At 42.9% G+C, this 144,179-nt stretch overlaps 2 protein-coding genes and 1 long non-coding RNA gene across 6 annotated transcripts in view; 2 read left to right on the top strand and 1 right to left on the bottom strand.

Moving 5' to 3' along the window:
- Window positions 1-12,528: 12,528 nt before the first annotated feature.
- LOC106592761 (natural killer cell receptor 2B4) lies at window positions 12,529-98,355 on the bottom strand. Of its 3 annotated transcripts, none has more exons than XM_045694434.1 (6): window positions 98,253-98,355; window positions 95,756-96,055; window positions 15,253-15,543; window positions 14,945-15,043; window positions 13,380-13,423; window positions 12,529-13,207 (listed from the first exon to the last, which is right to left on the bottom strand). In XM_045694434.1, the coding sequence occupies exons 1-6, from the start codon at window positions 98,305-98,307 to the stop codon at window positions 12,998-13,000; spliced, it is 999 nt and encodes a 332-aa protein (XP_045550390.1). In that variant the 5' UTR covers window positions 98,308-98,355; the 3' UTR covers window positions 12,529-12,997. The 3 variants fall into 3 exon arrangements, with proteins under 3 accessions (XP_045550390.1, XP_045550391.1, XP_045550389.1); XM_045694435.1 differs by lacking the exons at window positions 95,756-96,055; window positions 98,253-98,355 and adding exons at window positions 15,704-16,003; window positions 26,256-26,329 and having other exon boundaries at window positions 12,543-13,207; XM_045694433.1 differs by lacking the exons at window positions 95,756-96,055; window positions 98,253-98,355 and adding exons at window positions 15,704-16,003; window positions 17,008-17,831 and having other exon boundaries at window positions 12,553-13,207.
- Window positions 46,141-62,613, top strand: LOC123726710 (uncharacterized). Of its 2 annotated transcripts, XR_006758833.1 has the most exons (6): window positions 46,141-46,274; window positions 47,278-47,579; window positions 47,734-48,015; window positions 48,137-48,253; window positions 60,359-60,402; window positions 60,656-62,613. It is a non-coding gene; the product is annotated as an uncharacterized lncRNA (long non-coding RNA). The 2 variants fall into 2 exon arrangements; XR_006758832.1 differs by lacking the exon at window positions 60,359-60,402.
- Window positions 98,356-143,740: 45,385 nt separating the features above from the next.
- LOC106569594 (purine nucleoside phosphorylase) overlaps window positions 143,741-144,179 on the top strand; it is an 8,513-nt gene continuing 8,074 nt past the window's right edge. The window contains exon 1 of the mRNA XM_014141108.2: window positions 143,741-144,018. Coding sequence (XP_013996583.1) covers window positions 143,996-144,018 — 23 coding nt within the window. The 5' untranslated portion in view covers window positions 143,741-143,995. The remainder of the gene's footprint in view (window positions 144,019-144,179) is intronic.

The following is a 144,179-nucleotide window of genomic DNA, read 5'->3' on the forward strand; positions in this document are numbered from 1 at the left end:
TGGGGCTCCATGCAAGATCTCACCTCGTGGAGTTGCAATGATCATGAGAACGGTGAGGAATCAGCCCAGAACTACACGGGAGGATCTTGTCAATGATCTCAAGGCAGCTGGGACCATAGTCACCAAGAAAACAATTGGTAACACACTACGCCATGAAGGACTGAAATCCTGCAGCACCCGCAAGGTCCCCCTGCTCAAGAAAGCACATATACATGCCGTCTGAAGCTTGCCAATGAACATCTGAATGATTCAGAGGACAACTGGGTGAAAGTGTTGTGGTCAGATGAGACCAAAATGGAGCTCTTTGGCATCAACTCAACTCGCCTTGTTTGGAGGAGGAAGAATGCTGCCTGTGACCCCAAGAACACCATCCCCACCGTCAAACATGGAGGTGGAAACATTATGCTTTGGGGGTGTTTTTCTGCTAAGGGGACAGGACAACTTCACAGCATCAAAGGGATGATGGACGGGCCATGTACCGTCAAATCTTGGGTGAGAATCTCCTTCCCTCAGCCAGGGCATTGAAAATGGGTCGTGGATGGGTATTCCAGCATGACAATGACCCAAAACACACAGCCAAGGCAACAAAGGAGGGGCTCAAGAAGAAGCACATTAAGGTCCTGGAGTGGCCTAGCCAGTCTCCAGACCTTAATCCCATAGAAAATCTGTGGAGGGAGCTGAAGGTTTGAGTTGCCAAACGTCAGCCTCGAAACCTTAATGACTTGGAGAAGATCTGCAAAGAGGAGTGGGACAAAATCCCTCCTGAGATGTGTGCAAACCTGGTGGCCAACTACAAGAAACGTCTGACCTCTGTGATTGCCAACAAGGGTTTTGCCACCAAGTACTAAGTCATATTTTGCAGAGGGGTCAAATACTTATTTCCCTCATTAAAATGCAAATCATTTTATAACATTTTTGATATGTGTTTTTCTGGATTTTTTGTTGTTGTTATTCTGTATCTCACTGTTCAAATAAACCTACCATTAAAATTATAGACTGATCATTTCTTTGTCAGTGGGCTAACGAACAAAATCAGCAGGGGATCAAATACTTTTTTCCCTCACAGTATATTCCTTCCGTTTTCCCCAGGTCTTTGTGTGGAATTGTTTTTGTTATGTGTTTTGTGTGACGGGCCAGGCTAGTTTTTCCCCGGGTACCGTGTTTAACCTGTAGTATGTTTAATTGTTAAAAAAAATAATCATTGTGATTGTTGTTCGGCTTTTCAATTTTGCCATTGGCTGGAGGTTTTTTGACGCAGTTGCATCCGTCTGTTGCTTCTGCCAAATAAATTGTGCGCCTGATCACAACTCTCTGCTCTCCTGCATCTGACTTCTGTAACAGTAGCGCACAACCTGACACCTGTGTCTATATGACTACAATATGTAGCCTACGACCCCACCCCCCAAAACGGACTTGATTTACAACCGTTAGCAACATAAAAGTGAGAAAAAAAAAAGTATAACGAAAAATACAAATTGTGCAATAAATCAAACTGAGCTGTCTTCATTAATTGATTTGACCATTATTATTGTGATAATGCTTGATGTATTCTCTTACATTTTCACATTACGTTTTCTGTCTATTTCGCAGTCCAGCACTGTGGTAGGTGGACTATTTATGTCACAGTCCAGCACTGTGGTAGGTGGACTATTTATTTCACAATCCAGTAATGTGTTTGTGGTAGGTTGACTTTTATTGTCATGAGATTTCATCTTAGATAGCACAGCTGCAAAGTCAAAATTGGCTACATTGTGAAAATTCATAAAAGGAAAAATGTGCTTGGTTTTTAATTTAAGGTTAGGGTTAGGCATTATAGTTAGCTGTGTGGTTCAAGTTAGGGTTATGGTTAGGGTTAATTTCAGATGTTATTCTTTTATGTCTGGCAGCTGGTGACCACACTGCAGAGCTGCCTACAGAACAAAATTAGTAACAAAAACACTAACTGTGTTTTTGCTGAACGGACAGGATGTTCGTCGGAATCAGGCCTACCACTGTTGTGTCATCAGCAAACTTGATGATGGTGTTGGAGTTGTGCAGTCATGAGTGAACAGGGAGTACAGGAGGGGGCTGAGCACGCCCGCCTGAGGGGGCCCTGTGTTGAGGATCAGCGTGACGGATGTGTTGTTACCTACCCTTACCAACTGGGGGCGGCCGGTCAGAAAGTCTAGGATCCAGTTGCAGAGGGAGGTGTTTAGTCCCTGGGTCCTTAGCTTAGTGATGAGCTTTGGGGGCACTACGGTGTTGAACGCTGAGCTGTAGTCAATTAATAGCATTCTCACATAGGTGCTCCTTTTTTCCAGGTGGGAAAGGGCAGTGTGGAGTGCAATGGAGATTGCATCATCTGTGGATCTGTTAGGGCGTCATGCAAATTGGAGTGGGTCTAGGGTTTCTGGGATAATGGTGTTGTTGTGAGCCATGACCAGTCTTTCAAAGCACTTCATGGCTACAGATGTGAGTGCTACGGGTCAGTAGTGATTTAGGCAGTTTACCTTAGTGTTCTGGGGCACAGGGACTATGGTGGTCTGCTAAAAACATGTTGGTATTACAGACTCGGACAGGGAGAGGTTGAAAATGTCAGTGAAGACATTTGCCAGTTGGTCAGTGCATGCTTGCAGTGCACGTCCTGGTAATCCGTCTGGCTCTGCAACCTGTTTAAAGTTCTTACTCACATCAGCTGAAGAGAGCATGATCACACAGTCTTCCGGAAGAGCTAATGTTCTCATGCATGTTTCAGTGGTATTTGCCTCGAAGCGAGCATAAAAGTAGTTTCGCTCGTCTGGTAGGCTTGTGTCACTGGACAGCTCTAGCCTGTGCTTCCATATGTAGTCTGTAATGGTTTGCAAGCCATGCCACATCTGATGAGCGTCATAGCCGGTGTAGTACGATTCGATCTTAGTCTTGTATTGACACTTTGCCTGTTTGATGGTTCATCGGAGGGCATAGCAGGATTTCCCTTTATGTCAGTGCGGATGTTGCCTGTAATCCATGGCTTCTGGTTGGGGTTTGTACATACGGTCAGTGTGGGGACGACGTCCTCGATGCACTTATTGATGAAGCCAATGACTGATGTGGTGTACTCCTCAATGCCATCGGAGGAATCCTGGAACATATTCCAGTCTGTGCTAGCAAAACAGTCCTGTAGCTTAGCATCTACTTCATCTGACCACTTTTTTATTGATCGAGTCACTGGTTACTAGGAGCGCTGCCTCTCTACCTCAAGCGTGCAAAACCTTGAGACTTCCTTAGATATCGTGCACCAGCTGTTATTTACAAAAATACATAGTCCGCCACCCCTTGTCTCACCAGACGCTGCTGTTCTGTCCTGCCTATACAGGGTGTAGCCAGCCAGCTGTATGTTGATAATGTCGTCATTCAGCCATGACTCCGTGAAGCATAAGATATTACAGTTTTGAATGTTCCGTTGGTAGTTTAATCTTCCACGTAGGTCATCGATTTTATTTACCAAAGATTGCATGTTTGCTAGCAGAATGGAAGGAAGTGGGGGTTTATTCGATCGCCTATGAATTCTTAGAAGGCAGCCCGCCCTCTGGCCCCTTTTTCTCTGCCTTCTCTTCACGCAAATGACAGGGATCTGTGCCTGTTTCCGGGAAAACAGTATATCATTCACGTCTGGCTCGTCGGACTCGTTAAAGGAAAAAAAGGATTCTGCCAATCCGTGGTGAGTAATCACAGTCCTGATGTCCGGATGTTATTTTCGGTCATGAGAGACTGTAGCGGCAACATTATGTACAAAATAAGTAAAAAAATGTATTACAAACAACGCAAAGAAATGAACAAAAAACACAATTGCTTAGGAATACGTAAAATGTCAGCCTTGTTCTCTGGCGGCATCTTATCAGTCTAGCCTATTTGATGAGGTTGATCAACCTTTTTCAGGCCTCCTTGAACTGAGACAAGGAATATTCAATTGTTCTTGGGATAGGCAGATTTGATCGAGTATTAGTTTAAACAGTTAAATATTGGAGTAAGATATGATGATATTATTTTGATGGCAGAAACTGAACAAGACCTGCAGAACATGTTATTATGTGCAGTGAATTGGTGTAAAAGATGGAGACTCATGATTAACCAGACAAAAACACAGATAATGCATTTTTAGAAAACCAGATGCTAAGATAAGTGTTTTTCGGTTTTGTTTTAGTGAAAACATTCTTGAGTTTTCTAGCAATTATACATATTTGGGTATTTTTATTGATGAACATGTTACCTTTCTATACGGAACTTCTGCCCTGCCCAACTCAGCAAGTAGACCTCTTGGAGGAGTTATAGGAGAAACAAAAACACTCAAAGACATTGGTTATGCTACATATTCCAAACTGTATCAGACATGCTTGTATCCTGTTCTGGACTATTCAGCAGGAGTGTGGGGTGCTAAATGTCACGCCCTGATCTGTTTCACCTGTCTTGGTGATTGTCTCCACCCACCTCCAGGTGTCACCCGTTTTCCCCATTAGTCCCTGGGTATTTATTCCGGTGTTCCCTGTTTGTCTGTTGCCAGTTTGTCTTGTCAAGTCAACCAGCGTGTTTTTCAGTGCGCCTGCTTTTTCTTATCTCGCTTTTGCTTGTCCTCCCAGTTTTCACCCTTGCCTGCCTTGACTCTGAACCTGCCTGCCTGACCATACTGCCTGCCACTCAGTACCTCCTGGACTCTGACCTTGTTTATGATCTTTTGCCTGTCGATGACCATTCTCTTGCCTGCCCCTTGGATTATAATAAATATCAGAGACTCGAACCATCTGCCTCCCGTGTCTGCATCTGGGTCTCGTCCTGTGCCCTTAAACTAAGAGGTATTTTAAAAATGAACATGTTCATAACAGAGCACTACTTAACTTTTTAGGTGTCCACAGGTTTACACCTATACTTGCAATAACTGGGGACATGGGCTGGGCACCCTGTGAGGTGAGATGGAAGGTGTGTATGGTGAGACTTTGGAATAGACTGTTGGATATGCCAACTGCCAGAATAGATAGATAGTACAGTTTTTCAGTGGGATCTATCCATAGGGGGGGCCTGGGAAACTGAAATGTCTAACCTTTTTCAACAGTCTGACTGTGAACATCTGTACGAAAACTGAATTAAGAGAGAGAGAGATATGATTAAAAAACTGTTGATGCAATATGAAAACAAATGGGTGGTGGATATGAATCATAAACCCAAATTGAGAACCTTTTGTTTAATTAAGGTTGAATTCGTGTGTGCGAGATATATTATGTGTAACCTTCCTAAAAGCAAGAGATCACTATGTGCACTGGTAAGATCAGGGATATTGCCTCTGCGTATTGAAGCAGGTCGGTATTGTGGTGAAATGGAAGAGGAAAGACTAACTATTGTGGCCTCCAATGAAACTCATTGGATCCTCTATTGCCATTTCTACCACGATATGCACTTGCTCTTATTCCACAAAGCACACCAGATATACCCTGGCATTATGTGTCTGAGTGAGGAGAAATTGAAGTGGTTTTTTTCCATTGTGTATTCCGTTTGCGGAATATTTAGATAAAGCCTGGAATAAAAGAAAAAGGCCTACCAGTGATTAAATTGTAAAAATAGTTAGCTTCTATGTGGTAAATGGCAGGTGTGTATATAGATTGTGAATAGGCTTGAATCCCATACTTATCTTCTCTTTGTGTCAGACTGGGTTCAAGTTACATTTTTATCTGTATTTATTTGTCTGTATGTATGTGTGTATATATGTATGTATATTATTGTACTGCTCTAGGGATGTAATTATTGTCTGGATAACCTTATGTACACACCTAGGACATTATGTTATACAATACATGCATGTTTTGTTCAATGAAGTTCATATTTATATCAAAAACCAGCTTTTTACATTAGCATGTGACGTTCAGAACTAGCATACCCACCGAAAACTACCGGTGAATTTACTAAATTACTCACGATAAACGTTCACAAAAAACATAATTATTTTAAGAATTATAGATACAGGACTCCTTTATGCAATCGCGGTGTCCGATTTTAAAATAGCTTTTCGGTGAAAGCACATTTTGCAATATTCTGAGTAGATAGCCCGGCCATCACAGGCTAGCTATTTTGACACCGACCAAGTTTGGCACTCACCAAACTCAGATTTACTATAAGAAAAATTGGATTACCTTTGCTGTTCTTCATCAGAATGCACTCCCAGGACTTCTACTTTACACCCAATGTTGTTTTGGTTCCAAATAATCCATAGTTATATCCAAATAGCGGCGTTTTGTTCTTGCCTTCAAGACACTATCCGACTGCTACTTGACATGCTTCGAAGTACGGTAATGGAATATTTTGAAATCGTGACAAAAGATTTCAAAATATTCCATTACCGTACTTCGAAGCATGTCAAACACTGTTTAAAATCAATTTTTATGCGATTTTTCTCGTAAAATAGCGATAATATTCCGACCGGGAGACGTTGTTTTCATTCAAAGACTGAAAGAAGAAATGGTGTCTCCACGCGCACGCCCGTGTCATTGTTCTCAGATCGACCACTATCCAAATGCGCTACTGTTTTCCGCCCAGGGACTGCAGAGTCATCATTCAACGTTCTGGCGCCTTCTGAGAGCCTATGGGAGCCTTAGAAAGTGTCACGTTACAGCAGAGATCCTCTGTTTTCAATAAAGAGGCTAAAGAAGGCCAAGAAATGGTCAGAGAGGGCACTTCCTGTTTGGAATCTTCTCAGGTTTTGGCCTGCCATATGAGTTCTGTTATACTCACAGACACCATTCAAACAGTTTTAGAAACTTTAGGGTGTTTTCTATCCAAAGCAATAATTATATGCATATTCTAGTTTCTGGGCAGGAGTAATAAACAGATTAAATCGGGTACGTTTTTTATCCGGCCGTGAAAATACTGCCCCCTATCCATAACAGGTTAACAAGATAATTGAAATGCATTCCAGGTGACTACCTCATAAAGCTGGTTTAGAGAATGCCAAGAGTGTGCAAAGCTGTCATCAAGGTAAAAGGTGGCTACTTTGAAGAATCTCAAATTTTGATTTGTTTAACAATGTTTTGGTTACTACATGATTCCATATTAGCAGCATCTCGTAAGCTCAAGGGCAGGGGTGTGTGTCTCCTTGTTAACAACAGCTGGTGTGCTATCTCTAATATAAAGGAAGTCTCGAGGTTCTGAGTTAGAATTCCTCGTGATAAGCTGTAGACCATACTATTTATCAAGATAGTTTTTATCATAATTTTTCATTGCTCTCTATTTACCACCATAAAAACAATGCTGGCACTAAGACTGCAGTCAACGAGCTGTATAAGGCCATAAGTAAACAAGAAAACGCTCATCCAGAGGTGGCACTCCTAGTGGCTGGTGTTTTTAATGCAGGGAAACTGAAATCCGCCTTACCTAATTTCTATCAGCATGTCATCTGGTAGAGGCGAAAACTCTAGACCACCTTTTTAGCAAATCTGACCATAACTCTATCCTCCTGATTCCTGCTTACAAGCAAAAACTCAAACAAGAAGTACCAGTGAAGCTTTCAATAAGGAAGTGGTCAGATGAAATGGATGCTAAGCTTCAGGACTCTTTCATTAGCAGAGACTGGAATATGTTCTGGGATTCATCTGATGGCATTGAGGAGTTTACCACATCAGTCATCAGCTTCATTAATAAGGGCATCGGCAACGTCATCCCCACAGAAACCGTATGTACATATTCCAACCAGAAGCCATGGATTACAGGCAACATCTGCACTGAGATAAAGGCTAGAGCTGCCGCTTTCAAGGAGCATGGATACTAGTCTGGACACTTATAAGAAATCCCACTAAATCCTCAGACGAACCATCAAATAGGCAAAGCGTCAGTAAAGGACTAAGATCGAATCCTACCACACCTGTTCTGACGCTCGTCTGATGCGTCTGGGCTTGCAAACTATCATGGATTACAAAGGTAAACCCAGCCGTGAGCTGCCCAGTGATGCGAGCCAACCAGAGGAGCTAAATGCCTTCTATGTTTGTGTAGCGGGCACGAGTCGGTCATGGTCTCGTGATGAGGTAACACCACCTGCGAACTTCAAAACCACTGTTTGCCCTCGGCCCAACTGGGAATTTCCTATTGGTTTAATAGTCTCAGACATTGGTTCTCCCATCGAGCACAGTGCATTTGGAAAGTATTCAGACCCCTTGACTTTTTACACAATTTGTTATGTTACAGCCTTATTCTAAAATGTATTCAATAGCTTAATAACCCATGTTCTTAAACTGAACTTTAATTAAACTACTCAGTCTACAACCCAGAATTTGTAAGATTCTGGTTGAATGAAACAGACGGAGTCCCATCTTACAATAGTCAAAATGTTTATTCACGAGGGCTCTGAAGTTCATTATACAAAGACATACATTTTATAGTTCACTTCCTACCTACGCACATACATCCACACAAACAGTAGATATCCTATGCACATACATACACACGGACAGTAGGTGAGTTGTATCCCTTCCCAGAGTTCTCACCACTGTTAATCACTACCCAGCGCTGTCCGTTCCATTCCCCCGAGATTAGAGGAACCTTGAGAAGTACTCCCTGTCCTATCATAAGTTTCTCAGAGTTTCTAGCCAAGTCGAGCCAAACACAGTCTCTATTGTTCTCGGTACTTTCTTAGGCACACACAAACACACATACATTTCTCTTCCTCACATGTCTCTACTAAACCTTATGGGACTTATGTTTAGTACTTTAATTATTCATTATACATGCTACAAACTAATAATCACTAATAGTTAGGTTTCGGGGTAGAATTATTTAATCATTACATTTAAACATATAAATCCCTTATCAAGTGACAAAGCGAAACAGGTTTTTAGTTCCTTTTTTAACCTCTGAAATATATATTTAGCTCAACATTAAATACTTCAACAATCAGTCCACATAGAGCAGCTTGATGTGGAGCGGGTAAACAATTTAATCTGTATAGGAAGGTCATTAAAAACAAATTGTATTTTGCCATAACAGCATGGTTTAATCATAATGAAAGACAAACACACACACTGTGCTGCCAGTCACAGTGAAGGGCGCGAGATGGAACTGATTTTGAGGGTGAGGAAAGCGAATGCGGGAACCTTGCCTTGAAACACTGGGCATCTTGTTAAAACCTCTTACATCTAGATGTTCCGCTAGCGGAACACCACTCCAATATCGAATGATAAGGCGTGGCGCGAAATACAAACTCCTCGAAAATCCGAAAACTTCCATTTTTCAAACATATTACTATTTTACACCATTTTAAAGACAAGACTCTCCTTTATCCTCTCTAGGGTAGGTGGGACGAAATCGAAATCCGGCCGTGAAAATACTGCCCCCTATCCATAACAAGTTAAGACATGCATTATCTGAATTAGTTCCACAGAATTATACCTACGGAGGAGCGGCTTCTGCGGAGGAACTTTGACTGTCTTTGAACTTCCAAGTTGGTTTAACATAGGACGAGAGCAAACGTTAGCTTGTGTGTGCCGAGCGGCACTAGAATTAAACACATCTTTTTGTAGTTCATAAATCCAATGTGAAACGTGATAAAAGCATTGAAAAATGTAATCCATTCTTCTCTAATTAAACATCTCTCCCTAATTTCTGAATTACGCTTGTAACGTCATTAGGCTACAGTAATCTATGCTTCAGAGGGAAGGGGCAGGTAGCCTACATATATATACACACTGGTAAAGATTTCCAGCTGGCAGGCAGACACTGAGTGACAGAGTGAGGATTTTGTGTAAGTGCTTTGTTATGATTTTTGTGGCACTGGAAAAATGTGGTTCTCAGTTCTGTTCCCTGAACCGGTTCCAACCCTTGGTCTTCACTAACATTTTCAACCTCTTCCCAACCCAGTCTGTAATGATGAGACAGCCTATAGGGAAGAAGTCAGAGAGCTGGCAGTGTGATGCCAGGACAACAGCCTCTCCCTCAATGTGAGCAGACAGAGCGAGCATGCCCCCATTCATATCGACGGGGCTGTAGTGGAGCGGGTTGAGAGCTTCAAGTTCCTCGTTGTCCACATCACTAAGAATATATCATGGTCCAAATACAACAGTCGTGAAGAGGGCACGACAATGCCTCTTCCCCCTCAGGAGGCTGAAAAGATTTGGCATGGGCCCTCAGAGCCTCAAAAAGTTATACAGATGCACAATTGAGAGCAAGGCGCTACAGAGGGTAATGCGTATGGCCCAGTATATCACTTGTGCCGAGCTCCCTGCCATCCAAGACCTCTATACCAGGCAGTATCAGGAAGTCCCTAAATATTGTCAACGACTCCAACCACCAAATTCATAGGCTGTTCTCTCTGCTACTGCGCGGCAAGCGGTACCAATTCACCAAGTCTGGAACCAACAGGATCCTGAACAGCTTCAACCCCCGAGCCATAAGAGCCATAAGAGTGCTAAATAGTTAAATAGCTTCCACGACTATCTACATTGACCCTTTTTTTGCACTAACTTTCTTGACTCATCACACACGCTGCTGCTCCTGTTAATTGTCTGTCACTATATCCCTACTAATACAGTTGAAGTCGGAAGTTTACATACACCTTAGCCAAATACATTTAAACTCAGTTTTTCACAATTCCTGACATTTAATCCTAGTAAAAATTCCCTGTCTTAGGTCAGTTAGGATCACCACTTTATTGTAAGAATGTGAAATGTCAGACATGGGGAGGCGCACAATTGGCCCAGCGTCGTCCGTGTTAGGGAGGGTTTGTCCGGCAGGGATATCCTTGTCTCATCGCGCACTAGCGACTCCTGTGTCGGGCCGGGCGCAGTGCACGCTGACCAGGTCGCCAGTTGTACGGTGTTTCCTCCGACATATTGGTGCGGCTGGCTTCAGGGTTGGATGTGCATTATGTCAAGAAGGAGTGCGGCTAGGTTGGGTTGTGTTTCGGAGGACGCATGGCTCTCGACCTTTGCCTCTTCCGAGTCCGTGAGGGAGATGCAGCGATGAGACAAGACTGTAACTACTACCAATTGGATACCACAAAATTGGGGGAAAAAAGGGGGGTAAAAAAATTATAAAATTAAAATTAAAAAAGAATGTGAAATGTAAGAATAATAGTAGAGAATGATTTATTTCAGCTTTTATTTTTTTCATCACATTCACAGTGGGTCAGAAGATTACATACACTCAAGTCTGGTTCATCCTTGAGAGCAATTTCCAAACGCCTGAAGTTACCACGTTCATCTGTACAAACAATAGTACACAAGTATAAACACCATGGGATCATGCAGCCATCATACCGCTCAGGAAGGAGACAAGTTCTGTCTCCTAGAGATGAACGTACTTTGGTGCGAAAAGTGCAAATCAATCCCAGAACAACTGCAAAGGACCTAGTGAAGATGCTGGAGGAAACAGGTAAGTATCTATATCCAAAGTAAAACGAGTCCTATATCAACATAACCTGAATGGCTGCTCAGCAAGAAGAAGCACCGCTCCAAAACCACCATAAAGAAGCCAGACTACGGTTTGCAACTGCACATGAGGACAAAGATCGTACTTTTTGGAGAAATGTCCTCTGGTCTGATGAAACAAAAATAGAACTGTTTGGTCATAATGACTATTGTTATGTTTGGCCATAATGACTATTGTTATGTTTGGAAGAAAAAGGGGGAGGCTTGCAATCTGAAGAACACCATCCCATCCGTGAAGCACGGAGGTGGCAGCACTTCACTGGTGCACTTCACAAAATAGATGGCATCATGAGGTAGGAAAATTATGTGGATATATTGAAGCAACATCTCAAGACATCAGTCAGGAAGTTGAAGCTTGGTCGCAAATGGGTCTTCCAAATGGACAATGACCCCAAGAATACTTCCAAAGTTGTGGCAAAATGGCTTAAGGATAACAAAGTCAAGGTATTGGAGTGGCGATCACAAAGCCCTGACCTCAACCCTATAGAAAATTTGTGGGCAGAACTGAAAAAGCATCTACGAGCAAGGAGGCTACAAACCTGACTCAGTTACACCAGCTCTGTCAGGAGGAATGGGCCAAAATTCACCGAACTTATTGTGGGAAGCTTGTGGAAGGCTACCCGAAACGTTTGACCCAAGTTAATAAAGGCAATGCTACCAAATACTAATTGAGTGTATGTAAACTTCTGACCCACTGGGAATGTGATGAAAGAACTAAAAGCTGAAATAAATCATTCTCTCTACTATTATTCTGACATTTCACATTCTTAAAATGAAGTGGTGATCCTACCTTACCTAACACAGGAAGTTTATACCTGGATTAAATGTCAGGAATTGTGAAAAACTGAGTTTAAATGTATTTGGCTAAGGTGTATGTAAACATCCGACTTCAACTGTACATATCTACCTCAATTACCTTGTACCCCTGCACATCGACTGGGTACTGGTACCCTGTGTATATAGTTATCTTTACTCATGGTGTATTTATTATTTATTTATTGAATCATAGGTTTTTTACTTTTCTATTATTTCTCTATTTTCTTTCTCTCTGCATTGTTGGGAAGGGCCTGTAAGAAAGCATTTCACTGTTAGTCTATACCTGTTGTTTCTCTCTGTATTGTTAGGAAGTGTAACGATGTGCGCTGAGAGTCAGGAAGCAAGTTCAGGGAGTGAGTGTTTCAATAAATAAACGGAACATAATACAAAACAAGAAACATGAACAACGCACAGACATGAAACAGAAACAGCAACAATGACGCCTGGGGAAGGAACCAAAGGGAGTCACATATATAAGGCAGGTAATCAAGGAGGTGATGGAGTCCAGGTGAGTGTCATAATGAGCTGATGTGTGTAACGACGGTGACAGGTGTGCGCCATAACAAGCAGCCTGGTGACCTAGAGGCTTGAGAGGGAGCACGCGTGACAGGAAGGGCCCGTAAGTAAGCATTTCACTGTTAGTCTACACCTGTTGTTTACGAAGCATGTGACCATTTTTATTTTGTTGTCTACACGGACGTGGGAACATTGCCTTTAAAAGGATTGAATAGAATCCCGGCCTAAGACGGTGTTCAAATTCCTGATTATTGTTTGCTAGTCTTTTTCCCCACCATAGCATATAAACTTTCCGGCATGGAGGTCATGGAGGTCATGGGGGTCATGGGGAGGTCCACAGGCGGAGGCTGGTGGTTCACAGGCTGGGGTTGGTATAGTCCCACCATACTGTAGATGGTGGGTGATGCTGGACCTGGAGACGCCTGCTCTTCACCACCTGCTTGACTGTTATCTGGAGTCTGGAGAATAAAATCACTTAATGAAATATTTCTCAGTAGCTGTTCAACGCTCTACATATACGCACAAAATTAAGATGAGTTTATTGTTCATTTGGAATTTATGTTTCCACTAACAACGTTTTCAAAAAATGTCCTCAACAGTATCAGTGATATTAAATATGAGGTATCTTACCCCAACTGTAGCATAATCTGTGTTTATAATATCCTCTTTGTCAGCTATAAATCAACCACATAAAAATCAAACAAATATTTAAAAGGTAGATCTTCAGAATCACTATGAGTATATAGAGCACCTTTGGAACCTATTCAGACCCCTTGACTTTTTCCACATTTTGTTACGTTAAAGCCTTATTCTAAAATGGATTAAAAAAATAAACCTCAATCCAGAAACAATACCCCATAATGAAAAAGCATTAGCAAATGTATAAAAAATGAAAAACAAACACCTTATTTACATCAGTATGAAGACCATTTTGCTATGACACTCGAAATTGAGCTTGGGTGCATCTTGTTTCCATAGATTATCCTTGAGATGTTTCTACAACCTTTCTCAGGGAAGTGACCAAGAACCTGATGGTCACTCTGACAGAGGTCTAGCGTTCCTCTGTGGAGATGGGAGAAACTTCCAGAAGGACAACCATCTCTGCAGCACTCCACCAATCAGGCCTTTACGGTAGAGTGGCCAGAAGGAAGCCACTTCTCAGTAAAAGGTGTAACACAGCCCGCTTAGAGTTTGCCAAAAGGCACCTAAAGGCTCTCAGAACATGAGAAACAAGATTCTCTGGTCTGATGAAACCAAGGTTCAACGCTTTGGCCTGAATGCCAAGCCTCATGTCTGGAGGAAACCTGGCACCATCCCTACGGTGAAGCACGGTGGTGGCAGCATCATGCTTTGGGGATGTTTTTCAGCAACAGGGACTGGGGGACTAGTCAGGATCGAGGGAAAGATGAACGGAGCAAAGTACATATAGATCCTTGAAGAAAATCTGCTCCAGAGCTCTCAGGACCTCAGACTGGGGCGAAGGTTCACCTTCCAACAGGATAATGAACCTAAGCACACAGCCAAGACAACGCAGGAGTGGCTTCGGGACAAGTCTCTGAATGTCCTTGAGTGGCCCAGCTAGAGCATGGACTTGAACCCATTGTAACATCTCTGGAGAGACCTAAAAATAGCTGTGCAGCAATGCTCCCCATCCAATCTGACAGAGATTGAGAGGACCTGCAGAGAAGAATGGGAGAATGTCCCCAAATACAGGTGTGTAGAGCTGGTACTGTCATACCCAGGAAGACTCTACAACACTTATTTCCCTCATTAAAATGCAAATCAATTTAAAACATTTTTGACATCTGTTTTTCTGAATTGTTTTGTTGTTATTCTGTCTCTCACTGTTCAAATAAACCTACCATTAAAAGTATAGACTGATCATTTCTTTGTCAGTGGGCAAACGTACAAAATCAGCAGGGGATCACATACTTTTCCCCCTCACTGTATATGTAAATGTGATATTTCAGGGGGGTTTTTGTAATAAATTACCAGAATTTTCTAAAAACCTCTTTGTTTTGTCATCATGGCGTATTGTGTCGATTGATGGGGGGAAAAAACTATTTAATACATTTTAGAATAAGGCTGTAACATAACAAAATGGGTAAAAAATGTGTCTGAATGCTTTCCGAATGCTCTTTATAAATAATGTGAAATCATCCTGTTATTAGCAGTATTCACAATCGGTAGCTTACCTCTATTTTGCTTTCGCCAAGTCAGGACAATGATGAAGGTGATGATGATGATGATGGCAATGCCACAGACTGTGACAATGAGTTTGAGGTCCTCTTGGTCTGGAAATAGTTATAAATCATCAAAATCACTACACCCTGAGTGTTACTTTGTGTGTCTGAATGTGTGTGCAAGTAGAAAAAACATGTTGACACACCCTACTAAATGCCAATTCCATTCTCCACTCATGTTGACGAAATGGTCTGACATGTTGTTGTCTATGTTACCTAAATGCTCGCTAGCCTAATGTGTACATGCATTCGTGTCTTACCAGACTTCCCAGAATTAGATATACACATTCCTTCGATTTCTTTGGTGTCATTGGCCCAGCTGACTTGGTTGCTGTGGTTACAGATGATGGAACCCCCTGCCACATAGACAGAGAGCAGGGGGACAGTGGAGGTCTCAGCCCCTCTACTCTCTCCTCCCACCTGAGAGCAGGTGATGCTGTTACAGCTGGAGGTGACAGAGGTGTTCTGACCTCTGCAGGTCACTGTCACGTTACAGGTGCCATTGATGTAGGAGACAGAGTCCACTGTCAGGACTGGAGGCTCAACTCTCCCTGAAAACAAATAGAAACCATGTATTGTTAATATATTAACCTGAGTACATGAGCTAGAGAACCAATGAATCTGAAGCCAAGAGCCTTTAACCTGTACACCATGCTTAGCTCTGATTTATACTGTAACTGTATAGAAAAAATAGAAAATGGTCAACCATACCTTGGACTTTTATCAAGTATGCAGCAACATTGCTGTCTTTGTTACCACTCACTACTGCAGTGTAAGGTCCACTGTCTCCTTCCTGTAGGTTCTTCAGTAGCAGAGAGAAGTTTCTCTCACTAAATTCAACCCTACCTTGGTACCTTTCAAACGTAACTTTTGGGGGGTACTTTACAATATTGCCTGATCTGTTAAACTTCGAAAATAGTACATCGACAACTTGCAGTTGAACATTTGTCGGGACATTCAGGCGAACATCCTGTCCCTTCAGCACAAACACAGAGGTCTCAACACTGGGCTCTGAAATAAACACAGAATACTTCATGTAAAAAAAAGATGAAAAAGCCCATCGTACAATGTGACAAATACAACAGTAGGATATATGAATTTGGCAACGCAACCTCCTAAAGGAATTTGTGGAAATAGATTTTTTTTGCAAATAGCCAAACTGACTGACACATTGTAATGATCCAATTTGCAGGCTTTGTAGTTTGGGCTGGAATTTCTCTATACACCCTATTTGATAAAAGGTTAACCCGTTAATAAGATCAACTGCCTTTAGATCATCAAGTAATACAGAAGTACTTTTACAATAAAGAACTAGGATATGATACCCACTATCATCTATTCAGTTTCAGAAACCATTCAGTGAAAGCAACTTGAAGTATAACTCCAGGAAGTACAACATAATCTGCCTAAAAGAATAGATAACTTGGGTGCTCAAAAATGTGGGCATATATTTGTGGTTGATTCTAACAGACATGTGTGAAAACAAGTTGAGCTGTGCATTTCAGATAGTGAGAGGTTTCCATGCTAAAAATGGCGCTGTTGCGTAGTTTCCTGTCATTGACTTTCTTGTAACTGACACTGAGAACTTTTTCTCACAGTAGTACAGTACTGTATACTATCAGTATACTATCACCACCCAAAATTGCTGTATTACTCATTACTTGTAAACACGTGTATAGCTTCAACATATGTTTAAAAGTACAGCATCATCAAAAATGGTTGCCCTAAAGTTAATTACATATTTTCAATTTAAAGTCAATAAATTACTTGAATGTTGTAAAGTTCAATACATCACAACACATGACTTAACTTCAGTAGATCATATGACTTCTTCTGAGTTCCTGTGTCACCCACTCGTTAGACAATCATTACACTGATTAGACTGGTTATAAGCAGAGTAATCAGCTCAAATGATACTGCCTGTTACTTACTGTATCTGCTAACAGATTATAGACACACATGTCTAATCAATATAATCAATATCACTATACAGATGTCTTAGAAAATGTTTTTACCTGGTTGATGGAGAAGAGTTAGTAGAATAGCGATGGGGAAATGCAAGGTCGCCATACTTTGATAAATGACTAAACCTAAATGAGGAAGTACTGTCACATAGGCCTATACTTCCTCTTCCTCCAGTAGCTTTTTACACCCATAACCGGAAGATTAACACATTCTGTTTGCAATTGTAACATGTTCCATGGCATTTGCAGTGATAACCTGTTTAAAATACATTTGTTCCATGGCATGTGAAATGATAACCTTTTTAAAATTCATTTCAAATCTATTTAGGAACTGAAAATGCACACCAAACTCAGGTGTTTGTGAAATTAATGACAGGGTAGAATGCATTTTTATCATGTTACAAATCAACTTGTGTTACTATATGATTTGTTATTGCGTAATTATAGTATTTCCAACACGTTTTTAACATGTACATTTCTGGTAGGCAGCCCCTACTAAATTATAGACGCCCAAATAGGGGAGCCTTGCGTTTCATTAACTAGCAGAAAACAAATAATTCAGTCGACATTCATACCGGTCATAGATTATGGCGCTATTGTCTATTTGAATGCAGCTGCCACACATATTGATGTGTATGAATGTGTATATTGATGCGTGTATCGATGTGAATATTGATGTATATTAATGTGTATATTGATGTAAATATTAATGTGTATAATGATGTGTATTCGGGGCTCATCTGTGAACGAGACCTTGGTCTCAGCATGACTCCTTGTCGAAATAAAGGATAACTAAAAATATATGACTTTCAAAATACAGAAATACAGCCGGTATGACGCAAAACTCAGCATCATATGATGCAAAACTCAGCATCATATGATGCAAAACTCAGCATACTGACTGTATTTCTGTATTTTTAAAGGTATATATTTTTTTATCCTTTTGAACCCAGGTCTGATCTTGATTGACACCACAGTATAATCACATTGGCTTCATCATCCTCTCAAATCATCTCAATATACTAACAGTCTGAACACATTATCTCCTGTAAACCAAATGAAGGCATTGGATAATATACTCTAAAGCCAATACTAGGTCTTGACGCATCTCTCTCAAGTCCTGACGCATATACAGTCCTGAAACATCTCTCTCAACTCAAGTTACCTGACAGGAAGTTCCCCAAAACATTATTTACACATGCAACCCTGGTTACCATAAAGAGTGCAGATGGCCTATCATTTCTAACATACATGAAGGGAACATTTCGGCATTTGCTGTATGATCAGTGAGGAAGTCCATATTGCAAATGTACGGTCCCTTACTAGACGTCCGCGAACTTTTGTTAAATTCGCGGACGACGTCGGGCCGTGCACTGGGGCCGGATCTTCTGGGAAGTCATCGAATGGAGAAGTCATCCGGGAAGTCATCGAACGGAGTCTCTCGGACGTTTTATAAAATCTTCACATTTTGGTCATTTCTCACTTGTCCCGGATTACACCACAGGAGGGCGAATGGAGGGCACATGGAATCATATTGCAAATGTAACAAACATCCCCAATCACGACGTGGCCTTTCTCCTAAACGGAAAAGACTTCGAAGATGAAACTTGGTGAGCATTGGTTTGGCATAATGGGCAGTTGGCCCCAAACAAGATGGAGTTGAGGCCTCAACGCTTTTTGAGTTAAGGCCATTTTTCTGGGATTAAAAGTCAAAAATTAAAATAGAGCGCTAATTTGACCACTTCACGTCAAAGTACATGAGCCTACGGTGTCAGGTAAAAAGAACCAGACATTAATCTATCGTCATTTAAGAGAAATCAATATTCTAAAAGAACCTAACCCAAGGAGGATATGTGTTCACTTTCAGCTTCCTGTGTCAACCAAAAGTGCCTAAAAATGGTGTCACAGGGGCTGTTTCGAAGGGTTAAAAAGATCACATATTTCCACAACTTCATATGTGTGAAGTTGATCAGAGGCTACTGTGAGGTCTACCTGTGTCGATTCTAAGCTTCCTGGAGCAACCGAAAGTTGTTAACCTGTCTGGGGACAGTATTTGCACCGCCGGATAAAAAAACGTACCCGATTTAATCTGGTTACTACTCCTGCCCAGTAACTAGAATATGCATATAATTAGTAGATTTGGATAGAAAACACCCTAAAGTTTCTAAAACTGTTTGAATGGTGTCTGTGAGTATAACAGAACTCATATGGCAGTCAAAACCCTGAGACAAATCCTAACAGGAAATGGAAATCTGATGTGTGGAAATCACTTCAAACATTTGCCATTGAAACACACAGGGGCTTATTAATCATTTAGCACTTCCTAAGGCTTCCACTAGATGTCGACAGTCTTTACAAAGTGGTTTGAGTCTTCTATGGTACAAACTGACCCAAAGAGAGGCTGTGGAACTTGGTCACAGGGGGAGGGCCATTTACTACAATGACGCGGCCGCCCCTGGCTACCCTCCCCTTTCAAAACGTATTATTGAAGCTCTGGTTGAAAAAGGCCCTAAAGATTTATGTTATACAACGTTTGACATGTTTGAACGAACTTAAATATATTTTCTTTGCACATTCGTGACGACAAGTCCCGCGCACTACGGTACATTTTGAGTAGCCTTCGGAACGCGCTAACAAGAAGGAACTATTGGGACAAAAAATTATTAACTTTTTCAAACAAAACTACATTTGCTGTGGATCTGGGATTCCTGGAAGTGCCTTCTGATGAAGATAATCAAAGGTAAGGGAATATTTACAATAGTATTTTTGATGGTTGATGGTTCCAAGATGGAGCTAACATGAATCGCCTAGCCTATTTTTCTGAGAATACCACATCGTTTATTGCAAAGTGTGATTTCCCAGTAAAGTTATTTTTAAAACTGGCAAAGCGGTGGCATTCATGAGATGTTAATCTATAATTCTTTGAATGACAATATTACATTTTAACAATGTTTTCGAATAGTAATTTTGTAAATTGTATCGCTGATCCACCGGAAGCATTTGAGGGAAAAGATTTTCTGAACGTCATGCGCCGATGTAAAATGCTTTTTTATATATAAATATGAACTTTATCGAACAAAAAATGCATGTATTGTGTAACATGATGTCCTAGGAGTGTCATCTGATGAAGATTGTCAAAGGTTAGTGCTGCATTTAGCTGTGTTTTGGGTATTTGTGATGCATCTAGTTGCTTTGAAAATGGCTGTGTGATTATTTCTGGCTGGTTACTCTCCTAACATAATCTAATGTTTTGCTTTTGCTGTAAAGCCTTTTTGAAATCGGACAGCGTGGTTTGATTCAGGAGAGGTGTATCTATAAAACGGTGTAAAATAGTCATATGTTTGAGAAATTGAAGTTATAGCATTTATGAGGTTTTGTATTTCGCACGACGCGATTCCACTGGCTGTTGACTAGGGTGGGACGCAAGCGTCCCACCTTGCCCAGACAGGTTAAAGACACACAGAGCCTGCAGTGGCATTACCATTATCTCTAGGCTGTGCCGAGTTCAACGAGATGCCCCGCTTGACCGTAGCTCGCTTGGTCTGAGCGTAGCGACCTTGAATAAAAGTAGGCCCAAAATTAAGCCTGGCCCTAAATTTCAAGTGCTTTTGGGTGACAGCGAGAGAACCGTTAGGGTTAGAAGCACAATTTGACCTCAGGAACATTCCTGAGGTCGTCCCGATCTGTGCAAGCCTAACCTTGACCATGTGGCATTAACCCTTAACAGTGAAAAGCAAGCGTCCCACCCCTGGTACACCCTATCAACAGCAGGTGAAATATCAAGGGCGCCAAATTTGAAAACAATTAAATGTCATAATTCAAATTTCTCAAACATACAACTATCTTACACCCTTTGAAAGATAAACATCTCCTTAATCTAACCACGTTGTCCGATTTTCAAAAAGGCTTTACGGCGAAAGCATAAAGTTAGATTATGTTAGGACAGTACATTGAAAATAGCTGTGTGTAATGTTTTGTCAATGCAAAGACACGCGTCACCAAAAGCAGAAAACCAGCTAAAATTCTGCACTAAGCTTTGACAATCTTCATCAGATGACACTCGTAGGACATTATGTTAGACAATACATGCATTTTTTGTTCTATCAAGTTCATATTTATATCCAAAAACAGTGTTTAACTATGGCGTTGATGTTGAGGAAATATTTTCCCTCCAATACCGCCAGTCAATCAGCACAACAAATAAAATAATTACTATTCGTAAACATTGGTAAAATATTATATTGTCATTCAAAGAATTATAGTTTAATATCTCGTGAACGCAACCGCATTGCCAGATTTAAAAAGAACTTTACTGGGAAATCACACTTTGCAATAATCTGAGTACTGCGCCCAGAAAAATTATCTTTGCGATACAGACTAGGCACCATCTTGGACTCATCTAAAAACAAAAATACTATGTAAATAATCCCTTACCTTTGATTATCTTCATCAGAAGGCACTTCCAGGAATCCCAGGTCCATAACAAATTTAGTTTTGTTCGAAAAGCTCATAATTTATGTCCAAAAAGCTCCGTGTTGTTAGCGCGTCCTGTAGGCTACTCAAAAACATGAACGACGCCCGCCGGAATAGTCTTCACCAAAGAGGGGGAAAAAAATATTTACGTTCGTTCAAACATGTCAAACGTTGTATAGCATAAATCATTAGGGCCTTTTTCATTCATAACTTCAATAATATTCAAGGCGGACGATTGCATTCTCTTTTAAAATGTATTGGAACGAGAGTACCCAAACATGCACTCGTGCGCCAGAGCAGTATTGGCCATCCGCTTATGACCAACGTTCCAAGGCTCTTGTTCGGTCAGTTTTCACAGTAGAAGACTCAAACCACTTTGTAAAGACTGGTGACATCTAGTGGATGGTGTAGGAAGTGCTCAATGATTAATACATCCCTGTGTGTTTCAATGGCATAGGCTTAAAAGTAATTCAACACATCAGGTTTCCACTTCCTGTCAGAATTTGTCTCAGGGTTTTGACTGCCATATGAGTTCTGTTATACTTACAGACACCATACAAACAGTTTTAGAAAATTCAGAGTGTTTTCTATCCAAATATGTTAACCTCTCTAGGGCAGGGGGGACGAATTCGTCCCACCTACGTAACAGCCAGTTGAATCCTGTGGCGTGATTTTCAAATACCTTAAAAATCCTATTACTTCAATTTCTCAAACATATGACTATTTTACAGCTATTTAAAGACAAGACTCTCGTTAATCTAACCACACTGTCCGATTTCAAAAAGGCTTTACAACGAAAGCAAAACATTAGATTATGTCAGCAGAGTACCAAGCCAGAAATAATCAGACACCCATTTTTCAAGTTAGCATATAATGTCACAAAAACCCAGAAGACAGCTAAATGCAGCACTAACCTTTGATGATCTTCATCAGATGACACGCCTAGGACATTATGTTATACAATACATGCATGTTTTGTTCAATCAAGTTCATATTTATATCAAAAACCAGCTTTTTACATTAGCATGTGACGTTCAGAACTAGCATACCTCCCGCAAACTTCCGGTGAATTTACTAAATTACTCACGATAAACGTTCACAAAAAACATAACAATTATTTTAAGAATTATAGATACAGAACTCCTCTATGCACTCGATATGTCCGATTTTAAAATAGCTTTTCGGTGAAAGCACATTTTGCAATATTCTAAGTAGATAGCCCGGCATCACAGGGCTAGCTATTTAGACACCCACCAAGTTTGGCCCTCACCAAAGTCAGATCTACTATAAGAAAAATGTTATTACCTTTGCTGTTCTTTGTCAGAATGCACTCCCAGGACTTCTACTTCAATAACAAATGTTGGTTTGGTTCAAAATAATCCATAGTTATGTTCAAATATCCTCTGTTTTGTTCGTGCGTTCAAGACACTATCCGAAGTGTAAAGAAGGGTGACGCGCCCGACGCGTTTCGTGACAAAAAAAAATCTAAATATTCCATTACCGTACTTCGAAGCATGTCAACCGCTGTTTAAAATAAATTTTTATGCCATTTTTCTCGTATAAAAGCGATAATATTCCGACCGGGAATCTGTGTTTTAGTACAAAGAGAGAGAAAATAAAAACATGGGGTTGCCTCGTGCACGTGCCTCAGTCTCATTGTCCTCTGATAGACCACTTACCAAAGGCGCTAATGTTTTTCAGCCAGGGGCTGCCTCGACATCATTCAGCTTTTTCCCGCCTTCTGAGAGCCTATGGGAGCCGTAGGAAGTGTCACGTTACAGCAAAGATCCTAAGTTTTCAATAAAAATTGTCAAGAAGCCCAAGGAATGGTCAGAGAGGGCACTTCCTGTACAGAATCTTCTCAGGTTTTTGCCTGCCATATGAGTTCTGTTATACTCACAGACACCATTCAAACAGTTTTAGACACTTTAGGGTGTTTTCTGTCCAAAGCCAATAATTATATGCATATTCTAGTTTCTGGGCAGTAGTAATAACCAGATTAAATCGGGTACATTTTTTATCCAGCCGTGTAAATACTGCCCCCTAGCCCTAACAGATTATTCCCCTTAATTCAACCTGAAGTCTATGTGGGTTATGAATGCCTTATGAACCTGTACTTTACTACATTGTCTGATCTGTTAAACATCCAATATAGCACATCAACATATTGCAGGGCAACATTTGTCTGGACATCCAGGCGAACATACTGTCCCTTCAGCACAAACACAGAGGTCTCAGCACAGGGCTCTGAAATAAACACACAGAAGACTTCATGTGATGAGGAGGAAATGAAGAGGAGGAATCCATAATTCCACAAGTATTAATTAGGGCCCTGTGTTTTGCACAATCATGTGACATAGCAAGCTTTTATCCTGTAAAGCCTTATCCAGAAATGATCATTACAAACTAATTAAAGCAATTGTCTGAGGATAGTGCTAGATCTGACATAAAAATAAAAAGGGTCAGTTTGATGAAAAAGCTTTAAATTAATGGTTATAATCCAGTCATGTCACAACACAGAGGTCTCAGCACTGGGCTCTGAAATAAACACACAGAATACTTCATGTAAAAAAAATAATTGAAAAAGTCCATAAAACAATGTGACAAATACAGCGGTAGGATATATGGATTTAGCAATGCAATCTCCTAAAGGAATATGGGCAAATTGATTTTTTTTGCAAATAGCCAAACTGGCTGACACATCGTAATAACCCGATTTGCAGGCTTTGTAGTTTGGGCTGGAATTTCTCTATACACCCTATTTGCTAAATGGTTTAAAGATGAACCCATTAATAAGATCAGTTGTCTTTAGATCAACTGAGTCACAACCTTTGTTACAACTAATACAGAAGTACTTTTACAATAAAGAACTAGGATATGATGCACACTATTTTTCAGTTGGGGCGGCAGGTAGAGCGTTGGGCCAATAACCGAAAGGTTGTTGGTAAAAATCTGTCGTTCTGCCCCTGTACAACGCAGTTAACCCACTGTTCCCTGGTAGGCCGTCACTGTAAATAACAATTTGTTCTTAACTGACTTGCCTAGTTAAATAAAGGTTAAATAAAAATAAAGTTCAGTTTCAGAAACCATTCAGTAAAAGCAACTTGATGAAGTATAACTCCAGGAAGTACAACATAATCTGCCTAAAAGCATAGATAACTTAGGTGCTTATAAATGTTGGCACATATCTGTGGTTGTGTCACGATTTCTGCCGAAGTCGATGCCCCTCCTTGAACAGGTGGTGCTCGGCGGTCGACGTCCACCGGTCTTCTAGCCATCATTGATCAGTTTTTCATTATCCATTGGTTTTGTCTTGTCTTCCATCACACCTGTTTCCAATCCCATTAATTACTTGTGTATTTAACCACCTGTTTACCCTCATGTCCTTGTCGGTGATTATTTGAATCTTATGTTACGTGGGTTTGTGTATAGGTGTGCGACGGGTATCCTTTACCCATTTTGTTTTGGTTTTTGGAGTTTGTTTTTTAATTAAATACTCCATAATTAACCAACTTGGTTTCTCCTGCGCCTGACTTCCCTGCCACCTACATACACGAATATGACAGGTTGATTCTAACAGACATGTGTGAAAACAAGTTGAGCTGTGCATGTCACGGGCGGATAGAACAGTTTAAGGGTGAGTCAAGCGCAGGAGACTGAGGTCCGTTGGAACAAATGTGATTTAATAAATCCAAGGGCAAAATCCATATAAGGCTGGGAGCACAACAGTCAAAAGACTAGAGGAAGCTCCGCTCGAAAAGACAGACGGGGCGCAGCCCGGCAACCCTAATGCCTAGACAATAAGTAGTAAACCAACTACATAAAACCAACACCACCTCTACCACACGTAACAAAGAACAATCCCGCACGAATCCTAACTAAACACAGACAGACTAAATACCCCCCCACTAATGACAAACACGAAACAGGTGCAATCAAAAAACAGACATAACTAACAGACACTGAAACATAGATCGGTGGCAGCTAGTAGGCCGGCGACGACGACCGCCGAGCACCGCCTGACCGAGGAGAGGCGCCACCTTCTGTGGACGTTGTGACAGTGCATTTCAGATAGTGAGAAGTTTCCATGCTTAAAATGGTGTTGTGGCCTAGTTTCCTATCAGTGACTTTCTTGTAACTGACATTGAGAACTTTTTCTCACAGTAGTACAGTACTGTATACTATCAGTATACAATCACCACCCAAAATTGCTGTATTACTCATTACTTGTAAGCATGTGTATAGCTTCAACATATGTTTAAAACTACAGTATCATCAAAAAACGTTGACCTGAAGTTAATTACATATTTTCAATTTAAAAGTCAAATTACTTGAATGTTGTAAAGTTCAACACATCACAACACATGACTTAACTTCAGTACTTCATTAGATTATGACTTATTTTGAGTTCCTGTGTGACCCACTGGTTAGACAACCATTACACTGGTTAGACTGGTTAGACAACCATTACACTGGTTAGACTGGTTAGACAACCATTAGACTGGTTAGACAACCATTACACTGGTTAGACTGGCTAGACAACCATTACACTGGTTAGACAACCATTACACTGGTTAGACTGGTTAGACAACCATTACACTGGTTAGACTGGTTAGACAACCATTACACTGGTTAGACTGGTTAGACAACCATTACACTGGTTAGACTTGTTGGACAACCAGTACACTGATTGGACTGGTTATAAGCAGAGTAATCAGTACAAATTATACTGCCTGTTACTTACTGTATCTACTAATCAGATTATAGACACATGTCTAATCAATATAATCTATATCACTATGCAGATGACTTAGAAATGTTTTTACCTGAATGATGGAGGAGAGTTAGTAGAATAGAGAGGGTGAAACGCACGGTCGCCATACTTTGACAAATGACTAAACCTAAATGAGGAAGTATTGTGACATAGGCCTATACTTCCTCTTCCTCTAGAATACTTTTATACCAATAACCACAATTCTAAAATGTCCCATTGCATTTGAAATGACTTGATAACCTGTTTCCAACAAATTACATTTATTTAGGAACTGAAAATGCACTCCAAACTCAGGTGTTTGTGAAATTAAAGACATGGTAGAATGCATTTTTATCATGTTACAAATCACCTTGTGTTAATATTAGATTTGTTATTGTGTAATTATATTTTTTCTAACACGTTTTAACATGTACATTTCTGGTAGGGCAGCCTCTACCAAAGTACTGACACCCAAATACGGGAGCCATGCCTTTCATTAACTAGCAGAAAACAAATAAATCAGTCAACATTCATACCGGTTAATTAGACTATGGCGATATTGTCTATATGACTGCAGCTGCCACTGTACTGAAGCCAATAGTTAGTCCGGGTAGCTATTGGTTAACTATTTAACAGTCTGCATTGCCCCTTTTTGCAGTAACACTTTTGACTGATCACTGCTGCTGGTTGTTATCTATGTTAATAACTTTATCCCTACCTACAGTATATGTACATATCTACCTCAATTACCTCGTACTCCTCCACACTCGACTCGGTACTGGTACCCCATGTATATAGCCATGCTATCAGTACTAATTGCTTATTTATTTCTTGTGTTTATCATTTTGTACATTTTTCTATTATTTCTCTATTTTCTTTCTCTCTGCATTGTTGGAAAATGATCCATAAGTAATCATTTCACTGTTAGCCTACCCCTGTTGTTTACTAAGCATTTGACAAATAAAATTGTATGTGATTTGAATTGGACGTAGTTTATCATAGATTATTGCGCTTTATTAGGCAATAGGTTCAGTCATCCAACTCGGAATTGTAAAGCCTCTTTCTAGAGCTACGACCTGAAGATCAATGACGTCATCATGATTTAACCTTGTTTTGTAAGCACCATAAATCCAGAGAACGCCAGACTTGATGTCAAAATTTGCCCACAAAGGACCGCCGCGCCACCTTGCTATTCAAGTGAGCACAGCACAACAAGGTGAGTCCAAAAATGTATTGTATGCTATTCCTGCTGCATAAATGATGTAATATGCCGGGGAGATATATATACTGTAGCTAAGAAAGTAATACTAAGTGTATGTTGTGTAGTAAGATGTTAGTAGGCCATATGCCTCACCCTAATAATTTGGTCTATTTACCCCTCTTAATTTCGCCTACTGTTCTGACTTGGTGGTGCCCAAGTAGCCTATAACCTGTTTTAGAGAAATGTAATCATTGAATATTGTAAGACCTTTCATTGTCTGCATATATGCCCCCTTTATTTATCCTATGGTTCTGACTTGGTGTACAAGGAGAACACTGTAAGAACGGCCCATGTTCTGAATTCTGTCACTAGGTGCTAAACAAATAGTTATTTTGACTACGTCCGTCCTAGCTCGCTCATTAATGTCTTAATGGAAATTACGGATCGCCTCTTATACGCTTGTCGTCCCCTTATGCCATACTTTGTACATCTCAATTTTGCAGTAAATGAGGCTGAATGAACTGTTTTGCTGCCAGACAGACAAGGCTCCGCTGATAGACAGGTGTAGCAGTGTAGCAATACTGTACCAAGTTATCTAGCTGAATAAACTAAGTTTGAGCCTATTCCTGGAAACATTGAAACACTGTAGTTTACATCAATTATAATTTCTAAGTGGAAGATAGAATAGTTATATTTGAGTGTTTCAGTGAATGGTTAGTGAGGGAGGCCCTGCTCTCTCGCTTCCCCAGTTGTTTAGTTAATTTTCATTCCAATCTCCTTTGCATTAGCGTAGCCTCTCCTGTAGCCTGTCAACTATGTGTCTGTCTATCCCTGTTCTTCCTCTCTGCACAGGCCACACAAACGCTTCACACCGCATGGCCGCTGCCACTCTAACCTGGTGGTCCCAGCGCACGACCCACGTGGAGTTCCAGGTCTCCGGCAACATCTGGAACTGCCGGTCTGCGGCTAACAAGGCAGAGTTCATCTCAGCCTATGCTACCCTCCAGTCCCTCGACTTCTTGGCGCTGACGGAAACATGGATTACCACAGAAAACACTGCTACTCCTACTGTTCTCCCCTCGTCTGACCACGTGTTCTCGCATACCCCGAGAGCATCTGGTCAGCGGGGTGGTGGGAATGGAATCCTCATCTCTCCCAAGTGGACATTCTCTCTTTCTCCCCTGACCCATCTGTCTATCTACTCCTTTGAATTCCATGCTGTCGCAGTCACTAGCCCATTAAAGCTTAACATGATTATCATTTATCGCCCTCCAGGTTCCCTTGGAGAGTTCATCAATGAGCTTGACGCCTTGATAAGTTCCTTTCCTGAGGATGGCTCACCCCTTACAATTCTGGGTGACTTTAACCTCCCTACGTCTACCTTTGACTCATTTCTCTCTGCCTCCTTCTTTCCACTCCTCTCCTCTTTTGGCCTCACCCTCTCACCGTCCCCCCTACTCACAAGGCAGGCAATACGCTTGACCTCATCTTTACTAGATGCTGTTCTTCTACTAATCTCATTGCAACTCCCCTCCAAGTCTCCGACCACTACCTTGTATCCTTTTCCCTCTCGCTCTCCTCCAACAGTACTAACTCTGCCCCTACTCAGATGGTATTGCGCCGTCGCAACCTTCGCTCTCTCTCCTGCTACTCTCTCCTCTTCCATCCTATCATCTTTTCCCTCTGCTCAATCCTTCTCCAACCAATCTCCTGATTCTGCCTCCTCAACCCTCCTCTCCTCCCTTTCTGCATCCTTTGACTCTCTATGTTCCCTATCCTCCCCTCCTGCTCCGTGGCTTGACGACTCATTGCAAGCTCACAGAACAGGGCTCCGGGCAGCCGAGCGGAAATGGAGGAAAACTAGCCTCCCTGCGGACCTGGCATCTTTTCACTGCCTCCTCTCCTCAATTTCTTCCTCTGTTTCTGCTGCTAAAGCCACTTTCTACCACTCCAAATTCCAAGCATCTGCCTCTAACCCTAGGAAGCTCTTTGCCACCTTCTCCTCCCTCCTGAATCCTCCTCCCCCCTCCTCCCTCTCTGCGGTTGACTTTGTCAACCATTTTGAAAAGAAGGTTGACGACATCCGATCCTCGTTTGTTAAGTCAAACGACACCGCTGGTCCTGCTCACATTGCCCTACCCTATGCTTTGACCTCTTTCTCCCCTCTCTTTCCAGATGAAATCTTGCGACTTGTGACAGCCGGCCGCCCAACAACCTGCCCGCTTGACCCTATCCCCTCCTCTCTTCTCCAGACCATTTCCGGAGACCTTCTCCCTTACCTCACCTCGCTCATCAACTCATCCTTGACCGCTGGCTATGTCCCTTCCGTCTTCAAGAGAGCGAGAGTTGCACCCCTTCTCAAAAAACCTACACTCAATCCCTCCGATGTCAACAACTACAGACCAGTATCCCTTCTTTCTTTCCTCTCCAAAACTCTTGAACGTGCCGTCCTTGGCCAGCTCTCCTGCTATCTCTCTCAGAATGACCTTCTCGATCCAAATCAGTCAGGTTTCAAGGCTGGTCATTCAACTGAGACTGCTCTTCTCTGTGTCACGGAGGCTCTCCGCACTGCTAAAGCTAACTCTCTCTCCTCTGCTCTCATCCTTCTAGATCTATCTGCTGCCTTTGATACTGTGAACCATCAGATCCTCCTCTCCACCCTCTCCGAGTTGGGTATCTCCGGCACGGCTCACTCTTGGATTGCGTCCTACCTGACAGGTCGCTCCGACCAGGTGGCGTGGCGAGAATCCGTCTCCGCACCACGTGCTCTCACCACTGGTGTCGCCCAGGGCTCAGTTCTAGGCCCTCTCCTATTCTCGCTATACACCAAGTCACTTGGCTCTGTCATATCCTCACATGGTCTCTCCTATCATTGCTACGCAGACGACACACAATTAATCTTCTCCTTTCCCCCTTCTGATAACCAGCTGGCGAATCGCATCTCTGCATGTCTGGCAGACATATCAGTGTGGATGATGGATCACCACCTCAAGCTGAACCTCGGCAAAACGGAGCTGCTCTTCCTCCCGGGGAAGGACTGCCCTTTCCATGATCTCGCCATCATGGTAGACAACTCCATTGTGTCCTCCTCCCAGAGTGCTAAGAGCCTCGGCGTGACCCTGGACAACACCCTGTCATTCTCCACTAACATCAAGGCGGTGACCCGATCCTGTAGGTTCATGCTATACAACATTCATAGAGTACGACCCTGCCTTACACAGGAAGCAGCGCAGGTCCTAATCCAGGCACTTGTCATCTCCCGTCTGGATTACTGCAACTCCCTGTTGGCGGGGCTCCCTGCCTGTGCCATTAAACCCCTACAACTCATCCAGAACGCCGCAGCCCTTCTGGTGTTCAACCTTCCCAAGTTCTCTCACGTCACCCCGCTCCTCCGTACACTCCACTGGCTTCCAGTTGAAGCTCGCATCTGCTACAAGACCATGGTGCTTGCCTACGGAGCTGTGAGGGGAACGGCACCTCCGTACCTTCAGGCTCTGATCAGGCCCTACACCCAAACAAGGGCAATGCGTTCATCCACCTCTGGCCTGCTGGCCGCCCTACCGCTGCGGAAGCACAGTTCCCGCTCAGCCCAGTCAAAACTGTTCGCTGCTCTGGCACCCCAATGGTGGAACAAGCTCCCTCATGACGCCAGGACAGCGGAGTCAATCACCACCTTCCGTAGACACCTGAAACACCACCTCTTTCAGGAATACCTGGGATAGGATATAGTAATCCTTCTAACCCCCCCCCCCAAAAAAATAGATATATTGTAAAGTGGTTGTTCCACTGGATATCATAAGGTGAATGCACCAATTTGTAAGTCGCTCTGGATAAGAGCGTCTGCTAAATGATGTAAATGTAAATGTTAATGAAGGCACCGTAGCTGAATCAACATACGGTACATTCTCAAGTTGAATTGTATGTTCACTCAACTTAGAATTTTAGAGGGAGGGTCCTAAGCTGACATATGGAATTGTTTTAAGATGGATCATTTCGCTATTTGATTTAGAATTTTAGGACCATTTAGGTATAAAAAAATATATATAAAAACAATGATTTGATATAAAATATTACATTTGGCTTTGACTACTCTAGCCCATAGAAATGCATTGAATAACATATTTATAAATGGCAAAAAAGACAGTCAAAAAATAAATCATAAGGAATGCAGTTGTTAAGTGTCTGTCCTATATCTAGGAGATATAAGAACATTTAGGAAATATATATATTTTTACACATATTTTGGCCCTTTTTTTGGGTAGGAAAATCGGTGTACTTCCATAAATGTTTTACGGAGATCACTGGAGACAACCTTTTTTCGTGAGACCCTCCTCTTTCCATAGAGTGGTTCCATTCGTTTCTAGGCCAAACTGTTCGGACGCTACAGACGTTTGCGTGAGAAGACCGATTGTCAGGATGTCTCATGGTCTGACAAACACCGCTGTAGCTCGGTCACCTTCCATCGCATATGCGGAAGGCCACCATAGGACGTGATGGATTAAGACGCAGCCCATACAAAAACACAGATATCTCTAGCTTAAACTGACTGATTTTGTTTTGATTGACACCGGTGCGTCAACAGACTCTAGGGGTCAAATACACAAACTTTAACACATTAGCTGAAATTGTCCTCTAAACTCACAGAATTGCTCTCATTAAGCAATTGCTTAAGTTGCCTTTTTTTACAGTGCAACAGTATGCTAATGGTAACTATAGTTGAATTAGCATGAATTACAAAACACTTTGCCTCTTTTCTATGCATTGTACAGTAATTCAGAGACCCAGGACCGGTTGTTAGTAAACCGGCGACATCGACCGCCGGGGGGAGGAGCGGGAGTAGATGTGACAGTACCCCCTCCCCCTCGTCAAGAGGGACGGCCCCGAGGACGAGGAACTGGCTGGTCCGGGCGGTGAAGATGGAAAACATGGATGATGCCATGATCCAGAATGTCCTCGGGACCCAACACCGCTCCTCTGGGCTGTACCTACCCAGTCCCCCAGGTACTGGAGCCGACCCCCACGACGTCTGGAGTCCAGTAGGGATCTGACAGCATAGGCGGGAGCTCACTCGACGTCCAGGGGGGGCGGAGGGATGTCGTGGGAGACAGCATCAGCCAAGGGACCAGGAACCACTGGCCTGAGAAGGGAGACATTAAAAGATGAGATGCGTTAGTCACTGGGAAGCTGTAACCTATACATCACCTCATAGGCCCTCTGGAGGACCTTGAATGGCCCCATTTTATGGGGGCTCAATTTCTTGCAGGGCAGGCAGAGTGGGAGGTTCCTGGTAGAGAGCCAGCATGATCCCCTGGATGGAACACGGGGGTCTCACTGCGATGGCGGTCTGCCTGCTCCTTCTGATGGTGGACGGCGCTGGAGTCTTACGTGAGCCTCGCTCCACACCTCTTCTGAACGCCTGAACCACTCATCAACCACAGGAGGTTCAGTCTGGCCCGGGGTCTATGGAGCCAGAGCCGGCTGAAAACCAGAACACACTGGAAGGAGTCAGCCCGTTGGAGGAGTGACATAATGCATCGGGAACCTCCCCAGCTCCTGGTTCATCCTCTCCACCTGCCCGTTGGACTGAGGCTGACCGTGACAACGAGCTTCTCAATAATGGCTTTCCATACCCGTGATGTGAATTAGGGCCTACGGTCGGAGACGATGTCCTCCGGAAGGCCATAAGGCCAGAAAACCTGCTGGAATAGTGCCTCAGTGACCTGGAGAGCAGTATGGAGACCAGAGAGAGGGATGAAATGACAGGATTTAGAAAATCTATCCACAACAGGACAGGACCCTCTCCCCGAACCGTAGAGATGGGACAGGGCATCGGCTTTGATGTTTTTTTTAACTGGGCGATAGGTCAGCATGGAGTCAAATCTTGTGAAGAAAAGGGCCCACCTTGCTTGGCGTGGATTTAGCATCCTCGCTGTTTGTATGCGCTCCTGGTTCCGATGGTCGGTGAGGACGACGAATGGGTCCTTGGTGCCCTTCAGCCAGTGTCTCCACTCCTCTAATGCCAACTTCACCGCCAGGAGCTCTCAATCACCGATGTCGTAATTCCTCTCTGCGCGGGACAGTTTCTAAGATTAATATGCACACGGATACAATTTTGTGGATTACCTTGTCCTTGAGACAGAACTGCCCCCATGCCCACCTCTGAAGTGTCCATTTCCACCACAAAGGATATTGTGGGATCTGTCCCGGAACACCTCGTTGACGAATTCCTGGAACACTGACGGAGCATTGGCTAAGCCAAATGGTAGCACCAAGTACTCTTAGGGACAAGACATCATGCTAAACCATTAATCCCCCTTCCGGATGCAGATTAAATTGTATGCAGTCCGCAGGTCCAGTTTGGAAAAGAACCAGGCCCTGCGGAGCTGTTCGATGGCTGCCAGCACCAACGGGAGAGGGTAACGGTACTTAGTGGTGGTTTCATTGAGTCCTCTGTAATCAATACATGGGCATAACCCTCTATCCTTCTTGGTCACGAAGAAGAAACCAGCCGACACAGGAGAACTGGAAATGCTGATGAAACCTTGTTGGAGCGCCTCATGGATGTAATCCTCCATGGCCTGGGTTTCAGCCACCGAAAGAGATTAGAGCTGGCAAGCAGATCGATGGCACAGTCCCAGGGGCGATGAGGAGGGAGACAGGTGGCGCGGGTTTTGGGAAATACCTCCCGCAGGTTCTGGTATACCTCTGGGATGTTGGGCTGAAGGGCAACTACAGGACTCTCAACTGACGTGGAACCACAGGGGACGGGGAAGCAGGTCCTCCGGCAATTGGGTGACCAGTCTGTGATTTTCATCCTCGACCATGAGATGGTGGAGTTGTGGCGTTGAAGCCAAGGGAGGCCAATAATTATTTTGTGAGCTGGTGCACTGGTGATGTTCTCCTGATGGATGGACTCCACGGTGAGGGTGAGGGGTTTGGTGATGTGTGTGATGGTCCCGGAACCTAATGGCCGATTATCGAGGGATTGTATCAGGAAAGGATAGGAGAGCGGGTATGAGGTGATGTTGAGAGAGGAGGCAATGTTGAGGTCAATAAAGTTCCCCGTGGCACCAGAATCCACTAATGCTGTAGAAACAGTACACCCACAACAAAGGATTTGGCAGGAAGTGATGAAGAGGGGATACTCACACTTGCCCCAGGAGGTGGAAGATCACGTGACCGTCCCTCTGCTCTTGTGGATCCCGAGTTGGGACAAAACGGACCCCTGCATGAGCTGGTGCCCTCCTTGACCACAATAGAGACAAAGTCCTAGCTGTCTCCGTCTGAGTCACTCCGCCGCGGGGAGGCGTGTGACCCCTACCTCCATGGGTTCAGATTCTGATCCAAAGGGTTCACTGAGGGAGGGAGAGAAGCAATGAGAGTGCCGACGCTCCCGAAGAAGGTAATCCAGACGGATGGCCATCGCAATGAGTGCGTCCAAGGAGAGGTTGTCGTCTCGACAGGCCAGTTCCGTCTGAATCTCCTCGCACAGTCCTCTTCTGAATAGTGTACGAAGCGTCGGCTCATTCCATCCGCTGGATGCTGCTACTGTCCGGAAGATGAGTGAGTACTCGGCAGCAGTCTGGTCCTTCTACAGTAGTTGGAGTAGGCGCTCACCCCCCTCTCTGCCCCCTGTGGATGATCAAAGATACCTCTGAACAGAGCCATGAACCCCTCATACGAATCCACCTCCCTCCCAGATGTCCGTGGCCCATTCAGACGCCCGCCAAGTTGGAAGAGAAATAACCATGGCAACCTTGGACCTGTCGGTGGTAGGAACTCCCATCTGGTGCGAAAAGTTGAAGGAGCATTGTAGTAGGAAGCCACGGTATTTAGATGGGGTGCCATCATATTTATCCGGGAGGGACAAATGGGCATCACTGACCTGGGCAGGTTGCTGAATGGGCTAGTGTGCTGGGCTGGGTCGACTGATGGTAGAGTATCCTCGGCTAGTTGAAGGCAACGCCTCTCCGGTATGTTCGAGATGTTGTACACTGAGAAGAACCTCTTCCATAGCCGTCTCCAGGTGTGCCAGCTGGTCGTGGTGTTGACGAAGAAGGTACAGTCGAAGTAGGAAGTTTACATACACCTTAGCCAAATACTTAAACAGCGTTTGACATGCTTCTAAATACGGTAATGGAACACTTTGACTTTTTTTGTCTCGAAATGTGCTCGCGCGTCACCCTTTGGATAGTGACCTGAACGCACGAACAAAACGGGGGTATTTGGACATAACTATCGATTATTTGGAAAATAAACAACATTTCTTGTGGAAGTAGCAGTCCTGGGAGTGCATTCTGACGATGATCAGGAAAGGTAATACAATATTTCTAATGCTAATTCTGACTTTAGTTTGCCACGAACTTGGCGGGTGTCAAAATAGCTAGCCTTGATGGCTGAGCTATGTACTCAGAATATTGCAAAATGTGTTTTCTCCGTAAAGCTATTTTAAACTCTGACATAGCGATTGCATAAAGGAGTTCTGTATCTATAATTCTTAAAATAATTGTTATGTATTTTGTCAACGTTTATGATGAGTAATTTTGTAAATTCACCAGAAGTTTTTGGTGGGAGTGCATGTTCTAAACATCACACGCCAATGTAAAAAGCTGTTTTTGGATATAAATATGAACTTGATTGAACAAAACATACATGTATTGTATAACATAATGTCCTAGGAATGTCATCTGATAAAGATCATCAAAGGTTAGTGCTTCATTTAGCTGTGTTTTGGGTTTTTGTGACATATTTGATTTCTTGGAAAATGGGTGTGTGATTATTTTTGTCTATGTACTCTCCTAAAATAATCTAATGTTTTGCTTTCGCTGTAAAGCCTTTTTGAAATCGAACAATGTGGTTAGATTAACGAGAGTCTTATCTTTAAAATGGTGTAAAATAGTTGTATGTTTGAAAAATTGAAATTATTGCATTTTTTAGGTTTCTGTATTTCGCGCCACGCAGTTCCATTGGATATTGGCTAGGCGTTCCGGTAACGGATGTCTGTCCTCAACAGGTTTTCAACTTAGTTTTCACAATTCCTGACATTTAACCTGTTGAGGGTAGGGGGCAGTATTGACACAGCTGGATAAAAAACGTACCCGATTTAATCTGGTTACTACTCCTGCCCAGTAACTAGAATATGCATATAATTATTGGCTTTGGATAGAAAACACTCCAAAGTTTCTAAAACTGTTTGAATGGTGTCTGTGAGTATAACAGAACTCAAATGGCAGGTCAAAACCTGAGAGATTCCTTTACAGGAAGTGGCCTGTCTGACCATTTATTGTCTTTCTTTGACATCTCTTTCAAAAACTTAGGATCTCTGCGGTAACGTGACACTTCCCACGGCTCCAATAGGCTCTCAGAGCCCGGGAAAAACCTGAATGTCGTCATTCCAGCCCCAGGCTGAAACACATTATCGCCTTTCTCAAGTGGCCGATCAAGGGACTGTGGGCTTAGGCGCGTGCACTGGCCGCCCCCGTCTTTGTGTTTTTTCCTCTGTTTGCCGAAAAGAAGATTCCCGGTCGGAATATTATCGCTTTTTTACGAGATAAATTGCATAAAAATTGATTTTAAACAGCGGTTGACATGCTTCGAAGTACGGTAATGGAATATTTAGATTTTTTTTGTCACGAATTGCGCCATGCACGCGACCCTGATTTACCATTTCGGATAGTTTCTGGAACGCACGAACAAAACGCCGCTATTTGGATATAACGATGGATTATTTGGGACCAAACCAACATTTGTTATTGAAGTAGAAGTCCTGGGAGTGCATTCTGACGAAGACAACAAAGGTAATAACATTTTTGTTATAGTAAATCTGATTTTGGTGAAGGCTAAACTTGCCGGGTGTCTAAATAGCTAGCCCGTGATGGCTGGGCTATGTACTTAGAATATTGCAAAATGTGCTTTCACCAAAAAGCTATTTTAAAATCGGACATATCGAGTGCATAGAGGAGTTCTGTATCTATAATTCTTAAAATAATTGTTATGCTTTTTGTGAACGTTTATCGTGAGTAATTTAGTAAATTTAGTAAATTGTTAGTAAATTCCCCGGAAGTATGCTAGTTCTGAACGTCACATGCTAATGTAAAAAGCTGTTTTTTGATATAAATATGAACTTGATTGAACAAAACATGCATGTATTGTATAACATAATGTCCTAGGGTTGTCATCTGATGAAGATCATCAAAGGTTAGTGCTGCATTTAGCTGTCTTCTGGGTTTTTGTGACATTATATGCTAGCTTGAAAAATGGGTGTCTGATTATTTCTGGCTGGGTACTCTGCTGACATAATCTAATGTTTTGCTTTCGCTGTAAAGCCTTTTTGAAATCGGACAGTGTGGTTAGATAAAGGAGAGTCTCGTCTTTAAAATGCTGTGAAATAGTCATATGTTTGAAAAATTGAAGTTTTTGTATTTTAGAGGAATTTGTCATTCGCGCCACACCTATCATTGGATATTGGAGCAGGTGTTCCGCTAGCGGAACGTCTAGATGTAAGAGTTAAGCTTGAATGGGCTAGTGATTGTGACAGCATGGATTTCAAATGAGGAGATAGACAGATGGGTCAGGGGAGAAAGAGAGAATGTCCACTTGGGAGAGATGAGGATTCCAGTGCCAGTGTGCGAGAACACGTGGTCAGATGAGGAGAGAGCAGTAGGAGTATTAGTGTTTCCTGTGGTAATCCATGTTTCCGTCAGCGCCAAGAAGTCGAGGGACTGGAGGGTAGCATAGGCTGAGATGAACTCTGCCTTGTTGGCCGCAGACCGGCAGTTCCAGAGGCTGCCGGAGACCTGGAACGTGGGTGGCGAGGGAAACTCCCTCCAGGAACTGTTTCTCATTTTTTCATCCAATTCTATTGTTCTCATGCCGCTCGTTGCTGCTGTTGTGTCATCCACCTCCTTCATTGGAGTCCCCTTGAGGATAATCGTGGTTGCTTCTCCATTTTCTTCTGTCAGTGGTATGAGAGGGTAGATCTGTGTATAGTCACCCGGGGGTCCTTAGGGTTGATTTTCATACGGCGGCAGGGCGGTGGGGAGTTCTGCCTCTGTCCTGACTCATTTATTTCCTTCCACACTCTTTTGTTTTCTCTAGCTGTAGTTTGGTCACGGTAGCCTTGTTCATGAAGATATGTCCTTCCAGCATCATCATTCCTATCACAGTTTCTGATACAAGGCTACTTTTCTTCTTCCCCTTCTTTCTTGTCTGAATTATGTCCTTGACTAAATCCAACCTAGTCTTGTACAGGTTTCATTGCTCCTATCTCCTCATTCTGGTTTGACTGTGCCATGGTGCTCCGGATTTTTATTTAGATAGTTTGCATGTAATGTGTTGTCCAATTTCTATAAGGTTATCCTAAAGTGGGTGTAATATGTAGGAATATGCCTAAATAAATAATTTTCTATCTCCTTTCAGTGTGTGTTAAACAACAGTGGGTGATACTGTAATCCTTATTATACTCTCACTTAATCCAGGCTATAGTAAATGGTTCTACTAAACTCAAATATATTTCACACACGGGCCTCATAGAGACAACAGCATGTTAGACTTCAATTCCTAATATTATATCTTAAGGGTGTAGAGTAACAGTAATATGTTATACACCAGTGCCCCCCTGGTGATAGCGTCACAAAGTAATTTTCTCTGAAAATCTCTACAGAACTTCCTTGTAATAATTTTACTGGTATACTAAGGGTTGTACATTTCCTAAACTGTCCTATGGTAGGAAACGGTCACTAACAAATATGTTCAACCTTTTATTTAAATAACTTCTGTCCAACTCCTAATTTTTTATTCCACCATTGGGCCATTACCCAATAAACCTGCCATAATCCACAGACAAACAAACAATGAAACATACAACGCACTATTCATAAACAACTCAACTCATTCACTGGGTAAATTTCACACAGAATTACCACTATTCATAAACAACTCAACTCATTCACTGGGTAAATTTCACATGGAATTACCTCTACAAAAATAAAAAATAAACCACCCTCCCATAGGTCAAGGTGGCCTGGGTAATTGTTGCTGAATTACCTCTGCAAAATAAAAATAACTACTATTCAGTAATGGTCGCTGCATTACTACCCAAAATAAAAATAGATGATTAACACTGAATCACCTCTGCAAAACTAACTAGTATTCAGTAATGGTCGCTGCATTACTACCCGAAATAAAATAAAAGATTATCGCTGAACCACCTCTTCAAAACCAAAATATCTAGTATTGGGTAATTGTCGCTGAACCACCTCTCCAAAATAGCATTCAGTAATGGTCTCCGCTGTCATGGGTGTCGTATGAAGGAGGAGCGGACCAAAGCGCAGCGTGTGTATCATTCCACATTTTATTATAATTGTGAAACTATGCAAGACATATAAATAAACTAAATAACAAAACAACAAACCATGACGAAGAGGTGCAACATACACTAACTGAAAACAATCTCCCACAAACCCAGGTATGAAAAACAACTACTTAAGTATGATCTCCAATAAAGAGACAACAATGACCAGCTGCCTCTAATTGGAGATCAGCCCAAAAAAAACACATAGAAATACAAAAACTAGAACATAACAACAAAGAAAATCTAAACTAGAAAAACCCTGTCACGCCCTGACCTACTCTACCATAGAAAATAACAGCTTTCTATGGTCAGGACATGACAGTACCCCCCCCACCCCAAAGGTGCGGGCTCCGAACGCAACCTAAAACAACAACAACAACAAAAACTACAAAAAGGGAAGGTTAGGGTGGGTGACTAATGTCGGTGGTGGCTCTGGTGCAGGACGAAGAACCTTCTCATCCTGCGGATCCTCCAGCACAGGAGGCGGCTCTGGTTCGGGGCATAAACCCCACTCCGCCCGCTGATCCCTCTGCATTTGTGTCACCGGACCGTGGATCATCACCGAAGGTTCTGGACTGCAGACCGCCACTGGAGGTTCTGGACTGCAGACCGCCGCTGGAGGCTCCGGACTGCAGACCACCGCTGGAGGCGCCGGACTGCAGACCATTGCTGGAGGCTCCGTACTGGAGGACGTCACTGTAGGCTCTGGACTGTAGGCTCTCTCAGGAGGTTCCGAACTGTAGGCCCTCTCAGGAGGTTCCGGACTGTAGGCCGTCTCAGGAGGTTCCGGACTGTAGGCCGTCGCTGGAGGTTCCGGACTGTAGGCTGTCTCAGGAGGTTCCGGACTGTAGGCCGTCTCAGGAGATTCCGGACTGTAGGCCGTCTCAGGATGTTCCGGACTATAGGCCGTCTCAGGAGGTTCCGGACTGTAGGCCGTCTCAGGAGGTTCTGGACTGTAGGCCATCACCGGAAGCTCTGGACTGGGAACTGTCGCCGGAAGCTCTGGACTGGGAACTGTCGCCGGAAGCTCTGGACTGGGAACTGTCGCTGGAAGCTCTGGACTGGGAATGCGCACTGGAGGCCTGATGCGTGGGGCTGGCACAGGTGGCGCCAAACTGGTAACACGCACCTCAGGGCGAGTGCGGGGAGCAGGAACAGGACACACCGGACTGGGCAGGCGCACTGGAGGCCTGATGCGTGGAGCCGGGACAGGTGGCCCCAGACTGGTGACACGCACTTCAGGGCGAGTGCGAAGAGCAGGCACAGGGCGTACCTGGCTGTGGAGGCGCACTGAAGGTATGGAGTGTAGGGCTGGCACAATCCGTCCTGGCTGGATGCTCACATTAGCCCGGCAAGGGCGGGGCGCTGGCACAGGACTCACTGGGCTGTGAATGCGCACTGGAGACACTGTGCGTATCACTGCAAAAAAATGATGCCTGACAGGTCACACGCTCCCTAATGCGAGTGCGTGGAGGAGACACAGGACGTACCAGACTGGGGAGGCACACTGAAGGCCAGATGCGTGAAACTGGTGCATATGACACCGGACTGGTGTCACGCTCCTCAGCACGCCCGCTCTGCAACGTTCTCAATGCCAAAACCTCTCTCCAGAATCTTGCGTCGAGTTCCTCACTCGTCTCCCTGACTGGCTCTGGTTCACCCCTTGGCTCTCCACGGTAAGCATGAGGAGATGGCTCAGGTCCCAAACTTGACTCCACAAAACTCCCCGTGTGCCCCCCCCCAAAAAAAATATTTGGGGGGCTGCCTCTCGTGCTTGCCTTGATGGTATAATGCCTCGTAATAACGCCATTCTGCTCTCGCTGCTTCAATCTCCTCCTTTGGACGGCGATACTCCCCTTCCTGTCTCCAGGGTCCTTTCCCGTCCAATATTTCCTCCCTTGTCCATTCCTGTTTACCACGCTGCTTGGTCCTTTGGTGGTGGGAGATTCTGTAACGTTTGTCGTATGAAGGAGGAGTGGAGCGTGTGTATCGTTCCACATTTTATTATAATTGTGAAACTATGCAAGACATATAAATGAACTAAATAACAAAACAACAAACCGTGATGAAGAGGTGCAACATACACTAACTCAAAACAATCTCCCACAAACCCAGGTATGAAAAACAACTACTTAAGTATAATCTCCAATTAGAGACAACGATGACCAGCTGCCTCTAATTGGAGATCATCCCCCCAAAAAAACATAGAAATACAAATACTTGAACATAACAACATAGAAAATCTAAACTAGAAAAAAAACCTGTCACGCCCTGACCTAAAATAACAGCTTTCTATGGTCAGGATGTGACATCCACATTACCATGCAAAATAAAATAGATGATTATTACTGAATCACCTCTCAAAAAATAAAACAACTTGTATTCAGTAATGGTCTCTGCATTACCACCCAAAATAAAAATGTAACTCATCAATCATTCATTTCGTTCATCATATATTGATATCATGCATTTCATCAATAGCCCATTATGTAATTTCTCCAATCTAGAATTCGGCTATGTCATATTCAAAGTGTATGTATATATTTTAGAGTGAGTGAGGTGCCACTTACTTGTTAGAGGGAAATCACAACAGTGAATGCCAATTAATTACAAACTTAGATTAAACAGGTGTCTGCTTACCTTACCTTTAATTTGGAGCTCTGGAACCATGGTGTAGAATCTCCTCCAACCGGGATGGACACTCACTCCTGGAAAGTTCGCCAAATGTTGGGGTAGGTTCCTTGTTCCTTGTCAATAATTTGCTTATTGGTGAAATCAGCAATCAGACAATATCTTTAACCTGTCTGGGAAACGTGGGACGTTTGCGTCCCACCCTAGTCAACAGCCAGTGGAATCGTGTCGCGCGAAATACAAATACCTCATAAATGCTATAACTTCAATTTCTCAAACATATGACTATTTTACACCATTTTATAGATACACCTCTCCTGAATCGAACCACGTTGTCCGATTTCAAAAAGGCTCTACAGCAAAAGCAAAACATTAGATTATGTTAGGAGAGTACCCTGCCAAAAATAATCACACTGCCATTTTCAAAGCAACTAGCATGCATCACAAATACCCAAAACACAGCTAAATGCAGCACTAACCTTTGACAATCTTCATCAGATGACACTCCTAGGACATCATGTTACACAATACATGCATTTTTTGTTCGATAAAGTTCATATGTATATATAAAAAAAGCATTTTACATCGGCGCGTGACGTTCAGACAATATTTTCCCTCAAATGCTTACGGTGAATGAGCGCTACGATAGGGGGCAGTATTTTCACGGCCGGATAAAAAACGTACCCGATTTAATCTGGTTATTACTCCTGCCCAGAAACTAGAATATGCATGTAATTTTGAATTTTTTTTGCAAAACATTAGATTATGTTAGGAGAGTACATAGCCACAAATAATCACACGGCCATTTTTCAAGCAAGCATATATGTCACAAAAACCAAAAACACAGCTAAATGCAGCACTAACCTTTGATGATCTTCATCAGATGACACTCCTAGGACATTATGTTATACAATACATGCATGTTTTGTTCAATCAAGTTCATATTTATATCAAAAACCAGCTTTTTACATTAGCATGTGACGTTCAGAACTAGCATTCCCACCGAACACTTCCGGTGAATTTACTAAATTACTCATGATAAACGTTCACAAAAAACATAACAATTATTTTAAGAATTATAGATACAGAACTCCTTTATGCAATCGCGGTGTCCGATTTTAAAATAGCTTTTCGGTGAAAGCACATTTGCAATATTCTGAGTAGATAGCCTGGCCATCATGGCTAGCTATTTTGACACCCACCAAGTTTGGTACTCACCAAACTCAGATTTACTATAAGAAAAATTGGATTACCTTTGCTGTTCTTTGTCAGAATGCACTCCCAGGACTTCTACTTCATCACCCAATGTTGTTTTGGTTCCAAATAATCCATAGTTATATCCAAATAGCGGCGTTTTGTTGTGCGTTCAAGACACTATCCGAAGGGTAACGAAGGGTGACGCGCCCGGCGCGTTTCATGACAAAAGATTTCAAAATATTCCATTACTGTACTTCGAAGCATGTAAAACGCTGTTTAAAATCTATTTTTATGCGATTTTTCTCATAAATAAGCGATAATATTCCGACCGGGAGACGTTGTTTTCGTTCAAAGACAGAGAAAGTAAAATGGACTCTTCTTGTGCACGCGTGCGCCAGTCTCATTGTTCTCAGATCAACCACTATCCAAATGCGCTACTGTTTTTCAGCCATGGCCTGCAAAGTCATCATTCAACGTTCTGGCGCCTTCTGAGAGCCTATGGGAGCGTTAGAAAATGTCACGTTACAGCAGAGATCGCCTGTTTTGGATAGAGATGATCAAGAAGGCCAAGAAATAAATGGTCAGAGAGGGCGCTTCCTGTTTGGAATCTTCTCAGGTTTTGGCCTGCCAAATGAGTACTGTTATTCTCACAGACACCATTCAAACAGTTTTAGAAACTTTGGAGTGTTTTCTATCCAAAGCTAATAATTATATGCATATTCTAGTTTCTGGGAAGGAGTAATAATCAGATTAAATCGGGTACGTTTTTTATCCGGCCGTGAAAATACTGCCCCCTATCCATAACAAGTTAACGGATTCATCTGAACACGCTGCAACTGGATCTGTAACTTTTTGGGAAAAAAAACATTTTTTTTTGAATATCACCAATTTGACATTGTACGATTTCTCTTAAATGACGATAGATAAATGTCTGGTTCTTTTTTCCTGACACCGTAGGCTCGGTCAAATTTCCTGACACCGTAGGCTCTATTTTAATTTTTGACTTTTAATCCCAGAAAAATGGCCTTAACTCAAAAAGCGTTGAGGCCTCGACTCCATCTTGTTCGGGGCCAAATGCCCATTATGCCAAACCAATGCTCACCAAGTTTCATCTTCGAAGTCTTTCCGTTTAGGAGAAAAGGCCACGTCGTGATTGGTGATGTTTGTTGCATTTGCAATATGATTCCATGTGCCCTCCATTCGCCCTCCTGTGGTATAATCCGGGACAAGTGAGAAATGACCAAAATTTGAACATTTTATCAAACGGAAACCGAATGTCCGAGAGGCTCCGTTCGATGACTTCCCGGAAGATCCGGCCCCGGTGCACGGCCCGACGCCGTCCGCGAATTTAACAAACGTTCGCGGACGTCTAGTAAGGGACCGTACATTTGCAATATGGACTTCCTCACTGATCATACAGCAAATGCCGAAATGTTCCCTTCATGTATGTTAGAAATGATAGGCCATCTGCACTCTTTATGGTAACCAGGGTTTCATGTGTAAATAATGTTTTGGGGAACTTCCTGTCAGGTAACTTGAGTTGAGAGAGATGTTTCAGGACTGTATATGCGTCAGGACTTGAGAGAGATGCGTCAAGACCTAGTATTGGCTTTAGAGTATATTATCCAATGCCTTCATTTGGTTTACAGGAGATAATGTGTTCAGACTGTTAGTATATTGAGATGATTTGAGAGGATGATGAAGCCAATGTGATTATACTGTGGTGTCAATCAAGATCAGACCTGGGTTCAAAAGGATAAAAAAAATATATACCTTTAAAAATACAGAAATACAGTCGGTATGCTGAGTTTTGCATCATATGATGCTGAGTTTTGCATCACATGATGCTGAGTTTTGCATTATATGATGCTGAGTTTTGCATCATATGATGCTGAGTTTTGCATCATATGATGCTGAGTTTTGCGTCATACCGTCTGTATTTCTGTATTTTGAAAGTCATATATTTTTAGTTATCCTTTATTTCGACAAGGAGTCATGCTGAGACCAAGGTCTCGTTCACAGATGAGCCCCGAATACACATCATTATACACATTAATATTTACATCAATATACACCTTAATATACATCAATATTCACATCGATAAACGCATCAATATACACATTCATACACATCAATATGTGTGGCAGCTGCATTCAAATAGACAATAGCGCCATAATCTATGACCGGTATGAATGTCGACTGAATTATTTGTTTTCTGCTAGTTAATGAAACGCATGGCTCCCCTATTTGGGTGTCAGTAATTTAGTAGGGGCTGCCTACCAGAAATGTACATGTTAAAAACGTGTTGGAAATACTATAATTACGCAATAACAAATCATATAGTAACACAAGTTGATTTGTAACATGATAAAAATGCATTCTACCCTGTCATTAATTTCACAAACACCTGAGTTTGGAGTGCATTTTCAGTTCCTAAATAGATTTGAAATGTATTTTAAAAAGGTTATCATTTCACATGCCATGGAACAAATGTATTTTAAACAGGTTATCACTGCAAATGCCATGGAACATGTTACAATTGCAAACAGAATGTGTTAATCTTCTGGTTATGGGTGTAAAAAGCTACTGGAGGAAGAGGAAGTATAGGCCTATGTGACAGTACTTCCTCATTTAGGTTTAGTCATTTATCAAAGTATGGCGACCATGCATTTCCCCATCGCTATTCTACTAACTCTTCTCCATCAACCAGGTAAAAACATTTTCTAAGACATCTGTATAGTGATATTGATTATATTGATTAGACATGTGTGTCTATAATCTGTTAGCAGATACAGTAAGTAACAGGCAGTATCATTTGTGCTGATTACTCTGCTTATAACCAGTCTAACCAGTGTAATGATTGTCTAACGAGTGGGTGACACAGGAACTCAGAAGAAGTTATATGATCTACTGAAGTTAAGTCATGTGTTGTGATGTATTGAACTTTACAACATTCAAGTAATTTATTGACTTTAAATTGAAAATATGTAATTAACTTTAGGGCAACCATTTTTGATGATGCTGTACTTTTAAGCATATGTTGAAGCTATACACGTGTTTACAAGTAATGGGTAATACAGCAATTTTGGGTGGTAATAGTATACTGATAGTATACAGTACTGTACTACTGTGAGAAAAAGTTCTCAGTGTCAGTTACAAGAAAGTCAATGACAGGAAACTACGCAACAGCGCCATTTTTAGCATGGAAACCTCTCACTATCTGAAATGCACAGCTCAACTTGTTTTCACACATGTCTGTTAGAATCAACCACAAATATATGCCCACATTTTTGAGCACCCAAGTTATCTATGCTTTTAGGCAGATTATGTTGTACTTCCTGGAGTTATACTTCAAGTTGCTTTCACTGAATGGTTTCTGAAACTGAATAGATGATAGTGGGTATCATATCCTAGTTCTTTATTGTAAAAGTACTTCTGTATTACTTGATGATCTAAAGGCAGTTGATCTTATTAACGGGTTAACCTTTTATCAAATAGGGTGTATAGAGAAATTCCAGCCCAAACTACAAAGCCTGCAAATTGAATCATTACAATGTGTCAGTCAGTTTGGCTATTTGCAAAAAAAAACTATTTCCACAAATTCCTTTAGGAGGTTGCGTTGCCAAATTCATATATCCTACTGCTGTATTTGTCACATTGTACGTTGGGCTTTTTCATCTTTTTTTACATGAAGTATTCTGTGTTTATTTCAGAGCCCAGTGTTGAGACCTCTGTGTTTGTGCTGAAGGGACAGGATGTTCGCCTGAATGTCCCGACAAATGTTCAACTGCAAGTTGTCGATGTACTATTTTGGAAGTTTAACAGATCAGGCAATATTGTAAAGTACCCCCCAAAAGTTACCTTTGAAAGGTACCAAGATAGGGTTGAATTTAGTGTGGTAGAAACTTCTCTCTGCTACTGAAGAACATACAGGAAGGAGACAGTGGACTTTATGATGCAGTAGTGAGTGGTAGCAAAGACAGAAATGTTGCTGCATACTTGATAAAAGTCCAAGGTATGTTTGACAGTTTTTCTATTTTTTTGTACAGTGACACAGTTTAATTAAACAAGCTAAAAATAGTTTACAGGTTAAAGGCATAATCATTGGTACTCTAGCTCATGTACTCAGGTTAATAAACAAACAATAAAGGGTTTATATTTGTTTTCAGAGAGAGTTGAGCCACCAATCCTGACAGTGGACTCTAATTCCACCATCAATGCCACCTGTAATGTGACTGTGACCTGCAGAGGTCAGACCACCTCTGTCATCTCCAGCTGTAACAGCAGCACCTGCTCTCAGGTGGGAGGAGAGAGTAGAGGGGCTGAGACCTCCACTGTCCCCCTGCTCTCTGTCTATGTGGCAGGGGGTTCCATCATCTGTAACCACAGCAACCAAGTCAGCTGGGCCAACCACACCAAGGAGATCAAAACGATTTGTCTATTGGAATTAGGTAAGACAGATGCATACAAACATCGTGCACACACACACACACTAGACTAGATTATACTGTATGTTATATGTTACAGTATGTTGACGTTGAGATTTTGATGTCACTGTAATTCCAAAACCAGAGCGGGACAGAGAGGACCGTAACTACGCTGTCACTGTCGGGATGCCAGGTCCTGTCGTCCACGTCATCATCATCTTTGTTGGATCCGCCTTGATTGGTTGGTGAAAGCTAAATAAAGGTATGCTTAACCCTCGGAAGCCCCACAATTCTGGCTATAATACCGGGGATCGCATCCATTTCCAAAATTCATTACCTCACTTTAGCGAGCCCAAACCCCCTGACTGCACAGGGCCAGAATATGTTAAACCACATTCTCTCCTTCAGGGAACATTAGTTATATTCATTCCTGTACATTCCCTTTCAGTCGGTCACTCGGTATAAAACATGCAGATATACAATCAAGCCCCAAGCCGGCTCAGAGGGTACCAAACTAGGAGACCCACGGCAGCCCAAGCACACACAGGTTCCACCGGATCCAAAAAGCGGCCACAGAAGCCACCTTTTTCCCCTACCTTAATACTTACCTGAGAAGCCTGAATTGTCAGAACCTCATGAGGCCAGAACTGTCAGAGCCCGATATAACAAACCAGAACCTGCTGCAACATGGCTATGTATACTGACACGCTGCCACTGCAGCCCAAGTCCCTAGACCCCACGGTTCCAAGAATAACACTAACTTTGTGAGCCTAAAATGTCAGAACTCGTACAAGGAGCCACAAGTCCAAAACAACAGAACACCAGTCATGACTTGGTAAAACGCACGCGCACTGCATAGCGTCAACCAGTGTCCCTGAAACCCACAGGAAACCTGCAGTAACCTTGGAAGGGTGTACTCGCACAGTGCCACGGCAGCCCAATGCTCAAACCCACAGGGAATTTTGCCAACCCGGATAAATGCGTACTATGTCTGCTGCAGGACATCAAGGCAGCCAAAGGCTTAAACCCACAGGGAAACGGTGATAACTCGAACAAATGTTGTCTGACATCGACCATGGCGACCGAACATTTTCCATACACATAAAAAGCTTATTTCTCTCAAATTCTGTGCACAAATATGTTTACATCCCTGTTAGTGAGCATTTATCCTTTGCCAAGATAATCCATCCAACTGACAGGTGTGGTATATCAAGAAGCTGATTAAAGAGCATGATCATTACACAGGTGCACCTTGTGCAGGGGACAATAAAAGGCCACTCTAAAATGTGGAGTTTTGTCACATAACACAATGCCACAAATCAAGTTTCAAGTTGAGGAGTGTGCAATTGGCATGCTGACTGCAGGAATGTCCACCAATGTCATTTTAGAGAATTTGTCAGTACATCTAACCGGTCTCACAATGTGTTTGGTGTCGTGTGGGTGAAAGGTTTGCTGATGTATTTGTGTTTATTATGGATCCCCTTTAGCTGCTGTCAAGGCAGCTGCTACTCTTCCTGGGTAGTCCTTGTATGCATGTGTCTGTGCCAATGTTTGTATTGCTTCACAGTCCCCGCTGTTCCATAAGGTTTTTTTAATCTGTTTTTAATCAAATTTTACTGCATGTGTCAGTTACTTCATGTGGAATAGAGTTCCATGTAGTCATGGCTCTATGTAGTACTGTGTGCTTCCCATAGTCTGTTCTGGACTTGGTGACTGTGAAGAGACCTCTTGTGGCATGTCTTGTGGGGTATGCATGGGTGTCATGTCAATACCTCTCATAAATAAAAGTAGTGATGAACTCAGTCTCTCTTCCACTTTCAGCCAAGAGAGATTGACATGCATATTATTGATATTAGCTCTGTGTATACATCCAAGGGCCAGCCGTGCTGCCCTGTTTTGAGCAAATAAATTTTTTCCTAAGTCCTTTTTTGTGGCACCTGACCACACGATTGAACAGTAGTCAAGGTGCGACAAAACTAGGGCCTGTAGGACCTGCCTTGTTGATAGTGTTGTTAAGAAGGCAGAGCATCGCATTATTATAGACAGACTTCTCCCCATCTTAGCTATTAAATCTTGGCTACTAAATGCCTTTTATGCTCGCTTCGAGGCAAGCAACACTGAAGCATGAACGAGAGCACCAGCTGTTCTGGATGACTGTGTGATAATGCTCTCGGTAGCCGATGTGAACAAAACCTTTAAACAGGTCAACATTCACAAAGCCGCTGGGGCAGACGGATTACCAGGACGTGTACTGAAAGCATGTGTGGACCAACTGTCAAGTGACTTCACTGACATTTTCAACCTCTCCCTGGTCGAGTCTGTAACACCTACATGTTTCAAGCAGACCACCATAGTCCCTGTGCCCAAGGAAGCGAAAGTAACCTGCCTAAATGATTACCGCCCCGTGGCACTCACGTTGGTAGCCATGAATTGCTTTGAAAGGCTGGTCATGGCTCACATCAACAGCATCCTCCCGGACACCCTAGACCCACTCCAATTCGCAGACTGCCCCAACAGATCCACAGATGATGCAATCTCAATCGCACTCCACACCGCCCTTTCTCACCTGGACAAAAGGTACACCTATGTGAGAATGCTGTTCATTGACTACAGCTCAGCGTTCAACACCATAGTGCCCACGAAGCTCATGACTAAGCTAAGGACTCTGGCACTAAACTCCTCCCTCTGCAACTGGATCCTGGACTTCCTGACGGGCAGCCCCCAAGTGGTAAGAGTAGGCAACAATATGTCTGCCACGCTGATCCTTAACACTGTGGCCCCTCAGGGGTGTGTACCTAGTCCCCTCCTGTATTCCCTGTTCACCCACGACTGTGTGGCCAAACATGACTCCAACACCATCATTAAGTTTGCTGACGACACAACAGTGGTAGGCCTGATCACCGACGATGAGACGGCCTATAGGGAGGAGGTCAGAGAACTGGCAGTGTGGTGCCAGGACAACAACCTCTCCCTCAATGTGAGCAAGACAAAGGAGCTTATCATGGACTACAGGAAAAGGCGGTCCGAACAGGCCCCCATTAACATCGACGGGGCTGTAGTGGAGCGGGTTGAGAGTTTCAAGTTCCTTGGTGTCCACATCACCAATGAATGATCTTGTTCCAAACATACCAAGACAGTCGTGAAGAGGGCACGACAAAACCTTTTCCCCCTCAGGAGACTGAAAAGATTTGGCATGGATCCCCAGATCCTCAAAAGGTTCTACAGCTGCACCATCGAGAGCATCCTGAAAGGTTGCATCACCGCCTGGTATGGCAACTGCTCGGCATCTGACCGTAAGGCGCTACAGAGGGTAGTGCAAACGAGCCAGTATATTACTGGGGCCAAGCTTCCTGCCATCCAGGACCTATATAATAGACAGTGTCAGAGGAAAGCCCATAAAATTGTCAGAGACTCCAGTCACCCAAGTTATAGACTGTTTTCTCTGCTACCGCACGGCAAGCGTTGCTGGAGGGCCAAGTCTAGGGCCAAAAGGCTCCTCAACAGCTTCTACCCCAAGCCATTAGACTGCTGACTAATTCATAAAAATCGCCACCGGACAATTTACATTGACCCCCCCCCTGTACACTGCTGCTACTCACTGTTTGTTTGTTACCTATGCATAGTCACTTCGCCCCCACCTACATGTACAGATTACCTCAACTAGCCTGTACCCCTGCACACTGACTAAGTACCGGTGCCCCCTGTATACAGCGTCGTTATTGTTATTCCTATTGTGTTACTTTTTATTATTACTTTTTGTTTTTGCCTACCTGGTAAATATTTTCTTCTTCTTGAACTGCACTGTTTGTTAAGGGCTTGTAAGTAAGCATTTCACCGTAAAGTCTACACTTGTTGTATTCGGTGCATGTGGCAAATAAAGTTTGATTTGATTTGATCAATATGTTTTGACCATGACAGTTTACAATCTAGGGTTACTCCAATCAGTTTAGTCATCTCTACTTGCTCAATTTCCACATTATTTATCCAAGATTTAGTTGAGGATTAGGGTTTACTGAGTGTTTTGTTCCAAATACAATGCTTTAAGTTTTAGAAATATTTAGGGCTAACTTATTCCTTGCCACCCACTCTGAAACGAACTGCAGCTCTTTGTTGAGTGTTGCAGTCATTTCAGTCGCTGTAGTAGCTGACGTGTATAGTGTTCAGTCATTCGCATACATAGACACTCTGGCTTTACTCAAAGTCAGTGGCATGTCGTTAGTAAAAATGGAAAAAAGCAAGGGGCCTAAACAGCTACGCTGGGGAATTCCTGATTCTAACTGGATTATAATTGAGAGGCTTCCATTAAAGAACACCCTCTGTGTTCTGTTAAACAAGTAACTCTTTATCCACATTATAGCAGGGTGTTTAAAGCCAAAACACATACGTTTTTCCAGCAGACTATGATCAATCATGTCAAAAGCTGCACTGAAGTCTAACAAGACAGCCCCACAATTATTTTATCAACAATTTCTCTCAGCCAGTAATTTGTGTAAGTGCTGTGCTTGTTGAATGTCCTTCCCTATAAGCATGCTGAAATTCTGTTGTCAATTTGTTTACTGTAAAATAGCATTGTATCTGGTCAAACACAATTTTTCCAGAAGTTTACTAAGAGTTGGTAACAGGATGATTGGTCGGCTATTTGAGCCAGTAAAGGGGGCTTTACTATTCTTGGGTAGTGGAATGACTTTAGCTTCCCTCCAGGCCTGATCGCACACACTCTCTAGTTGGCTTATATTGAAGATGTGGCAAATAGGAGTGGCATTATCGTCTGCTATTATCCTCAGTAATTTTCCATCCAGATTGTCAGATCCCGGTGGCTTGTCATTGTTGATGATAGACAACAATCATTTTTTTCCCCTCTTCCACACTGGCTTTACGGAATTCAAAAGTACAATTCTTGTCTTTCATAATTTGGTCAGATATATTTGGATGTGTAGTGTCAGCATTTGTTGCTGGCATGTCATCCCTAAGTTTGCTTATCTTGCCAATGAAAAAGTCATTAAAGTAGTTTGCAATATCAGTGGGCTTTGTGATGAATGAGCCATCTGATTCAATGAATGATGGAGCCGAGTTGGCTTTTTTTTCCCAAAATGTCATTTAAGGTGCACCAAAGCTTTTTACTGTCATTCTTTATATAATTTATCTTTGTTTCATAGTGTAGTTTATTTTATTTTTTAATTTAGTTTAGTTAGATGATTTCTTAATTTGCAGTAAGTTTGCCAATCAGTTGGGCTGCCAGACTTAATTGCCATACCTTTTGCCTCATCCCTCTCAACCATGCAATTTTCAATTCCTCATCAATCCAAGGGGATTTAACAGTTTTTACAGTCATTTTCTTAATGGGTGCGTGCTTATTAGTAACTGGAATAAGTAGTTTCATAAATGTGTCAAGTGCAGCGTCTGGTTGCTCCTCATTACACACCACAGACAGATCATCAACACATGAATCACTACAAAACATATTGTTTGACCTCTTATACACTATATTAGGCCCAGCCTTTGGAACTTTGGTTTTCCTAGATATGGCTATTATATTGTGATCACTACATCCAATGGATTTGGATACTGCTTTAAAGCACAATTCTGCAGCATTAGTAAAGACGTGATCAATACATGTTGATGACTTAATTCCTGTTCTGTTTGTAACTACCCTTGTAGGTTGACTGACAACCTGATCCAGGTTGCAGGCACTTGGTACAGTTAAGTTTTTTCCTGAGTGGGCAGCTTGATGATAGCCAGTCAATATTTAAATCACCCAGAAAATATATTTCTTTGTTGATATCATATACATTATCAATCATTTCACACATATTATCCAGATAGTGACTGTTAGCACTTGGTGGTCTATAGCAGCTTCCCACAAGAATTGGCTTTAGGTGAGGCAGATGAACCTGTAGCCATATTACTTCAACAGGATTTAACATGAGATCATCTCTAAGCTTTACAGGAATGTGGTCCTGAATATAGACTGCAACATCGCCACCGTTGGCATTTCTGTCTTTTTGGTAGATGTTATAACCATGTATTGCTACCACTGTATCATCAAAGCTATTATCAAAGTGAGTTTCAGAGATATGAATATGAATGTCATCTGTTACAAGCAAGTTATTGACTTCATGGACCTTGTTTCTTAATATGGGCTATTTTTAGCACTTTTCTGGGTTACTTGATTGTTTTTGATGCTTTACTAGGAAGCTTATCAGAGGTAGACTTACTCATGTTATTTACATTAGAGCTGATAGTGCAGGGTGAGCTGCATAAAGTGGTCTTCCTACTATTGCACACCGCCTCAGTGCTAACAGTGTAACTCTGGTTCATGGGCTCATGATTACTGCTTACAATAGCTGTAGGATAAACAGATGTATTCGGTGCAATTAGGGATACATAAATTAAATTACTTACATTGTGTTTGCCAATGCCCCTAAGATCATGTACATTTGATGCAGCATTATGACGACTCATTGTCACAATGGTAGGGATTAACTGAGCTGGTCTTGGATCATTTACCAGTCATTGTTTCAACGCAGCCTTGAAATGCGTAGACAGAGTCCAGGAGCCAAGATGATTTGGATGGACTCCGTCATTCCTGTAGAGTATCTTCTGTTGCCACAAGGTGTCAAAGTTATCAATAAAAGTGACTTTTAGCCTGATGTGTAATACCAGCAGTCTGCTGAATCTTTCACACTTTCTTTTTCACATGTAGTTTTGGCTCTATGTAGTTTCTGTGCGCCTCCCACAGTCTGTTCTGGACTTGGGAACTGTGAAGAGACCTCTGGTGGCATGTCTTGTGTGGTATGCATGGGTGTCCGAGCTGTGTGCTGGTATTTTAAACAGACAGCTCGGTACCTTCAGCATGTCAACACCTCTTACAAAGACAAGTAATGATGCAGTCAATCTCTCTTCCACTTTGAGCCATGAGAGATTGACATGCATGTCATTAATGTTAGCTCTCCGTGTACTTTTAAGGGCCAGCCGTGCTGCCCTGTTCTGAGCCAACTGCAATTTTCCCAAGTCCCTCTTTGTGGCACCTGACCACACGACTGAACAGTAGTCCAGGTGCGACAAAACCAGGGCCTGTAGGACCTGCCTTTTTGATAGTGTTGTTAAGAAGGCAGAGCATCGCTTATTATGGGCAGACTTCTCCCCATCTTAGCTACTGTTGTTTCAATATGTTTTGACCATGACTGTTTACAGTCCAGCATTACTCTACCTCAACTTGCTCAATTTCTACGTTATTCATTACGAGATGTAGTTGAGGTTTAGGGTTTAGTGAATGATTTGTCCCAAATACAATGCTTTAAGTTTTGGAAATATTTAGGACTAACTTATTCCTTGCTACCCATTCCGAAACTAACTGCAGCTCTTTGTTAAGTGTTGCAGTCATTTCAGTCGCTGTAGTAGCTGATGTGTATAGTGTTGAGTCATCCACATACATAGACACACTGGCCTTACCCAAAGCCAGTGGCATGTCGTTCTCTTAGACAAGTAACTCTTTATCCACATTATAGCAGGGGGTGTTACGCCATAATACATACTTTTTTCCAGCAGCAGACTATGATCGATATTGTCAAAAGCTGCACTGAAGTCTAACAAGACAGCCCCCACAATCATTTTATCATCATTTCTCTCAGCCAATCATCAGTAATTTGTGTAAGTGCTGTGCTTGTTGAGTTTCCTTCCCTATATGCGTGCTGAAAGTCTGTTGTCAGCTATTGTGGTAGAACAGTCGGAAGCAGCCTTGTTATGTCCAGTACTTGTGCTCCTGGGTAGCACAGGGTTTTTGCCTTGGGAACCGAGATGTTTCTCACCATAGAGCTGCCTATGATGACAGGTGGCAATGTTAAATGTGCCGGTCTCTCAGGCAGCCTCACGGTCTGATGAGGGTGGGAGCTCCAAGGATCTGAACCCGAGGTATAAGCCACCAGAGAGGGAGACAGAACAGAGGACAAAGATGCAGGTACATCCAGATCCGATCTTGAATGGGAAGCCCCCAAGGAAGAAAGTGCTGGAACCTCTGGATCCAGGGCGGCAAAGCTGTTTCTGGTCTGTGTCAGGTCCATGCTCAACCTCTCCAATTATACCCCCATTTCCAGAGGACACTTTCTTCGACTTCCACGCGATTGACATACCTCCATGGCAGGTTAGTTGTGTCGAGAACAGCTCCATTCTCCAGGGAAGGGGCAAGCCGTTGCTACATTGAAAGTCAGCGCGGTCCACATTGTCCCGGAACAAAGTAAAGTAAACACAGCTCCTGCAGCTCTGGAAATGTTCAACAGCGACCTCCATTTGAGATCGCCACATTATGAACAGAGTACCCCATGGTGGAGGTGGGGTTATGGTATGGGCAGGCATAAGCTACAGACATCAAACACAATTGCATTTTATCGATGGCAATTTGAATGCACAGAGATACCGTGACAAGATCCTGTGGCCCATTGTTCTGCCATTCATCCACCACCATCACCTTATGTTTTAGCACGATAATGCACAGCCCCATGTCGCAAGGATCTGTACACAATTCCTGGAAGCTAAAAATGTCCCATGTTTGGGATGCTCTGGTTCGAGGTGTACAACAGTGTGTTCCAGTTCCTGCCAATATCCAACAACTTTGCACAGCCATTGAAGAGGAGTGGGAAAACATTCCACAGGCCACAATCAACAGCCTGATCAACTCTATGCAAACGAGATGTCGTGCTGCACGAGGCAAATGGTGGTCACACCAGATACTGATTGGTTTAATGATACAAGCCCCTACCATTTTTTAAGGTATCTGTGACCAACAGATGCATATCTGTATTCCCAGTCATGTGAAATCCATAGATTAGGGCATAATGAATGTATTTCAATTGAATGATTTCCTTATATGAACTATAACTCATTAAAATCTTTTAAAAAAAGGATATCTTGCGTTTATATTTTAGTTCACTGTAGTTAGTCTATTGTAAATAATTATTTATTTACTTATATGAACTGTAAATCTTTGAAATTGTTGCATGATCTGTTAATATTTTTTCTTTAGTATAAAAAAAACAATGAAAAAACTATAACATTTATTTACTACACAACAAACAGAAGAGGAAAACTAAAGAAAAACTGAAAGAAAGAAAAACACCTTACCGAAAAGCAAAGCAAAAAAAGGTGTGTTTTAAGGTGTTTTTTTAAATATGTCAACAGTTTCAGCCCCCGTCAGGTTCTCTGGTAGGCAATTCCAGTGGCAGGGGGCATAGTAACATAGAGGGCACACGCGCCAACAGTACAGTCGTAATCCCTCTCGAGGGTAAACCCCTAGTTGTCAAATTGAACATTTCAGGGGCCGGACCCACAGATCCCATATCTGAAGTCGTCGGTGCCAAATTTCTGTGCATCTGGGACAATAGATCCCGATGACATGTAACCCCCCACGGGTCCCCGTCCAACAGGCAGATAATCTCTGGAACCAGGGTTTTCTGGGCCAACAGAGAGCCACCAAAATCAACAACAGACCCTCCAAACGGACCCTCTCCATGGTCGCATGAACAGGTAATCCAGAGGAATGCCTCGAGCAGGGTACGAAGCCACTGATACACCAAAGCATCCGTTCCCAACGGAGCGCCCAGATCCCTTATTGAGAAGACTAGATGACAATGTGCGTTTTCAGCGATGCATAAGACCCTGTAGGCCCTGCCGAAAAATCCCAAATCTGGGCCATCGCCGAGCGGTGTAGTCTCCACCCTCCCTGGAAAGTAGCTCCGCACCCACATTGAGAGATCTGGGAAGATACATTACCCTGAGCGACAGGAAATGTGCACTGCTCCGTACGAGCAGATAACGGGCCAGGTTTAGGAGAGAGAGATCATGTCCCCCGCTCACTGAAACAGACACATAAACAAAAGTCCCAGAGGCGGCCTCCCAAGTGGCACAGTGGTCTAAAACACTGCATCTCTGTGCTGCGTTACTACAGATTCTGGTTCGATACCCAGCTGTATCACATCCGGCCGCGACCGGGAGAGCCATGAGGTGATGCACAACAGACACCTACATCGTAGACAAATCTCGTAGCCTTTGTGTGCTTGAAAGATTTGTAAATTGTGTGACGTGCTCTTCCTTCAGGCTGGCTGAAGAGCGAAGAATTTAGGAAATGCAGTCCATTCGGAAAGTATTCAGACCCCTTGACTTTTTCCACATTTTGTTTCGTTACAGCCTTATTCTAAAATGGACTAAAACATTTTTTTCTCAATAATCTACACACAATACTTCATAATGACTAAGCAAAAACTGTTTTTTAGATATTTTTGCAAATGTATTAAAAATAAAAAACTGAAATAACACATTTACATAAGTATTCAAAACCTTTACTCAGTAATGTTATAATCTCCACCCGGTACAGCCAGGAGAAGACTGGCCACCCTTCAGAGCCTGGTTCCTCCCTAGGTTTCTTCCTAGGTTCCTGCCTTTCTAGGGAGTTTTTCCTATCCATCGTGCTTCTACATCTGCATTGCTTGCTGTTTGGGGTTTTAGGCTGGGTTTCTATATAGCACTCGGCTGATGTAAAAAGGGCTTTATGAATATATTTTATTGATTGATTGACTTTGTTGAAGCACCTTTGGCAGTGATTACAGCAGATCCTCTCAAATTCTGTCAGGTTGGATGGGGTGCGTCGCTGCACAGCTATTTTCAGGTCTCTCCAGAGATGTTCCATCAGGTTTAAGTCCGGGCTCTGCTTGGGCCATTCAAAGACATTCAGAGGCTTGTCCCAAAGCCACTCCTGCGTTGTCTTGGCTGTGTGCTTAGGGTCGTTGTCCTGTTGTAAGGTGAACCTTCGCACCAGTCAAGGATCTCTCTGTACTTTGCTCCGTTCATCTTTCGCTCGATTCTGACTAGTTTCCCAGTCCCTGCCACTGAAAAACATCCCCACAGCATGATGCTGCCACCATGCTTCACCGTAGGGATGATGCCAGGTTTCCTCCAGATGTGATGCTTGGCATTCAGGCCAAAGTGTTTAATCTTGGTTTCATCAGACCAGAGAATCTTGTTTCTCATGGTCAGAGTCCTTTAGGTGCCTTTTGGCAAACTCCAAGTGTGCTGTCATGTGCCTTTTACTGGGGAGTGGTTTCCGTCTGGTCGCTCTACCATAAAGGCCTGATTGGTGGAGTGCTGCAGAGATGATTGTCCTTCTGGAAGGTTCTCCCATCTCCACAGAGGAACTCTGGAGCTCTCTCAGAGTGACCATCAGGTTCTTGGTCACCTCCCTCTATTGCTCAGTTTGGCTGGGCAGCCTGCTCTTGGAAGAGTTGTAGTGGTTCCAGACTTCTTCCATTTATGAATGATGGAGGCCACTGTGTTCTTAGGGACCTTCAATACTCCAGAAATGTTTTGGTACCCTTGGCCAGATCTGTGCCTCGACCCAATCCTGTCTCCGAGCTCTATGGACAATTCCTTCAACCTCATGGCTTGGTTTTTGGTATGACATGCACTGCTAACTGTGGGACCTTATATAGACAGGTGTGTGCTTCTCCAAATCATGTCCAATCAATTGAATTCACCACAGGTCGACTCCAATCAAGTTGTAGAAACATCTCAAGGATGACCAATGGAAACAGGATACACCTGAGCTCAATTATGAGTCTCATAGTAAAGGGTCTGAACACTTACAGTACCAGTCAAAAGTTTGGACACACCTATCAACAATTTTTCTTTATATTTACTACATTATAGAATAATAGTGAAGAGATGAAAATGATGAAATAACACATATGTAATCATGTAGTAACCAAAAAGTTGTTAAACAAATCAAAATATATTTGAGATTCTTCAAAGTAGCCACCCTTTGCCTTGATGACAGCTTTGCACACTCTTGGCATTCTCTCCACCAGCTTCAGCTGGAATGATTTTTCAACAGTCTTGAAGGAATTCCCACATATGCTGAGCACTTGTTGGCTGCTTTTCCTTCATTCTCCAGTCTAACTCATCCCAAACCATCTCAATTGGGTTGAGGTCAGGTGATTGTGGAGGCCAGGTCATCTGATGCAGCACTCCATCCCTCTCCTTCTCAATCAAATAGCCTGTACTCCGCCTGGAGGTTTGTTGGTTCATTTTCCTGTTGAAAAACAAATGATAGTCCCACTAAGCGCAAACCAGATGGGATGGCGTATCGCTGCAGAATGCTGTGGTATCCATGCTGGTTAAGTGTTCCTTGAAATCTAAATAAATCACAGACAGTGTCACCAGCAAAGCACAAAGTGTTATAACTCGTGAGCGACTGAAAGTGAAGACATTATATTAATTCAACTTTTGTGAAAACTGTTGAAAACAGGATGTAGTGATTTCACATTATTTATAATATATTCATAGCATATCTTTATTGTATTTTTATGTGGTTGATTTATAGGTGACAAAGTGGAAATTATAATCACAGAGTATGCTATTTTCAGGGTAAGATACCTCAGATATTTAACACCACTGATACTGTGTCATTGTTGATGCCATTTTAAAAAATGTAGTTAGTGGAAAATGTATACATTCTAAAATACTGAGAAATTCATGTTAATTTCGTATATTATAGAGCATTGAACCACTGAGAAATATTACATTTATTGATTTGAAGTAATTAATGACCTTGTTTTATACCTGGGTCACCATTCATAAATTCATAGTGAAATTGTTAATGTATGTTTTTATTCTCCAGACTCCAGGTTACAGTCAAGTAGGTGGTGAAGAGCAGGAATCTCTAGGTTCAGGTCCAGCATCAGCCACCATCTATAGTATGGTGGGAGATTACCACCCCCAGCCTATGAACCAGCCCACCATGGTGGGAGACCAGTCTCCACCTGAGGACTTCCCCATGACCTCCATGACCTCCATGACCATGCCTGAGAGTTTATATGCTACTGTGTGGTGGGGAAAAAAGAGTAGCAAACAATAATCAGGAATGTTAACATCATCTAGACCAGGTTTGTATGACTTTGCTTTTTGTCGCCTATACACCTTTGAAGGAAATGTTCCCGCGTTCACTGAGAACATTCAATTCACCTTAATCCGGAAATGATGTTTAAATGTACATAGTAGCTGACAAACCATGATCAGATTGAATCTTGGCCTAAGACCGCGGAAGATCCGTGCTATAGCGTGATTGAAATTTAAAGGCAATGTATCTGCGTGTGTGGGGACTGCATCGGTAAACTCTGCATATGTCGGCTCAATTGGAAATTACCTTTACATTTCTATCGTGCTACAATTCGGATATTCTTCCAAACAACGATCAACTACAGATGAAGGATCTTAATTTGACCACACTGTTGTTGCAGGAAATGCAAACTTGTAGTGTATTCGAGGTTTAAAATTGCTTCTAAAGTTTGGAATTTACACTTTAAAATATCAGACTTGATTTGCCAATACAAAAAATCTAAAACCTCCACAAACATTTTCATTATTTATATCCCCATAATCCTGTTGCTTCAGGATATTTTCCTGCTGTGAGAAACGGGTCAAATTAAGATCCTACATCTGTAAGCAGAGCTGTCTTTGAAAATGTTAAATATATATATTTTTTTTCCTTGTAATATTTGTGAACCATCATGACAGTAGTATGCTGTAAAAGTACATAAAAATAAGTGAACATTTCAAATGATTCATCATAGTGGGAATTAAACAGAAACAAATAATGTATCATAGTGGGTATTAAACAGAAACACATCATTCCTCTTAATGGGTATTAAACAGAAACAAATAATGTATCATTGTGGGTATTAAACAGAAACACATCATTCCTCTTAATGGGTATTAAACAGAAACAAATAATTTATCATAGTGGGTATTAAACAGAAACAAATCTTTCATCATAGTGGGTACTAAACAGAAACAAATGAACCAAAAACATGTGATACTGTACAGTCAGATATTCTTATGTCATGTTATGCTGTGCTACTGTACATTATACTATGTCATGTAATATATTATGTCAAGCCCTAATAATATGCCTTGAAATGCTATGCTATCTTACATTAGGCTAAAGACATGCTACGGTACTTGGTGACGAGTAAGTATTTTTTTCCTTTGGGCTGTATGTTTCAATGTGTAGTTCATACATGCATAATCTATGAGCAGAATTAACGTTTTACCTCAATAAGCAACTGTTTTCTGGAAGCTGTGTGGCGCCATTTTCTCTACATTTACCTCAACGTGCGCCAGCCCGCTAGAAATTCCAGTTTCAGCCGATGAGCTTCAGCACCTTGCCATTTCAGTGACAGCTAGCAAGACACACACACACAGCAGAGCGAGGGAGAGCAATGACGTGGTGCACATATCTGCACATTTGTCACCCAGTTCTCGGGTATCACTTTTGGCTTGTGAGCGTTACTTTCAGAACTACTTCCTAAAAAATATAACAAATTAAAAAAGAATATCTAAGGTATGTTATTTTTATAGCAACAAATGAAAAGAAAAAGTAAATTACCTAATCTGATTTACATGTGCAGGTAACATCCTTCTGTTTCTGTGTACTGTACATTGTTACATAAAAAGGAACGGAATTATTAATCTCATGATTATATCTTCTGCTGGATATCATCACATTTCATTGTAAATAATATCCTCACTGTGGGAAGCCCTGTCAATGGTAAAAATACAATAAACGTCATTCTGTCACTCGTGGGCTTAAATCAGTGTTGTTTTTAGAATGTGTCCCTGATGTGGAGGTTGATGACTGCAGAGATCATGATGAATAGCCCCACAGACACCAGGAGAATTTTCAGCATGTACACAGACACGCCAGCAGGGGGAGACACTGAAATACAACAGATAGACATTATGTTACAGTTCCTCTAGTCCAGCACATCAGACAATAGGGTTGGGACACTTTCATTTCAATTCCAGTCAATACAAAGAGAGTAAACCAAATTCCAATTCCTAATTTTCCTAATTGAAAAGCATTGAAATGAACTGGAATGGAAATGGAATTGACCCTAACCCTGCTAGACACTTCAACAATTAGCCTGGGGACTACCCTGAGTTTACAGTTCCTGTAATGTGTATAGTTCCTCTAATAATGTGTGCTCTTACTTTCAATATGAATCATTATTAAAGATGAAAGGAGAATATATACAGTGCCTTCAGAAAGTATTTCACTCCCCTTGACATTTTCCAAAATTTGTTGTGTTATAGCCTGAATTTAAAATGGATTACATTTTAGGTTTTGTGTCACTGGCCTACACACAATACCCCATAATGTTTTTAGAAATTAATAAACAATGAAAAGCTGAAATGTCTTGTCACTCAACCCATTTGTTATGGCAAGCCTAAATAAGTGCAGGAGCAAAAATGCGCTTAACAAATCACATAAGTTGCATGGACTCTCTGTGCAATAGTGTTTAACATGAATATTTTCCCGGTATTTCACAGATGTTCCATTCCGGGGAACAAATAACTTTTCCGGAAGTATCATTCTAAAGCATTTACTGTAAATATGTCTGGATTTGATTAGCGCTTTGATCGGCATCGCCATCTCACCACAAACACTGATGGCACTTTCTACAACAACTGCAGCTGAAAATGGATGACAAATTTCATGTTTGAAGAAAAAGGCATTCTCATGGTATATTTGTAACTTTTAGTCAGGTTTTTCTGTCGTACTGATTAGCATAATATGCTTTTTTATTTTCTTTTCATCTTCAAATAACATTTTTGCAGGAATCTCCTTGCGAATGATTTTGCCGAAGATTGTATCTCCGCCGGCCTGGGCAACCTGAGCTTTTGCTATCTCCTCCGACATGTTGCTAGACTTTGGTCTTTGGTGTTGAGGTTGAGAAACTTGAAGAAAGAACTGAATGACATCCGTTTTGAGTTTATGCCTGGAAGAGACTCAGCTGATGGAGTGTCTCAGGAGATACAATCTTCGGCAAAATCATTCGCAAGGAGATTCCTGCAAAAATATTATTTGAAGATGATTAAGCACTTCTGTTGACGGTAAACAAACAATGTTAACAAAAGTATACAAATTAAGCAAAGGCTTTCAGTACATAGCACCATTATATCCCTGACGGGTAGGAAGTTGTCTAACCTGTGATGGAATAGAATCAAGTCAAAGAAACAGGTCAAATGTCTCAATAGTCAGTTCACTGTGAGAAGGCCACACTAGGAAATAACTAGATCTCCCGCCTAACCTCATTGCCTAGCAACCAGACAGGGTGCGTTCAGGAACCTTAGACAACACTCAAACAAAACAGTCATCTCAGGCAGAAACAGACTCAGGAAGCGGGATTCCTGACACCAGTCTTCTGGGGAGGCTTTCCACTAGATGTTGTAAAATTGCTGACTTGCTTCCATTCAGCCACAAGAGCATTAGTGAAGTTGGGGACTGATATTGGGCAATTAGGCCTGGCTCGCAGTCGGCGTTCCAATTCATCCCAAAGGTGTTCGATGGGGTTGAGGTCAGGGCTTGTGCAGGCCAGTCAAGTTCTTCCACACCGATCTCGACAAACCATTTCTGTACAGATCTCGCTTTGTGCACGGGAGCATTGTCATGCTGAAACAGGAAAAGGCCTTCCCGAAAGTGTTGCCACAAAGTTGGAAGCACAGAATCGTCTAGAATGTAATTGTATGCAATAGCGTTAAGATTTCCCACTGTAACTAAACTTTACAGTTGGCACTATGCATTTCGGGCAGTTAGTGTTCTCCTGGCATCCGCCAAACCCAGATTAATCCGTCGGACTGACAGATGGTGAAGCGTGATTCATCACTCCAGAGAACGCGTTTCCACTGCTCTAGAGTCCAATGGTGGCAAGCTTTACACCACTCCAGCTGACGCTTGGCATGGCGCTTTGGTGATCTTAGGCTTGTTCATGACAGATTATGTGGAAATCGGAAGACAACTGTGAATAATTTTGGTAATGTGTGTTGTCAACAACAGTGATATTTGAAGCGTGACACTGGTATAAGACATTACAGGTACTGTGACCAATTAAGAGGTACAAATACCATTACTACTCACCGGGGAAGTGGGTATCACTATCTTGGAAAATTATTAATAGAGGGCGTGTATTAGAGCCATGAGAGAGGACATCTAAACACCTTAGACGCCATCGAGGGAGGTGCAGAAATAACCACCATTGAAATAGCATCAAAATTTTGCAAACTGGATAAAAACTGGTCAGCATTTCCCTGCTGACGGAAAATTCCAATCTAATAAAGAATTCAGAGATGCTATTGTGAGTTGGCACAATGACATAAAATAAAAATAAAAAGTTCAATACACCAAATCAAATCAAATGTATTTATATAGCCCTTCGTACATCAGCTGATATCTCAAAGTGCTGTACAGAAACCCAGCCTAAAACCCCAAACAGCAAGCAATGCATGTGAAAGAAGCACGGTGGCTAGGAAAAACTCCCTAGGAAAAACTCCCTAGAAAGGCCAAAAACCTAGGAAGAAACCTAGAGAGGAACCAGGCTATGAGGGGTGGCCAGTCCTCTTCTGGCTGTGCCGGGTGGATATTATAACAGAACATGGTCAAGATGTTAAAATGTTAATAAATTACCAGCATGGTCAAATAATAATAATCATAGTAGTTGTCGAGGGTGCAACAAGCACGTCCGGTGAACAGGTCAGGGTTCCATAGCCGCAGGCAGAACAGTTGAAACTGGAGCAGCAGCACGGCCAGGTGGACTGGGGACAGCAAGGAGTCATCATGCCAGGTAGTCCTGAGGCATGGTCCTAGGGCTCAGGTCCTCCGAGAGAACGAAAGAGAGAAAGAGAGAATTAGAGAGAGCATATTTAAATTCACACAGGACACCGGATAAGACAAGAGAAATACTCCAGATGTAACAGACTGACCCTAGCCCCCCGACACATAAACTACTGCAGCATAAATACTGGAGGCTGAGACAGGAGGGATCAGGAGACACTGTGGCCCCATCCGATGAAACCCCCGGACAGGGCCAAACAGGCAGGATATAACCCCACCCACTTTGCCAAAGCACAGCCCCCACACCACTAGAGGGATGTCTCCAACCACCAACTTACCGTCCTAAGACAAGGCCGAGTATAGCCCACAAAGATCTCTGCCACGGCACAACCCAAGGGGGGGGGCGACAACCCAGACAGGAAGACCACGTCAGTGACTCAGCCCACTCAAGTGACACACCCCTCCCATGGACGGCATGGAAGAACATCAGTACGCCAGTGACAAAGCCCCTGTAATAGGGTTAGAGGCAGAGAATCCCAGTGGAGAGAGGGGAACCGGCAAGGCAGAGACAGCAAGGGCGGTTCGTTGCTCCAGCCTTTCCATTCACCTTCACACTCCTGGGCCAGACTATACTTAATCATAGGACCTACTGAAGAGAGAAGTCTTCAGTAAAGACTTAAAGGTTGAGACTGAGTCTGCGTCTCTCACATGGGTAGGCAGACCATTCCATAAAAATGGAGCTCTATAGGAGAGAGCCCTACCTCCAGTCGTTTGCTTAGAAATTCTAGGGACAATTAGGAGGCCTGCGTCTTGTGACCGTAGCGTACGTGTAGGTATGCACGGCAGGACCAAATCGGAAAGATAGGTAGGAGCAAGCCCATGTAATGCTTTGTAGGTTAGCAGTAAAACCTTGAAATCAGCCCTTGCCTTAACAGGAAGCCAGTGTAGGGAGGCTAGCACTGGAGTAATATGATCCATTTTTTTTGTTCTAGTCAGGATTCTAGCAGCCGTATTTAGCACTAACTGAAGTTTATTTAGTGCTTTATCCGGGTAGCCGGAAAGTAGAGCATTGCAGTAGTCCAGCCTAGAAGTAACAAAAGCATGGATTAATTTTTCTGCGTCATTTTTGGACAGAAAGTTTCTGATTTTTGCAATGTTATGTAGATGGAAAAAAGCTGTCCTTTAAACAGTCTTGATATGTTCTTCAAAAGAGAGATCAGGGTCCAGAGTAACGCCGAGGTCCTTCACAGTTTTATTTGAGACGACTGTACAACCATCCAGATTAATTGTCAGATTCAACAGAAGATCTCTTTGTTTCTTGGGACCTAGAACAAGCATCTCTGTTTTGTCCGAGTTTAAAAGTAGAAAGTTTGCAGCCATCCACTTCTTTATGTCTGAAACACAGGCTTCTAGCGAGGGCAAATTTGGGGCTTCTGTCACGGTTGTTGTCGGTGAAGGAGGACCAATACGCAGCAGGTACGTGTATGCTCATCTTGATTTTTATTAACTACAAAAATGAACATACAAAATAACAAAAACGAAACGAACCAACAACTACAAACAGTCTGGTAAAGCATACGGCTTACACACAGAACAATTCACCCTTTACACAAACACACCACCCCGAACCACATAAAACAAATACCCCCTGCCACGCCCTGACCAAACTACAAAACAATTAACCTTATATACTGGCCAGGACGTGACAGCTTCACCATGTTTCATTGAAATGTACAGCTGTGTGTCGTCCGCATAGCAGTGAAATTTAACATTATGTTTTCGAATGACATCCCCAAGAGGTAAAATATATAGTGAAAACAATAGTGGTCCTAAAACAGAACCTTGAGGAACAACGAAATGTACAATTGATTTGTCAGAGGACAAACCATTCACAGAGACAAACTGATATCTTTCCGACAGATAAGATCTAAACAAGGCCAGAACTTGTCCATGTAGACCAATTTGGGTTTCCAATCTCTCCAAAAGAATGTGGTGATCGATGGTATCAAAAGCGGCACTAAGATCTTGGAGCACGAGGACAGATGCAGAGCCTCGGTCTGACGTCATTAAAAGGTCATTTACCACCTTCACAAGTGCAGTCTCAGTGCTATGATGGGGTCTAAAACCAGACTGATGCGTTTCGTATACATTGTTTGTCTTCAGGAAGGCAGCTTTTTCAAAACATTTTGAGAGGAATGGAAGATTCGATATAGGCCGATAGTTTTTTATAATTTCTGGGTCAAGATTCGGCTTTTTCAAGAGAGGCTTTATTACTGCCACTTTTAGTGAGCTTAGTACACATCCGGTGGTTTGAGAGCCGTTTATTATGTTCAACATAGGAGGGCCAAGCACAGGAAGCAGCTCTTTCAGTAGTTTAGTTGGAATAGGGTCCAGTATGCAGCTTGAGGGTTTGGAGGCCATGATTATTTTCATCATTGTGTCAAGAGATATAGTACTAAAACACTTTAGTATCTCCCTTGATCCTAGGTCCTGGCAGAGTTGTGCAGACTCAGGACAATGGAGCTTTGGAGGAATACCCAGATTTAAAGAGGAGTCCGTAATTTGCTTTCTAATGATCATGATCTTTTCCTCAAAGAAGTTCATAAATGTATTACTGCTGAAGTGAAAGCCATCCTCCATTTGCGAATGCTGCTTTTTAGTTAGCTTTGCGACAGTATCAAAAAGAAATTTCGGATTGTTCTTATTTTCCTCAATTAAGTTGGAAAAATAGGATGATCGAGCAGCAGTGAGGGCTCTTCGATACTGCATGGTACTGTCTTTCCAAGCTAGTCGGAAGACTTCCAGTTTGGTGTGGCGCCATTTCCGTTCCAATTTTCTGGAAGCTTGCTTCAGAGCTCGTGTATTTTCTGTATACCAGGGAGCTAGTTTCTTATGACAGATGTTTTTAATTTTTAGGGGTGCAACTGCATCTAGGGTATTGCGCAAGGTTAAATTGAGTTCCTCGGTTAGGTGGTTAACTGATTTTTGTCCTCTGACGTCCTTGGGTAGGCAGAGGGAGTCTGGAAGGGCATCAAGGAATCTTTGGGTTGTCTGAGAATTTATAGCACGACTTTTAATGCTCCTTGGTTGGGGTCTGAGCAGATTATTTGTTGCAATTGCAAACGCAATAAAATGGTGGTCCGATAATCCAGGATTATGAGGAAAAACATTAAGATCCACAACATTTATTCCATGGGACAAAACTAGGTCCAGAGTATGACTGTGGCAGTGAGTAGGTCCAGAGACATGTTGGACAAAACCCACTGAGTCGATGATGGCTCCGAAAGCCTTTTGGAGTGGGTCTGTGGACTTTTCCATGTGAATGTTAAAGTCACCAAAAATTAGAATATTATCTGCTATGACTACAAGATCCAATAGGAATTCAGGGAACTCAGTGAGGAACACTGCATATGGCCCAGGAGGCCTGTAAACAGTAGCTATAAAAAGTGAGTGAGTAGGCTGCATAGATTTCATGACTAGAAGCTCAAAAGACGAAAACGTCATTGTTTTTTTTTTGTAAATTGAAATTTGCTATCGTAAATGTTAGCAACACCTCCGCCTTTGCCGGATGCACGGGGAGTATGGTCACTAGTGTAACCAGGGGGTGAGGCCTCATTTAACACAGTAAATTCATCAGGCTTAAGCCATGTTTCAGTCAGGCCAATCACATCAAGATTATGATCAGTGATTAGTTCATTGACTATAACTGCCTTAGAAGTGAGGGATCTAACATTAAGTAACCCAATTTTGAGATGTGAGGTATCACAATCTCTTTCAATAATGGCAGGAATGGAGGAGGTCTTTATACTAGTGAGATTGCTAAAGCGAACACCGCCATTTTTAGTTTTGCCCAACCTAGATCGAGGCACAGACACGGTCTCAATGGGGAAAGCTGAGCTGACTACGCTGACTGTGCTAGTGGCAGACTCCACTAAGCTGGCAGGCTGGCTAACAGCCTGCTGCCTGGCCTGCACCCTATTTCATTGTGGAGCTAGAGGAGTTAGAGCCCTGTCTATGTTCGTAGATAAGATGAGAGCACCCCTCCAGCTAGGATGGAGTCCGTCACTCCTCAACAGGCCAGGCTTGGTCCTGTTTGTGGGTGAGTCCCAGAAAGAGGGCCAATTATCTACAAATTCTATCTTTTGGGAGGGGCAGAAAACAGTTTTCAACCAGCGATTGAGTTGTGAGACTCTGCTGTAGAGCTCATCACTCCCCATAACTGGGAGAGGGCCAGTGACAATTACTCGATGCCGACACATCTTTCTAGCTGATTTACACGCTGAAGCAATGTTGCGCTTGGTGACCTCTGACTGTTTCATCCTAACATCGTTGGTGCCGACGTGGATAACAATATCTCTATACTCTTTACACTCGCCAGTTTTAGCTTTAGCCAGCACCATCTTCAGATTAGCCTTAACGTCGGTAGCCCTGCCCCCTGGTAAACAGTGTACGATCGCTGGATGATTCGTTTTAAGTCTAATACTGCGGGTAATGGAGTCGCCAATGACTAGGGTTTTCAATTTGTCAGAGCTAATGGTGGGAGCCGTCGGCGTCTCAGACCCCACAACGGGAGGAGTAGAGACCAGAGATGTCTCGGCCTCCGACTCCGACTCGCTTAATGGGGAGAACCGGTTGAAAGTTTCTGTCGGCTGAATAAGCGACACCGGTTGAGCATTCCTACAGCGTTTCCCTCCAGAAGCCATGAGAAAGATGTCCGGCTGCGGGGACCGTGCGAGGGGATTTATACTACTATCTGTACTTACTGGTGGCACAGACGCTGTTTCATCCTTTCCTACACTGAAATTACCCTTGCCTAACGATTGCATCTGAAGCTGGGCTTGCAGCACAGCTATCCTTGCCGTAAGGCGATCGTTCTCCTGTATATTATAAGTACAACGACTGCAATTAGAAGGCATCATGATAATGTTACTTAGCTTCGGCTGTTTGAAGTCCTGACGAACCATGTCCAGATAAAACCTCCGGGGTAAAAAAAGTTGAATGAAAAAAGTTGAGTGAGGGAAAAAGTAAAAATATACGGTAATGAAAAACTAAAAACCGTCCGGTAGCAAAGTAAGATCGGCAACAAAAACGCACAGCAGTGTAAACAAGTCTGCAAGTTGTGACCGGAAACAGTACAGCCACCAGTGTTTTGATGTCAGCATTTTATCAACAGAAAAGAAAAACCAATGGAACAAAAATGTGTAGATGTACCTTGATATGTGTAGATCTGAGTACCTTGATAGAATTTGTACGTCTGCTTTAATGGCAGGTTTGAAACCTGTTATCAAAACGTCTATTATGGGGGTAGTAGACCAACATTTTCACTGGAATGAGATAGTAAATGCGGCTTTAATAGTGGAATCAAATTCCGCTCACTTCGCAGCTGTGCGTGTGGTTAATACAGCCACAGTGAAAGTCACCAACAATGGTTTCAATGGCCAAGGTACGACAAAAAGAAACAGGGAAGAAAGGGCAGTGAATCGGTCCCAAGGTCAAAGCGTCAGAGCCCTGTTTTAGGTGTGGGGCTGTTGGAAAAGTGAGCGTGGGATGTAAGGGAGCCCACTGCACCTGCTGCCTTTGGAGGGAATGCTAAGAGGCTGGCCTCTGTATGGTCGATTGTGGTTCGGCGAGAGGACAGTTTCTATATGGAGGGGGATGTAAGAAGCCTCGTCTCACACAACTTTCTAATAGATACCGGCACTCAGACATCGCTGATTTCTTACATTGAGAAATTGTCTAGAATTGCAACAGGAAAAAGTATTACATTTAGCGGGGTAGCGGGCAGAATCAAAAGCGATTCGACTAATACCCATGTCTCTGACCATAGGACCAGTAACAATAGCCAGATCATTTTACATGGCGATGGGTGTGGAACCAATTTTGGGGTTGGATAATCTATGCAAAATGACCGGGGAATGGGTTCTAAAAGGTAACAAGGCAAGCTCAGAAAACCTTTAATTTTTTTAATTTTTTTATCTCATGAGATACTTAATTCCGTCTTATTCTGAAATAGCTTTATAGAATTGACTAAAGGGAGGAGCATTGGGGTTACCAAACCTAAAATGATCTTTTAAAATGTTGTTCATGACTAAGAAGGGCATTGATTTTCCAATGGAGATTGGTAATAGCATATGCAGTAACCGTGGGGATGGATTAAAACACAAACGATTAATGAGTGGAGGGAGGTCAGTGGACTGCCGGTGAACAGAAGTTATCATGTTTTGTTTTGTCTGTAATTAAAACTTTTGTGTTGCTGATTAACATTTAGCATAGGGAATACTAACGAAATGTACATGTTCTCTTCCAGGAGAGGATGGGGTGTCCCTATCTCTCTCTTTGAAATGTTTCCTGAGGTTGTTGTCTTGGGAGGGCAGTTAGTGAAATTCTGCAGTTCTATTAAGTATAAAGGTACCCGGATTCGGGTGTAAAGGGAGCTCCCAATTAAGTAAGACCTGGCCATTTGTTTGTTTTTGCCCTACGTTTTACCACACACACCATCACACAAACATAAGCCACCGGTTATGAATATTTGTTAGTGGTTTTAATACCGCGTCTGATTTAATTGTGTGGGGTCTTTTAATTTAGTTTTAGTAGGTTATTCACAGGTTAGAAAGGATGCACCTTAAAGGGCACACAAATGAAATGTAGTAAGTATCTAATACGTATTTTGGGTTGCACACATGTAAGTTCTCCAGATAAGATATGTACTGAGAAACCCAATGTAAACCTGGTACACAGAATGTTTCAAATGTCTTTAAATAAGTAGTACAGGGAAAGAAAAGGAAAAGAACATACTCAGTTAATCACCCTCGGCAGAAAGGCTAGCGACATTGGGTTAGATTTAAGTATTATATGAAGAAGTTTTGTTGTTTTGGTTTTGTCTTGCTTCAATACAAATCTCACCAGATTGGGTCTGCTGTCTGGTCGGGATTTCTCTGCAAGGGTTAGCCCTCTAACTCCTTGACCCTGTAATTCTGCGGTGAGGTCGCCAATATGATAAGGGAGTATAAACCAATATGCAAAATGGTTTCAACAGTGTGTTGTAATTCTCTTTGACATTTGTCTTATCAATATTGTATTAAGAAAATTGGGAATGTAATAATTAGTCATACGGTGAATAGTTTGTCTGGATTTCCTGAATCAGAAATGCCCTAAACTGTTCTGGACTGTCCTCTCTCGAAGTTATGGCGATAGTGATTCCAGATGTTATCTAGATGCATGGAAGGGATAATTCGATCGAGAACAGTGTGAGCCTCACCCCATCTAACCGGCTGAAGTAAGGGCGACAATGGCGTACACTACGGCCATGTACCACTTCAATTAGAATTGTTATAATTTTTGTACTTTTACCCCTTTTTCTCTCCAATTGGTAGTTACAGTCTTGTCCCATCACTGCAACTCCTGTACGGACTCAGGAGAGGCGAAGGTCGAGAGCCATTAGTCCTCCGAAACACGACCCTGCCAAGCCACACTGCTTCTTGACACACTGCACGCTTAACCCGGAAGCCAGCCGCACCAATGTCACGGAGGAAATACGTACAACTGACGACCGAAGTCAGCATGGAGGCGCCCGGCCCTCCACAGGAGTCAATCGGAGCGCAAAGGGACAAGGAAATCCCGGCCAGCTAAACCCTCCCCTAACCTTTTGACGACGCTGGGCCAATTGTGTGATGCCTCTTGGGTCTCCTGGACACAGCCGGCTGTATCACAGCCCGGGATCTAACCCGGGTATGTAGTGACGCCTCAAGCACATTGATGCAGTGCCTTAGACCGCTGAGCCACTCGTAAGGCCATCCTGCACCACCTAAGACCTACAGTTGAAGTCAGAAGTTTACATACGCTTAGGTTGGAGTCTTTAAAACTCGTTTTTCAACCACTCCACAAATTTCTTGTTAGCAAACTATAGTTTTGGCAAGTAGGTTAGGACATCTACTTTGTGCATGACACAAGTCATTTTTCCAACAATTGTTTACAGACAGATTATTTCACTTATAATTCACTGTATCACAATTCCAGTGGGTCAGAAGATTACATACACTAAGTTGACTGTGCCTTTAAACAGCTTGGAAAATTCCAGAAAATGATGTCATGGCTTTAGAACCTTCTGATTGGCTAATTGACATCATATGAGTCAAATGGAGGTGTACCTGTGGATGTATTTCAAGGCCTACCTTCAAACTCAGTACCTCTTTACTTGACATCATGGCAAAATCTAAAGAAATCAGCCAAGACCTCAGAAAAGAAATTGATGACCTCCACAAGTCTAGTTTATCCTTGGAAGCAATTTCCAAACACTTGAAGGACCACGTTCATCTGTACAAACAATAGTACGCAAGTATAAACACCATGGGACCATGCAGCCGTCATTCCGCTCAGGAAGGAGACGCGTTCTGTCTCCTAGAGATGAACGTATGACAAGTGGGTGGGTGCGAAAAGTGGGTGGATTGGAAAGGGCATATCAATCCCAGAACAACAGCAAAGGACATTGTGAAGATGCTGGAGGAAACAGGTACAAAAGTATCTATATCCACATTAAAACGAGTTCTATATCGACATAACCTGAATGGCCGCACAGCAAGGAAGAAGCCACTGTTCCAAAACCGCCATAAAAAAGCCAGACTACGGTCCTCTGGTCTGATGAAACAAAAATAGAACTGTTTGGCCATAATGACCATTGTTATGTTTGGAGGAAAAAGGGGGAGGCTTGCAAGCCGAAGAACACCATCCCAACCGTGAAGCACGTGGGTGGCAGCATCATGTTGTGGGGGTGCTTTGCTGCAGGAGGGACTGGTGCACTTCCCAAAATAGATGGCTTCATGAGGACGGAAAATGATGTGGATATATTGAAGCAACAGCTCAAGACATCAGTCAGGAAGTTAAAGATTGGTCACAAATGGGTCTTCCAAATGAACAATGACCCCAAGCATACTTCCAAAGTTGTGGCAAAATGGTTTAAGGATAACAAAGTCAAGGTATTGGAGTGGCCATCACAAAGCCCTGACCTCAATCCTGTAGAAAATGTGTGGGCAGAACTGAAAGAGTGTGTGCGAGCCAGGAGGCCTACAAACCTGACTCAGTTACACCAGCTCTAGCAGGAGGAATGGGCCAAAATTCACCCTACTTATTGTGGGAAGCTTGTGGAAGGCTACCAGAAACGTTTGACCCAAGTTAAACAATTTAAAGGCAATGCTACCAAATACTAATTGAGTGTATGTATACTTCTGACCCACTGGGGTCAGAAGTATAGATACAAAAATCGTGTAGATGGGCGTTGAAGGGGATTTTTCCCAGTCGTATGCTGGTATTTACTAAATTACGAGAAAATGTGAACGAAGCATTATATCACTGATTAGACTGAGTAAATGAGGGTAGGAGGTCAGCATTGTTAAAATAGTTGTAGGGTGGTAATTTGGCTGGATAAGGTAGTATAAAACTACATGTTTAAACTGCCGTGAGCGGCTAAGGTTCGTCTGTGCAATAGACTTCAACAAGTGAGTTGCTCATGACACGCAGTCCATTAAAATCAGAGGAAATGTCTGACCTCTGAACTGTCGAGATAAAGTGCAATGTACAAGAGAGTGGTTTAACGTATGACTTTGGAGCAGGGCCCACGGAATCACTGCTTTGGAGAAAGTTTTTTATATATAGCACTGTAGTGCACGTAGGAAAGAACTAAAAGCTGAAATAAATCATTCTCTCTACTATTGTTCTGACATTTCACATTCTTAAAATAAAGTGGTGATCCTAACTGACCTAAGACAGGGAATTTTTACTAGGATTAAATGTCAGGAATTGTGAAAAACTGAGTTTAAATGTATTTGGCTAAGGTGTATGTAAACTTCCGACTTCAACTGTAAATGTCTAAATTCCTCAGATAATAATTAGAATCTTATGCAGTCCTATTTTTGCCCATCAGAATGTCTTTATTTACCATGAAATTGCTGCTCTTTAGAAATAGAACCTCAGAGATATATAAAAGTCTACCTGATGATGCTATGCAGGTCACCAATCAAAACCCTAAAAGGAGAGACATTTTCAACTTCATGGTGTTGAGATGGTGCTCCAAACAAGATATGATAGACAGACAAATATATACAGCAGAAGAGAGGATAGCCTGTAAACAGTCTGTTTGCTTGTGTTGGTGTTTCCTGTTGAGTTAATTCAAATAAGAGTAACTTCTCTTCCTGGCGCAAACCACAGCAGGAACACCAACAGGCTACGTGTGGTTCATGGTGACACTTGGGTATCATGTAAAACATTTCATTTAAATAAACACGTTCAATGTGCAACAAATTTGAGCCATATACTATGTGTTACTGAAAAAAACATGACAACAGTAAGTTCATAAGAGGACATGAAATAAACTCAGCAAAAAAAGAAACGTCCCTTTTCAGGACCCTGTCTTTCAAAGATAATTCGTAAAAATCCAAATAACTTAACAGATTTTCATTGTAAAGGGTTTAAACACTGTTTCCCATGCTTGTTCAATGAACCATAAACAATTAATGAACATCCACCTGTGGAACGGTCGTTAAGATACTAACAGTTTACAGACGGTAGGCAATTAAGGTCACAGTTATGAAAACCTAGGACACTAAAGAGGCCTTTCTACTGACTCTGAAAAACACAAAAAGAAAGATGCCCAGGGTCCCTGCTCATTTGCGTGAACGTGCCTTAGGTATGCTGCAAGGAGGCATGAGGACTGCAGATGTGGCCAGGGCAATAAATTGCAATGTCCGTACTGTGAGACGCCTAAGACATCACTACAGGGAGACAGGACGGACAGCTGATTGTCCTCGCAGTGGCAGACCACGTGTAACAACACCTGCACAGGATCGGTACATCCGAACATCACACCTGCGGGACAGGTACAGGATGGCAACAACAACTGCCCGAGTTACACCAGGAATGCACAATCCTTCCATCAGTGCTCAGTCTGCAATAGACTGAGAAAGGCTGGACTGAGGGCTTGTAGGCCTGTTGTAAGGCAGGTCCTCACCAGACATCACCGGCAACAACATCGCCCTATGGGCACAAACCCACCGTCGCTGGACCAGACAGGACTGTCAAAAAGTGCTCTTCACTGATGAGTCGCGGTTTTGTCTCACCAGGGGCAATGGTCGGATTCGCGTTTATCGTTGAAGGAATGAGCGTTACACCGAGGCCTGTACTCTGGAGCGGGATTGATTTGGAGGTGGAGGGTCCATCATGGTCTGGGGCGGTGTGTCACAGCATCATCGGACTGAGCTTGTTGTCATTGCAGGCAATCTCAACGCTGTGCGTTACAGGGAAGACATCCTCCTCCCTCATGTGGTACCCTTCCTGCAGGTTCATCTTGACATGACCCTCCAGCATGATAATGCCACCAGCCATACTGCTCGTTCTGTGCGTGATTTCCTGCAAGACAGGAATGTCCGTGTTCTGTCATGGCCAGCAAAGAGCCCGGATCTCAATCCCATTGAGCACATCTGGGACCTGTTGGATCATTGGGTGAGGGCTAGGGCCATACCCCCAGAAATGTCCGGGAACTTGCAGGTGCCTTGGTGGAAGAGTGGGGTAACATCTCACAGCAAGAACTGGCAAATCTGGTGCAGTCCATGAGGAGGAGATGCACTGCAGTACTTAATGCAGCTGGTGGCCACACCAGATACTGACTGTTACTTTTGATTTTGAACCCCCTTTGTTCAGGGACACATTTTTCCATTTCTGTTAATCACGTCTGTGGAACTTGTTCAGCTTATGTCTCAGTTGTGAATGTACTGTACTGCCAAATTTTCTAAAACAACGTTGGTAGAGAAATTAACATTAAATTATCTGGCAACAGCTCTGGTGGACATTCCTGCAGTCAGCTTGCCAATTGTACGCACCCTCAAAACTTGAGACATCTGTGGCATTTAGTTGCCTTTCGTCCCCAGCACAAGGTGCACCTTTGTAATGATCATGCTTTTAAGTCAGCTATTTGATATGCCACATGTCAGGTGGATGGATTACCTTGGCGAAGGAGAAATGCTCACTAACATGGATGAAAACATTTGTGCACAAAATGAGAGAAACTAGCTTCATGTGCATATGAAACATTTCAGGGATCTTTTATTTCAGTTCATGAAACATGACCAACACTTTACATGTTGCGTCTATTTTTTGGTGCTTAGTTTTGATGACATTCATATAATGTTTAAATTAGGTTGCACAGGACATTCACTTAATGTTGTAAGAATGAAATACATTTGTTTTTAGGATGTTCACATCATATGTTTTAGGTTTAACATTGATATTCACACAATATACATTTTACTTGAAAGCACTCCCTCACCCTCCATTTGGCAAATCTAACCATAATTCTATCCTCCTGATTCCTGCTTACAAGCAAAAACTCAAGCAGGAAGTACCAGTGACTCGCTCAATACGGAAGAGGTCAGATGACGGGGATGCTAAACTACAGGACTGTTTTGCTAGCACAGACAGGAATATGTTCCGGGATTCATCCAATGGCATTGAAGAGTATACCACATCAATAAGTGCAACGACGACGTCGTCCCCACAGTGACCATACGCACATATCCCAATCAGAAGTCAAGGATTACAGGCAACATCTGCACTGAGTTAATGGCTAGAACTGATGCGTTCAAGGGGCGGGACACTAATCCGGATTCTTATAAAGAAATCCTGCAATGCCCTCCAACGAACCATCAAACAGGCAAAGCGTCAATACAGGACTAAGAATGAATCCTACTACACTGGCTCTGATGCTCGTCGGATGTGTCAGGGCTTGAAAACTATTACGGGTTACAAGCTGCGAGCTGCGGCTGGGTTTACAAAGCTACGAGACGAGCTAAATGCCTTCTATGCTCATGTCGAGGCAAGCAACAGAAACATAAATGAGAGCACAAGCTGTTCTGGATGACTGATCACGCTCTCTGTAGCCGATGTTAGTAAGACCTTTAAACAGGTCAACATTCACAAGGCTGCAGGGCCAGTAGTATGTGTACTCAGAACATACGCTGATCAACTGGCTGATCAATTGTCTAAACTGACATTTTCAACTTCTCCCTGACCGAGTCTGTAATACCTATAGTGCATTCGGAAAGTATTCAGACCCCTTCCCTCTTTCAACATTTTGTTACGTTACAGCCTTATTCTAAAATGTATTAAATAAAAACATTTCCTTAATCTACACACAATACCCTATAATGACAAAAAGAAAACAGGTTTAGAAACTTTTGCAAATGTATTGAAAATAGAAGATAGCTTATTTAAATAAGTATTCAGACCGTTTGCTGTGAGACAGGAAATTGAGCTCAGGTGCATCCTTTTTCCATTGATTCACCTTGATGTTTCGAAAGTTTGATTGGGATCAACCTGTGGTAAATTCAATTGATTGGACATGATTTGGAAAGGCGCACACACCTGTCTATATAAGGTCCCACAGTTGGCAGTGCATGTCAGAGCAAAAACCAAGCCATGAGGTCGAAGGAATTGTCCGTAGAGTTCCGAGAATGGATTGTGTTGAGGCACAGATCTTGGGAAGGGTAAAAAAAGAAATTGCCTCCATCATTCTTTAATGGAGGAAGTTTGGAACCACCAAGACTCTTCTTAGAGCTGGCCGCCCAGCCAAAAGCAATCAGGGGAGAAGGGCCTTGTTCAGGGAGGTGACTAAGAACCCGATGGTCACTCTGACAGAGCTCCTGAGTTCCTCTGTGAAGATAGTTGTCCTTCTGGAAGGTTCTCCCATCTCTGCAGCACTCCACCAATTAGGCCTTTATGGTAAGGTGGACAGACGGAATCCACTCCTCAGTAAAAAGGCCCATGACAGCCCGCTTGGAGTTTGCCGAAGGCACCTAAATACTCAGACCATGAGAAACAAGATTCTCTGGTCTGATGAAACCAAGATTGAACTCTTTGGCCTGAATACAAAGCATCACATCTGGAAGAATCCTGGCACCATCCCTACGTGGGCTGGCTAAGGAATATTGGTGTCTGAGTGGTCTTTGGCCTGGTTTGCTAACTACCTCTCTCAAAGAGTGCAGTGTATAAAGTCAGAACATCTGCTGTCTCAGCCGCTGCCTGTCACCAAAGGAGCACCCCAAGACTCGATCCTAGGCCCCACGCTCTTCTCAATTTACATCATCACCATAGCTCAGGCAGTAGGACGCTCTCTCATCCATTTATATGCAGATAATACAGTCTTATACTCCACTGGCCCCTCCCCGGATCTTGTGTTAAACGCTCTACAACAAACCTTTCTTAGTATCCAACAAGTTTTCTCTGCCCTTAACTTTGTTCTGAACACCTCCAAAACAAAGGTCACGTGGTTTGGCAAGAAGAATGCCCCTCTCCCCACAGGTGTGATTACTACCTCTGAGGGTTTAGAGCTTGAGGTAGTCACCTCATACAAGTACTTGGGAGTATGGCTAGAACGGTACACTGTCCTTCTCTCAGCACATATAAAAGCTGCATGCTAAAGTTAACTCTAGACTTGGTTTCGTCTATTGTAGTTGCTCCTCTTTCACCCTAGCTGCCAAACTAACCCTGATTCAGATGACCATCCTACCCATGCTAGATTACGGAGACGTAATTTATAGATCGGCCGGTAAGGGTGCTCTCGAGCAGCTAGATGTTCTTTACCATTCGGCCATCAGATTAGCCACCAATGCTCCTTATAGAACACATCACTGCACTCTATACTCCGCTGTAAACTGGTCATCTCTGTATACCCGTCACAAGACCCACTGATTGATGTTTATATATAAAACCCTCTTAGGCCTCACTCCCCCCATCTGAGATATTTACTGTGGCCCTCATCCTCCACATACAACACCCGTTCTGCCAGACATATTCTGTTAAAGGTCTCCAAAGCACACACATCCCTGGGTCGCTCGTCTTTTCAGTTCACTGCAGCTAGCAACTGGAACGAGCTGCAACAATCTCTCAAACTGGACAGTTTTATCTCTTCATTCAAAGACTCGTTCATGGACACTCTTACTGCTGCTTTGCGTGATGTATTGTTGTCTCTACCTTCTTGCCCTTTGTGCTATTGACTGTGCGCAATAATGTTTGTACCATGTTTGTGCTGCTACCATGTTGTGTTGCTACCATGTTGTGTTGCTGCCATGCTATGTTGTCTTAGGTCTCTCTTTTGCCTTTTGGTAGGCCGTCATTGTAAATAAGAATTTGTTCTTAACTGACTTGCCTAGTTAAATAAATAAAAAACACGGTGAAGCATGGTGGTGGCAGCATCATGCTGTGGGGATGTTTTTCAGCGGCTGGGACTGGGAGACTAGTCAGGATCAAGGGAAAGATGAACGGAGCAAAGTACAGAGAGATCCTTGATGAAAACCTGCTCCAGAGCACTTAGGACCTCAGACTGGGGCGAAGCTTCACCTTCCAACAGGATAACGACCCTAAGCACACAGCCAAGACAACAGAGGAGTGGTTTCGGGACAAGTCTCTGAATGTCCTTGAGTGGTCCAGCCAGAGCCCGGACTTGAACCCGATCCAACATCTCTGGAGAGACCTGAAAATAGCTGTGCAGCGACTGGAATAGGAGGAATGGGAGAAACTCCCCAAATACAGGCGTGCCAAGCATGTAACGTCATACCCAAGAAGACTCAAGGCTGTAATCGCTGCCAAAGGTGCTTCAAAAGGACTGAGTAAAGGGTCTCAATACTAATATGTAAATTAGATTTCTGTTATTGTTTATACGTTTGCAAAAAAAAAAATAAACCTGTTTTTGCTTTGTCATTATGGAGTATTGTGTGTAGATTGAGAGTAAAAAACTGTTTAATCAATTTTAGAATAAGGCTGTAACGTAACTAAATTTGAAAAAGTCAAGGGTCTGAACAGTGTACATGATTCAAGCAGACCACCATTGTCCCGGTTTCCAAGAATGCCAAGGTAACCTGCTTAAATGACCACTGTCCCGTAGCACTCACGTAGCACTCACGTCTGTAGCCATGAAGTGTTTTAAAAGGTTGGTCATTGTCACGTCCTGACCAGTATAGAGGTTATTTGTTATTGTAGTTTGGTCAGGACGTGGCAGGGGGTATGTAGTTTATGTGGTTCAGGGTGTGTGTCTATGTAGAGGGGTAGTTGATTCATGTGTTCCGGGGTTTTTGGTCACTGTTCTATGTTTATGTATTTCTATGTTCTATCTAGTTTAGTCTATTTCTATGTGTGGGTAATTGGGGTGTGGACTCTCAATTGGAGGCAGGTGTTTTCTAGTTGCCTCTGATTGAGAGTCCTATAAAGAGGTATGTGTTTGTGGTTGTAGTTTGTGGGAGGTTGTTCTTGTATTGCTGTGTGTTGCTTTCAAGACTGTTTGTCGTCGTTCATTGTTTTGCTGTTTCGTTTGTTAATAGTGTTCACATTAAAAGTTTATTATGAGCACTCAACCCGCTGCGCCTTGGTCCATTCCTCCCGACGAACGTTACAGAACCTCCCACCAACCCCGGACCAAGCAGCGGGCCCAGGAGGAGGAGGGATCCTGGGCCAGGGAGAAAAATGAGTGGAGGACATCGTGGGCATGGGAGGAGATAATGGCAGGGGACAAGACCCTGCCATGGAAACAGGTTGAGAAGGCAAGAGAGGAACGGAGAAAGTGGAATAAAGACCGGGACATTTACTTGGGTACACGGTTGGCATTTAAGCCGGAGAGGCAGCCCCAATACTTTTTTTGGGGGGGGGGGGGCACACGGGTAGATTGGCGGGGCCTGGATTGGGCTGCAAGCCAACTCCCCGTGCTTATTGGGGCCAAGCACAGCGTCGAGGCCAAGCATTTATAGGCCGGTGTGCATGGTACCAGCGCCCCGTATTTGCCAGGGAAAAGCGGGTATCCAGCCAGGAAGGGTGGAGCCAGTACTGCGCTCAAGACCGCCAGTGCGCCTTCACGGTCCAGTCTATCCTGTTCCCGCTCCTCGCACTAGCCGTGAAGTGCGTGTCTCTAGTCTGGCGCAGCCCAAGCCAGCACCACGCACTAGGCTTCCAGTGCATCAGCCCAGTCCAGTATGTCCTGTTCCCGCTCCTCGCACTAGCCTTGAAGTGCATGTCTCCAGTCTGATACCTCCAGTACCACGCACTAGGCTTCCAGTTCATCAGCCCAGTCCAGTATGTCCGGTTCCCGCTCCCCGCACTAGCCCTGAGGTGCGTGTCTCCAGTCTGATACCTCCAGTACCAGCACCACGCACCAGGCTCCAGTGCGTCAGCCCAGTCCAGCTCGTCATGTCCCTACTCCTTGTACTAGCCCTGTGGTGCGTATCATTAGTCTGACGCGTCCTAAGCCAGCCCCACGCACCAGGCCTTCCGGCAACAGTGCCTCATCCAGAACTTCTGGCAACAGTGCCTCATCCAGAACTTCTGGCAACAGTGCTTCGTCCAGAGTGTCTGACGACAGTGCTCCGTCAAGAGTGTCCGACGGCAGTGCTTCGTCAAGAGTATCCAGCAACAGTACCCCGTCCAGAGTATCCGGCAACAGCCTACAGTCCGGAACCGAGTGAGACGGCCCACTGTTCGGAACCGAGTGAGACGGCCCACTGTTCGGAACCGAGTGAGACGGCCCACTGTTCGGAACCGAGTGAGACGGCTAACTGTCCGGAACCGAGTGAGACGGCCCACTGTCCGGAACCGAGTGAGACGGCCCACTGTCCGGAACCGAGTGAGACGGCCCACTGTCCGGAACCGAGTGAGACGGCCCACTGTCCGGAACCGAGTGAGACGGCCCACTGTTCGGAACCGAGTGAGACGGCTAACTGTCCGGAACCGAGTGAGACGGCCCACTGTCCGGAACCGAGTGAGACGGCCCACTGTCCGGAACCGAGTGAGACGGCCCACTGTCCGGAACCGAGTGAGACGGCCCACTGTCCGGAACCGAGTGAGTCTGCCTACAGTCCGGGACCGAGTGAGTCTGCCTACAGTCCGGGACCGAGTGAGTCTGCCTACAGTCCGGGACCGAGTGAGTCTGCCTACAGTCCGGGACCGAGTGAGTCTGCCTACAGTCTGGAACCGAGTAAGTCTGCCTACAGTCCGGAACCGAGTGAGTCCAGAGCTCCAAGAGTCGCCCTACAGTCCGGGGTCAACAGAGAGAGACATCGCTGTAGAGACAGTATGTGAGTGGAGTGAGCCAGGGGTGGAGTGGGGTCTGCATCCTGCTCCTGAGCCACCTCCTGACGGGGGAGTATTGGGGTTAGGGGGGGTGTTGCAGGAGCACCGTCAGTGAAGGTGGCCACCCTCCCTTCCCTCCCATGTACTTTTGGGATTTATTTTGTTTCGGGGGTTATTTGTTGGTTTTTTGTGTGAGGTGCATCCGGGGTCTGCACCTTGGGGGGGGGGGGTACTGTCACGTCCTGACCAGTATAGGGGTTATTTGTTATTGTAGTTTGGTCAGGACGTGGCAGGGGGTATTTGATTTATGTGGTTCGGGGTGTGTGTCTATGTAGAGGGGTAGTTGATTTATGTGTTCCGGGGTTTTTGGTCACTGTTCTATGTTTATGTATTTCTATGTTCTATCTACTTTAGTCTATGTGTAGGTAATTGGGGTGTGGACTCTCAATTGGAGGCAGGTGTTTTCTAGTTGTCTCTGATTGAGAGTCCTATAAAGAGGTATGTGTTTGTGGTTGTAGTTTGTGGGAGGTTGTTCTTGTATTGCTGTGTGTTGCCTTCAAAACTGTTTGTCGTTGTTCATTGTTTTGTTGTTTCGTTTGTTAATAGTGTTCACATTAAAAGTTCATTATGAGCACTCAACCCGCTGCGCCTTGGTCCATTCCTCACGACGAACGTTACAGTCATGGATCACAACACCATCATCCCAGAAACCCTGGACCCACTACAATTCGCATATCGCCCCAACAGATCCACATATGACACAATATCTAATGCACATAACACTACCTTTTCCCACCTGGACCAAAGGAACACCTACGTGAGAATACTTTTTGTTGACTACAGCTCAGCGTTCAACACCATAGTGCCCTCAAAGCTCATCACTAAGCTAAGGACCCTGGGACTAAACGCCTCCCTTTGCAATTGGATCATGGACCTCCTAACGGGTCCGCCCCAAAGGTGGTGAGGGTAGGCAACAACACATCAAGTTAAAGTTAAACAGTTACTCTTTAAACAATATTTTAGTTCTGCAATTCTGCATTTCTGACTGGATCTGGACATCCTGTATTTTGAACAGTTGATCTGAGCCTGAATTTCACTTTTTCCCATCTAAAGAAACATTGGATCAGGAATGTGGTATTGAACCTGCAGTCTTCAGATTTTCAGCTAGGTACTGTAATTAACCCTGTGCCACTAATGTAATAGCTGTGGCCTTTGTCAAATATGGTCAATCAGGACACAATACACTGAGTTATTGAAACGTTCCCATACTCTTCATATGCTGTGTACTTGTAACAGTGTATTTATAATTGTGATTCCTTATCACCTGTCGAAAGTCTTACAAAACTTGGGTCTGGTGTAAAGCTGACTGAAGGTTTTCCTCTAGGATTTGGCCTGTGCTTAGCTCCATTTCATTTATTTTCATCCTGAAAAACTCCCCAGGCTTTGACAATGTCAATCATGCACATAACATGATGCCACCACCATGCATGAAAATAAGTACGCAATTAGTCATTGATACGTTGTTGGATTAGTTGGAAATACAGATATACATCTATTGGTCACAATGTCTTTTAAAAAAGGGCCTTATTGTCACGTCCTGACCAGTAAAGGGGTTATTTGTTATTATATACTGCTCAAAAAAATAAAGGGAACACTTAAACAACACAATGTAACTCCAAGTCAATCACAATTCTGTGAAATCAAACTGTCCACTTAGGAAGCAACACTGATTGACAATAAATTTCACATGCTGTTGTGCAAATGGAATAGACAACAGGTGGAAATTATAGGCAATTAGCAAGACACCCCCAATAAAGGAGTGGTTCTGCAGGTGGTACCCACAGACCACTTCTCAGTTCCTATGCTTCCTGGCTGATGTTTTGGTCACTTTTGAATGCTGGCGGTGCTTTCACTCTAGTGGTAGCATGAGATGGAGTCTACAACCCACACAAGTGGCTCAGGTAGTGCAGCTCATCCAGGATGGCACATCAATGCGAGCTGTGGCAAGAAGGTTTGCTGTGTCTGTCAGCGTAGTGTCCAGAGCATGGAGGCGCTACCAGGAGACAGGCCAGTACATCAGGAGACGTGGAGGAGGCCGTAGGAGGGCAACAACCCAGCAGCAGCACCGCTACCTCCGCCTTTGTGCAAGGAGGAGCAGGAGGAGCACTGCCAGAGCCCTGCAAAATGACCTCCAGCAGGCCACAAATGTGCATGTGTCTGCTCAAACGGTGAGAAACAGACTCCATCAGGGTGGTATGAGGGCCCGACGTCCACAGGTGGGGGTTGTGCTTACAGCCCAACACCGTGCAGGACGTTTGGCATTTGCCAGAGAACACCAAGATTGGCAAATTCGCCACTGGCGCCCTGTGCTCTTCACAGATGAAAGCAGGTTCACACTGAGCACATGAGACAGACGTGACAGTCTGGAGACGCCGTGGAGAACGTTCTGCTGCCTGCAACATCCTCCAGCATGACCGGTTTGGCGGTGGGTCAGTCATGGTGTGGGGTGGCATTTCTTTTGGGGGGCCGCACAGCCCTCCATGTGCTCGCCAGAGGTAGCCTGACTGCCATTAGGTACCGAGATGAGATCCTTAGACCCCTTGTGAGACCATATGCTGGTGCGGTTGGCCCTGGGTTCCTCCTAATGCAAGACAATGCTAGACCTCATGTGGCTGGAGTGTGTCAGCAGTTCCTGCAAGAGGATGGCATTGATGCCATGGACTGGCCCGCCCATTCCCCAGACCTGAATCCAATTGAGCACATCTGGGACATCATGTCTCGCTCCATCCACCAATGCCACGTTGCACCACAGACTGTCCAGGAGTTGGCGGATGCTTTAGTCCAGGTCTGGGAGGAGATCCCTCAGGAGACCATCCGCCACCTCATCAGGAGCATGCCCAGGCGTTGTAGGGAGGTCATACAGGCACGTGGAGGCCACACACAATACTGAGCCTCATTTTGACTTTTTTTAAGGACATTACATCAAAGTTGGATCAGCCTGTAGTGTGGTTTTCCACTTTAATTTTGAGTGTGACTCCAAATCCAGACCTCCATGGGTTGCTAAATTGGATTTCCATTGATTATTTTTGTGTGATTTTGTTGTCAGCACATTCAACTATGTAAGAAAAAAGTATTTAATAAGATTCTTTCATTCATTCAGATCTAGGATGTGTTATTTTAGTGTTCCCTTTATTTTTTTGAGCAGTGTAGTTTGGTCAGGACGTGGCAGGGGGTATTTGTTTTCTATGGTTTTGAGTGTGTGTTTATGTAGTGGGGCGTTTGATTTATGTATTCTGGGGGTTTTGGTTTAGTTCTATGTTGTATAGTTCTATGTCAGTTCTAGGGTATTTAGATCCATGTTTAGGTAATTGGGATTGGGGCCTTCAATTGGAGGCAGCTGGTTATCGTTGCCTCTGATTGAAGGTCCTATAATTAGGAGTATGTTGGTTTTGGTAATTGTGGGAGGTTGTTCTTAGCACTGCTGTATTTAGCCTGCAAGACTGTTAGTTCGTTCGTTTCTTGTTTTGTTTATTTAAGTGTTCACAAATAAAAGTTAAGATGAGCACTCGACCCGCTGCGCCTTGGTCCATTTACTACGACGATCGTGACACTTATGTTTTTTTAGTAAAATGAAATTATTTTATTTGGCTGTAGCTTATGCCTGCCCATACCATAACCGCACCATGGTTCACAACATTGACATCAGCAAACCACTTGCCCACACGACGCCATACGTGGTCTATGGTTGTGAGGCAGGTTGGACGTACTGCCAAATTCTCAAAAACAATGTTGAGGTAGCTTATGGTACAGGAATTCTAATTAAATTCTCTAGCAACAGGTCTGGTGGACCTTCCTGCAGTCAGAATGTCAATTGCACGCTCCATCAAAACATCTGTGGGATTGTGTTGTGACAAAACTGCATATTTTAGTGGCCTTTTATTCTCCCCAGCACAAGGTGCATCTGTGGAATGACCATGCTATTTAATCAGCTTGATGATATGCCACACCTGTCAGGTGGATGATTTATCTTGGTAAAGGAGAAATGCTCACTAAGACGGATGTAAACAAATTTGTGCACAACATAAGATAAATATGCTTTTTGTGCATATGGAACATTTCTGGAATCTTTTATTTCAGCTCATGAAACATGGGACCAACACTTGACATGTTCAGTGTACTTAGCCTATTACTGTTGTAATGCAATTTTCAGATAGCTAGTCATTTGTACCACTGACATACTGTAAGGGTAAACTACAATTTAAACATACAAATTATTCAAATGTTGGTACAACTCAAACTTCTAACTTTTAAAGAAAATAATTACAAGCTTTATTTATGGAGCAATTTCAGTGCTAACAGAAACATTTTAATATAAATCTTTTTTAATTTGTATTTAGATATTTAATTTGAATTCAAAAAGTTCCAATTTAATGCACAAATTTAACCGTTTAATTCAAATTGAACTTGTATTTCATGATTTGAAACAGATTTTAATCAATATTGCTTTCAGTTTTAAAATTCAATATAGGAATATTTATATTCTGTTTCAATATGGTACATACTGCATTCATTGTGTGTGTATCAAATTTACAAACTATTATTTCAAGTTTACCAAAAGTTTCACATATTCAACTTCTCAGATGCATTCAGATTCCTTTATCCAATTCAGTTCTCTAAATTCAGATTCAAAACCGGAGAGAACATCCTGGTACTTCGCCAGCAAGGAATGGTAGAACAGAACAGAGAATCAAACAACACATTTTTCTTCACCTTTGGATGTAGCCTTTTAACCACTTGGGCTATGAGCTAGCTTGTATTTATTATGGACCCCCATTGAAGCAGCTACTCTTCCTGGGGTCCAGCAAAATGAAAGCAGTTATACAATCACAACACATTGTGTGCCCTCAGGCCCCTACTCTATTACCACATATCTACAACACAATATACATGTGTACGTGTGTGTATGCATGTGTCTATGCGTTGCTTCACAGCCAGAGCCGCCCGCCTGTCCGGAGCCGCCAGAGCCGCCCGCCTGTCCAGAGCCGCCCGCCAGCCCGGTGAGTCCTGTGCCTGCGCCTAGGGCCAGGTCTCTTACATGTCTCCTCAGCCTTGTGAATCCTGGGTCAGTGCCGCCGGAGCTGCCAGGGACGCCCGCCAGCCGTGCGCAGCCAGGGACACCCGCCAGCCGGGCGCAGCCAGGGACACCCGCCAGCCGGGCGCAGCCATCGCCGCCCGCCAGCCGGGCGCAGCCATCGCCGCCCGCCAGCCGGGCGCAGCCATCGCCGCCCGCCAGCCGGGCGCAGCCATCGCCGCCCGCCAGCCGGGCGGCGATGGTCGTTTTTGTAAAGTGTTCTCTTTTTTTAATTAAAATTCTAATGATGAACACATCCTCTGCTGCACCTTGGTCTAATTCTGACGACGGCCGTTACAAAGGTATTGAACAGAGCCTCCGGATTCCAGGCACTCTCGGCGGCCAATGTGCGAAACTCTTCAGCGTATTTTCTGCTGGCTTGCCCCACCATCACAGAAAGCACTGAGCTAGGCTGAAACACCTGCATTTTGGAGCTCCATTACTCAAGAAAACAAAAAAGAGACCATGTTTGTACGCAGCTTTATTAACTCAATGATATATATTTTTTTACATTGTTTGCAATGTAAAACGTTGGGCTCAAAACACCTGCCCTGAATGACGGGTCGCCACTGCATCTAGGCACCATTTACAGATCATTTCCGATTTAGCTAGCATATGCAGAATTTATCATGAAAGCTGTCTCAGCGAATGCAGGAACATTGGCTTTAAAAGATGCTTAGCCAACAAAGGGCGATCTAATAAAATCGGAGTTAATCCCAGCCTAGCATAATGTTCAAATTCCTGATTATTGTTTGCTAGTCTTTTCCCCCACCACAGCATATAAACTCTCAGGCATGGAGGTCATGGAGGTCATGGGGAGGTCCACAGGCAAAGGCTGGGGGTGGTGGTTCACAGGCTGGGGTTGGGGTTGTCCCACCATACTATAGATGGAGGGTGATGCTGGACCTGGAGATTCCTGCTCTTCACCACCTACTTGACTGTTACCTGGAGTCTGGAGAATAAAAACATACAGTAACAACTTCACTGTGAACTTATGAACGGTGACCCAGGTATAAAACAAGGTCATTAATTACCTCAAATCAATAAATTAAATATTTCTCAGTGGCTGTTCAATGCGCTAAAATGAAAGCATTAAATGAACATAACTTTATCTTTCATTTAGAATGTATACATTTTCCACTAACATTTTTGTTTTTTAAATGACAGTAGCTGAAGTACAGTATCTTACCCTGACTGTAGCATACTCTGTGTTTATAATTTCCTCTTTGTCACCTATAATTCAACAACATGAAAATACAATAAAGATTTAAAAGTAAGATGTTCAGAGACGCTCCATATATATATATATATCTTACTTTTTTTATATATATGCACTGTATATACACCACATGCCAAAAGTATCTGGACACCCAGATTATTGGATTCAGCTATTTCTGCCACACCCATTGCTGATAGGTGTATAAAATCGAGCACACAATTGTACAACCTCCATAGACAAACATTGGCAGTAGAATGGCCTTACTGAAGAGCTCAATGACTTTCAACGTGGCAACATCATAGGATGCCACCTTTCCAACGAGTCAGTTCATCAAATTTCTGCCCTGCTAGAGCTGCCCCAGTCAACTGTAAGTGATGTTATTGTGAAGTGGAAACGTCTAGGAGCAAGAACAGAACGGGACCTCTGAGTGCTGAAGCACGTAGAACGTAAAAATCGTTGATGCTCGGTTGCAACACTTCTACCGAGTTCCAAACTGCCTCGAACCAACGTCAGCACAAGAACTGTTCATCGGGAGCTTCATGAAATGGGTTTCTATGGCCGAACAGCCACACTCAAGCCTAAGATTGGAGTGGTGTAAAGCTCGCCACCATTGGACTCTGGAGCAGTTGGAAACTCATTCTCTGGAGTGATGAATCACACTTCACCATCTGGCAGTCTGACAGACTAATCTGGGTTTGGCCGATGCCAGGAGAACACTACCTGCCAGAATGCATAGCACCAACTGTAAAGTTTGGTGGAGGAGGAATAATGGTCTGGAGCTGTTTTTCATGGTTCGGGCTAGACCCCTTAGTTCCAGTGAAGGGAAATCTTAACGTTACAGCATACAATGACATTCTAGATGATTATGTGCTTCCAACTTTGTGGCAACAGTTTGGGGAATACCCTTTCCTGTTTTCAGCATGACATTGCCTCTGTGTACAAAGTGAGGTCCATACAGAAATGGTTTGTTGAGATCAGTGAGGAAGAACTTGACTTGCCTGCACAGAGCCCTGACCTCAACCCAATTGAACAGCTTTGGGATGAAATAGATTGCTGACTGCGAGCCAGGCCTAATCGCCCAAAATCAGTGACCGACCTCGCTAATGCTCTTGTGGCTGAATGGAAGCAAGTCCCCGCCGCAATGTTCCAACATCTAATGGTACGCATTCCCAAAAGAGTGGAGGCTGTTATAGCAGCAAAGGAGGGGACCACCTCCATATTAATGCCCATGATTTTGGAATCAGATGTTCGACGAGCAGGTGTACACATACAGTACCAGTCAAAAGTTTGGACACACCTACTCATTCAAGGGTTTTTCTTTATTTTTACTATTTTCTACATTGAGAATGCCGAAAGTGTGAAAGCTGTCACTAAGGCAAAAGGTGGCTACTTTGAAGAATCTCAAATATAAATATTTGTTTAACCCGTTTTTGGTTACTACATGATTCCATATGTGTTATTTCATGATATTGATGTCTTAACTATTATTCTACAATGTATAAAATGGTAAAAATTAAGAAAAATCCTTGAATGAGTAGGTGTGTCCAAACTTTGACTGGTACTGTATATACACTACCGTTCAAAAGTTTGGGGTCACTTAGAAATGTCCTTGTTTTTGAAAGAAAAGCACATTTTTTGTTCATTAAAATACCATGAAATTGATCAGAAATACAGTGTAGACATTGTTAATGTTGCAAATGACTATTGTAGCTGGAAACAGCAGATTCTTTTGAGTTCCTCTGTCCAGTGTTTGTTCTTTTGCCCATTTTAATATTTTATTTTTATTGACCAGTCTGAGATATGGCTTTTTCTTTGCAACTCTGCCTAGAAGGCCAGCATCCCGGACATGACTCTTCAATGTTGACTTTGAGACTGGCGTTTTGTGGGTACTATTTAATGAAGCAGCCATTTGAGGTCTTGTGAGGCGTCTGTTTCTCAAACTAGACACTCTTATGTACTTGTCCTCTTTCTCAGTTGTGCACCGGGGCCTCCCACTCCTCTTTCTATTCTGGTTAGAGCCAGTTTGTGCTGTTCTGTGAAGAGAGTAGTACACAGCGTTGTACAAGATCTTCAGTTTCTTTGCAATTTCTCGCATTGATTAGCCTTAATTTCTCAGAACAAGAATAGACTGACGAGTTTCTGAAGTTCTTTCTTTATGGCCATTTTGAGCCTGTAATCGAACTCACAAATGCTGATGCTCCAGATACTCAACTAGTCTAAAGGAGGCCAGTTTTATTGCTTCTTTAATCATAACAGTTTTCAGCTGTGCTAACATAATTGCAAAAGGGTTTTCTAATGATCAATTAGCCTTTTAAAATGATAAACTTGGATTAGCTAACACAACGTGCCATTGGAACACAGGAGTGATGGTTGCTGATATTGAGCCTCTGTACGCCTCTGTAGATACTCAATTAAAAATCAGCCATTTCCAACTATTATAGTCATTTACAACATTAACAATGTCTGCAATGTATTTCTGATAAATTGTATGTTATTTCAATGGACAAAAAATTAACTTTTCTTTCAAAAACCAGGACATTTCTAAGTAACCCCAAACTTTTGAACGGTGGTGTATGTGTACTGTATATGTATGTATATGTGTGTGTAAGTGTATATAATATATACAAAATTGTGATTTAATCACATCCTGTTATCACCAGTATTCACAATAGTTAATGAAGTTACTGTAATAAGATTGATCCTGAGCTTACTTTTATTTATCTTCCGCCAAAGAACAATGCCAATCAGGACGAATAATCCAGCTATGATGAGGACGCCGACAGGTATCCAGACTTTGACATCGGAGTTGTTGTCCTCTTCCTCCCACAAAATAGCAAAGTCAGCAAAGCATATTTCATTTTGTTCACCTTTTTTTAACCAGCCAGTTGAGAACAAGTTCTAATTTACAACTGCGACCTGGCCAAGATAAAGCAAAGCAGTGCGGCACAAACAACAACACAGACTTACACATGGATTAAACAAACATACAGTTAATAACACAATAGAAAGGTCTATGTACAGTGTGTGCAAATGAGGTAAGATGAGGGAGGAAAGGCAATAAATAGGCCATAGTGGTGAAATAATTACAATTTAGCAATTAAACACTGGAGTGATAGATGTGCAAAAGATGAATGTGCAAGTAGAGTTACTGGGGTGCAAAGGAGCAAAAAATTAAATAACAGTATGGGGATGAGGTAGTTGGATGGGCTATTTACAGATGGGCTATGTACAGGTGCAGTGATCTGTGAGCTGCTCTGACAGCTGGTGCTTAAATTTAGAGAGGGAGATATGAGTCTCCAGCTTCAGTGATTTTTGCAATTCGTTCCAGTCATTGGCAGCAGAGAATTGGAAGGAAGGGCAGCCAAAGGAGGAATTGGCTTTGGGGGTGACCAGTGAAATATACCTGCCATGGGTGGGTGCTGCTATGGTGACCAGTGAGCTGAAATAAGGTGGGGCTTTACCTAGCAAAGACTTATAGATGACCTGGAGCCAGTGGGTTTGGCGATGAATATGAAGCGAGGGCCAGCCAAGGAGAGCATACAGGTCGCAGTGGTGGGTAGAATATAGGGCTTTTGTGACAAAACGGATGGCACTGTGATAGACTGCATCCAGTTTATTGAGTAGGGTATTGGAGGCTATTTTGTAAATTACATGCCGAAGTCGAGGATCGGTAGGACGGTCAGTTTTACGAGGGCATGTTAGGCAGCATGAGTGAAGGATGCTTTGTTGCGAAATAGGAAGCCGATTCTAGATTTAATTTTGGATTGGAGATGCTTAATGTGAGTCTGGAAGGAGAGTTTACAATCTAACCAAACACCTAGGTATTTCTAGTTGTCCACATATTCTAAGCCAGAACCATCCAGAGTAGTGATGCTGGATGGACGGGCAGGTGCAGGCAGCGATCGGTTGAAGAGCATGCATTTAGTTTAACTTGCATTTAAGAGCAGTTGGAGGCCACGGAAGGAGAGTTGTATGGCATTGAAGCACGTTTGGAGGTTAGTTAACACAGTGTCCAAAGAAGGGCCAGAAGTATACAGAATGGTGTCGTCTGCGTAGAGATGGATCAGAGAATCACCAGCAGCAAGAGCAACATCATTGATGTATACAGAGAAAAGAGTCGGCCCAAGAATTGAACCCTGTGGCACCCCCATAGAGGCTGCCAGAGGTTCGGACAACAGGCCCTCCGATTTGACACACTGAACTCTGTCTGAGAAGTAGTTGGTGAACCAGGCGAGGCAGTCATTTGAGAAACCAAGGCTGTTGAGTCTGCCAATAAGAATGTGGTGATTGACAGAGTCTAATTCCTTGGCCAGGTCAATGAATACAGGTGCACAGTATTGCCTCATATCGATGGCAGTTATGATCTCGTTTAGGACCTTGAGCGTGGCTGAGGTGCACCCATGACCAGCTCGGAAACCAGATTGTATAGTGGAGAAGGTACGGTGGGATTCGAAATGGTTGGTGATCTGTTTGTTAACTTGGCTTTTGAAGACCTTAGAAAGGCAGGGTAGGATAGATAGGTCTGTAACAGTTTGGGTCTAGGGTGTCTCCCTCTTCAAAGAGAGGGATGACCGCGGCAGCTTTCCAATCTTTGGGGATCTCAGACGATATGAAAGAGAGGCTAGTAATAGGGGTTGCAACAATTGCAGCGGATAATTTTAGAGAGGGTCCAGATTGTCTAGCCCGGCTGATTCGTAGGGGTCCAGATTTTGCAGCTTTTTCAGAACATCGGCTATCTGGATTTGGGTGAAGGAGAATGGGGGAGGCTTGGGCAAGTTGCTGTGGGGGGGTGCAGGGCTGTTGACCTGGGTAGGGGTAGCCAGGTGGAAAGCATGGCCAGCTGTAGAAAAATGCTTATTGAAATCCTCAATTATAGTGGATTTATCGGTGGTGACAGCGTTTCCTAGCCTCAGTGCAGTGGGCAGCTGGGAGGAGGTGCTCTTATTCTCCATGGACTTTAGTGTCCCAGAACTTTTGAGAGTTTGTACTACAAGATGCCATTTTTTTGTTGAAAAAGCCAGCCTTTGCTTTCCTAACTGCCTGTGTGTAACCGATGTGAAATGGCAAGTTAGTTAGCGTTGGTGCGCGTTAATAGCGTTTCAATCGGGTAATGTCACTCGCTCTGAGACCTGAAGTAGTTCTTCCCCTTGCTCTGCAAGGGCCGTAGCTTTTGTGGCGCGATGGGTAACGATGCTTCATGGGTGTCAGTTGTTGATGTTTGCAGAGGGTCCCTGGTTCAAGCCCAGGTTGGGGCGAGGAGAGGGACGGAAGCTATACTGTTACATGTGTATTTTGGTTCCTAACTTCCCTGAAAAGTTGCATATTGCGGGGGCTATTCGATGCTAATGCAGTACACCAGAGGATGTTTTTGTGCTGGTCAAGGGCAGTCAGGTCTGGAGTGGAGTTTATATAACATGTAGTCTAGTTTATTGTGCGTGCATGTACAGGTGTCATTGATGGTGGAGTTAGAGTCCACTGTCAGGACTGAAGGCACAACTCACTGAAAACAAATAGAAACCCTTTATTGTTAGTTTATTAACCTGAGTACATGAGCTAGAGTACCAATGAATATACATTTAACCTGTACACCATGTTTAGCTCTATTGATTGATACTGTAACTGTGTCACTTTATAATAAATTAGAAAAACTAGTCAAACATACCTTGGACTTTTATCAAGTATGCAGCTACGTTGCTGTCTTTGTTACCACTCACTACTGCCTCATAAAGTCCACTGTCTCCTTCCTGTATGTTCTTCAGTAGCAGAGAGAAGTCTACCACACTAAATTCAGCCCTATCTTGGTACCTTTCAAAGGTAACTTTTGGGGGGTACTTTACAACATTGTCTGATCTATTAAACTTCCAATATAGCACATCAATATCTTGTAGTGTAACATTTGTCTGGACATCCAGGTGAACATCCTGTCCCTTCAGCACAAACACAGAGGTCTCAACCCTGGGCTCTGAAATAAACACACAGAATACTTCATGTAAAAAAAAATAGGAAAAAGCCGATCATACAATGTGACAAATAGAGCAGTAGGATATATTAATTTAGCAACGCAACCTCTTAAAGGAATTTCTGCAAATGTATAGGTTTTGCAAAAGCCAAACTGGCTGACACATCGTAATAACCCGATTTGCAGGCTTTGTAGTTTGGGCTTGAATTTCTCTATACACCCTATTTGCTAAATGGTTTAAAGATGAACCCATTAATAAGATCAGTTGTCTTTAGATCAACTGAGTCACAACCTTTGTTACAAGTAATACAGAAGTACTTTTACAATAAAGAACTAGGATATGATGCACACTATCAACTGTTCAGTTTCAGAAACCATTCAGTGAAAGCAACTTGATGAAGTATAACTCCAGGAAGTACAACCTAATCTGCCTAAAAGCATAGATAACTTGGGTGCTCAGAGAGGGGTATTTTTCAGCCAACATATTTGTGGTTGGCTGACAGACATGGTCTAAAAACGAGTTGAGCTATGCATTTCCGGTAGTGCGAAGTTCCATGCTACAAATGGCGTTGTGGCGTAGTTTCCTGTCACTGACTTTACTGTAAATGACACTGAACTTTTTCTTACAATAGTACAGTACTATCACAACCAAACATTGTTGTATTACTCATTAATTGTTGTATTACAAAACATGTTTAAAACTACAGTATAATATTTTTTTAAGTGCCCTACAGTTAATTACATACGGTACTTTAAATTTAAAAGTCTCTATCAATTACTTGAATGTTGTAAAAATCAACATATCACATCACATGACTTAAAACTTTAGTACTTCATTAGATCATGTGACTTCATCTGAGTTCCTGTGTCACCCACTGGCTAGACAACAATTACACTGGTTAGGCTGGTTAGACTGGCTAGACAACCATTACACTGGTTAGGCAACCATTACACAGGTTAGACTGGTTAGACAATCATTACATTGGCTAGACTGGTTAGACAACCATTACACTGGCTAGACAACCATTACACTGGCTAAGCTGGTTAGACAACCAGTACACCGGTTAGACAAGCAGTACACCGGTTAGTCTGGTTAGACAACCCGTACACTGGTTAGTCTGGTTGGACAACCCGTACACTGGTTAGTCTGGTTGGACAACCCGTACACTGGTTAGACAACCTGTACAACGGTTAGACAACCCTTACACCGGTTAGACAGGTTAGACAATCCGTACACCGTTTAGACAACCCGTACACCGTTTAGACAACCCGTACACCGTTTAGACAACCCGTACATCGGTTAGACAGGTTAGACAACCCGTACACCGGTTAGACAACCCGTACACCGGTTAGACAACCCGTACACCGGTTAGACAACCCGTAAACTGGCTAGACTGGCTAGACAACCAGTACACTGGTTAGACAACCATTACACTGGTTAGACTGGTTAGACAACCATTACACTGGTTAGACTGGCAAGACAACCATTACACTGGTTAGACAACCATTACACTGGTTAGACTGGCTAGACAACCATTACACTGGTTAGACAACCATTACACTGGTTAGACTGGTTAGACAACCAGTACACCAATACTCTAATAAAATGGTCACCCAGACTATTTACATTTGTTTTTACACTGCTGCTACTCGCTGTTTATTATCTATGCATAGTCACTTTACAAATGACCTCGACTACCCTGTACCCCAGCACAATGACTCGGTACCGGTACCCCGTGTATATAGTCTCGTTATTGTTATGTACATTTCTTGTTACTTTTTGATTGATTGGATTTTTGGTTGTTTATTTAGTAAATATTTTATTAAATCTATTTATTGAACTGCATTGTTGGTTAAGGGCTTGTAAGTAAGCATTTCACGGTAAGGTCTACACCTGTTGTATTCGGCGCATGTGACATACAATTTGATTTGAACTGGTTATAAGCAGAGTAATCAGTACAAATGATACTGCCTGTTAATTACTGTATCTACTAATCAGATTATAGACATGTCTAATCAATGTAATAAATATCACACACACACACATATATACATATATATACATATATACATATATATACATATATACACATATATACACATATACATATATACACATATACACATATATACATATATACACATATACATATATACATATATACATATATACACATATATATGTCTTAAACGCTTTTACCTGCTTGATGGAGAAGAGTTAGTAGAATAGCAATGGGGAAACACAAGGTCGCCATACTTTGATAAATGACTAAACCTAAATGAGGAAGTATTGTCGCATAGGCCTATACTTCCTCTTCGTCTAGTAGGTTTTTATACCCATAACCACAAATTTCACACAAAACATTGTTTGCAATTCTAAAATGTTCCATGGCATGTGAAACGACTTGATAACCTGTTTCCAATACATTTGAAATGTATTTAGGAACTGAATATGCACTCAAAAACACTCAGGTTTTTTTGAAAGCAAAGACGGGGTAGAATGCATTTTTATCATTTTACAAATCAACTTGTGTTACTGTAAGATTTGTTATTGTGTAGTTATACTTTTTCCAACACGTTTTTAGAGTGGGCATTTCTGGTAGGGTAGCCCCTACCAAATTACTGACAACCAAATAGGGGAGCCATGCCTTTCATTAACTAGCAGAAACAAATAATTCAGTCGACGTTCATACCGGTCATAGATTATGTGTCACGACTTCCGCCGTAGTCGGCTCCTCTCCTTGTTCGGGCGAGGTTCGGCGGTCGACGTCACCGGCTTTCTAGCCATCGCCGCTCCATTATTCTGTCTTGTTCCCTGCACACCTGGTTTTCATTCCCCAATCAATACACATGTATTTATTCCTCTGTTCCCCATCATGTCTTTGTGTAAGATTGTTTGTGTTATGTGTATTGATTAATTGTGGATACTCTTACGCGCCTTACTTTTGTCTATGTTCCGTGTTTGGGCACATTTATGTACTTTGTGCTGTCCTTGGACCGGAATAAAAAGTGCGCCTGTTCACTACACTACACTGCTCTCCTGCACCTGACTTCGCCTCCGGTACACACGCTTAACCTGTTATGGATAGGGGGCAGTATTTTCACGGCCGGATAAAAAACGTACCCGATTTAATCTGTTTATTACTCCTGCCCAGAAAGTAGAATATGCATATAATTGTTTGATTTGGATGGAAAACACCATAAAGTTTCTAAAACTGTTTGAATGGTGTCTGTGAGTATAACAGAACTCATATGGCAGGCCAAAACCTGAGAAGATTCCAAACAGGAAGTGCCCTCTCTGACCATTTCTTGGCCTTCTTTATTCTCTTTATTGAAAACAGAGGATCTCTGCTGTAACGTGAAACTTTCTAAGGCTCCCATAGGCTCTCAGAAGGCGCCAGAACGTCGAATGATGACTTTGCAGTCCATGGCTGAAAAACAGTAGAGCATTTGGATAGTGGTCGATCTGAGAACAATGAGACGGGCGCGCGCTTGCATGTGAAGAGTCCATTTTGCATTTTCAGTCTTTGAACGAAAACAACGACTCCCGGTCGGAATATTATCGCTATTTTACGAGAAAAATCGCATAAAAATTGATTTTAAACAGCGTTTGACATGCTTCGAAGTACGGTAATGGAATATTTAGAATTTTTTTGTCACGATACGCGTCCGCGTGTCACCCTTCATTACCCTTCGGATAGTGTCTTGAACGCACGAACAAAACGCCGCTATTTGGATATAACTATGGATTATTTGGAACCAAACCAACATTTGTTGTTGAAGTAGAAGTCCTGGGAGTGCATTCTGACGAAGAACAGCAAAGGTAATCCAATTTTTCTTATAGTAAATCTGAGTTTGGTGAGTACCAAACTTGGTGGGTGTCAAAATAGCTAGCCTGTGATGGCCGGGCTATCTACTCAGAATATTGCAAAATGTGCTTTCACCGAAAAGCTATTTTAAAATCGGACACCGCGATTGCATAAAGGAGTTCTGTATCTATAATTCTTAAAATAATTATGTTTTTTGTGAATGTTTATCGTGAGTAATTTAGTAAATTCACCGGAAGTGTTCGGTGGGAATGTTAGTTCTGAACGTCACATGCTAATGTAAAAAGCTGATTTTTGATATAAATATGAACTTGATTGAACAAAACATGCATGTATTGTATAACATAATGTCCTAGGAGTGTCATCTGATGAAGATCATCAAAGGTTAGTGCTGCATTTAGCTGTGGTTTTGTTTTTTGTGACATTATCCTGTTGGGGCTACAGGTTAGCAATGAACCCCGAGCCGGGATTGCTAACAAGGCTGGAAATTCAAAACATCAAAAATCTAATAATTTCAATTTGTCAAACAATCAACTATTTTACACAATTTAAATGATAAACATCTCCTTAATCTAACCACATTGTTCGATTTTCAAAGAGGCTTTACGGCAAAAGCATAAAGTTAGATTATGTTAGGACAGTACATAGCCACAAAAGTACAAACATCCATTTTCAATTCAAGGTCAGGCATCACCAAAAGCAGAAACCAGCTTGAATTATGCACTAACTTTTGTCAATCTCCATCAGATGACACTCCTAGGACATTATGTTATACAATACATGCATTTTTTGTTCCATCAAGTTCATATTTATATCCAAAAAAAGCATTTTACAGTAGCGTCAAATTCAGATTTTTTTCTTCTCTGAAATGCTTCCGGTGAACATAACAAAATTACTATTCGAAAACATTGGTAAATTATAATATTGTCATTCAAAGAATAATATATTATCATCTCGTAATTGCTACCGAATGGCCAGATCTCAAAATAACTTTACTGGGAAATCACATTTTGCAATAAACGGGGTGCTATGCTAAGAACAACAGGCTATGCTATACAGTTAGCATCATCTAAAATCGATAATAACATTGTAAATACCCCCTTACCTTTGATTATCTCCATCAGAAGGCAGGATCCCAGGTCCGGAAGGCATTCCAGGTCCGGAACAAATGTGGTTTCTTTTGACAAAGTTCATAATTTATGTCCAAATAACACCAAGTACTTAGCGTTCATTATGCTCCCACAAAACGTGGTGTGGGGCTGGTAAAATCACGCCGAAAAGCTAAAAAAACCTAGTAAATAATCTATTTATGTTCGTTCAAACATGTCAAATGTTGTTTAGCATTAATCTTTTGGTCCATTTTTAACGTTAAACATCAGTAATATTTTCACACAACCTATCCTATGTCTAGATAAAAAATTATGACAAACTCACGTCTCTCAGATTTATGCGCAGGCGCAAAAAAAGGAAGTGATGACATGTCAACTTCCTTGGATTCTAATTTGCTCTCTGTTTATCATAGACGCTTCAAACAACTTTATAAAGATCGTTGACATCTAGTGGAAGCCGTAGGTGTTGCGAAATGAATCCTTTCTCACTATGGTATCTATAAAACAATGACACTAAATAGTACAGTCACAAAATTCACATTTTTCTTGATCTATTTTTCACAGGTTTTTGCCTGCAATATGAGTTTTGTTATACTTACAGACACCATTCAAACTGTTTTAGAAAATTCAGAGTGTTTTCTATCCGAATGTGTTAATAATATGCATATCCTAGCTTCTGAGTTGGTGTAGGAGGCAGTTAAAAATGGGCACATATTTTTTTCAAAATGTCTCAATACTGCCCCCGAGCCCCAACAGGTTAAATGCTAGCTTGAAAAATGGGTGTCTGATTATTTCTGGCTGGATACTCTCCTGACATAATCCAATGTTTTTCTTTCGTTGTAAAGCCTTTTTGAAATCGGACAGTGTGGTTAGATAAAGGAGAGTCTTGTCTTTTAAATGGTGTAAAATAGTCATATGTTTGAAAAATTGAAGTTTTCGGATTTTCGAGGAGTTTGTATTTCGCGCCACGCCCTATCATTGGATATTGGACGTTCCGCTAGCGGAACGTCTAGATGTAAGAGGTTTAACATTATAGTGATATTGTCTATATGACTGCAGCTGCCACTGTATTGAAGTCATTGGACACAGTTTATCATAGCGCACTGCGCACTTTATTACGGGCGACAGTGTCACATTGAATGACGCTGGAAAGACGAAGCAGGTACGGGAGTAAAACATTTAATAAATAACAGACATGAAACGAGACAAGAACAGCGTCAGCAACTAATACTTAAGACAAAAAACAATCAATGCAGCAGCAGGGAACAAAGCAAGGGAACTGACAAATATAGGGGAGGAAAAAAAACAGATAAGTGAGTCCAGTTGAGTCCAATATCGCTGATGCGCGTGACGAGGGAAGGCAGGCGTGCGTAATAGATGATAGGAGTGTGCGATGAAGGGCAGGCTGGTGCCCTCAAGCGTGAGGGGGGAGAAAAGCGGGAGCAGATGTGACAGTAACCTCCTCCCCCTCTTGGGGCGCCACCCGGCGTCCCACCTGGGCGAACTGGCCGAGACATGGTCGCTGGGCAAGCCAGTTGGGGAGTGGAGCCTAACAAACCGGCAGGAGCGTGAGACCCTGAGGCTGAGGCTTGGGAGCCTGACGATCGGGCTGAGGCAAGACGCCTGTCTATCCCGCTGCAAAGAGGGAGCCCGATGATTCGGTGGAGCGTGACGAGGGATGGGAAGGCGCCGAGCCAACCGAGGCAAGGAAACCTCACGAGCCAGCCAGGGCGTGGAAGTCCGACAGGCTGGCTTAGGCACCCCCGGTTCCATCGGCTGCGGAATCCACCCCGACCGGTGGCGACCCAGAGCCGATGCCACCATACCAACTGGAACGCCAGTACTCCCCGATGCTTCGTGTGTTGGCTGCTGCATTCTGTCACGTGGAATGACGCTGGAGAGACGAAGCAGGTACGGGAAGTAAAACATTTAATAAATAACGGACATGGAACGAGACAGGAACAGCGTCAGCAAACAGGTAACACAAACAAAAGACAAATAATGCAGCAGCAGGGAACAGAGCAAGAGAACTGACAAATATAGGGGAGAAAATAAACAGATGATGAATGAGTCCAGGTGAGTCCAATATCACTGATGCGCATGATGAGGGAAGGCAGGTGTGCGTAATTGATGGCAGGAGTGTGCGATGAAGGGCAACCTAGCACCCTCAGGTGCCAGGGGGAGGGAAGAGCGGGAGCAGATGTGACAGACAGATTCAGTACACATCACTGCATTCTGTATCAGAAATTAGGGTGGCCCTCTCTGAAGTCATCCTGCATAAACCTCTGCGGTACCTTACTTCATTATTAACTTACAGATGTACCAGAACCGATCTCAGAGATGATAACTCTGGAGATCCCTTTGATCTCCACTGAGTTAGGTAAATCTGCTTTAGGTTTTTTTGCTCCTTTCTTATGCAATAATCTCTGTGTATTGTGTATAGTTAAAAAACATTTTTAAATGTAAACTTTATTTAACGAGACAAATTCTTATTTACAAAGACAGCTACCCCGACCAAACCTGGACGACGCTGGGCCAATTGTGCGTCGCCTTATGGGACTCCCAATCACAGCCAGATGTGATACAGCCTGGAATTGAACCAGGAACTGTAGTGACGCCTCTTGCACTGAGATGCAGTGGCTTAGACCGCTACGGGACTTAGACCGCTACACTCGGGAGCCCATTGAACCCACACCTTCATTTGGTTTACAGGAGAGAATGTTTTCAGACTGTTGGTATATATCGATGTGTATATTGATGTGTATAGTGTATTATTGATGTGTATATTGATGTGTATAGTGTATTATTGATGTGACCATTGATGTGTATGCAGGGCTCATATGTGAAATAGATCTTGGTCTCAGCAGGATTCCCTGTCGAAATAAAGGTTAAAACTTCTTAAGGCTAGGGGGCAGTATTTTGATGTCCGGCTGAAAAGCGTGCCCAAGTAAACTGCCTGCTACTCAGGCCCAGGCGCCAAATAAATTGACATTTTGAGGATATAAAGAAGGAATTTATTGAACAAACCGATTCATTGTGTCACAGACATTTGGGATTGCAAAAAGAAGAAGATCTTCAAAGGTAAGGTATTTATTATATCGTTATTTCTGACTTTTGTGTCGCACCTTCCTGGTTGAAAAATTATTTATGTGTTTGTATGCGGGGCGCTGTACTCAGATAATTGCATGGTGTGCTTTCGACGTAAGTCTTTTTGAAATCTGACACTGCGGCTGGATTAACAAGAAGTGAAGCTTTATTTTGATGTATTACCCTTGTATTTTCATGAATGTTGAATATTGATATTTCTGTAGTTTGAATTTGGCGCTCTGCAATTTCACCGGATGTTGTCAAATCGATCCCACTAAAGGGATTGGCGCGTGAAGGGATCACTAAGAGGTTTTAAGGTATGATGCATTATATATTTTTATGCTAAACATTTTGGGACTATATCAACAATGGACTAATGAAACAAATACCAAAATATAGTTTCCATAGCAACAAAACACTCAGTCTTTAAGGCCTCTGAGAGAACAAATTAGAACAAAACAATAAAATGCAAAAAGCCTTCCAAGTCGATCATCACAATCCATCTTCATCAACTTTACATCCTTCATCATCATGGTAATACTGGTTGTGTTCCCCTTCACAGACGTTGCATGCATCAACCAATGGTTGCGTGCCACATCATTGACTGTGCCGACAGGCACCAGATTGCTATAAAATACTGTGTGATGTGGTTAGCTGATAAGTGATATACATATCTAGGCATTGTAAGATCTGGAACATCTGTTACGTCTGAGCAGAGGAACACGACCAATATCTCCATAATGACATAATCATGATGAGACCTGTGTTCAAACACTATTTGAAATCGTTCAAATACTTTAAGGACCGGTTTCCCAGACACACATTAAGCGTTGTTGTGGACTAAGAAGCCCTTTCAATGGAGAATCTCCATTTATAGTTTAATGCTAGGCTTCAGCTTTGTTTGAGAAACCAGCTCCTTAGCGTTGCTTCAGTCTGTCTAGAGTGCCAGATGGGCAGAGTTTGCAGTTTTCCAACTATCCGATTGGTTCCATTGCACCAGGAAAGCTCAATCAAACCTACCTGAAGTATTTGAAATGATTTCAAAAAGTATTTGAACCCAGATCTAATCATGACTGACACCACAAAATAAACAATTTACCAACAGTCTGAAAACATTCTCTCCTGTAAACCAAATTAAGCATGGGTTAATATACTCTGAAGCTAAAATTAGGTCTTGACGCATCTCTCTCAAGTCCTGACACATATTCAGTACTGAAACATCTCTCCCAACTCAAGTTACCCATAAATTATTTCTCCAAAACATATTTTACACATGATACCATGGTTACCATAAAGAGTGCAGATGGCTAATCATTTCTACCATCAGAGGAAGACATAGAAGGGTGTACTCAACGGGCTTGTGGTAATGGATGGAGCGGAATATGTGGAATGGTATCAAATACATCAAACACATGTTTTCCATGTGTTTGATGTCATTCCATATCCGCCGTTCCAGCCATTATTATGAGCCGTTCTGCCTTCAGCAGCCTCCACTGGTCACTGGGTGCCCTAACAGCCCTGGTCAAAAGTAGGGCACTGTCCCTACATAGGAAATAGGGTGCTAGTTGAGTCTAAAGGCTCTCTGGATTAAGATGGAGGTGTGACCTACAACATAGAAAAGACCTAGAATGCCTCGTAGAACACATCTTTCTGCTACTGTTGATTCCTCTAAATAGCTATCATTGATTACCTAGAAAAATATTATTTTCTCTCAATGTGCTTACAATCACAAAAACAACACGTGTTGCAAATTGACTAAAGACAGGAAATGTACAAAATCAACGTTGTTATATCACAATCACACACGATCACGTATAATATGAATAGAAATATGAATAGAAAGCTTTAAGGTTAAAATCACAACTCTAAATACAATCCAGTAATGAGTGCTACAAAAGTTCCTAAGGTGCAAAGCTACTTAAAAGTGCTAACTGTGTTTCTCTGTATCGACAATAACAAATATTGGTACAGACTGACACCTACACACAGAACCTTAAATAAGAATCTTCTGTATTTACTGTAATAGCTGATGTCCTCTTTGCAACATTGACTCTTGACATGTAGTCAAACCAATCAATTAATTTCTAGCTCATGTTTTTACATATATACTGTTAAAGGGATAGTTCACCCAAATTACAAAATGACATGCTGGTTTCCTTACCCTGTAAGCAGTCTATGGACAAGGTATGACAGCAATCCATGCTTTGTATTAGATGGCCTATTCTTACTGTGACACAGAGCAGGAATCAAAGTGGGGAAGAAAAAAAAAAATCTATACAGTGCATATAGAAAGTCTACACTGGTGTTTTTCTTGATATCTGACTCATGGCAGCTAATCAGCCATACCAGTGATTGTCTGGGAGGTGAGCTTTGAGCCTACACCTCGTGTTGATTATTCAGGGTTCAGGATTCAGACCACTTTACACGCACAGCAGCAACCTGGCAATGTTCTGGTTTGGTATGTTAATTCTTAGCCAGTCCTTTTAAGCACTCTGGTCAAAAAGGACGGTTCCATCACACTGACACGCTCTTCAGACCTCACTCTGGCCATGGCTACTTACAGTTTTTCTCCATTGGTTTGGCTCATTTCTTGAAATAGAAATTACATTCTCAAAACTACATGGACAAACCTCCAAACCACTTGGCAATTGTTCACAACAGAATTGAATTTCTCATTCATTTCATCAAATTGCAAATGTCTAAGTACATGTCTCAATGTCTCAGTACATCTTTGCAAATTATTAAGTACATGTAGCCTACATTTAGCACAATTTCCAAGTGAATAGATCTTATCGATCTAAACTGATTGTTGATTCTCAGTCTAATGGTTGTTCGCTCCAAAACGTGTCAGCGTCATTTCATTGTATAAGTCACAACATGCACAATAGTCTGTTCAATTGTCAAAATTAGTCAAGAACATAATATCATGAATACCATATATGAATCCCTTGGAATATTTGATAAATTTATTACAGCAATTGACAGTCAGGTGAAACTAGAACTTGACTAACGAAGGAGGAGTTTCACACATCTCAGATGACCAATCAAACAGTATGTTTAGTTACCTGACAGGTGCTGTCCATGACTGTGAATGCTGCCAAACATGTATGTAAAGAGCTTGACCATGCAGGACCAGTACAATTTCTGAACATGGAGGCACCTGGCCAAGTAAATGAACAAGGGCAACTGCCTGCTCGAGGAAGAGGAAGAGGAAGAAGAAGAGGAGGAGGAGGAGGAGTAAGGGTGCGTGGTGATGGAATAGGGGGAAGAGGCCGAGGAGCACGAAGACACCATGCTGTCCCGGATGAAATTCGGGCCACAATTATAGACCATGTCATCAACCATGGCCTCACAATGGCGGAGGCAGGTCGCCGAGTGCAGCCTAATGTGCCTCGCTCAAGTCTCCTCCATCATCCAAACCTTTCGCAGGGAAAACAGGTATGTAGTCAGTCAATGATGGAATAATATGTTGTATAGGACAGGACACTGTGCATGGAGCAATAAATATATGTATTTACACATTTACCTATTCATTTAGTGTGTGTGTATGTGTGTATGGAATAGTTTATTTTCTACAGTATTGATGATACAGTTTACAGTAGTATTCCAGTCACTGTGCAGTGATGCATTAGAATTGTGGTAAAGTTACTGTAAGTAAAACAACAATACAATTACATAGGTAACTCATTCTGTAAGGAATACATAAGGTATACATTACGAATGGAGTGTTGTCCTTTGACTTCTATATCTAGGATTGGACGACAACCTTGCACGGGTGGCAGAGGAAAACTTCTCAATGAACAACAAGAACAAGAGATCTGTAACATGGTGATGGCAAATAATGCCATCACATTGAGACAGATCCACGCTGCAATCCTACAAGACAATGCCATATTCCAAAATGTCAACTCTATAAGCAACTCCACAATAGACCGGATATTGAAGAAGCATCAGATGACAATGAAGCAAATTTACAGGGTACCATTTGAGAGGAACTCTGATAGAGTGAAAGAGCTGCGGTACCAGTATGTACATGTAAGTCAGTTACTGGTTGTCCATCATTATAACCTTTTTACAATTAATCAGTGGTTCCCAAACATTTTTGGCTTCAGTACCCACTTTACCTGATTTGTGTATCCAGGTAATCCAGGTATGGAAGTATTTGATTTATCTGACTTCAACATTTCGCCTAAAAACTGCAGCTTACTGTATGATGCAATTATCATTATAATCCTTATTTTGAAGAATATAACATACAATAAGAAAAGGGGTCAAAGAGCTGCAATTAGTGCCTCCCATGTAAATCTAATACTGTGGGTTTTACTGTAACATTTCAGTAAGTCTAGTCATTGATGATTTCCCCCCTCCCCTTTCTGTCAAATACCCCTGTAGTACCTCTGCATAGGGGTACATGTACCCCAGGTTTGGAACCACTGGAGTAGTGGCCAGTAGTATATTGAACTTGTGGAGAACATAGAACATTCCTATGTAATTGTCTGTAACTGTAGTGTATGACTCTTCTGATTTGATGTTTTCTTTTTTTACTCTATTGTAGAGAATAATGGCATTGGAAGGAAACGAGACCCATCACATCCTCGTGCTTGTGGATGAAGCTGGCTTCAACCTGGCCAAGGGCCGAAGACGTGGCCGTAATATTATTGGCCACCGGGCCACGGCGGATGTCCCAGGCCAGCGAGGGGGCAATATAACTATGTGTGCTGCCATATCTGAGAATGGTGTGGCCACTCACATCCCCAGTCTTGGCCCATACAATACACAGAAGTTCCTCATCATCTTGGACCGCCTTCATTTTGATTTGATCCCAGAAAATGAGGTCTCGTAGGGCCTCACCTACCACAATATGTCATTGTATGGGACAATGTGAATTTCCACCGTGGCCCGCTCATCAGGGCCTGGTTCACTACTCATCCAAGGATGGTCATGGTGTTCCTACCACCTTACTCTCCTTTCCTCAATCCTATTGAGGAGTATTTCTTCGCTTGGAGGTGGAGAGTGTATGAGCATCGGGCTCAAGATCAGAGGTCCCTGCTCCATGCAATGGACGCTGCGTGTGAGGATATTACAGGAGATCAGTGTAGGGGATGGTTGCGACATGCACGCCGTTTCTTCACTCGTTGCATCGCAAGGGAGAATATACGCTGTGATGTGGACGAGAATCTGTGGCCAGACAGACAGCAGCGTGTGGATGGCCAGGAGGGTGAGGATGGTGGCCAGGAGAGGGAGGGTGAGGACAGTGACCAGTGAAGAACTGTTAGTTGTGAAACTCCAGCTTTATTCACAGCACTGTAGGCTGCGTATAATTTTCATTGTTATTTGTTTGTGTGTTTATATTACAGTATATTATGCTGTATACATTTTCTTTTTACTCTGATGTATGGAAGTTACTTTATGTGTGTGAATGATAATGGTTACAATTTCCTTGGCAGTATGAGTGCAATGTGTGATGTCAAACCTTGGAGGCTACTCTTACCCTAAAATCCTATTTCTTTTTTTCAGTTTTATACACAATTGTATTCTGTTAGCTGGACAAAAAAAACAGTACAGTAACCATTGTCAATGAAGGACTGGGCTAAGACTGAAAGGTGGACATGAGGGATATTTCAATGGTCCTCTGCCATAGTGACAAAACATCTAAACATTTTGACTTGCAGTGCTTACACAATGCCAAAGGGACGAAGCATTTTGGGGCACTGACTTTAAATGAGAAGGAAATTTAGTTTTGGTTAAAGCACCAAGAGTGTTGAGAACGTCCGGTCTGTTTCAAGAAATGAGCCAAAGCAATTGAGAAGGATCTTTGCCATTTTCGTGGCACTGACTCTTTATATGGGAAAGGAATTTAGTTTTGAAGCATGAGTGAACAGTTTTAGGAGAGATATGAGCTTTTGCAAGTGAGCTATAGTGTTGTGCTGAACTGTAAGACTGTTTTGCCAAATGATCTTAGAGTTTTGAGAATGTAATTCCTGTTTCAAGAAATTAGCCAAACCAATGGAGAAAAACTGTAATGTGCAAAGGATATGATTAGAAGTGATCCTTATGTTAGAATTATTGTTCCGTTATCCATGTTTGACCGTGGATTGGGTTTCAGCGGGAAAAGTCTGTTATCAAACATTCAAAAAAAGTTTAGACATTTTAGAAAATGTATTACAAATTAAAAACTGACATCACATTTACATAAGTATTCAGACCATTTACACAGTTCTTTGTTGAAGCACCTTTGGCAGTGAATACAGCCTCGAGTCTTCTTTGGTATGACGCCACAAGCTTGCACACCTGTATTTGGGGAGTTTCTCTCATTCTTCACAGCAGATGCTCTAAAGCTCTGTCAGGCTGGATGGGGAGCATCACTGCACAGCTATTTTCAGGTCTCTCCAGAGATGTTCGATCGGATTCAAGTCCGGGCTCTGGCTGGGCCACTCACGGACATTGAGACTTGTTTCGAAGTCGCTCCTGCGTTGTCTTGGCTGTGTGCTTCGAGCCATTGTCCTGTTGGAAGGTGAACCTTCAGCGCAGTCTGAGGTTCTGATCATTCTGGAGCAGGTTTTCACCAATGATCTTTCTTCACTTAGCGCTGTTCATCTTTCTCTCAATCCTGACTAGTCTCCCAGTCCCTGCCGCTGAAAAACAACCCCACAGCATGATGCTGCCACCACCTTGCTTCACCGTAGTGATGGTGTCAGGTTTCCTCCAGATGTGAAGCTTGGAAATCAGGCCAAAGAGTTCAATCTTGGTTTCATCAGACCAGATCATCTTGTTTCTCATGGTCTGAGAGTCTTTTAGGTGCCTTTTGGCAAACTCCAAGCAGGCAGTCATGCCTTTTACTGAGGAGTGGCTTCCATCTGTCCACTCTACCATAAAGGCCTGATTGGTGGAGTGCTGCAAAGATTGTTGTCCTTCTGGAAGTTTCTCCCATCTCCACAGAGGAACTCTGCAGCTCTGTCAGCGTGACCATCAGGTTCTTGGTCACCTCCATGACCAAGGCCCTTCTCCCCCGATTTCTCAGTTTGGCTGGGTAGCCAGCTCTTGGAAGAGCCTTGGTGGTTCCAAACTTCTTCCATTTAAGAATGATGGATGCAACTGTGTTCTTGGTGACCTTCAATGCTGCAAACATTTTCTGGTACCCTTCCCCAGATATGTACCTCGACAAAAATCCTATCTCGGAGCTCTACGGACAATTCCTTCAACCTCATAGCTCGGTTTTTGCTCTGACATGCACTGTCAACTGTGTGACCTTATACAGACAGGTGTGTGTCTTTCCAAATTATATGCAAATCAATTGAATTTACCACAGATGGACTCCAATAAACTTGTAGAAACACGAAAACAGGATGCACCTAAGCTCAATTTCGAGTCTGAAAGCAAAGGGTCTGATTACTTAAGTAAATAAGGTATTTCTGCTTTTTATTTTTAATAAATTTGCAAACATTTAAAAAAAAAACTGCTTTCGCTTTGTCATTACAGGGTATTGTGTGTAGATTTATGAAGGAAAAGGTCAAGGGATCTGAATAATTTCCAAATGCACTGTATGTAGTCCTTGTATTTGATGCTCTCTGGACAGAAGTATAATGACATGCTATGCTCCTTTTGTCCAGACAGCATCAGATACAGTTGAAGTTTACATACACTTAGGTTGGTGTCATTAAAACTTGTTTTTCAACCATTCCACAAATTCCTTGTTAACAAACTATAATTTTGGCAAGTCAGTTAGGACATCTACTTTGTGCATGACACAAGTCATTTTCCAAACAATTGTTTACAGACAGATTATTTAACTTATAATTCACTGTATCACAATTCCAGTGGGTCAGAAGTTTACATACACTAAGTTGACCGTGCCTTTAAACAGCTTGGAAAATCCCAGAAAATTATGTCATGGCTTTAGGAATGCCTGGCCCAGCATGCATTTGTAGTCTACTTGTGTGCCGCTCTCTGTAGCCCCTTGCTTTTGACCTGGTTATGGAGTTAATATTTTCATAAAGAAACTAATAAAACACACAGGTGCTAAATCAAGTTGACTTACAAAGATGAGGACAACGAGCAAGCGAGGGAGTGTAGTGATGTAGTGTCCACAACTAAAGAATCATTGTGGAATCTGAAAAGACATGTGTCCCAAAAGCATGTACTTACTACGTGCACATGCTAAAAGAGAGGAACAAGGTGGGTAGATAACTAAGTGTGTCATTGTAGCAAAGTACTTATAAACTAAAAATCAGATCTCTTAAATGTTTTGTTGTTATTTGTTCTATTATCTATAGAATATACCATAATTGATTTTGGCCTAATAGGCCTGGAATATTCCCATGTTCAAGGAGCTTTCCATGTTGATTGGGTTATTTTTTTCTATTTAAGACTGCAGTCACCTCAGTCATGGACTGTTATCTCTGCTACCGCACGGCAAGCGGTACCGGAGCGCCAAGTCTAGGTCCAAAATACTTTTTAACAGCTTCTACCCCCAAGCCACAAGACTCCTGAACAGCTAATCAAATGGTTAAGAGCTTGTAAGTCAGCATTTCACTGTAAGGTCTGTTGTTTTCGGCGCATGTGTCACGGCTGTCGTATTGATGAGACCAAGGCGCAGCGGGTTGCGTGCTCATCATATTTTATTTAAATGTGAACACCAAGAAAAACAAGAAACAAAGACCGACAGGAACAATTTTGCAGGCTATACACAACGCAATGCAAAAACAACTAACCACAAATCCCCAGGTGAAAACAAGCAACTAATATATGACTCCCAATCAGGAACAACGACGTACAGCTGTTCCTGATCGGGAGCCACACAGAAATAGACAAACTAGAAAACACAAACCCTTCTGCCACGTCCTGACCAAATACTAATACAATTACTCCCTCTGCTGGTCAGGACATGACAGTACCCCCACAAAGGTGCAGACCCCGGATGCACCTCATAAGAAAAAGCAAAATCCCCCAAAACAACAAAAAAACAATTTCCCCCTAAACTAAACCCACCTATACTGGAGGTGGCTCTGGTTCTGGCCTACTGTCCTCCAGACTGTAGACAGTCTCTTTGCTCCGGACCGTAGGCAGACTCCTTCAGTTCCGAGCTGTAAGCAGACTCACACATTTCAAAGTTATTGTCAACCTCATTCTGTTTCGGACAGTGGGCAGTCTCACCTGGTTCCGGACGAGGCACTGTCGCCGGACACTCTGGACGAGGCACTGTCGCCGGACACTCTGGACGAGGCACTGTCGCCGGACACTCTGGACGAGGCACTGTCGCCGGACACTCTGGATGAGGCACTGTCGCCGGACACTCTGGACGAGGCACTGTCAACGGACACTCTGGACGAGGCACTGTCAACGGAATCTCGGGCCTGGTCTGACGCACTGGAAGCCTGATGCGTGGGGCTGGTAGTGGAGGTACCAGCCTGGGGACACGCACCTCGGGGCTAATGCGGGGAGCAGGAATAGGCCGAGTTGGAGTGGGCTGACGCACTGGAAGCCTGATGCGTGGTGCTGGAAGTGCCAGTTTGGGGACATGCACCTCCGGGCTAGTGCGGGAACAGGCTGAGTTGGACTGGGCTGACTCACTGGAAGCTTGATGCGTGGTGCTGGTACTGGACATGCCAGCCTGGAGACACGCACCTCAAGGCTAGTGTGTGTAGCGGGAAACACTGGACCGTAGAGGCGCACTGGCGGTCTCAAGCACAGGACTGGCATCACCCCTACTGGCTGGATGCCCACTTTCCCCTGGCACATGCGAGGCGCTGGTACTGCGCATACCGGCCTGAAAATACACGGCCTCGCCACAGCACCCATCACCCCTAAGCACGGGACCTGTCCAGTCATATGTCGCCCAAGAAAAGTACGGGGATTTGGCCTGGGGCTCAATCCTCGCCCAGCCAAACTACCCGTGTGCCCCCCCCCAAAACAAAAAAAATCTTGGGGCTGCCTCTCAGGCTCCCTTACCAGCCGTGTTCCCCGGTCCTCACCAGACTTCCTCCATGGACCCTCTCCGGCCAGAATCTGCTCCCAGGTCCATTTCTCCTGTTGGTCCTTCTCAAAGTCCCTTTTCTCCTTCCTCCACTGCTTGGTCTTTTTGTGATGGGTAGTTCTGTCACGGCTGTCGTATTGATAAGACCAAGGCGCAGCGGGTTGCGTGCTCATCATATTTTATTTAAATGTGAACACCAAGAAAAACACGAAACAAAGACCGACAGGAACAATTTTGCAGGCTATACACAACGCAATGCAAAAACAACTACCCACAAATCCCCAGGTGAAAACAAGCAACTAATATATGACTCCCAATTAGGAACAACGACGTTGATCGGGAGCCACACAGACCACACAGAAATAGACAAACTAGAAAACACAAACCCTTCTGCCACGTCCTGACCAAATACTAATACAATTACTCCCTCTGCTGGTCAGGACGTGACAGCATGTGACAAATACAATTTTATTTGATAATGCTTTTTATACTGTATCAATATTTGCGCATAAAGGCACTTCCACCACCATTCCCAGAATAATACATTTTACAGACACAAAATGGAACAAACATTTTGTGGAGAAGGGACAGGATATTAGTCTGGATGTCCAGGGATATATGACAGTTAAAGAGAACCTTTACGTGGATGTTTAACACATCAGACAATGTAGTAACATACATCCATGAAATCGAGACACAAGTCACCCCTAAATACCAAGGCAGGGCTGAGTTTATTGAGGGAAACTTCTCTCTTCTGCTGAAGAACCTAACTGAAGGAGACAGTGGATGTTATCCTCTCTAGGGTAGTCCCACCTACGTAACAGCCAGTGGAATCCTGTGGCGCGTTATTCAAATACCTTAGAAATGCTATTACTTCAATTTCTCAAACATATGACTATTTTACACCATTTTAAAGACAAGACTCTCGTTAATCTAACCACACTGTCCGATTTCAAAAAGGCTTTACAACGAAAGCAAAACATTAGATTATGTCAGCAGAGTACCCAGCCAGAAATAATCAGACACCCATTTTTCAAGCTAGCATATAATGTCACATAAACCCAAACCACAGCTAAATGCAGCACTAACCTTTGATGATCTTCATCAGATGACAATCCTAGGACATTATGTTATACAATACATGCATGTTTTGTTCAATCAAGTTCATATTTATATCAAAAACCAGCTTTTTACATTAGCATGTGACGTTCAGAACTAGCATACCCCCGCAAACTTCCGGTGAATTTACTAAATTACTCACGATAAACGTTCACAAAAAACATAACAATTATTTTAAGAATTATAGATACAGAACTCCTCTATGCACTCGCTATGTCCGATTTTAAAATAGCTTTTCGGTGAAAGCACATTTTGCAATATTCTGAGTAGATAGCCCGGCATCACAGGGCTAGCTATTTAGACACCCACCAAGTTTAGCCCTCACCAAAGTCAGATTTACTATAAGAAAAATGTTATTACCTTTGCTGTTCTTCGTCAGAATGCACTCCCAGGACTTCTACATCAATAACAAATGTTGGTTTGGTTCAAAATAATCCATAGTTATGTTCAAATATCCTCTGTTTTGTTCCTGCGTTCAAGACACTATCCGAAGTGTAAACGCCCGACGCGTTTCGTGACAAAAAAAATCTAAATATTCCATTACCGTACTTCGAAGCATGTCAACCGCTGTTTAAAATAAATTTTTATGCCATTTTTCTCATAAAAAAGCGATAATATTCCGACCGGGATACAGTGTTTTAGTTCAAAGACAGAGAAAATAAAAACATGGGGTCGCCTCGTGCACGCGCCTCAGTCTCATTGTACTCTGATAGACCACTTACCAAAGGCGCTAATGTTTTTCAGCCAGGGGCTGCAAAGACATCATTCAGCTTTTTCCCGGATTCTGAGAGCCTATGGGAGCCATAGGAAGTGTCACGTTACAGCAAAGATCCTAAGTTTTCAATAAAGAGAGTCAAGAAGTACAAGGAATGGTCAGAGAGGGCACTTCCTGTACAGAATCTTCTCAGGTTTTTGCCTGCCATATGAGTTCTGTTATACTCACAGACACCATTCAAACAGTTTTAGAAACTTTAGGGTGTTTTCTATCCAAATCAAACAATTATATGCATATTGTAGTTACTGGGCAGGAGTAGTAACCAGATTAAATCGGGTACGTTTTTTTATCTGGCCGGGCAAATACTGCCCCCTAACCCCAACAGGTTATACTGCAGCAGTGAGTGGGGGGAAAAAACAAAGATGTTGCAAAGTACCAGATATCAGTTCAAGGTAGGTTTCTTCTTCTCTCTGTTTTTCTGTACAGTGACAGCTATTAAGATAATCCGTTTAATTCAGTCTGTGAAGTTAACCATGTCGGCTACTTATTTTTAGAGAGAGTTGAGCCTCCAGTCCTGACAGTGGACTCTAACTCCACCATCCATGCCACCTGTAAAGTGACAGTGACCTGCAGAGGTCAGAAAACCTCTGTCACCTCCAGCTGTAACAGCATCACCTGCTCTCAGGTGGGAGGAGAGAGTAGAGGGTCTGAGACCTCCACTGTCCCACTGCTCTCTGTCTATGTGGCAGGGAGTTCCATCTGTAACCACCGCAACCAAGTCAGCTGGGCCAGTGACACCAAGGAGATTGAAACTATTTGTGTATCTAATTCTGGTAAGACAGGCATGTGTGCACGCACACAAGACTAGATGTTATATGCTATGTTGACTTCGATTTTGATTTTGCTGTATTACCAGGACCAGAGTGGGAGGACCACTACACTGTCAATGTCATGATACTTGTCATCATCATCATCATCATCATCATCTTAGTTGGATTAGGGGCCGCTGCTGTGATTTGTTGGCTAAAGCGAAGTGAAAGTAAGCTCACTGTTTCTGCTGCAGGATCACTCTTAGTACAGTCACTTCAGTATATTAAATAAACTATTGTGAATACTGTTGATAACAGGCTGTAATGATTTCACATTATTTATATATACTCATAGCAACTCTGAAGATCTAACTTTTAAATGTTTGTGGTTGATTTATAGGTGGCAAAGAGGATATTATAAACACAGATTATGCTACAGTTGGGGTAAGATATTTAACATCACTGATACTGTGTCACTGTTGCTAAAAAAATGTACCAATGTTGTTAGTGGATGACCATTCATTTGGAATTTAGGTTAAATAATATTAATTTCATGCTTATATTGTAGAGCATTGACCAGCCACATCGACTGATCTGATCCCTTCTATTATACCTAGGTCATAAATTCATCCTGGAGTTGTTAATACATTGTTATTCTCCAGATTCAAGCAGGTGGTGAAGAGCAGACGTTTCCAGGTCCAGCATCACCCACCATCTACAGTACGGTGGGACTACCCCAATCCCAGCCTGTGGACCTCCCCATGACCTCCATGACCCCCATGCCTAAGAGTTTATATGCTGTGGTGGGGAAAAAGACTAGCAAACAATAATCAGGAATTTTAGGCCCGGGATTCTATTCAATCACACTTTGTCAGCTATGCAACTTTTAGAGTCGATGTCCACTCCCCGCAGAAATGGAATTAACATAATACAAAACCTTTTTGGGGCTTTGTCTCAATCCACCATCGATTATTGTCCTACCACATCTGGGGTGAAAGGTGGCAGAGCAACAGCAGTGTTTGTCAGACCATGAGACATCCCGAAAATCGGACTTCTCACAAAAACGTCTCTAGTGTCCGACCCCACAAGCGTCACAGGACTCGTCTGAAGTCAGTACTGTTGATCTGCCAACTTCTATCTGTAGCGTCCAATCAGTTTGGGCTACATACTACTATAATATGACCCCTCTAAGGCGAGTCTCTTACAAACATTTACATGTTGGTTGTGTTGCTCTAGGATGCCCAGAAGCCTCACAAGACTCGTCTGAAGGTTGCCCGGTACCATTTTAAACAAATGAATTGAAGTATACACTGAGGTTGGAGTTTAGCACGTAGGACGCACCGATTGGTGCCACCTCGTTAGTAATTTTGTGTAACACCTGTGCTGGTTGCCGTCTCGTTAGTGGGAAGGTGTTTCACCGATGCTGGCCCACGTACTATTGAAGAGTGACTGGCCCAGTGCTCCATTTGTCTTGATAGATGTGGAGGGTTAACATCTTTAGTTGACGCGCCCTGTTTTGATTTCTAGATAAACAATATTTTACCTGATTTTGTTTTGCTTCCCCTTTTTGGTTTGCTTCCTGGCTTTAAGTTTAGTGTGGGTTTTTAGTGGGCAAATTTAGTGGGTGCTCATGGTGGGTGCCTTTTAGGTCCCAGTTGTTGTTGCTATGCAACTTTCAGTGGACACCCCCATGAGTGTCTTTTAGAACCCCTCCTTGGTTGTTGGTCAGTGACTCGGTTCGTTCCCCCTTCTGTTTGAGCGACATTTTTGGTTTTCTTGCTGGGGAACGTAACAAATTGGGGGCTTGTCTGGGATTTTGTTTCCCCCGAGTATGGTAGTTGCTCTAGTCACCTACTCTAAAGCTCTGCTGTGCCCAGATATTTCAGCGTTCAAAATACACTTTTGTGGTAGGGTGTCTGTCACTGACATCCACCCTGAGGGTTTATAAGATTGGTGGAATCATTATAGAAGTTGCATAAACACACAGGCTAATAAAATAAAAATAATAAAAATTCTTACTTGGGAGATACTATACAAATGTACAGAGGTCAATCTGCTCATCATCTCAAAGCATTATGACATCAAGGTGGCTTCTGGTGATCCAAAAGCAGTAGTTAAAGAGTTGCTCATTACTGCTTTGGTAGAGGAGGAAATCCTTCTGGAGAGGGAGGATGATGAAAAGGGTCCTACAGATGGTAGAGTACACCCCAGAGAGGGAGGATGAGGAAAAGGGTCCTACAGGTTGTAGAGTACACCCCAGAGGGGGAGGATGATGAAAAGGGTCCTACAGGTTGTAGAGTACACCCCAGAGAGGGAGGATGATGAAAAGGGTCCTACAGATGGTAGAGTACACCCCAGAGGGGGAGGATGATGAAAAGGGTCCTACGGATGGTAGAGTACACCCCAGAGGGGGAGGATGATGAAAAGGGTCCTACAGGTTGTAGAGTACATGCCAGAGAGGGAGGATGATGAAAAGGGTCCTACGGATGGTAGAGTACACCCCAGAGAGGGAGGATGATGAAAAGGGTCCTACAGATGGTAGAGTACACCCCAGAGAGGGAGGATGATGAAAAGGGTCCTACGGATGGTAGAGTACACCCCAGAGAGGGAGGATGATGAAAAGGGTCCTACAGATGGTAGAGTACACCCCAGAGAGGGAGGATGATGAAAAGGGTCCTACGGATGGTAGAGTACACCCCAGAGGGGGAGGATGATGAAAAGGGTCCTACAGGTTGTAGAGTACACCCCAGAGAGGGAGGATGATGAAAAGGGTCCTACAGGTTGTAGAGTACACCCCAGAGAGGGAGGATGATGAAAAGGGTCCTACAGATGGTAGAGTACACCCCAGAGAGGGAGGATGATGAAAAGGGTCCTACAGGTTGTAGAGTACACCCCAGAGGGGGAGGATGATGAAAAGGGTCCTACGGATGGTAGAGTACACCCCAGAGGGGGAGGATGATGAAAAGGGTCCTACAGGTTGTAGAGTACACCCCAGAGGGGGAGGATGATGAAAAGGGTCCTACGGATGGTAGAGTACACCCCAGAGAGGGAGGATGATGAAAAGGGTCCTACGGATGGTAGAGTACACCCCAGAGAGGGAGGATGATGAAAAGGGTCCTACAGATGGTAGAGTACACCCCAGAGAGGGAGGATGAGGAAAAGGGTCCTACGGATGGTAGAGTACACCCAGAGAGGGAGGATGATGAAAAGGGTCCTACGGATGGTAGAGTACACCCCAGAGAGGGAGGATGATGAAAAGGGTCCTACAGATGGTAGAGTACACCCCAGAGAGGGAGGATGATGAAAAGGGTCCTACGGATGGTAGAGTACACCCCAGAGAGGGAGGATGATGAAAAGGGTCCTACAGATGGTAGAGTACACCCCAGAGAGGGAGGATGATGAAAAGGGTCCTACGGATGGTAGAGTACACCCCAGAGAGGGAGGATGATGAAAAGGGTCCTACAGATGGTAGAGTACACCCCAGAGAGGGAGGATGATGAAAAGGGAGCAAGACATTTTAACAACATCTGATGAAAAACCGGAAATGGAGCCGGCTCTGTTCCTTCCAATCTAGGCTTGCTAGCCAGCCAAGTTATTTGTGCAGTCTGTTTTGCTAGCTAGCTGCAAGCAGTGTCTGTTTACCTTGCTAATGTTAGCTAACTTTCTCTTGCCGCTTTCCCTTCCCTATTGTGTTGCACCAACATTAGGGTTGGTGTTACTAGTTAAAATTAGAGGCTGTTATTCTTCTCTTACTGTAAACAACTTGACCAAGCTTAAAAATATGTGAAACTGTTAACCAAATAATTGCACATTAATAAAGGTAGTTGTGGCTTCATCAACTTGAACCAGCAATGAAATTTGAGTACTGAGGTTAATTTCTCCCCCCTTGTCTCTGCCTGTTCCAAGTTGAAGGACATCCCACCCTGCCAGTGGCGATTTTAGCATGTAAATCTTGGTGGGGCAAACAAAAAAAGTGGGATGCATGCCAGCAAAGCCACAACACATGAATTGCACTATAACGGTGAGAAATAGTACCCACAAACTGTTAGTGCCTACATAAAGCTGTCCCAACATCTTACCACTGCTACACCTGGCTATCAGCGGAGCCTTGTCTGGCAGCGAAACCGTTCAATCATCCTCATTTACTGCCTTAAAAAAAACATAACCTGATTTGGCTGACTTGCTTAAACAAATGTGGTTTCAAATGACAATTGAGATGTACAAACTATGGCATAAGGGGACGACAAGCGGATGAGGCACTCCGTAATTTCGATTAAGATATTAATGAGCGAGCTAGGACGGACGTAGTCAATATGACTATTTGTTTTGCACTTTTGAAATGTACAGCGACAGAATTCAGAATACATTCTAACAGTGTTCTCCCTGTACACCAACTCAGAACCATAGGATAAATAAAGTGGGCATGCAAGCAGACAATGAAAGCTCTTACAATATTCGATTATTACATTTCTCTAAAACAGGTTATAGTCTACATGTGCACCACCAAGTTAGAACAGTAGGCGAAATTAAAGGGGTAAATAGGGTGAGGCACATGGCCTACTAACATCTTACTACACAACATACACTTAGTATTTCTTTCTTAGCTACAGTATACAGTTGAAGTCGGAAGTTTACATATTGTCACGACTTCCGCCGAAGTCGGTCCATCTCCTTGTTCGGGCGGAGTTTGGCGGTCGACGTCACCGGCCTTCTAGCCATCGCCGATCAACTTTTCATTTTCCATTTGTTTTGTCTTTGTTTTACACACCTGGTTTCAATTCCCCAATTACATGTTCATTATTTAACCCTCTGTTTTCCCCATGGTTTTTGTGCGTGTTTGTTTTATGTATTTCGGTCCTTTTGTGTGGGCTTGGTATTACTACATGTATTTGGTCATTTTGAGTAAAGTTACTTTTATTACTCATCTCTGCGGTCCTGTGCCTGACTCCTCTGCACCAGCTACACCCAGACCTTACACATACACTTAGGTTGGAGTCATTAAAACGTTTTTCAACCACTCCACAACCACTCCACTCCACTAGTTTTGGCAAGTCGCATAGGACATCTATTTTGCGCATGACACAAGTACTTTTTCCAACAATTGTTTACAGGCAGATTAATTCACTGTATCACATTTCCAGTGGGTCAGAAGTTTACATACACTAAGTTGACAGTGCCTTTAAACAGCTTGGAAAATTCCAGAACATGCTTTAGAAGCTTCTGATAGGCTCATTGACATAATTTGAGTCAATTGGAGGTGTACCTGTGAATGTATTTCAAGGCCTACCTTCAAACTCAGTGCCTCTTTGCTTGACATCATGGGAAAATCAAAAGAAAATCAGCCAAGACCTCAGAATAAAAATTGAAGACCTCCACAAGTCTGGTTCATCCTTGGGAGCAATTTCCAAACACCTGACGGTACCACGTTCATCTGTACAAACAATAGTACACAAGTATAAACACCATGGGACCACGCAGCCGTCATACCGCTCAGGAAGGAGACACATTCTGTCTCCTAGAGATTAATGTACTTTGGTGTGAAAAGTGCATATCAATCCCAGAACAACAGCAAAGGACCTTGTGAAGATGCTGGAGGAAACAGGTACAAAAGTATCTATATCCACAGTAAACGAGTCCTATATCGACATAACCTGAAAGGCCGCACAGCAAGGAAGAAGCCACTGCTCCAATACCGCCATAAAAAAGCCAGACGACGGTTTGCAACTGCACATGGGGACAAAGATTGTGCTTTTTGGAGAAATGTGATGAAACATAAATAGAACTGTTTGGCCATAATGACCATCGTTATGTTTGGAGGAAAAAGAGGGAGGCTTGGACACAATGCAAGTTGTCCGGGTAACCATTTGATTAGATGTTCAGGAGTCTTATGGCTTGGGGGTAAAAGCTGTTGAGAAGCCTTTTGGTCCTAGACTTGTCGCTCCGGTACCGCTTGCCATGCGGTAGCAGAGAGAACAGTCTATGACTGGGGTGGCTGGGGTCTTTGACAATTTTTAGGGCCTTCCTCTGACACCGCCTGGTATAGAGGTCCTGGATGGTAGGCAGCTTGGCCCCAGTGATGTACTAGGCCGTATGCACTACCCACTGTAGTGCCTTGCCGTCGGAGGCCTAGCAGTTGCCGTACCAGGCAGTGATGCAACCAGTCAGGATGCTCTCAATGTTGCAGCTGTAGAACCTTTTGAGGATCTGAGGACCCATGCCAAATCTTTTTCGTTTCCTGAGGGTGAATAGGCTTTGTCGTGCCATCTTCATGACTGTCTTGGTGTGTTTGGACCATTCTAGTTTGTTGGTGACGTGGACACCAAGGAACTTGAAGCTCTCAACCTGCTCCACTACAGCCCCGTCAATGAGAATGGGGGCGTTCTTGGTCCTCCTTTTCCTGTAGTCCACGATCATCTCCTTTGTCTTGATTACGTTGAGGGATAGGTTGTTGTTCTGGCACCACCTGGCCAGGTCTCTGACCTCCTCCCTATAGGAGGTCTCGTTATTGTCAGTATTCAGGACCACCACTGTTGCGTCTTCTGCAAACGTAATGATGGTGTTGGAGTCATGCCTGGCCATGCAGTTGAGTGAACAGGGAGTACAGGAGGGGACTGAGCACGCACCCCTGAGGGGCTCCAGTGCCCGTCAGGAGGTCCAGGATCCAGTTGCAGAGGGAGATGTTTAGTCCCAGGATCCTTAGCTTAGTGATGAGCTTTGAGGGCACTATGGTGTTGAACACTGAGCTGTAGTAAATGAATAGCATTCTCACATAGGTGTTCCTTTTGTCCAGGTTGGAAAGGGCAGTATGGAGTGCAATAGAGATTGCATCATCTGTGGATCTGTTTGAGCGGTATGCAAATTGAAGTGGGTCTAGGGTTTCTGGGATAATGGTGTTAATGTGAGCCATTACCAGCCTTTCAAAGCACTTCATGGCTACAGACGTGAGTGCTCCGGGTCAGTAGTCATTTAGGCAGGTTGCCTTAGTGTTCTTGGGCACAGGGACTGTGGTGGTCTGCTTGAAACATGTTGGTATTACAGACTCAATCAGAGACGTGTTGAAAATATCAGTGAATACACCTGCCAGTTGGTCAGCACATGCCGGGAGCACACGTCCTGGTAATCCGTCTGGCCCCGCAGCCTTGTGTATGTTGACCTGTTTAAAGGTCTTACTCACGTCGGCTATGGAGAGCGGGATCACACAGTCGTACGGAACAGCTGATGCTCTCATGCATGCCTGGAAGCGAGCATAGAAGTGATTTAGCTCGTCTGGTAGGCTCGTGTCACTAGGCAGCTCACGGCTGTGCTTCCCTTTGTAGTCTTTAATAGTTTGCAGGCCCTGCCACATCCGAAGAGAGTCAGAGCCGGTGTAGTACTATTCAATCGTAGTCCTGTATTGGCGCTTTGCCTGTTTGATGGTTCATCGGAGGGCATAGCAGGATTTCTTATAAGCTTCCGGGTTAGAATCCCGCACCTTGAAAGCGGCAGCTCTACCCTTTAGCTCAGTGCGGATGTTGCCTGTAATCCATGGCTTCTGGTTGGGGTATGTAAAGTCATTGTCACAGTCTGTGGCGTTGCCATCATCATAATTATCCTGATTTGGGGAAAGCTAAATAAACATACTCTTACTGCAGGATTACCCTTATTACAGTAACTTACAGTAATATTAATATTAAGTAAACTATGTGAAAACTGTTGATTTCAGGATGTGATGATTTCACAGTATTTACATAGCAACTCTGAAGATCAAATTTTTACATATTTTTTGGATTGTTATGTGGTTGATTTATAGGATATGCTATGGTGGGGAAAACGACTAACAGACAATAATCAGAATATTTTACATCATCTTACTCTTTAGGAAGCAGACTTTGCGAGCTTTGTCAATCGAGCTTTCTCAATCAATAGATACAATTTTCACTTCTACTGCAAAAACTGCGCCAAGACAGTAGCAACATCAAACACCTTTTAGGAAAGACCGACATGCATAACTAGCTGCCCAGCTTGTAAGTAAAATAGTCTAACAGCATCCATAAGAATAAGAATTAATGATTTTCCATCATCCTACTTCTCCCTTTTATAATAAAATTGGTCAGTGCTAGCCACACTCTACCATCTCCACCATTTTCAAAGTGATGGAGTGTGGCTATAATACTAACCACACTCCATTGTCTCCACTAAATTCAAAGTGATCGAGTGTGTGTGTATACAGTGGTGTAAAGTACTTAAAGTAAGAAGACTTTGAAGTACTACTTAAGTAGTTTTTGGGGGGTATCTGCACTTTACTGTTTATATTTTTGACCACTTTTACTCCACTACATTCCTAAAGAATACATGTATTTTTTTACTCCATACATTTTCCCTGACACCCAAAAGTACTCGTTACATTTTGAATGCTCATGCAGGACAACAATATGGGCTAATTCATGCACCTATCAATATAACGCGTTGACATCCCTACTGCCTTCCAACTGGCTGACTTAATAAACACACATATTGTGTTTTTAAATTATATCTAAGTGTTGGAGTGTGCCCTTATCTGTCCATAATGTTAAACTATATATACATTTGCCCGGATGGTCTGCTTAATATCAGGAATTTAATGTATAGCATTTACTTTTACTATGACAGTTGAGTACTTTTTCCACCATTGTACTTAAATACATTTAAAATAAAATATTTTTACACTTTTACTCAAGTAGTATTTAACTGGATGAGACCAGCCTCCACCTGTGGACCTCCCCATGACCCCCATGAACCCCATGCCAGAGAGTGTACATTCTACCGTGGGGAAAACGACTAACAGACAATAATCAGGAATTTTAACATCTTCCTCTCTTTAGGAAGCTAACTGGGGGCCCTAAGCAAGCTTTGTCGATCAATAGATGAAATGTTCACTTCTGCAACAATTCATCTTGTGCTAACGGCAGTAGCGGCATCAAACACCTTTAGTAAAGACCGACATGCATAACTAGCTAGCTATAGCTATAACTAGCTAGCTACTAGCTATAAACTCAGCAAAAAAAGAAACATCCCTCTTTCAGGACCCTGTCTTTCAAAGATAATTCATAAAAATCCAAATAACTTCACAGATCTTAATTGCAAAGGGTTTAAACACTGTTTCCTATGCTTGTTCAATAAACAATTAATGAACATGCACCAGTGGAACGGTCGTTAAGACAGTAACAGCTTACAGACGGTTTGCAATTACGGTCACAGTTATGAAAACTTAGGACACTAAAGAGGCTTTTCTACTGACTCTGAAAAACACCAAAAGAAAGATGCCCAGGGTCCTTGGTCATCTGTGTGAACGTGCCTTAGGCATGCTGCAAGGAGGCATGAGGACTGCAGATGTGGCCAGGGCAATTAATTGCAATGTCCGTACTGTGAGACGCCTAAGACAGCGCTACAGGGAGACAGGACGGACAGCTGATCGTCCTCGCAGTGGCAGACCACGTGTAACAACACCTGCACAGGATCGGTACATCCGAACATCACACCTGCGGGACAGGTACAGGATGGCAACAACAACTGACCGAGTTACAGCAGGAACGCACAATCCCTCCATCAGTGCTCACACTGTCCGCAATAGGCTGAGAGAGGCTGGACTGAGGGCTTGTAGGCCTGTTGTAAGCCAGGTCCTCACCAGACATCTCCGGCACCAACGTCGCCTATGGGCACAAACCCACCATCGCTGGACCAGACAGGACTGGCAAAAAGTGCTCTTCATTGACAAGTCGCGGTTTTGTCTCACCAGGGGTGATGGTCGGATTTGTGTTTATCGTCGAAGGAATGAGCGTTACACCAAGGCCTGTACTCTGGAGTGGGATCGATTTGGAGGTGGAGGGTCCGTCATGGTCTTGGGCCATGTGTCACAGCATCATCGGACTGAGCTTGTTATCATTGCAGGCAATCTCAACGCTGTGCGATACAGGGAAGACATCCTCCCTCATGTGGTACCCTTCTTGTAGGCTCATCCTGACATAACCCTCCAGCATGACAATGCCACCAGCCATACTGCTCGTTCTGTGCGGGATTTCCTGCAAGACAGGAATGTCAGTGTTCTGCCATGGCCAGCGAAGAGCCCAGATCTCAATCCCATTGACCACGTCTGGGACCTGTTGGATCGGAGGGTGAGGACTAGGGCCATTCCCCCCCAGAAATGTCCATGAACTTGCAGGTGCCTTGGTGGAAGAGTGGGGTAACATCTCACAGCAAGAACTGGCAAATCTGGTGCAGTCCATGAGGAGATGCACTGCAGTACTTAATTCTGTTGGTGGCCACACCAGATACTGACTGTTACTTTTGATTTTGACCCCCTCTTTGATCAGGGACACATTATTCCATTTCTGTTAGTCACATGTCTGTGGAACTTGTTCAGTTTATGTATCAGTTGTTGAATCTTGTTATGTTCATACAAATATTTACACATGTTAAGTTTGCTGAAAATAAACGCAGTTGACAGTGAGAGGACGTTTCTTTTTTTGCTGAGTTTTTCTGTCGACTACGTGTGACTCTTATGACTAAAAGGCTTCATGCATAGTGTGTTACCAATAATAGGTTAATATCCAAAGCCACATCTCTTGACACACATATCTTCACATCTCTCTCAAGTGCTGACACTCATCCAGTCCTGACACATCTCTTTCAACTCAGTTTACCCGACAGGAAGTTCCCCAACACTAACTTGACACATGAAAACCATGGTTACCACCAGAGGCAGAAATAGAAGTGTGTACTTGTAAGAGTCACTGGTGTGTGTCCCAAATGGCACCATATTCCCTATGTAGTGCACTACCTTTAACCACAACCCAAAGGATCCTGTTCAAAAGTAGGGCACTACATAGGGAATAGGGTGCTATTTGAGTCTAAAGGCCCTCTGGTTTACGACAGAGTTGTGACGTACAACATAGAATAGACCTAGAACGCATCCTTCTGCTAACGTTGATTCCTCCAAATAGCTCTTCTTGATTACCTAGAAAAATATTATTTCCTATAAATGCAAGCATTTCGCTTCACCCGCAATAACATCTGCTAAACGTGTATGTGACCAATACAAAATGTGCTTAAAGCCACAAAAACAAACCGACTAAAGAGACGAAAATCATCCAAAATCGTCGTTGTTATATCACAATCATACACAATCACATATGATATGAATAGAAAGCATCATTAAAACCTTTCCTTCATTGTTAAAGTGCTTTTAGTAAGTTTAAAATCCCAACTCTATATACAATCCAGTTATGAGTGCTACAAAAGTTCCTAAGGTGCCAAGGTACTTAGTAAAGTGCTAACTGCGGTCCTCTGTATCAACAATAACAGATACATCTGTGCAGACAATGCAGACTGACAGCTATACACAGCAACTTAAATTAGCATCTTCTCCTGTCTTCATTTCCAGCCAAAGACCAGTGCTTTTGCAAGCATATTCTACAGTACATTAGCACATAACAATAACAAAATCATCATCATGAAATCTATAGTGTTACATATGTATATGTTTTGAAAGTGTATGGATGGACAGATGTCCAGCACACTGAGTGAAGCTGGTCCAGAAGAAAGACTAAAGTGCATCCCAAATGGCACTCTATTCCCTATAAAGTGCATTACTTTTGACCAGGGCCTAGAGTGCATAGGGTGCCATTTGGGACGCACAAAGTGGAGGCTGCTGATGGGAGGACGGCTCATAATAATGGCTGAAATGGAGTCAATGGAGTGGTATCAACTTCATGGAAACCACGTCTTTGATGTGTTAGATACCATTCCACTGACTCTATTTCAGACAATATTATGAGCCATCTTCCCCTCAGCAGCCTCCACTGACGCACACCTGGTAACCGGTTTTGATTGAAGGCAGCCCTTTGTGTTTGACCATTAAAGCTCTAGTCTCTTGTTTTATCATGAGTGACTTGCAGAGCCAACCCTGTCCCTAACTTTTAATTTTAACTTTCAAAATGGTAATTCATTGCAATGCTCTTTTGTTGCTCTTGTGTGGTTTGATGTTGTAATCTTTAATAGTTTAACTGGCTAAGATCTTTACTACAGGATGCTCAAACCTTGTCCACAGTGTCGTGACGTTGTATTAGTTAATGTGACGACTGTTGCTCATCAAATGATTAACTGTTTATAATTGCGTGATTAAATTAATCAAGCAATGAATCAAGCAATTATTAACTCATTAACCTGGGGCACCATGGGCAAATTAGTTTTATTGAGTTTCTATTTCCCAAATTAACTCAAGGAATATCAGAATATCGATTTTACAACAGTCGCTAAATTAATCAATTTCCTCTACAGTCTTATTTCTGAACGTCGCATAATCTGGGAATCTGCACGAACCCGGGCTCCACCAATGAGTTTACCACACCAATCTTAGTTGATTATTTATTTACTAGAAAGCTAAAATGATGATAAAAGATACACATACACAAAACACAGTCTAGGCTATTGATTAGGACTTAGTGTAACAGGCCAACACACTATGGCGCGTGTTACCCAAAATGGGGATTTAAAAGAGAGAGAAACAAAGAAAGTACACGAGAGAAATATACATTTGGGTTCATTTGTCAGCTATGGTTATTTTAAACCTAGCCTTGCCCCGAACTGCTGCTCTTATGGGTCAGAATATAATGATGTAATTACGTGTTGGAGGTCTCAGATGGGGCGTCCCGCGTGGCTCGTTTAGGCTTCTCAAAGACTCACTGCTCCGACGCAACTCTCTGGTTGTCCTCACGATGTCAGTGTCCCTTTTGGTTTAGTGGTCTGATTCCTCGTCCTTGCTTTGGAAGGGGGCTTCTGAGAACAGACAGCTCTGTAGCTCAGAGCTCACAGCGTAGGAATGAAACAGCGTAGATACCTCGATTCGATGAAGAGTGGAGGCTAGGTGGTTCGGCTTGAATTCACCCGCTTAGACACAGCTACTCATCTGTAGCTTGGGTAGAAAAATATTTATTTGTTTTCAAACTTTGTGTTGCGTTTTGGGGTTCGTTGCCCATTCAGACCTTGGCTGCAGCCTGGGGTCACTTTAGTCTACCGTTCATTCTTCAGTCACATGTCTTATACCCTCGGGTCAGAAGTGGGCGTAACCGCCTTTAGGGTAATTCTCTGGGTGTATCAAGTTAAGAGCAAGGCCTAGATTTTACTCAAATCCAACTTTAGACACTAACTTCACATTTCATCCTTACCAAAACATTCTCTTTGATTTGGATACTTTCCACACAACGTACAATGTATAAACATCAGGCATATACTTGGAAAACTCTTAAAGGTACAATGTTTTCGTAATAACGTCATCTATTAACCTTTAATAACAATACAAAAATGACATACATTTTCATATTCCATCTCTCATCATGACCACCATTTTGGCTGACGGAAACCATTGTTCCAAAGTCCCTTCGTTGCATGTTTTAATGTTCTGAGGCCAGTTCTCCATAGTGAGGACAAAGGAATTTCTCTGTCCTAAGATTTATCATGGGCGTGAGGGGTCATCCTCACGCCACATCCTCATACCCCTAGATCTCTCCTCCTCTGTTGGGGGTTGAGAGATAATCTGTAGGTTTGTGGTCTCCTGTTACCTGACCTGATCAGGACAGTCATGACAACAGTTAATATTTCATGCGTTGTTACTGTGGCAACGACGTTGCCCAATCTCTCTCTCTCCTTCCTTCCTGTTTTACTGACAGATGACATCTGCTACACTCCTTCTTCCCAAAGCTCCTCCCCTCAGAAGGTGTGTCACTTCCAGATACAGACAGACGTTCTAAAGCCCCTATTGGGGGGCGGCAGCCCTGCAGAGTGCCCCGGCGGGGGCAGGACTCTGAGGAGGCGTGTTCTGTCCAAGGATGGATGCAGTAACGTTCTCCTTGAGCACATCAGCGGGTGGTCGGCCCTGTACATGTGCGACCTCTGGACGACCTTCCTGGATATGCAGTGGCATTTGAAGTTCTTCCTCCTCAGGCTTACCTTCATGGGGGCATGGTTCTTGTTTGGGATTCTGTGGTATCTGGTGGCGTTCGTGCATGGAGATCTGCTGGGTGAGAGGATGGAGACTAACTGCTCAACTGTGTGTGTGTGTGTGCCTAACTGCCAGTGTAGTCTTTTTGTGTCATTTACCATCAGGTTCTTACCAACCAACTATGAACAAAACATTCTCCTGTAATTAGGATTAACCTCATTGGTCCCCGAGAACTTTTGAATGTCCCAGACAAATTTCCCCTTGAGGACAATAGGGAGCCAATTGGGACGCAGTCCCACCGTGACCCCCTAGTGAATGTGACAGGGAAGTTGATCCAGACGTCTCATACGGAGGGGGTGACGGTGCGTCTGGACCAGCGGAACATTCCCTTCCAGGTGGACACGTCCAGCGACAGCCCCTTCCTCATCCTCACCCCTCACCTTCTATCACATCATACTGATCCATAGAAGATCCGATTGGAGCAGAGTTACATGGAGAGAAGAGAGGGAGGGTGAGGGAGGGTCAGAGACAGTAGGGTCAGAGTCAGTGTCCGCATCAGCAATGTCTGAGAGCCTACACACAGACAAACAGCAGACCTGGGTTCAAATACTATTTGAAATAATCTCAAATACTTAATCTGTGCTTGACTGATCTTTCCTGTCTTAATGGAACCAATAGAATAGTCCCGACATTGGTAAACTCTGCCCATTTGGCACTTCAGGCAGACTCAAGCGAATGCTCAAAGTATTTGAAAGATTTTAAATAGTTTTTGAACCCAGGTCTGGCATACACTGGATTCTAAGCAGGGTCTGTTACCGTTTACTATAACTATTCAAATGATGAATTCATTACTTGTTGTTAATTTACATGATATTGGTACGTAGAGAGAGATGTAAAGGAGTTCAGTGTGTTGGGGACGGAGGAGGCCATGGAAAGGCCCTGAATGTTTCCGCTGTGTTCCAAATGGCATCCAAATCCCTTTATAGAGCTCCATGGGTCCTGGTCAAAAGTAGGGCACTATATAGGGAATTGGGTGTCATTTGGGACAAAGGCAAAGAGTCCTGCACACTGACACTCTGACTTGCTTCCACAAAGCACGTAGACCAGAAGTTGAGCAAGGAGAAGCAAAGCAGAAGAGGAGATGATAAAACAATTAGAAATCTGACATTTTAAAGGGAATCTGGACCTATTAAATGAAGGGAAATTCTCTGCTAAAACATTGAGTTTATTTAGAATACTTTTTTTTTTAAAGACGCGACTGCACAGTTGATTCCAACAAGAAGGACTTTCAGTGGACAAAGAGTGAACTTCTATCTAGAAACAGGATATGGTGATAAGAGTTAACAAGGAAGGCCAACATTCACTTACTGGTTTCCCTGCACTTTTCAAACCTTCCCTTCTTGAACTGAAGAGGGGATTCCTCAACTCATAGAAGTCAGTTTAACAAAACATTTTCTTTGTTAAAACGGCCCATAGCCTTCATCTGGGTTTTACAGATAGAAAAATGAAGAAGGTTTTTTATTGGCCTTCACTTTAATGCTGCTCTTTATCTTATTCTGAATGTGTTATTTAACACGCTGTATTCCTCAATATGTGTATAATTGATATTACCAGGCAGGGTCTGTAGTCTACTGCAATAGTATAGTAATAACACCATTGACAAAAACACAATGTTCTTTCCTCTACACAGTACCTAAACTTATGCACATACACACGACATAGAACACAACGCACACACACACACACACACACACAACACACACACAAAGTGAGGTAAAAAGTAAACACAGAAATAGCTCCGCTACAATGCAGAGTTCTAATGAGTGTTCATTATACATCTCTGGTTATGCAACTCCTTCATCATTACAATGACAGTTTTAAATGTTCTGTGTCCCTGTCTTCACTCTCTCCCTTCCCCTCACACACGCTCTCTCTTTCTCGTCCTCCCGTTCTGTCTGAATGTACGCAAACCATTATGATAACAGATTATTAATAAAAACTTCACCGAAAGAAGTGTAAACGTAACCAACCAGTACCTTTCCAGTAGGATGTATTCCGTCTCCATTCTCTCTCTCTCTCTCTCTCTCTACAAGACAAGACCGATGTACTTACCAGTGCCAGTCAAAAGTTTGGACACAGCTACTCATTCAAGGGTTTCTTTATTTTCTACATTGTATAATAATAGTGAATGAAGACATTAAAACTATGAAATAACACATATGGAATCTTGAAGTAACCAAAAATGTGTTAAACAAATCAAAATATATTTGAGATTTTTCAAAGTAGCCACCCTTTGCCTTGATGACAGCTTTGCACACTCTTGGCATTCTCTCAACCAGCTTCATGAGGTAGTCACCTGGAATGCATTTCAATTAACAGGTGTGCCTTGATAAAAGTTAATTTGTGGAATTTCTTTCCTTCTTAATGCGTTTCAGCCAATCAGTTGTGTTGTGACAAGGTAAGGGTGGTATATAGAAGATACACCTATTTGGTAACAGACAAAGTCCATATTATGGCAAGAACAGCTCAAATAAGCAAAGAGAAACACCAATCCATCTTTACTTTAAGTGTCTTCAAGTGCAGTCGCAAAAACCATCAAGTACTATGATGAAACTCTTGACCACCACAGGAATGGAAAACCCAGAGTTACCTCTGCTGCAGAGGATACGTTCATTAGAGTTACCAGCCTCAGAAATTACAGCCCAAATAAATCACAAATTTCAATTAACAGACATATCTCAACATCAACTGTTCAGAGGAGACAGCGTGAATCAGTCCTTCATGGTCAATTGCTGCAAAGAAACCACTACTAAAGAACACCAAAAATAAGAAGAGACTTACTTGGGCCAAGAAACACAAGGAATGGACATTAGACCAGTGGAAATCTGTCGTTTTGGTTTGATGAGTCCGAATTGGAGATTTTTGGTTCCAACCGCTGTGTCTTTGTGAGATGCATAGTAGGTGAATGGATGATCTCCACATGTGTAGTTCCCACCATGAAGCATGGAGGAGGAGGTGTGATGGCGTGGGGGTGCTTTGCTGGTGACACTGTCTGATTTATTAAGAATTCAAGGCACACTTAACCAGCATGGCTACCACAGCATTCTGCAGTGATACACCATCCCATCTGGTTTGCGTTAATGTGGAACTATCATTTGTTTTTCAACAGGACAATGACACAACACACCTCCAGGCTGTGTAAGAGCCATTTGACCAAGAAGGAGAGTGATGGAGTGCTGCATTAGATGACCTGGCCTCCACAGTCACCCATCCTCAACCCAATTGAGATGGTTTGGGATGACTTGGACAGCAGAGTGAAGGAAAAGCAGCCAACAAGTGATCAGCATATGTGGGAAGCTGTTTGAGAGAATGCCAAGAGTGTGCAAAGCTGTCATCAAGGCAAAGGATGGCTACTTTGAAGAATCTCAAATATAAAATATATTTTGATTTGCTTAACACCTTTTTGGTTACTACATGATTCCATATGTGTTATTTCATAGGTTTGATGTCTTCACTATTATTCTACAATATAGAAAACAGTAAAAATAAAGAAAACCCCTTGAATGAGTAGGTGTGTCCAAACTTTTGACTGATACTGTACGTTTTTTGTGGTAAAAGTGGACTAACTAAGATATAGCTTTTTCTCCCAGTCTGTATAGTGCACTACATTTGGGTGTACCCATTAGAGTGCCCTCAATGCCCCTTTATTCTCCGCCAAGAGTGTCTGTACACAGTGTCCTGTTGGAGGGAAACACATCAAGAGAAACATCCGTGAAGGGAATACAGCTTCTCTTCTTGTCTGCATCCCAAATAGCACCCTTTTCCTTATATAGTGAGTGCCCATAGGGATCTTATCCAAAGTAGTGCACTATATAGGGAATAGGACGCCATTTGGGAGTCAACCTGGCTTATGAATGAGAGGGTGACCCAGCGTTTCTCGAATGAAAGACAGAATGAATAAGATGCAGGGGGAAACGTGAATACAGTGGACAGGAAGGGCTACTGCCAGATAAAAAAAAGACAGGCACACACACACACACAAATATAGACACGCACACACATACGCACACACTCACACACACGCACACACCAGAGTGTAGAGTGTTACCTCCTCTTTATTCATCTGTTGGCTCTCTCTCCAGCCTTTTGATGCCGTTGCCTATTCTGTCATCTGCATTAGCATTCACTTCGTCTGCACACTCTGTTTATGTTCCAAATGGAACCCTATATAGTGCAGGGCCCTGGTCAAAAGTAGTGCACTACGTAGGGAATAGGGTGCCATTTGGAGTGCAATCTCTTTCCTCTCTGCTCCTTCCATCCAGTCTGGTTTCACAAGTTATTTCTAGTCTTGTATTCTTCACATACACAGTTTACATTTGGTATAAATAGTGCAGTGAAATGTTAATGTACTAGCCTTCTGTGAACAACAAAACTCCTGGCGCTGACAGCCTTCCGGCAGAGCTACTTAAGAAGGGAGGTTACTTCTAAACCAGAACGCTCCACCAGTACATCACTGAGGTTTACGGACCGGGAGATCATCCCCCAACAGCGGCGGGATGCAAACATTGTCACCATCTATAAGAACAATGGTGACAAGTCTATCTGTGGCAACAACCGAGGGGTATCCCGTCTGGCTGTTGCCGGCAAGGTCCTGGCCAAGGTGAACAGGAGTACGGTCAACATGATATTCATGACACGACAACTCCAGGAGAAGTGCCGTGAACAACATCAGGACTTTTTCATGGCCTTTGTCGACCTCTCCAAGGCCTTCGACACTGAGCAGGGAACTACTATGGGGCATTCTACTCAATATCCTTTGCCTGTTCCATGATGGGATGGTGGCTCGGGTGGCCATAGGAGGGTAGGAGTCAGTGCCCTTTGGAGTAAGCATCGGTGTGAGGCAGGGGTGTATGCTGGCACCTGTACTCTTTAACATCTTCTTCCTATGTGTCACCCAGTTTCTCCACAAGGAGCTTGAGGACAGCAGTGGGGTTGCGGTGGACTTCAGGCTGGATAGAAACCTATTCAACATCAGGAGGCTCCAAGCAACCACCAAGGTTTCGACGGAGCGGGTTCTTGAGCTGCAGTACGCTGATGACTTTGCTCGTGGCCCACACTCCGGAAGACCTTCAGTACGTCCTTGTAACAGCTGTGAGAGTCTATAGCAGGATGGGACTGTCTATACACACCACCAAGACAGAGGTGGTCTGACAATGGAGATCCAGCCCTCCACCCACCATGCCCGTCTTCGCCATTAAGCACAAATCACTGGCAATAGTCCCGTCATTGAAATATCTAGGCAGCCTCCTCTTGGAGGATTGCAGCATCGACCTCTAAAAAACAGGACCAAGCAAGCATCAGCTGCTTTCGGGAAACTCAGACGTAGGGTCTTCCAAAACAGGCAATGCCACACCAAAGTCGCCGTCTATCACCACAGCTGTGAAGCCTTGGTTACTTACAGCCGCCACAACAAGCAGCATTTACACATAAGATGCCTGCAGCGCATCCTGAGAATCACCTGGTGCGACCGTGTGGCCCATACAGAAATACTTGCTAAGACCAACTGTAAGAGTATGGAGGACATGGTCACCCAACACCAACTGTAAGAGTATGGAGGACATGGTCCCCCAACACCAACTGTAAGAGTATGGAGGACATGGTCCCCCAACACCAACTGTAAGAGTATGGAGGACATGGTCCCCCAACACCAACTGTAAGAGTATGGAGGACATGGTCCCCCAGCACCAACTGTAAGAGTATGGAGGACATGGTCACCCAACACCAACTGTAAGAGTATGGAGGACATGGTCCCCCAACACCAACTGTAAGAGTATGGAGGACATGGTCCCCCAACATCAACTTCACCGGCTTGGGCATGTCATTAGAATGTCTCAGGAGCGCTTGCAGCGGAAGATCCTGTATGGCCAGCGACATCACAACCATGCCTTCCCCCACCAACACAGACTGCATATACCCCACCTGCAAAAAAGTTTGTGGATCTCGGATTGGACTCTAGTTACCAAAGAATTCACCGTTACCTCAGAAGTGAAATTCATCATCGGATACGAAGGAACAAAACGTGTGTGTGTGTGCGCGCACACACGTGTGTGAGGGTTGCATGTGCGGGTAGTCAGAGACAGCTAGGGTTCAGATACCTGAAGTGAAACAGAATATGAACTTGTGAGATCAGATGGCCCCATTTTCTAGTTTTTTTATTTATTTACACACTCCAACATTTACAAACAAAGCATGTGTTTTTAGTGAGTCCACCAGATCAGAGGCATGACCAGGAAAGTTCCTAATGAACACAACCCAAATGTAACATAACTAATTAGCTACAATGAGACTAACCAGGGCCCATAGGGATCTGGTCAGAAGCAGTGCACTGTGTAGGGAATAGGGTGCCATTTAATAATATATGCCAAGTAGCAGACGCTTTTATCCGAAGCAACTGTATGCATGCATACATTTTACATATGGATGGTGCTGGGAATCAAACATACAGTGCTGGGAATCAAACCCACTGCCTTGTTGTTTCAAGTGCCATGCTCTACCAACTGAGCTAGAAAGGACACAGACGAGTCAGTGTAACTAATGAGCTACAATACAACTCACAGTTCACAATTTGGCTAGTAGAAAGCGCCAGATGCCTACTCCTCCTCTCACGTCTTCTTAGCCGTTAGTTAATGCAAGGATGTAGGCTGATGTAAGAATCAGCTGGGTCGGTACCACTCCTGGACCAACCAAGTCAAGCTATCAGGCTTCTGCAGTTTAGGTCAGTCTTCATACCTGGCACCCTATTCCTTATATATTGCACTATTTTTTGACCAGATCCCTATGGGGCCTGGTCAAAAGTAGTTCAGTATAAGAGAATAGGGTGCCATTTTGTCAGAATTGCCATATGGCCAGTCTTTCTCTGTGCATAACTTATTTGAACCAGTGACAGATTTGGCTGGCAAGCCAATGTAAACACAGCTAAAAGGCCACTGATCTGAATACCCAATAGCAGTTACATAACATAACATTAGGCTATGTAGGCTACATACCAGAACACATACAGCTCTGTTCTATGCAACCAGGTCAGCTACTGAAAGAACACACACTAACACATATCTGATTTGAAATGAATGTGAAACGTTTGGCCCCCAAAGGAGTTTTGTGTTTAGGATGACATTGTAGGAGGTAAACCGATGTGAAAGAGGTGTGTACTATACCCAGGTCAATAATTATATGATATACAATGGAACACAATTTTCTTAAAGGGGCAGCATCCTATTTTGAGATGTAAGAAAATCTTCTCAAAATCAATTTAGGAACAAATGTAAACAATTAATACCATGCAATTCTAAAGAATGGAGTGAAAAGCATTTTAATACTTATAATAACCAAATATAGCCTATGAATAGCTGCATATATAGAGAAAACATGACCCCAATGCATTTAAAAACTACACCATGTCCCGGCCAGTAGAAATTCTGTTCGGGCCAGTAGGTTTTGGATCAACTGGCCTGATCGAGCCAAAAAAAGTTAATGTTGGACCCCATCAAAGCCTACGAATAGGACTCAGAGTTTTACCTGACCAGGTCATGACATTTGTAAAAATAAAAAAAAAAAAAAAAAACAGACCCCAGAAAAGACAGACATTTTGATAAACCACTTTTAAACCTGTGGTGCCACATCTGTCTGTCTGTGGTGAAGGTCAGGTTAGGTCAGGTCTGTATTATGCAGTTGGGAGGTGCATCCTTTGTACATCTACCTTATGTAACCTAGTTGTAATATGTTTAGTGTATGTTTATTGATACATTTATTGATTAAAAAGATGGTGCAATCTGTTTCAAATCAAATTTTATTGGTCACATACACATGTTTAGCAGATGTTATTGCAGGTGTAGTGAAATGCTTGTGCTTCAAGTTCCGACAGTCCAGTAATATCTAAAAAGTAATATCTAACAATTTCACAACATATGCCCAACACACACAAATCTAAGAAAAGGAATAGAATTAATAATAAATAAATGGATGAGCAATGTCAGAGCGGCATAGACTGAGATCAAGTAGATAGTATAGATGACAGTTGAAGTCAGAAGTTTACATACACTTAGGTTGGAGTCATTAAAACTCATTTTTCAACTACTCCACAAATTTCTTGTTAAGAAACTATAGTTTTGGCAAGTCGCTTAGGACATCTACTTTGTGCATGACACAAGTAATTTTTCCAACAATTGTTTACAGACAGATTATTTCACTTATAAATCATTTTATCACAATTCCAGTGGGTCAGAAGTTTACATTCACTAAGTTGACTGTGCCTTTAAACAGCATGGAATATTCCAGAACATGTCATGGCTTTAGAAGCTTCTGATATCAATTAGCCTAACATTTGAGTCAATTGGAGGTGTACCTGTTGATGTATTTCAAGGCCTACCTTCAAACTCAGTGCCTCTTTGCTTGACATCATGGGAAAATCAAAAGAAATCAGCCAAGACCTCAGAAAAAAAAAATAGTAGACCTCCACAAGTCTGGTTCATCCTTTGGAGCAATTTCCAAATGCCTGAAGGTACCACATTCATTGTACAAACAATAGTACGCAAGTATAAACACCATGGGACCACGCAGCCGTCATACCTCTTGTAACGGCTGTTGGGAGAGAGAGTAGACCAAGGTGCAGCGGAGTTAGTGTTCATCATAGACGTTTAATTGACGAAAGAACACTATACAAAAAAACAGGAAAACTGACAGCCAAACAGTACTGACAGGTAACACACTGAACAGAAACAATCACCCACAAAACCCAAAATAAAAACATGCTCCTTATGTGTGACTCCCAATCAGCAACAACGAACTTCAGCTGTGCCTGATTGGGAGCCACACACGGCCCAAAACAAAGAAATACAAAAAACCTAGAAAACGAACATAGAATGTAACACCCTGGCCTAACCAAAATAAAGAACAAAAAAAACCTCACTATGGCCAGGGCGTTACACCTCTAAGGAAGGAGACGCGTTCTGTCTCCTGGAGATGAACGTACTTTGGTGCGAAAAGTGAAAATCAATCCCAGAACAACAGCAAAGGACCTTGTAAAGATGCTGGAGGAAAAGTATCTATATCCACAGTAAAACAAATCCTATATGGACATAACCTGAAAGGCTGCTCAGCAAGGAAGAAGTCACTGCTCCAAAACCGCCATAAAAAAGCCAGACTATGGTTTGCAACTGCACATGGGGACAAAGATCGTACTTTTTGGAAAATGTCCTCTGGTCTGATGAAACAAAAATGGAACTGTTTGACCTTATTGACCATCGTTATGTTTGGATGAAAAAGGGGGAGGCGTGCAAGTCGAAGAACACCATCCTAACCGTGAAGCATGGGGGTGGCAGCATCACATTGTGGGGGTGCTTTGCTGCAGGAGGGACTGGTGCACTTCACAAATAGATGGCATCATGAGGAGGGGAAAATGATGTGGATATATTGAAGCAACATCTCAAGACATCAGACAGGAAGTTAAAGCTTGGTCACAAATGGGTCTTCCAAATGGACAATGGCCCCAAGCATACTTCCAAAGTTGTGGCAAAATGGCTTAAGGACAACACAGTCAAGGTACCAAAGTGGCCATCACAAAGCCCTGACTTCAATTCCATAGAAAATGTGTGGGCAGAACTGAAAAAGCGTGTGTGAGCAAGGAGGCCTACAAACCTGATTCAGTTACACCAGATCTGTCAGGAGGAATGAGCCAAAATTCACCCAATTTATTGTGGGAAGCTTGTGGAAGGCTACCCAAAACGTTTGACTCAAGTTAAACAATTTAAAGGCAATGCTACCAAATACTAATTGGGTGTATGTAAACTTCTGACCCACTGGAAATGTGATGAAAGAAATGAAAGCTGAAATAAATAATTCTCTCTACTATTATTCTGACATTTCACATTCTTAAAATAAAGTGGCGATCCTAACTGACCTAAAACAGGGAATTTTTACTAGGATTAAATGTCAGGAATTGTGAAAAACAGAGTTTAAATGTATTTGGCTAAAGCGTATGTAAACTTCCGACTTCATTTGTATATACGAGATGTGTAATGCAAGATATGTAAACATTATTAAAGTGACATTATTAAAGTGACTAGTGTTCCATTTATTAAAGTGGCCAATGATTTCAAGTCTGTGTATGTTGGCAGCAGCCTCTCTATGTTAGTGATGGCTGTTTAACAGTCTGACGGCCTTGAGATAGAAGATGTTTTTCAGTCTCTTGGTCCCAGCTTTGATACACCTGTACTGACCTCGCCTTCTGGATGATAGCGTGGTGAACAGGCAGTGGCTCGGGTGGTTGTTGTCCTTGGTGATCTTTTTGGCCTTCCTGTGACAACGTGTGCTGTAGGTATCCTGGAGGGCAGGTAGTTTGCCCTCGGTGATGCGTTGTGCAGACCGCACCACCCTCTGGAGAGCCCTGCGGTTATGGGCGGTGCAGTTGCCGTACCAGGTGGTGATACAGCCTGACAGGATGCTCTCAATTGTGCATCTATAAAAGCTTGTGAGGGTTTTAGGTGACAAGCCAATTTTTTTCAGCCTCCTGAGGTTAAAGAGGCGCTGTTGCGCCTTCTTCACCACACTGTCTGTGTGGGTGGACCATTTCAGTTTGTCAGTGATGTTGTACGCAGAGGAACTTAAAAATGTCCACGTTCTCCACTGGTGTCCCGTCAATGTCGATTGGGGAGTGCGCCCTCTGCTGCTTCCTGAATTCTGTGATCAGTCTTCTTCTTCTGCTTTTTTGGAGTGTATATTGTGCGACCAAGTTTTAGGCTACTGCTTCTCATGATGACAAAAATATTTGACAGTAAATAGCCTCCCATTGTTTCATAAGACCTGTTTTTCTTCTTCTTCAAATCCTGAGGTGATGCTGCATTCACGTCAGGTCGGAAACTTGGAAATTCTGAAATGTTTGACATTCTAATGAAGAAAGATAATACACAAGTTTGATCGCACATGGGAAGTATCAGAATCAATTTGAATCAGACTTGACGTGAACGCAGCATAACTCTCTCATCCGACATAACTCAAAACTTATGGAAACCATGTGTTTGATGTGTTCGATACCATTCAATTTATTCCGTTCCAGGCATTAATATGAGCCCTTTCTCCCCAATTACGGTGCCACCCGCCCCCTGGTGCAGTTTGAGGCCATGTGGAGGAGAGTGATAGGGGCGGTGGAGATGGGGGTGTGAGCAGGTGGGTCTGGGCAGGGGTGATGTTGTCAATGTTTGTGTCCGGCTGTATGTTGTTGTTTGTATGTGGATGTTTTGTATTGTAAAAAATATATATACACTACCGGTCAAAAGTTTTAGAACACCTACTCATTCAAGGGTTTTTCTTTATTTTTACTATTTTCTACATTGTAGAATAATCGTGAAGACATCAAAACTATGAAATAACACATACAGAATCATGTAGTTACCAAAAAAGTGTTTAACAAATCAAAATATATTTTATATTTGAGATTCTTCAAATAGCCACCCTTTGCCTTGATGACAGCTTTGCACACTCATGCCATTCTCTCAACCAGCTTCATGAGGTAGTCACCTGGAATGCATTTCAATTAACATGTGTGCCTTCTTAAAAGTTAATTTGTGGAATTTATTTCCTTCTTAATGCATTTGAACCAATCAGTTGTGTTGTGACAAGGTGTGTTGTGGGGTGGGGGGGTATACACAGAAGATATCCCTATTTGGTAAAATAACAAGTCCATATTATGGCAAGAACAGCTCAAATAAGCAAAGAGAAACGACAGTCCATCATTACTTTAAGTCAGTCAATACATAAAATTTCAAGAAATTTGAACGTTTCTTCAAGTGCAGTCACAAAAACCATCAAGTGCTATGATGAAACTAGCTCTCATGAGGGCCACCACAGGAATGGAAGACCCAGAGTTACCTCTGCTGCAGAGGACAAGTTAATTTGAGTTACAAGCCTCAGAAATTGCAGCCCAAATAAATACTTTATAGAGTTCAAGTAACAGACACATCTCAACATCAACTGTTCAGCGGAGACTGTGTGAATCAGGCCTTCATGGTCGAAATGCTGCAAAGAAACCACTACTACAGGACACCAATAAGAAGAGACTTTCTTGGGCCAAGAAACACAAGCAGCGGACATTAGACCGGTGGAAATTTGTCCTTTGGTCTGGAGTCCAAATTGGAGATTTTTGGTTCCAGCTGCCATGTCTTTGTGAGGCGCAGTGTAGGTGAACGGATGATCTCCGCATGTGTATTTCCCACCGTAAAGCATGGAGGAGGTGTGATTGTGTGGTGTTGCTTAGCTGGTGAAACTGTCTGTGATTTATTTAGACTTCAAGGCACACTTAACCAGCATGGCTACCACAGCATTCTGCAGCGATAAGCCATCCCATCTGGTTTGGGTTAACGTGGGACTATCATTTGTTTTTCAACAGGACAATGACCCAACACACCTCCAGGCTGTATAAGGGCTATTTTACCAAGAAGGAGAGTGATGGAGTGCTGCATTAGATGACCTGGCCTCCACAATCCCCCAACCTCAACCAAATTGAGATGGTTTGGGATGTGTCGGAACGCAGAGTGAAGTAACATCAGCCAACAAGTGCTCAGCATATGTGGGGACTCCTTCAAGACTGTTGGAAAAGCATTCCCGGGTGAAGCTGGTTGAGAGAATGTCAAGAATATGAAAAGCTGTCATCAAGGCAATGGGTGGCTATTTGAAGAATCTCAAATATATAATATATTTTGATTTGTTTAACACTTTTTTGGTTACTACATGATTCCATATGTGTTATTTCATAGTGTTGATGTCTTCACTATTATACTACAATGTAGAAAATAGTAAAAATAGAGAAAAACCCTTGAATGAGTAGGTGTTCTTAATATTTTGAAAGGTAGTGTATATATTTCTAATTTTAACTCAGGTTCCTTGTTTCCGAGTTGTATTGAACACGGCATAAGCTCCGATTTCCCTACTTGTAAACTGAATGAACCAATAGGAAGCTCGAGTTTCCGAGTTGTTTTGTAATCACCAAGAGCAATTGCGGCATCATCATCTGAACAACACCCGCGTGACAGTCCAATAGGAGCGCGAGCTGTCACCGTACGTCACACCGGGATGTGGCTGGTGTGGAAGGAGGTTTTTATACACTCAAAGTAAACTTCCCGAAACTTTTAGAAGCGTCAGCACTGAGTTGAGTTGGCTATTATTTAAATAGGCCTATTTATCTCTTTACAAACGTTTCACACATTTAGTCTCATTGAGGCTATCCAAACTTGTCAGGTCAGTTAGTCGGTCCATAATTTATTTGAAAAGTAATTTTTGGCAACTTGCAGGAGCATCATCATGTATCCAGAATCTACAGTGGGGTACGTGTTTTCCTACAATATCCACTGTTAATTATAGCTGCGGATTCAGATATCAGAAGCATCAGTAATAGTAATTGTGAACCTTACATGGTGCTGTATGGAATTGTTTAATGTTATGAGTGAGTGTGGACTAATATAGATGAATGTGCTTGTTTAACGGA

This window comes from Salmo salar, chromosome ssa14 (assembly GCF_905237065.1).
Source record: "Salmo salar chromosome ssa14, Ssal_v3.1, whole genome shotgun sequence".
Classification (NCBI taxonomy): domain Eukaryota; kingdom Metazoa; phylum Chordata; class Actinopteri; order Salmoniformes; family Salmonidae; genus Salmo; species Salmo salar.

Bases quoted from the DNA above. Each gene is read 5' to 3' on its own strand.
- LOC106592761 (XM_045694434.1), bottom strand. From the start codon at position 98,307: ATGGCGACCTTGTGTTTCCCCATTGCTATTCTACTAACTCTTCTCCAT. The intron at 15,544-95,755 runs GTATGTTTGACT...ATTTGTTTTCAG, and splicing joins ATACTTGATAAAAGTCCAAG to GGAGAGTTGAGCCTCCAGTC. The intron at 13,208-13,379 runs GTAAGATACCTC...TTTATTCTCCAG, and splicing joins CAGATTATGCTACAGTTGGG to ACTCCAGATAACAGTCAAGC.